This window comes from Pongo abelii, chromosome 17 (assembly GCF_028885655.2).
Source record: "Pongo abelii isolate AG06213 chromosome 17, NHGRI_mPonAbe1-v2.0_pri, whole genome shotgun sequence".
In the NCBI taxonomy this organism is placed as follows: Eukaryota; Metazoa; Chordata; class Mammalia; order Primates; family Hominidae; genus Pongo; species Pongo abelii.
Genome location: NC_072002.2, coordinates 65,768,047 through 65,912,225, shown reverse-complemented (window position 1 = coordinate 65,912,225; position 144,179 = coordinate 65,768,047). Strand labels below are relative to the sequence as shown.

Below are 144,179 nucleotides of genomic sequence, written 5' to 3'. Positions count from 1 at the left end.
GGTAACAAAGTAAGACCTTGTCTCAAAAAAAAAAATATATATATATATGGATATATATGTACATATATATGTGTATATATATGTACGTATATATGTATATATGTATGTGTATATGTGTATATATGTATGTATATATATGTATGCATATATATGTATGTATATATGTATGTGTGTATATGTATATGTATATATGTATGTGTATATATGTATGTATATATGTGTGTGTGTGTGTGTGTGTGTGTATATATATATATATATATATAGTTCAGGGTTGCTTATATTTGCATCAAGAAAATGCGGAAGGATGGCCAGTCGTGGTGTCTCATGCATGTAATCCTAGCACTTTGGGAGGCCGAAGTGGCTGAATCACCTGAAGTCAGGAGTTTGAGACCAGCCTGGCCAACAAGGTGAAACTCTTTCTCTACAAAAATACAAAAATTAGCCAGGTGTGGTGGCAGGCGCCTGTAATCCCAGCTACTTGGGAGGCTGAGGCAGGAGAATTGCTTGAACCCAGGAGGCGGATCTTGCAGTGAGCCGAGATCACGCCACTGCACTCCAGCCTGGGCAACAGAGTGAGACTCAGTCTCAAAAAAAAAAAGGAAAGAAAAATATGGAAGGATATACAAGAAACTAACAAAAGTGGTTGTTGGGAACCAGGAGATGGGGACAGTTTAGAAAGAATGTCGTCTCAAGTTATACATTTAAAAACTAAAAAAAAAGTACCACAAGCAACTTCATGAAGAGTTTGAATAGCAAAAGAGGAAAACTCACCCTTAATCCTACGGTCATAAAAGCATGATACAGTGTGTTCATTTTGACATATTCTCTTCCTGTTTTTATCCAGATATTCGTATTTTATATATAGGTACAGACATGGAGCACATAAAACTGTCTCCTAATTGTTTCACTGACCATACGAAGTATTTCCTACATTGTTATTTTGGATTCATTTTGGCTGGCTGAATAAAATTCCATCAACTTTTTTTTTTTTCGAGTCAGGTCTCCCTCTGTTGCCTAGGCTGGAACGCAGTGGCACAATCATAGCTCACTGCAGCCTCGAACTCCTGGCCTCAAGCAATCCTTTGCCTAAGCCTCCTGAGTAGCTAGGACTATAGGCGTGAGCCACTTGCCGGGTGAACTTTCTCATTTCAAAAGGCCAATGGTACCTTTAAGACTCCTCCCCTATGCAAGGGATTACGCATGCACCTGGAGGTGGGACTATGGGCCTCTCTTTCCACCCTGAGCTCAGAGTGAGGGGCGAGACCCAGGTGGATGAGTCTGAAGCTTATCACTCAGCACAGTTATGGCTGCAACTGGGATTGATGGGAGAACAGAACAGACCCTCTTCTCTCAGCGCACAAACAGAAATAGAGGCAGCTGTCCCACCCTTCCCCCAGGGCAACTGGGATTTGTTCATTCACCTAGCACTGCCTGGGCCCCCACAGAATGGTATAATTTCCCCCCATGGCTAAGTGTTCTCCAGTATTAGTTTACTTTTTAGTTTGAAATAAATATAGATTGCAAGTTACAAAAATAGTATAGAGAGGTTCCATGTAACCTTCACCCCCTCTATGCCCAGTGGTTACTTCTTACATAAGTACAGTACAACAGCATCCCAGGAAATTGACCTTGATACAATGTGTGTATAGTGCTGTGCTATTTCCTCAGTGTGCAGCTTCCTGTACCCACCACCCATCAAGATAACTATTCCAGCCCACAAAGATCTCCCGCGTGCTACCCTGGCCACCCCCACCATCCCTAAATAGCAATTTGTAATCTCTTCTCCCCGCTCTAATTTTCTCATTTCAAGAATGTTATATAAATGGAATCATACAATAGGTGATGTTTTGAGATTGGCTTTTTGGGGACTATTACAAATTAAACTATTATGAACATTTGTGTATAGGTTTTTGTGTGGATGTAAGCTTCCATTTCTCTGAGATAAATACCCAGGAATGGCATTGTTGAGTCATATGGGAAGTGTCTGCTTAGTTTTTTAAGAAACTGCCAAACTGTTTTCCTGAGTGTCAGTACCATTTTATATTCCCACCAATAACGGATGAGAGATCCAGCCTCTCCACATCCTTGCCAGCATTTGGTATTGAGCATATGACACACATGAGCCAATCAGATTCTCCCCTGGACCTTTTTTTTTTTTTTTTTTTTTTTTTTTTGAGACAGGATCTCACTCTATCACCCAGGCTGGAGTGCAGCGGCATGACTGTAACTCAATGCAGCCTCAGACTCCTGGGCTCAGCAATCCTCCTGCCTCAGCCTTCCAAACAGCTAGGACTACAGGGATGCACCACCATGTCGGGCTAATTTTTACAAATATACTATTTTATTCTAAGGGAATATTTCTGTGGTTTCTGCAAGGGGAAAACCTAAAAGTAGTTAAAAACTAAAAAATAAAAGAAAGCATGATTTAGATGTTTCTCTTTTTGTTTGTTTGATGTTTTTTTCTCCCCTGGGGGAAAAAAATTTAATTTTACACAATTTTCGTGAAATTAAAAAAGCAATAATCAGACGCACACATCAACAGCTACACTTATAAGGAATGACCAATAATTATCAATATTTTCTCTTATGAATAAATTCAGGGTTCTGGGCAACTCTGTGGACTAACATGCAAATGAAATCCTGATACAGTCATTTTTCTGGGTATTGGTTGTTCTCAGTTAAAAGATATAATTTTTTTTCCTTCTGGTATTTCATAACAATTTATCTACTATGCTAACAATATTTGTTTTTTTATACCACTACAGAAGGGGAAAATGTTAGTGTTTATACAAACCATAAGATTCGTATAGTGGGGACTATTACACCTGCTGTTTCTGGATAGTTTATTAGCAGACTTATCAGACAATCCAATTATTTGTCCTCCATATCAAACAAGGTATGGAAGTAAGTTTTCCAGTCAGAAAGGACAAACACAGATGGAATTAATCATACAGAATTGGGGCAGATTTACTTCTTTCATACAGTTCTTGGTAACAAAAATGAGATTTGTTACAGACACAGGGACAGAACCATCAAGCACAGAATGTCAAAAGGCCTACTTTTTCATTTTAATTTGACTTAAATGCCTTTTATTTGTTAAAAAAGAAATACATCTGTCACCCCTACCTAAAAAATGAGATATCCTGAAATGTCTTTCAAGATTAAAACTTCTAAGAGGCTTTTTGACATCTCTCAATTTTATCATAGCATCAAATTAACCTTAGCTAAAGGAGTTCTGCAATTGGCAAACGTCATATAAAAGCTTTGATTCAAAATTTTGTGGGGAAGAAACTGCCAATGGAGATGAGGGAGATGGACTGATATGCCACACACACCTATGACTTGCAATCCTCATAGAACTACTGAAACAGCTAGAGTTTGGAATAATGCTCTAAGACCTGCTTATGGATATGCAAGACAATATCTTTGTATCCTCGCCCCAGAATCCCTATTTTCAAGTTTCATTGGGCAACAAGGTCATCTTCCAAATGCTTTGTATAGGAACCTACTAGGACCTTTTCTGCTATAATTCAGATAGCTAAGTAATACCATATCTTTGTGGAATCACTCACAGGTTTGCCAGGAAAGAGACTCTTCTTTCTGAAATAACAAGGGTCTCCAGAAACTGGTGCAAAAGACAAAATAAGAGGAATTGTTTGGGAAGTAGGAAGGTAAAACAATGGGAGAAAAGCTGCCATTGGGGAAAAAACGAAAATAAAGGGAGAACCCCCATTTCTGTGTACTACAGCTCAGGCTTTACAGCAGCAATAAAGGCCCACACCCAGAGACGTGGGCATTTTAGTGGGTTTCTACAAACATTTCAAGACACTTGGGGTCTGATAGGCTCCACAGATTTTCTGTGTGCATAATTAGTTTGTGGAATATCATCCCCTTTACCTTAGTTTACCCACATCCAGACCCACTGCTGAGAAGGCTTGACCCAGAAAATGAAAGGGACACATTACTATTAACAGCAGTGAAGGTCATTTTCCCTGATGTGAGGGGCCCATGGCAAAAGCTTCTGTCCTTCACGTGATTGACTTGGCAGTGAAAATCAAAATCAATGAAGACCACTTCACTATCTTTTTTAAAAAACTGAGTATTTTTATTGGGTCTTCAAATCTGGCTCCCACAGTCCTCATTTGATGTCACTCTTAGCTCTGTACTGAGCTCTCCTCTGACTTACGGAGGGCTTGCCCAAGTAGCCTACTGCAGACATTGGGCTAATTTTTTAAAAAACTCTTTGTAGACATGAGGGATCTCCTTGCTATGTTGCCCAGGCTGATCTCAAACTCCTGGCCTCAAGCAATCCTCCTGCCTCAGCCTCCCAAAGTGCTGGGATTATATGCGTGAGCCACTATCCCCAGCCAAGAGAGTCAAATTCTTAACTGGGGTGGCTAATTGTGAAGTGTGTTAAGTATGACTTCTTGTTTTCTATATTTTTGATACTTTGACATCTGGAGCCTTGCTGACCTTGAAGAGACTACCCTCCCAGGGACAGCTAATTCCTAGAAATAGCAAAAGATTCTCCTGCTGGTATGCCTTTCACATGCACATGAACCAGTCCGGACCCCGTACTCACCAGCAGCCTCCTTTATTGGGCTGTCACACTCGGGGCACTACTGAACCGCCCTGCTCACCCAGGCCCACATGATACAGACAGGAGACAGGGAAATACTGGGTAGAAGAGGGCAGTTCCCCAGCAAAGGCCCCACCCTGAAGCCTGGATACCTGTGGCCCTAAATGGAAACAGGCATTCCTGTTTTCACACCCAAAAAGTTGTCTTTGTGGCCCGTCATACCCCACTATCCTGTACCCATATAAACCCCAGACCCTAGGCTCCAAAAGGAGACGAGAAGACGAACAGCAGGACAGAAGAACGGCAGAATGGTGTGACAGAGAGGAGAGAAGGAGCGTCTGAATGCCAAGAGGAGTTCGATTGGGGGCGGTTAGAGAGGAGTTTGGCCGCTGGATGACCAATATCCAGGAGATCATTTTCCCACTCCATTCCCTTTCTAGCTCCCCATTCATCCTGCTGAGAGCCACCTCCACCACTCAATAAAACCCCTGCATTCACCACCCTTCAAGTTCATGTGTGACCTGATTCTTCCAGGATGCTGGACAAGAGCTTGGGATATAGAAACCTGTGATGCTGGCCCTCTGCCCTTGTGAAAAGCAGAGGGTCCACTGAACTGGTTAACACTTAAGCCATCTATGGAGGGCAAAGCTAAAAGAGCACACTGTGACACATGCTCCTGAGCCTGCCTGTCTGCGTGCTCCCCCTCCCATAGGGGTTTCAGCGTACTGTGGCCAAACACACGGGCCACACCCCTGTCACACATCCTCAAGAGGGGTCAGGGAACTCTCCCATTTCACAGACATCAGACAATTAGGGCAGCCCCTATATCTCAGAGCCTGCTGAAATTATTCAAGCTGGCCAATCCTACACCCGCTAAACCTGCTTACCTACCTTGCCCCTTCCTTCCCATGAAAACCACAATGACAGCTCTTGCCCACATTTTCCCCTCACATCCTCTGTCTCCTGACCAACTCCTGCTTCCCCGGGTGGCCCTGTGTGGTGCAGTGTGCCCCCTCCTCTTGGGAACTGTGGGTAACGATCTCTTCAAGGGCAGCTGTCTCCTGACCCGTTGGCTTCACCATACCTGATACTAATAATAAAACCTGCGTTTTATTTTATTTTTTTATATTTATTTATTTGTTTATTTTTGAGATGGAGTCTCCTTCTGTCTCCAGGCTGGAAGCGCAGTGGCACAATCTAAACACTCCAAGCTCTGCAGAGCTCCGCCAAACCCTGCAAGCCCTGCCTCTCAGGTTCAAGTGATTCTCCTGCCTCAGCCTCCCAAGTAGCTGGGACTACAGGCTACACGCATGCGCCACCACGCCCAGCTAATTTTTGTATTTTCAGTAGAGACGGGGTTTCACCATGTTGGCCAGGATGGTCTCCATCTCTTGACCTTGTGATCCACCAGCCTCAGCCTCCCAAAGTGCTGGGATTACAGGCATAAGCCACCGCGCCCGGCCAGAAAACCTGGATTTTAAAACACGAGGACCATGTAAGCCTGTAGTTGCTGGTGGCCACCTTACCCCACATGAAGAGAATGAACCCAAAGAATGCTGAGAATGAACCCAAAGAAACCTAGAGGAACTCAGCACTTTGGGAGGCTGAGGTGGGAGGATCCCTTGAGCCCAGGAGTTCAGGACCAGCCTGGACAACATGGTGAGACCTCCATCTCTACAAAAAAATAAAATAAATTTAGCCAGGTGTGGTGTGCGTGCCTGTGGTCCCAGCTACTCAGGAGGCTGAGGTGGGAGTGACACAGAAATGCTGGAAAGGGAAGAGCGTGGTCCCTTTAAATCATACGGAAAAGGGGAAAGGAAGTGCTGGGTAGAGAGCGTAGTCCCTGACTAGGGTTCCACCCCCCAAGGACCTAGGTGAGGACAGGCATTTTCTGCCCAAATGTTGCATTCCCCAAGACCACCCTGGCCTGCCACACCCTCATCTTGGGCCTATAAAAAACCCGTGACCCCCCTAGAGGGCAGACACAAAAGCAGCTGGAAGTCGGGGGGAACAATCCGAAGAAAAAGACAAGCAGCTGGTCTTTGAGACGTGAGAGGCTGCCACCCAGCAGGAAGGCAGGGAGACTGGCCATTAACCAGAGGAAGGATGTGGAGTTTGGATGGGGCCGTTGGAAGGGAGCTGGGGCCACTGAGCAGCCAAACTCCAGGGGAAAACCATCTCCCTTCTGGCTCCCCCATTGGCTGAAAGCTACTTCTACTCAGTAAAACTTTGCACTCATTCTCCAAGCTGAGGTGTGATCTGAATCTTCCGGTACACCAAGGCAAGAACCCGGGATACAGAAAACCCTCTGTCCTTGGGACAAGGTAGAGGGTCTAATTGAGCTGTTTAACACAAACTGCTATAGAGGGCAAACTAAAAGACCCTGTAACACACATCCACTGGGGCTTCAGGAGCTGTAAACATTCACCCCTAGACACTGCAGTGGGGTTGAAGCCCCACAGCCTGCCCGTCTGTATGCTCCCCTAAATATTTCAGCAGCAAGGCACTGGAGAAGCGAGCCACTCCGCATGTCGCACACCCTGTGAGGGGGGACAGGAGAACCTTTCCCGTTTCAGGAGGATCGCTTGAGCCCAGGACTTCAAGGCTGCAGTGAGCCATGATTGTGCCACTGCACTCCAGCCTGGGTGACAGTGAGACCCTGTCAAGAAAGAAAAGAGAGGGGAGGGAGGGAGGGAGAGATGGAGGGAAAGGAAGGAAAAGGAAGGAAAGAACACAGAAGAGACAGTGTCCTAATGGAGTCATTTCAGGTTCTACCAATCCCAGACGTCTTAGCTACATGAACAAGTACACTTTTTTGGGCGGGGGAGGGGGTAGGCTTAAACTATTTTGAGTTGGATTGTCTATCCCTAGCACCCTGACTGGTGTGCAGACGGTCTGTGTGGACTACCCAAGCACTGCGCTGTGGTCAGACTCAGCCTCCAGGTGTGCTGTGGGACCATCCTGACTGTGCCTCACCGGCAAAGAAAGGAGTGGGCAGTTGGGGGCAGAAGGCCCTGGCGGGAGCGTCCAGTCAGGTGCCGGTTGGAAGAGTAGCTCTCTGCGCTGTCTCCTCACCTTAAAGGGAAGCAGTCAGGCTGGATGTTCCCATGGGCTCTCCCTGTTCTTTTCCCCAATTTTCTGCAAGTTTTTGTTTCAAAGGAAAAATAATACTAAAATAGAGCACTTACTACAAGTCAGGCACTGTGCTGAGTGATTCATACACAGTGATTCCTTGGAGCCTCATAACAACTCTGTGAGGGGTGATGGCCATCCGGTTGCACAGATGGGGAGCCCGAGGCACCCATGGATGGAGGCCCAGCCTGCCTGGTGTTCCTGCTGATGGGTGCTGCAGAGCTGCTTGGCGTTCCTCTCCAGCGCTTCCATCTGCAGGAAATTCACCTGTAGTCTCATCCAAATCCTCGTTTTCCTTCTTCCAGTCCTTCCTTCAGTCTTAACTCTCCCAAGCTTAATCATCAAAGAAAGCCTTTTTAGACTGTCCTTGAGAGTGTTAGCTTCTGTTATTTAAAATAGTTTCTTCTAAGTTCCCTCCCACATTCCCCCTCATGGAATTCCAAACTGGGCATATGGTGGGGGAGGTTCATGCTGGGGAACAGGTCAGGCAGAGGACCACGGCAAGGGTGGGCAGTGGCACCTTACAGTGTTCCCAAAGGCCAGGCAGCAGGGCCTTGGGACAAGATGGCACCAGGAGGGCGGGGCTAGACTCTGGAATGATGCTGGGGCAGAACCACTTGAAGACCCAGGCGTCAGGGTTGCATCTGTCTCCCGTTTGTGAATAGTCCCGTGATGGGTGTTCTTTTCATCCTCCCCTCAATCGCATGTAGTCTTCCTTCCCCACCATCAAGACCACCAGCAGGCCGAGGCAGGAGGCTTGCACGAGACCAGGAAGTTGAGGCTGCAGTGAGCTGTGATCGCACCACTGTGGTCCAGTTCATTAGATGCCATTTTTCTAACGTTCTTGTCCCCCAGCATGTCCAAAAATACATTCTCCTGGCCAGTCCCCTGCACTTTGACTCTCACTATGAAATTCCTTCCCATTTCCATAACGATGTATCCCTAACATGTTGAGGGGTGGAGAGCCTCCCTCCTGAGTCACAGGTCCTCTGAGCCCATTCACATGCAGACTTCTAGGGCACTTCCCTTTCAAAACTGTTGAATTTTTAGGAAACTGAGACCCAGAGAGACATAAGATCCATGTACGTCACTTTTCTCAGTTGTAAAACAGTGATAATATCCCCCCAAAGACTCTGAGAATTAAATGAGTAATGACATGTAAACTACTTAGAATAGTGCCCAGCAGAGGTTAGTGCTAGGTGTGAGTTGTTGTTGCCTTTAATTATTTTTGTTCCTCCTGGGCCTGGCTCTAGAATTTCCCCTTTGGCTCCTGATGCTGGGGGCTCCCCCAGCCTTTCAGTAACAGGGGCTGTTGGAGAGCTGAGCCTGGGTGTGGGGTGAGGACCGAGGAACAACTTTCCCAGCGATTCTCTGGGAGGTGCTCCCTGAGCACTGGGGGCCACTGTCCCCTAGGCCCCTGAAGGGGATGGGGTCCAGGAGGCCTGAGGCCCACAGGGTCAGGCGGGGCCTCTGTCCTGGGGAGGTGGACTCCGCCGCCTGCAGATTCTGGGTGGGTGAGGCCCTGGCGTGGGCCCTCTGCAAGACCTAGGCTCTTGAGGCCCTAAATTGACAGTGGTCACAGTGAGAGGTGACAGCGTGCTGGCAGCCCTCCCAGCCCTCGCTCGCTCTCGGCACCTCCTCTGCCTGGGCGCCCACTCTGGCGGCACTTGAGGAGCCCTTCGACCTGCTGCTCCACTGTGGGAACCCCTTCCTGGGCTGGCCGAGGCCAGAGCCGGCTCCCTCAGCTTGCAGGGAAGTGTGGCCGGAGAGGCGTGGGCGGGAACCCGGGCTGCCTGCGGCCCTTGCAGGCCAGTGCGAGTTCTGGGTGGTCGTGGGCTCGGCGGGCCCGCACTCGGAGCAGCCTGCCAGCCCTGCCAGCCCAGGCAGTGAGGGGCTTAGCAGCTGGGCCAGCAGCTGCTGTGCTCGATTTCTCGCCAGGCCTTAGCTGCCTCCTCGTGGGGCAGGGCTCTGGATGTGCAGGCCGCCATACCTGAGCCTTCCCCGCCCCCGCGCCTTGGGCTCCTGCTGGACCGAGCCTCCCCTACCAGTGCTGCCCCCTGCTCCACAGCGTGTGGTCCCATCGACCGCCCAAGGGCTGAGGAGTGCCCGCGCACCACGCGGGACTGGCAGGCAGCTCCACCTGCGGCCTGGTGTGGGATCCACTGGGTGAAGCCGGCTGGGCTTCTGAGTCTGGTAGGGACTTGGAGAACCTTTATGTTTAGCTAGGAGATTGTAAACACACCAATCAGCACTCTGTATCTAGCTCAAGGTTTGTAAACACACCAATCAGCACCCTGTGTCTAGCTCAGGGTTTGTGAATGCACCAATCAACACTCTGTATCTAGTTAATCTGGTGGGGACTTGGAGAACCTTTATGTCTAGCTAAGGGATTGTGAATGCACCAATCGGCACTCTGTAACTAGCTCAAGGTTTGTAAATGCACCACTCAGCACTGTGTCTAGCTCAGGGTTTGTAAATACACCAATCGACACTCTGTATCTAGCTAATCTAGTGGAGACATGAACTTTTGTGTCTAGCTCAGGGATTGTAAATGCACCAATCAGCACCCTGTCAAAATGGACCAATCAGCTTTCTGTAAAACAGACAAATCAGCTCTCTGTAAAATGGACCAATCAGCAGGATGTGGGTGGGGCCAGATAAGAGAATAAAAGCAGGTTGCCTGAGCCAGCAGTGGCAACCCACTCAGGTCCCCTTCCACACTGTGGAAGCTTTGTTCTTTTGCTCTTTGCAATAAATCTTGCTACTGCTCATTCTTTGGGTCCATACTGCCTTTATGAGCTGTAACACTCACCGCAAAGGTCTGCAGCTTCACTCTTGAAGCCAGCGAGACCATGAACCCACCGGGAGGAATGAACAACTCCAGACGCGCCATCTTAAGAGCTGTAACACTCACTGCGAAGGTCTGCAGCTTCACTCCTGAGCCAGCGAGACCGCGAACCCCCCAGAAGGAAGAAACTCCAAACACATCTGAACATCAGAAGGAACAAACTCCGGACACGCCACCTTTACGAACTGTAACACTCACCACGAGCGTCCACGGTTTCGTTCTTGAAGTCAGTGAGACCAAGAACCCACCAATTCCAGACACATTTTGGCGACCACAAAGGGACTATCGCCTATCACCAAGTGGTGAGACTATCACTGAGCAGTGAGACCATTGCCTATCGCTGAACAGTAAGACTGTCGCCTATTGCTAAGCAGTGAGTACCATCAGACCTATTTTGCTTGCTATTCCGTCCTATTTTTCCTTAGAATGCAGGGGCTAAATACTGGGCAGCTGTTGGTCAGTTAAAAGCGACTAGCACAGCTACCAGACTAAAGACATGGGTGTCAGGCTTTCTGGGAAAGGGCTAACAACCCCCAACTCTTCGGAGTTGGGACCATTGGTTTGCCTAGAACCAGCTTCTGCTTTTCCTGTACTTCCGGGCTGAGCTGAGGGTCGACAGAGAGGAAAGCCATGCAGCTCTGGGGTCCCGACAACAAATTGGCTGACCCTGCAGCCATGAGCGGAACTCTCAAAGGCATGTTGCCCAAGCGAGATTCGCCCATCTATCCTATCTATCCTGACCCTTGCCCCCTGGGTCCTAATGCTTCCCAGACAAACTTCCTCTTGCCTCTCTTCTCCAAGGTTAGTCCCGCTTCTAAAAATTGCTACCTGTCTCTGGTGCTTTTCTAGTTTCTCCCATAAGAATGATTTTTAGTATAAACTCCAGGACTCTGTTACCCTCTTTAGGCACCCAGGCTCACCAATCAGAAAGACATAATTTTTGCCCAAAGCCCCGTCGTAGTGGGGACTACCTGGAATTTTAGGATCCCTCCTCAGACTAACAGGCCTAACAAAAGCTATTCCTGAAGTGAAGATATGGGGAGCCTCAGAAATTGTATCCTTCCTATTCATATAAGTGAGGACAAAAGGTGTCACTCTTCCAACCCTGGAGATCCCTTCCCTCCCTCAGGGTATGGCCCTCCACTTCATTTTTGGGGCATAACATCTTTATAGGACAGGGGTAAATTCCCAATACTAATAGGAGAATGCTTAAGACTCTTAACAGGTTTTCGAGAATGCGTCGGTAAGGGCCACTAAATCCGATTTTTCTCGGTCGGTCTTCCTTGTGGTCTAGGAGGACAGGCAAGGGTGCAGGTTTTCGAGAATGTGTCAGTAAGGGCCACTAAATCTGACCTTCCTCAGTCCTCCATGTGGTCTGGGAGGAAAACTAGTGTTTCTGCTGCTGCATCAGTGAATGCAACTATTCCAACCAGCAGGGTCCAGGGACCGTTGCAGGTTCTTGGGCAGGGGTTGTTTCTGCTGCTGCATCGGTGAGTGCAACTACTCCAATCAGCAGGGTCCAGGGACCATTGCGGGTTCTTGGGCAGGGGGAGAAACAAAACAAACCAAAACCGTGGGCAGTTTTGTCTTTCAGATGGGAAACACTCAGGCATCAACAGGCTTACCCTTGAAATGCATCCTAAGCCATTGGGACCAATTTGACCCACAAACCCTGAAAAAGACATGGCTCATTTTTTTCTGCTCTAGGGCTTGGCCCCAATATTCTCTCTCTGATGGGGAAAAATGGCCACCTGAGGGAAGTACAAGTTACAATACTGTCCTGCAGCTTGACCTTTTCTGTAAGAGGGAAGGCAAATGGAGTGAAATACCTTATGTCCAAGCTTTCTTTTCATTGAGGGAGAATACACAACTATGCAAAGCTTACAATTTACATCGCACAGGAGGACCTCTCAGCTTACCCCCACATCCTAGCCTCTCTATAGCTCCCCTTCCTATTAATGATAATCCTCCTCTAATCTCCCCTGCCCAGAAGGAAATAAGCAAAGAAATCTCCAAAGGACCACAAAAACCCCCGGGCTATCCGTTATGTCCCCTTCAAACTGTAGGGAGAGGGGAATTTGGCCCAACCTGGGTACATGTCCCATTCTCCCTCTCTGATTTAAAGCAGATCAAGGCAGACCTGGGGAAGTTTTCAGATGATCCTGATAGGTACATAGATGTCCTACAGGGTCTAGGGCAAACCTTCAACCTCACTTGGAGAGATGTCATGCTACTGTTAGATCAAACCCTGGCCTTTAATGAAAAGAATGCAGCTTTAGCTGCAGCCCGAGAGTGTGGAGATACCTGGTATCTTAGTCAAGTAAATGACAGAATGACAGCTGAAGAAAGGGACAAATTCCCTACCAGCCAACAAGCCATCCCTGGTATGGATCCCCACTGGGACCTTGACTCAGATCATGGGGACTGGAGTCATAAACATCTGTTGACCTGTGTTCTAAAAGGACTAAAGAGAATTAGAAAAAAGCCCATGAATTATTCAATGATGTCCACCATAACTGAGGGAAAGGAAGAAAATCCTTCTGCCTTCCTCGAGTGGCTATGGGAGGCCTTAAGAAAATATACTCCCCCGTCACCAAAATCACTTGAGGGTCAGTTGATTCTAAAAGATAAGTTTATTACCCAATCAGCCACAGATATCAGGAGAAACCTCCAAAAGCAAGCCCTGGGCCCTGAACAAAATCTAGAGGCATTATTAAACCTGGCAATCTCAGCGTTCTATAATAGGAACCAAGAGGAACAGGCCCAAAAGGAAAAGCGAGATCAGAGAAAGGCCGCAGCCTTAGTCATGGCCCTCAGACAATCAAACCTTGGTGGTTCAGAGAGGACAGAAAATGGAGCAGGCCAATCACCTGGTAGGGCTTGTTATCAGTGTGGTTTACTAGGACACTTTAAAAAACATTGTCCAATGAGAAACAAGCTGCCCCCTCGTCCATGTCCACTATGCCAAGGCAATCACTGGAAGGTGCACTGCCCCTGAGGATGAAGGTTCCCTGGGTCAGAAGCCCCCAACCAGATGATCCAACAACAGGACTGAGGGTGCCTGAGGCAAGCGCCAGCTCATGTAATCACCCTCACTGAGCCCCAGGTATGTTTAACTATTGAGGGCCAGGAAATTGACCTCCTCCTGGACACTGATGCAGCCTTCTTAGTGTTAATCTCCTGTCCTGGATGACTGTCCTCAAGGTCCGTTACCATCTGAGGAATGCTGGGACAGCCTGTAACCAGGTATTTTTCCCACCTCCTCAGTTGTAATTGGGAGACTTTGCTCTTTTCACATGCCTTTCTTCTTATGCCTGAAAGTCCCACATCCTTATTAGGGAGGGATATATTAGCCAAGGCTGGAGCTATTATCTACATGAATATGGGGAACAAGTTACCCATTTGTTGTCCCCTACTTGAGGAGAAAATCAACCCTGAAGTCTGGGCACTGGAAGTACAATTTGGAAAGGCAAAAATTGCCCGCCCAGTCCAAATCAGGTTAAAAGATCCCACCACTTTTCCTTATCAAAGGCAATATCCCTTAAGGCCTGAAGCTCATAAAGGATTATTACAGAATATTGTTAAACATTTGAAAGCTCAAGGCTTAGTAAGGAAATGCAGCAGTCCCTGCAACACCCGATTTCTAGGAGTACAAAAACTGAATGGTCAGTGGAGACTAGTGCAAGATCTTAGACTCATTAATAAAGCAGTAATTCCTCTATATCCAGTTGTACCAAACCCCTATACCCTGCTCTCTCAAATACCAGAGGAAGCAGAATGGTTCATGGTTCTGGACCTCAAGGATGCCTTCTTCTGTATTCCCTTGCACTCTGACTCCCAGTTCCTCTTTGCTTTTGAGGATCCCACAGACCACACATCCCAACTTACGTGGATGGTCTTGCCCCAAGGATTTAGGGATAGCCCTCATCTGTTTGGTCAGGCACTGGCCCAAGATTTAGGCCACTTCTCAAGTCCAGGCACTCTGGTCCTTCAATATGTGGATCACTTACTTTTGGCTACCAGTTCAGAAGCCTCGTGCCAGCAGGATACTCTAGATCTCTTGAACTTTCTAGCTAATCAAGGGTACAAGATGTCTAGGTCGAAGGCCCAGCTTTGCCTACAGCAGGTCAAATATCTAGGCCTAATCTTAGCCAGAGGGATCAGGGCCCTCAGCAAGGAATGCATACAGCCTATACTGGCTTATCCTTGCCCTAAGACATTAAAACAGTTGTGGGGGTTCCTCAGAATTACCAGCTTTTGCCGACTATGGATCCCCAGATACAGCGAGATAGCCAGGCCCCTCTATACTCTAATCAAGGAAACCCAGAAGGCAAGTACTCATCTAGTAGAATGGTAACCAGAGGCAGAAACAGCCTTCAAAACCTTAAAGCAGGCCCTAGTACAAGCTCCAGCTTTAAGCCTTCCCACAGGACAAAACTTCTCATTATACATCACAGAGAGAGCTGGGATAGCTCTTGGAGTCCTTACTCAGATTCGTGGGACAACCCCACAACCAGTGGCATACCTAAGTAAGGAAATTGATGTAGTAGCAAAAGGCTGGCCTCACCGTTTAAGGGTAGTTGCAGCAGTGGCTGTCTTAGTGTCAGAGGCTATCAAAATAATACAAGGAAAGGATCTCACTGTCTGGACTACTCATGATGTAAATGGCATACTAGGTGCCAAAGGAAGTTTATGGCTATCAGACAACCACCTACTTAGATACCAGGCACTACTCCTTGAGGGACTGGTGCTTCAAATACACACCTGTGTGGCCCTCAACCCTGCCACTTTTCTCCCAGAGGATGGGGAACCAATCGAGCATGACTGCCAACAAATTATAGTCCAGACTTATGCCGCCCGAGATGATCTCTTAGAAGTCCCCTTAACTAATCATGACCTTAACCTATATACCGATGGAAGTTCATTTGTGGAGAATGGGATACGAAGGGCAGGTTATGCCATAGTTAGTGATGTAACCATACTTGAAAGTAAGCCTCTTCCCCCAGAGACCAGTGCCCAGTTAGCAGAACTAGTGGCACTTACCCGAACCTTAGAACTGGAAAAGGGAAAAAGAATAAATGTGTATACAGACAGCAAGTATGCTTATTTAATCCTACATGCCCATGCTGCAATATGGAAAAAACGGGAGCTCCTAACCTCTGGGGGGAACCCCATTAAATACCACAAGGAAATTATAGAGTTATTGCAAGCAATGCAAAAACACAAGGAGGTGGCACTCTTACACTGCCAAAGCCATCAAAATGGGAAGAAGAGGGGAGAACAGCAGATAAGCAGCTGGCAGACCAGCAAGAAGGAAAGAGAGAAAAAGAAAGTCAGAGAAAGAGGAAGAAATAGAGACAAAGAGAAGGAGTCAAAGGAAAGAGAGAAAGAGACAGGAAGTCAGAGAAAGAGACAAAGAAGTCAAAGAGAAAGAAAGAGAGATGGAAGTAGTAAAGAGAAAAACAGTGTACCCTATTCCTTTAAAAGCCAGGGTAAAGTTCTGTCTACCCAGCCAAGGCATATTTTTCTGTGGAACATCGACCTATATCTGCCTCCCCACTAACTGGACAGGCACCTGCACCTTAGTCTTTCTAAGTCCCAACATTAACATTGCCCCAGGAAATCAGACCTTATCAGTATCCCTCAAAGCTCAAGTCCGTCAGTGCAGAGCCATACAACTAATACCCCTACTTATAGCATTAGGAATGGCTACTGCTACAGGAACTGGAATAGCCGGTTTATCTACTTCATTATCCTACTACCACACACTCTCAAAGGATTTCTCAGACAGTTTGCAAGAAATAACAAAATCTATTCTTACTTTACAATCCCAAATAGACTCTTTGGCAGCAGTGACTCTCCAAAACCACCGAGGCCTAGATGTCTTCACTGCTGAAAAAGGAGGACTCTGCACCTTCTTAGGGGAAGAGTGTTGTTTTTACACTAACCAGTCAGGGATAGTACGATTTGCCACCCGGCATTTACAGGAAAAGGCTTCTGAAATCAGACGCCTTTCAAACTCTTATACCAACCTCTGGAGTTGGGCAACATGGCTTCTCCCCTTTCTAGGTCCTGTGGCAGCCATCTTGCTGTTATTCGCCTTTGGGCCTTGTATTTTTAACCTTCTTGTCAAATTTGTTTCCTCTAGAATCGAGGCTATCAAGCTACAGATGGTCTTACAAATGGAACCCCAAATAAGTTCAACTAACAACTTCTACTGAGGACCCCTGGACCAACCCACTGGCACTTCCACTGGCCTAGAGAGTTCCCTTCTGGAGGACACTACAACTGCAGGAACCCTTCTTCACCCTTATCCAGCAGGAAGTAGCTAGAGCAGTCAACGGCCAAATTCCCAACAGCAGGTGGGGTGTCCTGTTTAGAGGGGGGATTGAGAGATGATAGCATGCTGGCAGCCCTCGCAGCCCTTGCTCGCTCTCGGCACCTCCTCTGCCTGGGCGCCCACTCTGGCAGCACTTGAGGAGCCTTCAACCAGCTGCTGCACTGTGGGAGCCCCTTCCTGGGCTGGCCGAGGCCAGAGCCGGCTCCCTCAGCTTGCAGGCAGGTGTGGATGGAGAGGCGCGGGTGGGAACTGGGGCTGCACATGGTGCCTGCAGGCCAGCACAAGTTCCAGGTGGGCGTGGGCTCGGGGGGCCTGCACTTGGAGCAGCCGGCTGGCCCTGCCGGCCCCGGGCAGTGAGGGGCTTAGCACCTGGGCCAGCAGCTGCTGTGCTCGATTTCTCGCCGGGCCTTAGCTGCCTCCCTGCAGGGCAGGGTTCAGGACCTGCAGCCCGCCATACCTGAGCCTTCCCCACCCCCGCTGCCATGGGCTGCTGCGTGGCCCGAGCCTCCCAGACGAGTGCCGCCCCCTGCTCCACGGTGCCCGGTCCCATCGACCGCCCAAGGGCTAAGGAGTGCGGGTGCATGGCGTGGGACTGGCAGGCAGCTCCACCTGCGGCCCTGGTGCGCGATCCACTGGGTGAAGCCAGCTGGGCTCCTGAGTCTGGTAGAGACTTGGAGAACCTTTATGTCTAGCTAGGGGATTGTAAATACACCAATCAGCACTCTGTATCTAGCTCAAGGTTTGTAAACACACCAATCAGCACCCTGTGTCTAGCTCAGGGTTTGTGAATGCACCAATCAACACTCTGTATCTAGTTAATCTGGTGGGGACTTGGAGAACCTTTATGTCTAACTAAGGGATTGTGAATGCACCCATTGGCACTCTGTATCTAGCTCAAGGTTTGTAAATGCACCACTCAGCACTGTGTGTAGCTCAGGGTTTGTAAATACACCAATCGACACTCTGTATCTAGCTAATCTAGTGGAGACATGGAGAACTTTTGTGTCTAGCTCAGGGATTGTAAATGCACCAATCAGCACCCTGTCAAAACAGACCAATCAGCTCTCTGTAAAACAGACCAATCGGCTCTCTGTAAAATGAACCAATCAGCAGGATATGGGTGGGGCCAGATAAGAGAATAAAAGCAGGTTGCCTGAGCCAGCAGTGGCAACCCACTCAGGTCCCCTTCCACACTGTGGAAGCTTTGTTCTTTTACTCTTTGCAATAAATCTTGCTACTGCTCACTCTTTGGGTCCACACTGCCTTTATGAGCTGTAACACTCACCGCGAAGGTCTGCAGCTTCACTCCTGAAGCCAGCGAGACCACGAACCCACCGGGAGGAACGAACAACTCCAGACGCGCCATCTTAAGAGCTGTAACACTCACTGCGAAGGTCTGCAGCTTCACTCCTGAGCCAGCGAGACCACGAACCCACCAGAAGGAAGAAACTCCAAACACATCTGAACATCAGCAGGAACAAACTCCGGACATGCCACCTTTAAGAACTGTAACACTCACCACGAGGGTCCGCGGCTTCATTCTTGAAGTCAGTGAGACCAAGAACCCACCAATTCCGGACACAACAGGACGTCTCCTGGAGGGCCCAGCAGCCTCACAGTGAAGATCCAGACTCCGTAGAATCCAGGTGCTGGGAGCGTCCGGGCGAGGCTGGGCCTGGCAGGCTCTCTGAAGGCAGCAGTCCGAGCCCACCCGGCCTCGGGCTCTGCACAGAGCCAGCCCCTCAGGGACCGCGGTGGACGACTCCGGGCTGGGTCCACTAAGTCCACCTGGGTCCCGGGACATTGTCTATCTAGCCCGGAGGAGCTGGGAGGACGGAGGCGCCTCGGGAAATGCGCGCCTGCTCCCTTCGCGGGGCAAGGGCGACACCCACTGGTGGCCGTGGGAACTCGGCTGCGCGGTATCCCCAGCGCGCGGCAGGCGCCGGGGCCCTCTGACTCCACTGCCCTCTTCCCTCTCCTCCCTCCTGCCCTGCTCCCAGCGCCCAGCCTGCCCTGCAGACCCTGGCCCAGTACCCAGGCTACCGTCAGCACTGCTCTGCTCACCCCGGCTCCCTCCACCCCACAAGGGGCAAACCCTGGCCAGGGTGGGGGCACCCCGGCTCTTTCCCAGGGTCCACCGTCCAGGGGGTCTTAGGTGGCCTTGAATACCAGGGACTGCCGCCCACCTTTAACTCCAGTCTCGCCCCGGGGTGCATGGCCCCGTTACCTGTGGGCCTTCACAATAAATGCAGCTCCTGCCAGCCCCTTCACGCTGGGAAAATCCGCCTCCCCAGGGCATTGAGGGGACCTTGCGCTGTCACCTTGCAAAGGGCTCGCTCCACACCTAGAATCTGGAGCTCTCTTCACTTGCAGAGCCAGGACCACACCTGCCGCGGTGGTGAGCCTTGGAGGAGGCCACCATTCCCCAAACAGGACACTGAACAGTCCCTCTAGGCCAAGTTTATGACCGGCTTGTCCACTTCAAAGGCCACGGACATCTCCCAGACTTAACACTTTTCCATTATGCGTCCCTTTCACTTTCGGTGGCGAAGCCTCAGGAATGCCTTCCCAGGCTCCAGTCATATCGTTAAGAACGTTACATACACTTTTCTCACTTTATGCTCACACCAAACCTAAGAAGTTAGGTATTTCTGTCAGTGTTTTACAGATAAAGATACAGAGTCTTTCAAAGTTAAAAACGTTGTGAAGTTCCAACACGCAGTAACAGAGCTAAGATTTGACCTCGGGAGGGACAGATGCCATAATCTCTTAATCTGACACCTGAACATTCAGTTACTGATTCCTGTAAACCTGTAGGAAGATGTATTATTGTGGTAGTGTGGTCACCTGCGGTGGAATATTTTGCACCTTTACTCTCCCTCCTGTCTGAGTAGTCCTTTGGTTGGTTTTCAGTGTACCAAGGACAGGCACTTCCAGCTCACCAGAGGTGACAGCTAAGTCCTCCTGCCCCAGTTCTGCCCTGGGTGTTCCTCCGACTTGCTCTGATCCCACCTCATGTGCCCCTCAGCCTTGGCCTCTGCAGGCCAAGGCTCTGCATTCCCAGCGGGTTCCCTTAAGGACATTGCAACGTGGCCTGGCTTGGCCCAATATTATAATAATTTCTCCTTGAAGAAAGCAGCCTGCCAGGGCATTAAGTCAGCCACCATTTTGCTCAGCAGAGAGTCCACCTGCAGCCCCCAGCACAAAGCCTAGTTCACAGTGGGCACATGCTGCACACTTGAAGAATGAATGACCCCAGGCTCAATGGCTCACACCTGTAATCCTAGCACTTTGGGAGGCCAAGGGGAGTGGATCACTTGAGACCAGGAGTTTGAAACCAGCCTGGCCAATATAGTGAAACCTATCTCTACTGAAAATACAAAAAATTAGCCAGGCATGGTGGCGGGCACCTATAATCCCAGCTACTTGGGAGGCTGAGGCACGAGAATCACTTGAACCCAGGAGGTGAAGGTTGCAGTGAGCTGAGGTCACGCCACTGCACTCCAGCCTGGCCGACAGAGAAAAAAAATATATTCCCATGGTGCTCTCCCTGGTGTCAATCTGTATCTTTTCTTTTTCTAAGGACACCAGTCATAGTGAACTGAGGCCCACCCTAATGACCTCATCTTAACTTGATTACTTCTGCAAAGACCCTGTTTCCAAATAATGTCACATTCACAGGTACTAATGGTTAGAATAACATCTCTTTTAGGGGGACACAATTCAACCCATAACAGCAGTGAAGGGCAATGTGCCTGTGGTCTCACTTTCAATTAAAACCAAAGCTCTCAGGGCTTGGTTTTTCACAGGAAAGGTCAGCTGCGTTTATGAGGTTGGGTTGCTTTACACACTGCAGAGATGTACTGGTTTCCCCCATGACTCCTTTCGCGTTTTATTCATCCATCAGTGATGCTTTTGTGGTCACTGTAATGACTGTGTTTACTCCAGGCTTAAGTGCTTGTGTTTCTCTCTCTCTCTCTTTCGTGTTAGGTGTTAAAATGGACTATTAACTTGGAATACAGCCTCTCCCTCTTGGGAAGTGACAAGAATATTCTAATGTCAAGATAAGTCAAGCTGACCTTGCATTTTTACTGAAGCCCACGCTCCTCTGCCTACTCCTTACCCTTCATCCTGGTCCAGCCCCGACTCTTTCCTGCTGCTAATCCTCCATTCTCAGCTCTACACACTGGCTGCTTGCCCTTCCTGAAATGCTCCTCGGACTTCCACACTTGGCTGTGTCTTTCCTGGAAGCCCTTTTCCACATCCAGCTCATCCTGTTGGAATTCTCCCCAATCTTCAAGGCCAGGTTTAAAGGCTATCTCCTCCAGGAAGCCTTCCCTGATCCTCCAGCTTCCTCCTCAGAAAGTTGACCTTCAGTGCAAACACCAATCGTGTGCTGCTTTAATCTGAAGTAAAGGTATGTCTCTCACCCTTCTCCCTTCTCCTACGCAGCAGTAATGGAGAGCACCTGGAGACCTTGCATAGAAGAAATCGCTGGGGCTCCTGGGAGTGTTTCATTGAAAAAGAGAACACTTCCTGGAGTCATGAGTCATGTGCCCTAAGCTTCCTTCAGCTGTTAATCATCTATCAGACTTTGAGCTCCTCATGGAAACTCTACCTGGGCTTCTTTGGAGGTCCTTTACACACATACACACACACACACGTGCACGCATGCATGCACACACACAAATGCATGCACACACACACATGCACACACACACGCATGTGTGCGCACACACACACACCCCTGTTCCTAGCACAAGCAGTGCCCATGTACAACCTCCTGTCTGATGTGAAAGGTCTCTCTTTTGCACCCTCTTTGGTGGTATGATGGGCAGAATTCTAAGACGGCTTCCAAAGCTTCCTGTCCACTGAGTGCCTGTGCCCTGACCTGAAAGATCCCTGAGACTGTGAATATCATGGATTTTACTCCTGTGATTCAGTTATGTCAGATGGTAAAGTTGATCTTAAAATAGGGAGATGATCTGGGTGTCCCTGACCTAATCACATGAGCCTTTTGAAAGCAGACCGTTTTCTTCCATGGGTCACAGAAGGGGAAGTCTGAGAGCTTCAAGGCATGAGAGGGACTTGACAGTGGGTGGGTCCCGTGGCTGAGCTGGAGGAAGTCACGTGGCAAGCCCTGAGAGTGGCCTCTAGGATTTGAGAACAGTTCCCAACCAACAGCCAGCAAGACAAAGGGACCTCAGTCCTCCAACTGTAAGGAAGTGAATTCTGCCAACAGCCCGAGGAAGTCTGGAAGTGGATCAAGCCTCCGGATGAGGACACACCTGGCCAGAACCTTGGTTTCAGCCTTATGAGATGCTGAAAGGAGGACCCAGCTACAATGTAGTGGCCTCCTGCTGGATGTGGAAGTTCACCCTTGTGATCACAACTACTTGGGAGGCTGAGGCAGGAGGACTGCTTGAGCCCAGGAGTTCTAGGCTGTAGTACACTATGCCCATCAGGTGTCTGGACTAAGTCTGGCATCAATAAGGTGACCTCCTGGGAGTGAGGACCACAGGGTTGCTCAAGGAGGGTGAACTGGCCCAAGTTGGAAACAGCAAGTAAAAATTTTCATGTTGCTCAGTAGTGGGACTGCACCTGTGAGTAGCCACTGCACTCCAGCCGGGGCAACATGGCGAGAACTCATCTCTAGTAAAACAAAACAAAACAAAAAAGGCTGCACTCCTGACCCATGGAACAGTGAGCCAATAAGTTGGTGGGGAGGAGTATTTTCATCTGCTCTGCATGTTAAAATCATCTTACCTTAATACTAGTCGGAAAAATGCAAAGTAAAATGACATTATAGCATCGCTCTTAACCCAATGTGATTGACACAGATTCCTAAATATATAATATCCAACGTGGGCAAGGGCAATGGAATATATAAACACTTGAATACACATTTGATGGGACTGCAAAATGATAAGGGCTTCTGGGAGACAATTAAAATTTTTAAATGGGCATACCCTTCAATTCAACAACTCTACTTCTCAATATCTGTCCTAGAGAAATATACTCAGAGGCATGTGAGATATATTTATTGTACCATTTGATACTATTTAGAAACAAGTTAGAGACCTATTAATAGAACAGTGGTTAGAGGAGTTGTGGTAGAACCATACTGGGAATACTGTAGGTTTCATACAGTGTTTTAAAACAAGGTAGCAGCTCTAAATGGACTAACCTGAAAAGATCTTGTGCATATATCAGTAGATAGGAAAAGGAATTGCAGGACAATACTTATAGACCACATTTTAGCAACTGATTCGGAGACATACACTTATTACTTTTCAACAGCTCAGAAGGCACCTTACAATCGAGGGTGGTCCAGTGCCAGTCAAGCTGCATATCCTGAACATATGTGAACCCTTGAAATTTCAGTTAACAAACCACCTAAGGACCATTTGAGGAAGGAACAAAGAGTCCTGTCTGTTTCTGAAAGATTTCTATGAGATCAAGAAAGTATCAGCATCAAAAATTGTAGGCCAGGCCAGGCACGGTGGCTCACGCCTGTAATCGCAGCACTTCAGGAGGCCAAGGAGGGTGGATCACCTGAGGTCAGGAGTTCGAGACCAGCCTGGCCAACATGGCGAAACCCTATCTCTACTAAAAATACAAAAATTAGCCAGGCATGGTGGCACACACCTGTAGTCCCAGCTACTTGGGAGGCTGAGGCAGAAGAATTGCTTGAACCAGGGAGGCAGAGGTTGCAGTGAGCCAAGATCAAGCCACTGCACTCCAGCCTGGGTGACAGAGTGAGACTCCATCTCAAAAACAAAACAAACAAAAAAAAAACTGTAGGCCAGGTGCAGTGGCTCATGCCTGTAATTCCAGCATTTTGGGATGCCAAAGTGGGAGGATCACTTGAGCCTAGAAGTTCAGGGCCAGCCTGGGCAACATAATAAAACCCTGTTTCTACAAAAAATAAAAAAATGAGGTCAGGGCAGTGGCTCACACCTGCAATCCCAGCACTCTGGGAGGCCGAGGCAGGCAGATCACCTGAGGTCAGGAGTTCAAGACCAGCCTGCCCAACATGGCAAAACCCTGTCTCTACTAAAAATACAAAACATTAGCTGGGCATGGTGGTGGGCATCTGTAATCCCAGCTACTCAGGAGGCTGAGGCAGGAGAATCGCTTGAACCCGGGAGGCAGAGGTTGCAGTGAGCTGAGATCGTGCCACTGCACTCCAGCCTGGGCAACAAGAGAGAAACTCCGTCTCAAAAAAAAAAAAAAAAAAAAAAAAGGCCGGGCACAGTGGCTCACAACTGTGATCCCAGCACTGTGGGAGGCCAAGGCGGGCAGATAGCTTGAGCTCAGGAGTTTGAGACCACCTGAACAACATGGCAAAACCCTGTCTCTACAAAAAATACAAAGATTAGCTGGGTGCAGCGGCATGCGCCTGTAGTCCCAGCTACTTGGGAGGCTGAGGTGGAGGATCATCTGAGCCCAGCAGGCACAGGTTGCAGTGAGCCAAGACTGTGCACACCACTGCACTCCAGCCAGGGCAACAGAACAAGATCCTGTCTCAATCAATCAATCAATCAATCAATCAATCAATAAATAAATAGCTGGGCATGGTGGTGTGTACCTACAGTCCCAGCTACTCGGGAGGCTGAGGCAGGAGCATTGCTTGAATCCATGAGGTTGAGGCTGTAGTGAGCTATGATCATGCCACTGCACTCCAGCCCGGGTGACAGATCAAGACCCTGTTTCAAAAAAACAAAAACAAATTGCAGAATGAGTGTTGGCAGGCAGGAAGACAATCCCTGAGATAGTAGTGAAGCAGTCTTTTCTTCTTTTTGTTGCCCAGGCTGGTCTTGAACTCCTAGGCTCAAGCAATTCTCCAATCTCGGCCTCCCAAAGTCCTGGGATTACAAGTGTGAGCCACTGCACCTAGCCACTTTTTAATATTTTAAAAGATAATTGCCTGTTTAAACAAAAATAGTAACAATGTAATGTGGGGTCTATAACATATATAGAAATAAAATGTACAACCACAGTAACACAAAGAATAGAAGAAGGGAAATGAAAATAAGGTTCACATATCATACATAAGTAAAGAAATAGAATTCTATATAAAGATAGACTATGTTAAAAGTATGTATTGTAAACCTTAAAAAAGCCACTGAAAATGCAACAAAGAGGTAGTGCTAATAAGCCAGTAGAGAAAATAAAATGGAATCATACAAAATTCTACATCACTCCAAAAGAAATCAGGAATAGAGGGGAAAAGAACAAAGAAAATGTAGAATAAATAGCAAACAAATAGCAAGATGTGAGCTTTAAATCCAACTATATCAATAGTTATATGAACTATAAATGGCCTAAATACTCCATATAGAGATTTTTTTAAAGCAAGCTGGTCATGCTGGATGAAAAAAACAAGACCCAACTAAAAGTAGAAGGATGGGGAAAAGATATACCATGCATATGAATCAAAAGAAATGGAGTTGTTACAATAACATCTGACAAAATACAATCAGAGCAAAGAATATGATCAGGGGCCAGGTGTGGTGGCTCACACTTGTAATCCCAGCACTTTGGGAGGCCGAGGTGAGCCGATTGCTTGAGCTCAGGAGTTTGAGACTAGCCTGAGTAACACACAGAAACCCTATCTCTACAAAAAATAGAAAAAATTAGTTGGGTGTGGTAGCATGTGCCTGTGTTCCCAGCTTCTTAGGAGGCTGAGGTGTGAGGATCACTTGAGCCTGGGAGGTTGAGGTTGCAGTGAGCCGTGTTCGTGCCACTGCACTCCAGCCTATGTGACAAAGCGAGACCTTGTTTCAAAAACATCAAGCAAAAAGAAATTATCAGGATAAAGAGAGACATTTCACTATTTAATTGCTAACTCATTAAGAGAATGCACAAATCCTACATGTAACCACAATCAATAACAGAGCTTCAAAACACATGTGGTCAATTGGTTTTTTGTTCGATTTTGTTAAACTTGTTATTTTATAAAGTTTTAGATTTACAGAAAATTTGTGAAGATAATTCAAAAAGATTCCATATAGTTTGCATGAAGTTTCCCCTAATATTAACATCTTCCACTGAAATGGTACATTTTGCATAATTAATGAAACAATATTGATATATTACTATTAACCAGGGTCCATAATTTATTCAGATTTCCTTCATTTTTACCTAATGTCCTTCTTCTGTTCCTGGATCCTATATCCATAATACCACATTCCACTTAATTCTCATGTATCCTTAGGTTCTTCTTGGCTGTGACAGTTTCTCAGACTTTCCTTATTCTGAATGACCTTGGCAGTTTTTAGAAGTACTGGTATTTTATGAAATGCCCTTCACTTGGAATTTGTCTGACATTTTTCTTATGATTAGACTGGAAAAAAGACCAAAGAGGTAAAGTCACATTTTTATCACATCATATCAAGGGCACAGAGTATCAACGTAGCTGTTGACATGAACCTTGACTGCCTTGGCTGAGGCGGTGTTTGTCAGGTTTCTCCAGTGTGAAGTTACTTGGGCAATTACTTTTTCACAAAGGTGCTAAGGTGATTTAATGGAGGAGACAGAAAGACTTTTCAATAAATGGTGCTTGAACAACTGGATACACTTATGGGAGAAAATGAACCTTGACACTTACTTCATAGCACACGTAAAAATTAACTTGAAAGGTATCATAGACCTAAACGTGAAAGCTAAAAGTATAAAACTTCTAGAAGGACATCTTTGTGATCCTGAGGTAGGCAGATTTCTTAGAACACAAACAGCACAAAAAATAAATTTTAAAATTCATAAAGTTGACTTCATCAAAATTTTAAAACAACTCTTTGAAAGTCACTAAGAACACGAAAAGGCAAACTACAGATTGGGAGAAAATATATCTTTCTCCTTGATACAGGTCTTTATCCAGAATAATTTTTTTAACTCTTACAATTCATTAACAAGGCAAACAATCTAATTTTTAAGTGGCAAAAATTTGAACAAATACTTCACCAAAAAAGATACGCAAATGGCCAAAAAACACATGAAAAGATGATCAATATCATTAGTCATCAAGGAAATGCAAACTAAAACCACAATGAGATCCCGTTATGTACTCATTAGCATGGGTAAAATTAAAAAGACTCACAATATCGAGTGTTGGTGAGAATGTAGAGTAATGAAAACTTTCATTTTTCTCTGGTGGAAAAGTAAAATGAAGCAGTGGATGCAGTGGCTCATACCTGTAATCCCAGCACTTTGGGAGGCCAAGGTGGGAGGACAATTTGAGGCCAGGAGTTCCAAACCAGCCTGAGCAACATAGTGAGACTCTGTCTCTACAAAAAATAAAACAAATTAGCTAGGTGTAGTGGTATGCGCCTGTAGTCCCAGCTACTCAGGAGGCTGAGGCATGAGGATTTCTTGACCCCAGGATTTCAAGGCTGCAGTGAGCTATGACCGTGCCACTGCACTCCAGCCTGGGTGACAGAGTGAGATATTGTCTCAAAAAAGAAAAAAAAAAGTAAAATGATGAAACCACTTTGGAAAAGAGCTTGAAAAATGTTAAACATACATTTACTCTACAACCAATCAATATCACTCATGGGGTTTACCCAAGAAAAATAAAAACCAATGTCATCTAAAGACTTGCACATAAATGTGCATACCAACTTTATGCATAATCGCAAAAAACTGAAAACAACTCAAGTGTCTCTTAACAGGTGAATGAACAAATTGTGATACATTCATACAATGGAATAGCACACAGCACAAAATGATATGAACTTCCAATACATACAACAGTTTGGATGAGTCTCAAAAGCATTATGCTGAGAAAGACGCACCAAACACGAGAGTGTACAGACCATATGATTCCACTTCTAGAAAAGGTCACTGTATATGGACAGGTAGCAATGGTGGCCCAGGGCCAAGGGAGTTGATATACAAGAGGGAACACTTTGGGGTGATAGAAATGTTCTTTATCTCGACGTTGGTGGTGCTTCCATTTGTCAAAACTCATTGAATGGTAAACTTTAAATTGATGTGCTTTATTGTCTTCCTTGATTAAGTTGATACAATGCAGTATCAGAAGTCAAGAAGCTCTGCTCCCGGGAGTTGACGGCAGTCCAAAGTTTCCTGTGACCCTTGGCTCTGCCCCAGGAGGTCATTCTCCATTATCATCCTCTTTGGCTGCATCCGAAGAGAACATTTAAAAAATTACCTCTTAGGGGCTCAGCAGAAGACAAGGGCCTCCACTGTTGTTTTAGGTCTGGTGCAGTCAGTCTCTGGTGGCAACAGGACTCTCAAAACATTCAGCCAAAGGCATCTTTTATTTCCGTTGGAGTTGCAGCAGTGGGTGTGATTACCACACCCTTGATTTGGTACTTGCCACCTCGAAGAGCTTTAACCAGCCTTTGTTCCTCAGGACACTTCTTCCTTCTTCTGTTTTATCTTCTTGAGAGTGACACATTACTTCTGCTGCATTTCAAAGGTCAGGGCAGGTCACATGGTATCAACTTGGGGGAAAGACAGTATAATCTTCCTGAAACAGGAGAGTTCCCTGATTCCCCTTGCAGGACTTGTGACAGGGGTGTGGCTTGCCTGTTTGGTCACCCTGCAGCTCAAACCCCTAGGGGGAGTGTGCAGATGGGCAGGTGCAGAGGCTGGGGTGAGTGCTTTGGGCTCTCAGCCCTGCAGTAGTGTCTAGGGGTGAGTGCCTGCAACCCCAGTGTTACCAAGCTCTTCCAGCTTTGTGGTCTGCAGATGGCTTGTGTGTTAGTCAGCTCAATAGACCCTCTGCCTTATCACAAGGGCAGAGGTCCAGTGTGACAGCCTTCTGCATCCGAGCTCTTGTCCAGCATCCTGAAAGAATCGGGTCATATGCAGGCTCAAAGGAAGAGTGCAAGGTTTTATTGGTGGTGGAGTGGGCTCTCAGCAAGATGGATGGGGAGCCAGAAGGGAGGATGGAGTGGGAAGGTGGTCTCCCCTGGAGTCGGGCCACCCAGCAGCTGGACTCTTCTCCAACCACCCTCAGCCAAACTCCCCTTGGCATCCAAACATCCCTCCTCTTTTCTTTCTCTGCTGTGTCATTCTACCATCACTGGTCTACTGGTCTTGACATTCAGCCACTTGTGTGTGTGCCCGCTGAGCTCTTGGGTTTATATGGGCACAGGAAGGGGGGTGTGGCAGGTCAGAGTGGTCTTGGAAAATGCAACATTTGGGCACAAAAACAGGCATGGCTATTCTCACTCAGGTCCATGGGCACAGTCCCGAGGGTGGAGCCCTCACTAAGGACCCTGCCCTTCTATACCCAGCACTTCCCTGTCCCCCTCCCCTATCATTCCCCCCATGGATGGGTAGTGGATTTTTTTAAACAACAATAAAATCAACCACATTCACCAAATCCTAAAATAGGAGTGTACCCAAGATTCTGTTTATTATTTGCAGTGAGGTAAGTTTGTTTTGGATAAATAAAATGAAGATGACATCAGCCAAATATAGAGTTTGAACAAATCTTATAAATAGATCACCTAGTTCAGGGTTCTGTAACCAAGCTGTGCAACATAATCCCCTAAGGAACTTCAAATAATACATATTATTAGGCCCCAGAGAGTCTGATTTAGTAAGTCTGTTGGGATACCAGGAAATCTACAGTTGTATAAAGCTCCCCGAACTCCTGGGACATTCGAGTGCCACCAGCCCTGCACCAGCACTGCTGCCAACCCCCACATCCACTGTCTGGAAACCATTACAAACTCTGATCCAGTTCACACCCAGCCCCTCTCATCCAGTGCAGGATGCTACTACCTTAAACTGGGGTATCAATGAAAAATAGAAGTGAAGTCAAATAAGACCTGGACCACAAATCTATAAATCTCAAATGGCAGCATAATGGGAAGCAGTGAGGAAAACCTGAGGACTATGAAAGGGTCTTTAGTCCTGAGATTATGGCAGCCCTCCCATTGGCATTGCATGGGCACCAGAGCCCTAGACTGCTCAACACAGATCCAGAGAGCCAAGTAACTTTTATAAAACCAAGTAAGGAAAAAAATCCTGAGTTAGTATCCTAGCTGCAAAAAAGGCTGGCAAATGTCATCTTTTAACTGGATCTTTTTCTACCCAGAATAAGATTGGAGTTCTGTTGCAATGGAAAAAGGTGAGAAGACGTATGGAGTAGGGAAACTCCATAATATTGGTTGAATAAATGAGTTACAAAGAAATGAATAAAATAGATTGATATATTTCAATGGGATAGACATTTTACTGAAATATTAGGTTTCTGACATTCTTAATTGTGTCCAGGTAGGCTGGTTCAGTAAGAACCAATTAAGTTGGCTGGGTGAGGTGGCTTACGCCCGTAATCCCATCACTTTGGGAGGCCGAGGTGGGTGGATCATCTGAGATCAGGAGTTGGAGACCAGCCTGGTCAACATGGTGAAACCCCGTCTCTACTAAAAATACAAAAATGCTGGGCGTGGTGATGCATGCCTGTAATCCCAGCTACTCGGGAGGCTGAGACAGAAGAATCACTTGAACCTGGGAGGTGTAGGTTGCAGTGAGCCAAGACCATGCCACTGCACTCCAGCCTGGACAACAAGAGCAAAACTCGGTCTCAAAAAAAAAAAAAAAGAACAAATTAAGTTGAAAACCAGAAATAGTGACGAATACGCGGACATTTGTTATTTTGTGGATCCTTAATCAGCAAGATTTTAGCTGAGTCATGCCCCAGTCACAAATTGGAAACAACCTGCTTATTACCTATGCTAAGTATTGTTTAGGCACTACAGAAAATACAGAGTATTCCTGCTGTAGCCTAAGTTCCCTCTTATGGAATCCCCACCTTCCTAAGCAGAGCCCAGCTCCTGCTACAGAACCCAAATATGCCAAATCTCTGCTTTCCCAGCCTCTCTTGAGGCCAAGACAGGGACACATGATCTATACTCTCCACCCACGTTTACCTGATGCACTTTGCTTTGTAGTCAACAAAAAGAAGTGGGGACTGTAAAGAATCTGGGCCTTTGGCAGGGCAGTTGCCTCCAGGCTCCAGAGGCAGCAAGGACAGTGATCTAGCAATAGCATCCAGGCCCCAGTGTGGGCAGTGCGGGAAAAGCTCACTGTGAGTCTGAGTTCAAGCCCAAGCCCAGCAACAGTAGTGAGGACTCTGCCAGACCAAATCTGCAATGGGATGTGGGGCAGTTCCTTCCTGACTCTGTAGACCCTAAGCCTACTCTAGTGTCCTACTCTAGTGGAGATTCTGATTACTAAGCTGTATCCTTGACATAAATTTCTTATCTGCTTAAATTAGCTAAAGTTGGTTTCTTTGCTTACTAGATAAATCATGTCCTTAAGGAATTCATATTATAGACAAGAAGCATAACACAGACTCCCTGAAACAAAAGGAAACAAAAAAGAGTAATTACACAAGTAAACTGGGTGGAACAAACCGGAAGCAAGAGGGATCATGCGGTGATCCAGGGATTTTGAGAAAGGCTTAGTGTGGATGAGCCATTATCCAAGTAGGAAGTAAGCCGGGCTCCTTCCCATGGCCACATGGCTGTGAGACCTGCAGGCCCAAGGACCACCCTTTCCCTGAGGGTCCAGAAGAACAATACCAGAGCATCCATTGCTCTTCAGAGCCAGAGATTCCTCGGCAGTCCTGGGATGAGCTGGGGTTCACTCCGGGCAGCTTCTTAGGGCTTACTCACTGAGCAGTGCTACTGTGATCTGGAGAACCTGCTAATTTCATCATTCGAGGGAGCACAGCCCCCTACCCAGAGCAAGTTCTTCTCAGATGTGTCTATTTCCTGGAGATCAGCCTGGTATGAAAGCAGCACAGCACTGAGAGGGACACAAGCTCCTCGAAGAGAAAGTTTCCAGTCCACCCATCAACACATCTCTTGGAGTACATACAACAAGCAAGCACGTGCTAGATTTCATGTGTGGAACACTGTGATGATGTGAAATAATTAGAAATAGATATTAGATCTTCCTTTCCAGCTCGTGGTCAGAGTTTCTAAAACCCTTATAATTTTCTAAGTGCTGAAAGTGGAAGAAGCATCTTTTGTTATATTTGGTTTTGTCTCCAGTTCCTGAAATAGCTCCAGGGTGATAAAAGTGAGAAGTGTCTTGTTATTTTCAACCACAGCTGAGTTTACATTAATGAAATGATTTTTGGGAAGCCCCTAAGGGTGGGGGAGCTGATTGCCAGGGGAACCAACCACATGATTAGAGGATTGGATTTAGTTTCCCCCTCCACCTCCAGGGCTGGAGATTTACTTAATTACCCATGGTCAATGATTTCATCAATCATGCCTTTGTAATGAAGCCTTGGTAAAAACCCTGAAGAACAGGGTTTGGTGCCAGTAGAGTTGTGTGAGTAGGTAAAGATAAAGTTTTTTTTAATTTTTAGCCTATAATCCCAGCACTTTGGAAGGGAAAGGCAGGAGGAGGGAAGATTGCTTGTGCTCAGGAACTCAAGACCAGCCTCCAGCTGGGTGCAGTGGCTAATGCCTGTAATCCCAGCACTTTGGAAGGCCAAGGAGGGTGGATCACTTGAGGTCAGGAGTTTGAGACCAGCCTGGCCAACATGGTGAAACCCTGTCTGTACCAAAATATACAAAAATTAGCCAGGCATCATTACATAATGGTAAAGAGATCAATGCAACAAGAAGAGCTATCCTAAATATATATGCACCCAATACAGGAGCACCCAGATTCATAAAGCAAGTTCTTAGAGACCCACAAAGAGACTTAGACTCCCACACAATAATAGTGGGAGAATTTAACATCCCACTGTCAATATTAGACAGATTAATTGAGACAGAAAATTAACAAGGATATTTGGGACTTGAACTCAGCTCTGGACCAAGCGGACCTAATAGACATCTACAGAAGTCTCCACCCCAAATCAACAGAATATACATTCTTCTCAGCACCACATCGCACTTATTCTAAAATTGACCACATAATTGGAAGTAAAACATTCCTTAGCAAATGCAAAAGAATGGAAATCATAACAAACAGTCTCTCAGACCACAATGCAATCAAATTAGAATTTAGGATTAAGAAACTCACTCAAAACCACACAACTACATGGAAACTGAACAACCTGCTCCTGAATGACTACTGGGTAAATAACAAAATTAAGGCAGAAATAAATAAGTTCTTTGAAACCAATGAGAACAAAGACACAACATACCAGAATCTCTGGGACAGAGCTAAAGCAATGTTTACAGGGAAATTTATAGTACTAAATGCCCACAAAAGAAAGCAAGAAAGATCTAAAATCGACACCCTAACATCGCAATTAAAAGAACTAGAGAAGCAAGAGCAAACAAATTCAAAAGCTAGTAGAAGGCAAGAAATAACTAAGATCAGAGCAGAACTGAAGGAGACAGAGACACAAAAAATCCTTCAGGCCGGGCGCAGTGACTCACGCCTGTAATCCCAGCACTTTGGGAGTCTGAGGCAGGTGGATCACGAGATCAGGAGGTTAAGGCCAGCCTGGCCAACATGGTGAAACTCCGTCTCTACTAAAAATACAAAAAATAGCCAGGCATGGTGGTGTGTGCCTTTAGTCCCAGCTACTCGGGTGGCTGAGGCAGAAGAATCGCTTGAACCCAGGAGGCGGAGGTTGCAGTGAGCCAAGATCATGCCACTGCACTCCAACCTGGGCGAACTTCAAAAAATCAATGAATGCAGGAGCTAGTTTTTTGAAAAGATCAACAAAATAGATAGACTGCTAGCCAGACTAATAAAGAAGAAAAGAGAAGAATCAAATAGATGCAATAAAAAATGATAAATGGGATATCAGCACTAATCCCACAGAAATACAAACTACCATCAGAGAATACTATAAACACCTCCACACAAATAAACTAGAAAGTCTAGAAGAAATGGATAAATTCCTGGACACATATACCCTCCCAAGTCTTAACCAGGAAGAAGTCAAATCCCTGAATAAACCAATAACAAGTTCTGAAATTAAGGCAGTAATTAATAGCCTACCAACCAAAAAAAGTCCAGGACCAGATGGATTCACAGCCGAATTCTACCAAAGGTACAAAGAGGAGCTGGTACCATTCCTTCTGAAACGATTCCAAACAGTAGAAAAAGAGGGAATCCTCCCTCATTTTATAAGGCCAGCATCATCCTGATACCAAAACCTGGCAGAGACACAACAAAAAAAGAAAATTTCAAGCCAATATCCCTGATGAACATGGATGCGAAAATCCTCAATAAAATACTGGCAAACCGAATCCAGCAGCACATCGAAAACTTACCCACCATGATCAAGTCGGCTTCATCCCTGGGATGCCAGGCTGGTTTAACATACACAAATCAATAAATGTAATCCATCACATAAACAGAACCAATGACAAAACCCATATGATTATCTCAATAGATGCAGAAAAGGCCTTTGACAAAATTCAACACCCCTTCATGCTAAAAATTCTTAATATACTAGGTATTGATGGAACGTATCTCAAAATAATAAGAGCTATTTATGACAACTCCACAGCCAATATCATACTGAAGGCAAAAACTGGAAGCATTCCCTTTGAAAACTGGCACAAGACAAGGATGCCCTCTCTCACCACTGCTATTCAACATAGTATTGGAAGTTCTGGCCAGGGCAATCAGGCAAGAGAAAGAAATAAAGGGTATTCAAACAGGAAGAGAGGAAGTCAGATTTGTCTCTGTTTACAGATGACATGATTGTATATTTAGAAAACCCCATTGTCTCAGCTCAAAATCTCCTTAAGCTGATAAGCAAACTCACTCAGCAAAGTCTCAGGATACAAAATCAATGTGCAAAAATCACAAGCAATACACCTATACACCAACAATAGACACCTATACACCATTAATACACCTATACACCAATAATAGACAGAGAGCCAAATCATGAGTCAACTCCCATTCACAATTGCTACCAAGAGGATAAAATACCTAGGAATACAACTTACAAGGGATGTGAAGGACCTCTTCAAGGAGAACTACAAACCACTGCTCATGGAAATAAGAGAGGACACAAACAAATGGAAAAACATTCCATGCTCACGGTTAGGAAGCATCAATATCATGAAAATGGCCATAATGCCCAAAGTAATTTATAGATTCAATGCTATCCCCATCAAGCTACCATTGACTTTCTTCACAGAATTAGAAAAAACTACTTTAAATTTCATATGGAACTAAAAAAGAGCACGCAGAGCCAAGATAATCATAAGCAAAAAGAACAAATCTGGAGACATCACACTACCTGACTTCAAACTATACTACAAGGCTACAGTAACCAAAACAGCATGGTACTGGTAGCAAAACAGATATATAGACCAATGGAACAGAACAGGGGCCTCAGAAATAACACCACACACCTACAACCATCTGAGCTTTGACAAACTTGACATAAAGAAGCAATGGGGAAAGGATTCACTACTTAATAAATGGTGGTGGGAAAACTGGCTAGCCATATGCAGAAAACTGAAAATGGACCCCTTCCTTACACCTTATACAAAAATTAACGCAAGATGGATTAAAGACTTAAATGTAAGACCTAAAACCATAAAAACCCGAGAAGAAAACCTAGGCAATACCATTCAGGACATAGGCATGGGCAAAGACTTCATGTCTAAAACACCAAAAGCAATGACAACAAAAGCCAAAATAGACAAATGAGATCTAATTAAACCAAAGAGCTTCTGCACAGCAAAAGAAACTATCATCAGAGTGAACAGGCAACCTACAGATAAAATTTTTGCAATCTATCCATCTGACAAAGGGCTAATATCCAGAATCTACAAGGAACTTAAACAAATTTACAAAAAAAAAAAACCATCAAAAAGTGGGTGAAGGATATGAGCAGACACTTCTCAAAAGAAGACATTTATGCAGCCAACAAACATGAAAAAAAGCTGATTATCACTGGCCATTAGAGAAATGCAAATCAAAACCACAATGAGATACCATCTCATGCCAGTTAGAATGGCGATCATTAAAAAGCCAGGAAACAACAGATGCTGGAGAGGATGTGGAGAAATAGGAATGCTTTTACACTGTTGGTGGGAGTGTAAATTACTTCAACCATTGTGGAAGACACTGTGGTGATTCCTCAAGGATCTAGGACCAGAAATACCATTTCACCCCGCAATCCCATTACTGGGTATACCCAAAGGATTATAAATCATTCTATTATAAAGACACATGCAGACATGTGTTTATTGCGGCACTGTTCACAATAGCAAAGACTTGGAACCAACCCAAATGCCCATCAATGATAAACTGGATAAAGAAAATGTGGCACATATACACCATGGAATACTATGCAGCCATAAAAAAGGATGAGTTCATGTCCTTTGCAGAGACATGGATGACGCTGGGAACCATCATTCTCAGTAAACTAACACTGCATGTTCTCACTCATAAGTGGGAGTTGAACAATGAGAACACATGGATGCAGGGAGGGGAACATCACACACTAACACCTGTCAGGAGGTGGGGGCCTGGGGGAGGGATAGCATTAGGAGGAATACCTAATGTAGATGAAGGATTGATGGGTGCAGCAAACCACCATGACACGTGTATACCTATGTAACAAACCTGCACATTTAAAATACTTAAAAGTATTTTTTAAAAAAAATTAGCCAAGCACGGTGGTGCACACCTGTCATCCCAGCTACTCAGGAGGCTGACGTAGGAGAATCGCTTGAACCCGGGAGGCAGAGGTTGCAACACTGCACTCCAGCATTTGTGACAAAGCGAGACTGTCTCAAAGAAAACAAAAACAAAAAAAACCTAGCCTGGGCAACATGGCAAAAGCTTGTCCCCACAAAAAATACAAAATATTAGCTGGGCAAGGTGGTACAAACCTGTAATCCCACTTACCTGGGAGGATGAGGTAGATAGGATCACTTGAGCCTGGGAAGTCAAGGCTGAAGTGAGCTGTGATTGCTCACTACACTCCAGCCTGGGCAACAGAGTGAGCCCCTGTCTCAAAGAAAAAAAAGTTTTTTATTTTAACATGAAATGTAAAGTATACTCCGTGCTCTCTGAGAACCCATGGGTTGGAGAGAGAGGTGGTTTACCTAACAAGCCCACTATACAAAACAGGAGTTAAAGGAGGCTCTGAAGAGCCCTACAGGCTGCTTCATGGTCAACATGGACTTTCCCAGAGTTCTGTAAGGACACCGCAGGCACAGCAGCAGTCACAGGTTTCCCCAGCCCTGCCCTCTTCCTATGCTTCCATGACCTGCACTGCCCCTGATTTCTGCCTGAAGCAGCAACTGTGGCAGCTGCTGTGGACCATGGCAGCTCTGCAGGTTTTCTTCAAGTAAAGGCTTCCCCAGTGGCCCAGCAGCCCTAGGTCCCCAAACCCACAGGATATTTGTAAAAGGTTGTTACTGTCACAACCATTCTAGTTCTGAAGGTGGGGAGTGGGTTTGTGGGTACTCATTTTACCATTACACTGCATATCTTATATATTATGTTCCTTTTTATTTATCAAGTATTACACGGTATGTATGTATTTATGTATTTTGAGATGGAGTCTCCCTCTGTTGCCCAGGCTGGAGTGCAGTGGCGTGATCTCCGCTCACTGCAACCTCCACCTCTCGAGTTCAAGCGATTCTCCTGCCTCAGCCTCTCAAGTAGCTGGGATTACAGGAGCACACCACTACACCTAGCTAATTTTTTTGTATTTTTTGTAGAGACGGGGTTTCACTATGTTGGCCAAGCTGGTCTCAAACTCCTGGTCCCAAGCAATCCACACACGTTGGCCTCCCAAAGTGTTGGGATTCCGGGTGTAAGCCACCACCACACCCATCCCAGTATTGTTTTAATTGTTTAAAATTGTTTTAAATGCCAATAACTATAGCCAAAGGGGTTGTTTGCAAAGTTCTAAGGAATTTTGCAAAGGATATGGTTAGCACTGGAGCTCTCGTGGCTGATCCTCCTGCCTGTCAATTGACTCTTGCTTGTAGCCTGAGTCAGATGATGGTGATGCCAGCCATCCCTGACGCCAGGACGAGTGAGACAGATTCTGTCCCTGCTGAACTCCTGCTTCCTGGGCCCATCAGTAGATACTTGTGGAGAGGCTTGGCTGCCTTCCCTAATTTAAATCCCCTACTCTTACCATGCCTGCTGTTACATTTCTGTTTCAGGGATGTTTTTAGATTTGCCCGTTTCTATATGTTTTCACTGGCAACTCACTAAGGTCACATCCTCCAACTCTCGCTTTCACCTTTTTGGTCCCAAAGAAGAAACGTCAAGAATATTATCACTGAGGGTGAAGAGGTGTCCATAGATGACAACTATGAGGCAGCCCTAGAAAAATGCTAGTCCTAATTGGAGCTCTACGACACAGGGCCACCTCCAGAAGAGTCAATTAATTAATGGAACTGAAAGGTTGTCTGATGTGACTGACCACAATGAAGGAATTTTATTATTCTGTTGCAAAGTTGGGGGCTCAAATAAGAGCTACACAGAAAAACAAGCAAATGAACATATTGAGGCAATTAACTTCCAGAAAAAGGCAAAAAAGTTGTATAAGAAAGAAAATTGACAGAGTGGCCCAGCTGTGAATAACGAATTAATCAAAAGTTGTGATTTACTTTCTTCGGTGAATGGGTAATAATGGTGGTAGTAGTGGTATGAGAGAGCTAACTCAACATTTTCCAGAGTAAGAAGTCAGTAGATGTCTATATTTAATAATAAAAGAAAGATATGGCAATATGAGTATGCTATTTAGAAAGATGTGGGTAAACCCAGAAAAAACAGCTAAGAAACAGGAATGGGAGTGGAAAATGCGGAGGTAAGAGACTGTTGTCTTTCATCATAAGCCTCATAGTAATGACTTTTTAAAATTAAAACTTTGAGATAATTATAGATTCACATGCAGTTCTAAGAAATGACACTGAGCAATCCCATGTACCTTTAACACAGTTCCCCCAACAATAACATCTTGCTAAATGCTAGTACAATATCACACCAGGGTATCCACATTAATAGAGTCAAGACAGACAACATTTCCATCCCTAGAAGAATCTGTTACCCTTTTAGATTCACACCTACTTACTTCCCATCCCATGCTCTCCCTTGGCAACTACTGATCTGTTCTCCATTTTTGTAATTTTGTTATTTCAAGAACATTTTGTAAATAGAATAATCCGTCTTTTGGGAATGGCTTTTCACTCAACGTAATTCTCTAAATATTCATCAAGATTACTGCATGTATTAATAATTTGATCCTTTTTATTGCTGAGTAGTATTCCATGTGTGTATTACAGTTTATTCAACCATTCATCTGTGAAGGACATCTGTGCTGTTTCTAGTTTTTAGTTGGTATAAAGCTGCTATAAACATTCAGGTACGTTTTCACACTTCTCTGGGATAAATGCCCCGGATTACAGTTGGTGGGTTATATGGTACGTACATGTTTAGTTTCTTTAAAAGGAACTGCCAAAGTGTTTTTCAGGGTAGATGTACCATTTTACATGCCCACTAGCAATGGGTATATGTGGTCCATTTTCTCTGTATCCCCACTAGTAGCTGGTGCTGTCACTATTTTTTATTTTAGCCTTCCTGATTTCTGTGCGGTGATACGTCACTGTGGTTTTAATTTGCATTTTTCTAATAGCTAGTGATGTTGAACATCTTTTCATGTGCTTATTTGCCATTTGTATATCCTTTTTGGTGAAATGTCTTTTGTCCATTTTCTAATTGGATTTTTTTTTTATTGTTGAGTTTTGAGAATTCTTTATACATTCTAGACGTGAGACCTTAATTGGATATGTGGCTTGTAAATATTTTCTCCCCATCCAAAATTTGTCTTTTTATCCTCTTACTAGGGTCATTCACTGAGCAAAAGTTTTCCATTTTGATGAAATCCAATTGATCAGTTTTCCCATTTCTGAATTGAGCTTTTGGTGTCAGGTCTAAGAACTTCTTGCTTAATTCTAGATCCCAAAGATTTTGGTTATTTTCTAAAAGTTTTATAGTTTTACATTTTACGTATGTAGTGCATTTTTAGTTCATTTTTGTACAAGGTATAAGACTTGGGTCAACATTCATTTTTATGTGTGTCCAGTTTCTCCATCACCATTTGGTAAAAAGGCTAACTTTCCTCCACTGAATCGCTTTTGCATCTTTGTCAAAAATCAGCTGTGCGTATTTGTATGGATCAATTTCTGGGTTCTCTTTTGTTCCATTGGTCTATGTGTCTGTCCCTCTACCAATAACACACAATCTTGATTACTGTAGCTATAATATCTTAAAATCAGGTAGACTGATCCTTCCCACTTTATTCTTTTTTTCAACATTAACTATTCTAGTTTTTCTCTACACATAAACTTTAGAATAAGCTTGTTTGTACACAAATATATCTTGTTGAGATTTTGGTAGAAATTGCATTAAGCCTGTCAATTTTAATAAAATTGAGGGAGAATCGACATCTTTACCATGTTGTGTTTCAATCCATGAAGATGGTATGTTTCTCCATTTATTTAGATCTTTATGAGCATTGTGTAGTTCTTAGCATGTAAGTCCTATACATGTTTTTTAGACTGACACCTACTTCTTTTTTTAAGTGGTTGTAATTGGTATTGTATTTCTAATTTGTGTTCACACATTCATTGCTAATAATAAAATTTTTGTCTCTAGTGCTTGTATCTTGTGTTCTTGCTGGACTCATTTATTAGTTACTTGTTTAAAAATACATTCCTTGGAATTTTCTACATTGATAATCACATCATCTGCAAATAGGAACCACTTTGTTTCTTCCTTTCCAATCTGTATTTCCTTTTCATGCCTTATTACACTGGCTAGAACTTTCAGCATTATTTTGAAGAGTGGTAAAATCAGACATCCTTGACTTGTTCTCAGTCTTAGGCAGAAAGCATTCAGTTTTTCACCATTAGGCATAAAATGTTAGGTGCAGGTATTTGCTAGATGCTCTTTATCAAGTTGAGGAAGTCTCCCCTATTCCTATTTTTGTGAGTTTTTATCATGAATGGTTGTTGGATTTTGTCACGTGCTTTGCCTGCATCAACTGATAGGACAACATTTTTCTCCTTTAGTCTGACAATGTGATGGGTTAGATTGATTTTCAAACATGAAGCCTGGGATTCCTAGAATAAACCCCACTTGCTCATGATGCTTTTTTTTTAATAGGTTGCTGAATTCCATTTGCTAATGTTTTGTTAGGGATTTTTGTGTGAATATTCACAAGGGATATTGATCTGTAATTTTCTTTTTTTGTGTTATCTTTGAGTTTGTATTAAGGTAATATAAGTATCATAAAACGATTTGGGAAGTGTTTCCTTCTCTTCTGTTTCCTGGAAGACTACAGAATCAGTGTTATTTGGTAAGAATTCTCCAGTAAAACCATCTAGGCCTGATATTTTTGGGATTTTAAAATTAAGACTCTTATTTCCTTAATAGCTATAGACTTACTCAAATGATCTATTTCATATTGGATGAGTTGTGGTAGGTTTAAGAAATTGGTCTGTTTCAACTAGTTTGTCAATTTATGTGTGTAGAGTTGTTTGCAGCATCCTCTTATTATCCTTTTGATGTCTGCAGAGTCTAGTGATCTCCTGTTTCATTCCTCATATTGGAAATTTGTCTTCTTTGTGAGTCTTACTGAAGGTTTTTCCAATTTTAATTTTTCCAAATAAGCTATTTCATTGGTTTTCTCTAATGTTTTTGCTTCAATTTTATGATTTCTGTTCCTATCTTTATTTCCATCTTTTGGGCTGCTTTCAGTTAATTTTGCTTTTTTTTTTTTGAGACAGTTTCACTCTGTCACCCAGGCTGGAGTGCAATGGTTCAATCTCAGCTCACCATGACCTCCGCCTCCCAGGTTCAAGTGATTCTCGTGCCTCAGCCTCCCAAGTAGCTGGGATTACAGGCATGTGCAACCACGCCTGGCTAATTTTTGTATTTTTACTAGATATGGGGTTTCACCATGTTGGCCAGGCTGGTCTCAAACTCCCGATTTCAGGTGATCCGCCTGCCTCAGCCTCCCAAAGTGCTGGGATTACAGGCGTGAGCCACCGGACCCGGCCTTGCTCTCCTTTTTCCAGGTGCTTGAAGTTGGGGCTTAGAGTATTGAGATTTTCTCTTTTTTTCCTAAGGTTTGCATTTAGTGCTATAAAGTTCTCTTTCAGCACTGCTTTTGCTATATTCCACAAACATTGGTGTTTTATTTTAATTTTCATTCCGTTCATGGTTTTAATTTTCCTTGAGACTTCTTTGACCCATAGATTACTTACATTGTTTTAAGTGTTTGGAGATTTTCCTGTTATCTTTCTTCTGATGATTCCTAGTTTGATTACATTGTGGTCAGAGAAAACTTTGACTTCTTTTACACTTTGAGTTTTGTTTTATGGCCCATGATATGACCTATCTTGGTTTATGTTGTTAGCATTTGAAAGGTATATGAATGTTGCTGTTATTGGATGGCTTATCCTATAAATGTAAATTAGATCTTATTGGCCAATAGTAGTGAGTTCTTCTATATTCTTGATTTTATGTTTAATTCTTTTGATTGCTAAAAGAGAAATATTGTAGTCCTCAAATGTAGTTATGGATTTATCAATTTTTTTTTCACATATTTTACTGCTCTGTTGTTTGGTGCATACACATTTAGGATTCCTATGTCTTCCTCATGGACTGACCCTTTCATCATTATGTGTTCCTCTTATGGTATTTTCTTTGCTCTGAAATCTATTTTGATATTAGTATAGCCCATTACTGTTTTCTTTTAATGTTTAGCTGATATGTATCTTTCCATACTTTTTTCAGCTTGCCTTTATTGTTATGTGAAGTGAGTTTCTTGTAGACAGTATACAGTTGGGTCATGTTTTCTTGATCCACTCTGCCAGCATTTCTTTTAATTAGTATAGACCATTTATATTAATGTAATTATTCATATGTTAGCGTCTAAATCTCCCATTTTCCATTTACCTTTGTTCTGTTGTTTCTGTGTTCTTTTTCCTGCCTTATCCTCAGTTACTTTTTGAGAATTCTCAACATTTTTGAGAATTTCATTTTATCTGTAATGATTTTGTGTATACATCTTTGTATACTTTTTTCAGTACTTGTACTAGGAATTTCATTATATATTCATAACATCACAGTCTACTACTGTCATTTTACAGTTTGGGTGAAATGTAGAAAACCTATATTCCTATAGGTTCCTTTACTCTTACCTGTTTATAATTGTTTTAAATATTTCCTCTATAAACATTTTGAACCACCTCAGGCAGTGTTATAATTTTTGTTTCAACTATCAAATGTAATTTGGAAAACTCAAGTTGAGAAGGAAATCCTACTTACCGATATTTTTGCTTACCATGTTTTTTTGGGGTTTTTGTTTTTTTCCTTCCTGATGTTTCAACTTTCCTTCCAACATTATTTCCTTTGTGCTTGGGGAACTTCCTTTACTACCATTCGATTAAGGTAGGTCTGTTGGCAATGGATAGTCTGCTCTCCTTGAACCCCTCTTGTCCATCTGTCTGAGACCTAGTGGTGGCCCAACAAAACTATCAAAATACAGATGTGGATGCCACTCCAAAAGTAGGCCAGAACTAATGGAATTATTCTTTTAAAATACAAAGGGCTGAGGAGAAAGGGCATTACAATTTAACAGTAAGACAACAGGGGTGGGAAAGGTTTGAAGAAGTGATGGAGATGCCCTAAGCTTTGAGACTGCCATTTATTGAGAGAGGTGTGATGTGGGAGGAGATGGAATTAAGCACAAAGAATTAAGGGTCAAGAGCAGAAGGCAGAGACACACACAACTGCCCTTTCACCTGAAGTGCTCCACAATGTTTGTTTTTCCTTTTTCTCAACTGAATGCTAACCTACTATCCTTTCCAAGTTCTAGCCTAAAATACTATAAATTTCAGGTTAGCAAACAGGTGAGAAGAAATCTCTCAGCCCGATAAACTCTCTGAAACTCACGTCAGCAAGCTTAGAAATAAGATGTTGATGTGGTCGTGTTATACACAAGCCACTGCCACGGAATCTACTTACCTGACCACCACTCCCCTCCCACTGACCCCTATTTCACAGAGAAGGCAGATGGGAGAGAAACAGCTTTCCTTATCCCTTAGCTGGACAATGAAAGGGTCTCCAATTTCCAATTTGTACCTCTCCTTTAAGCATCCTGGTTCTTGGAATCCCCTAGCACCCATCTCTCTGATCACCATCACTTCACCTTCTCCTTTTAAAAATGAGAAAAGAATGGGGACTGTTATTCCAGGGTCATATTTTAAATGTCACATTTCCCATTTCAGTGGCCACAAGGCAATAAAGGAAAATGTTGACCTAAAGTTTGAAAATTCTCTAAGTGATTAGAAACCCTTTCCAGATCCAAGACATCCACAAGCTTAAGAAAAAGAATGAGCACATAATGATTTAGTTGGCTTTCTCTTTTAATCAAAAACATACTTTGTTACAGAGTTCTCAAGAAAGGTTCAACTATTTTTTAGCCACAGACTTTAACCAGGCAAAAGTATACAGAAAGCCACAAAGGAACTCCTGGGACTTTCAACTGACCAGTTGTCCCAAAAGCAGAAGCTAAGAGTGGCTCTTCTCTGGCTTCTGGCATAGCTGCATTCCTCTGAATTTAGGGGAGGAAACAGTTGGGAAATACCACCACCAAATCTGTCCCCAACCCCCAACTCACTTCTTCTAAACTGGGCTCTGCAGCCCACCAGGTTTTCATCATCTATAAGCATTCACACTTTTCCCTTAAATCACATGTCCAATGCATTGAACAGAACTCAACACTTGAAGAAAGTTTGCCAACTCCATGTTTAGTCTTAATCAATCCAAGCCCATGAGTCCTTCTATCAATGACAAGCAGCCTTTGCAACAGCAGCTGGTTTCATCCCTTCCTCTCCAGCTACCACAAAGCTGGCCTCTACCAGGACTCCCCAACCCCCCACCCTCAACCCAGCCCCAAGGAAGGCTCCCAGGTCCTTGAAAATATGAAGTTCATTAATTGTACTCATCCAAGGGTAGGCTAGAAGAGAGCTCTGAATGATCCAGTCAAAAGTCACTTAATCAAAATGGACCTAAAAAGAGCCAAAAAGAAAGTTAATAATCATCTACTGGTATTGTTTTCTTGAGTCATATAAACCAGTTTAATTGACGCGGTTCAGGGGAATTTCCTTGTTTTGAGCATAATATCACTAGGCATTAACAACAGGTTTTCAATCCATTTTCACTGAAAAAAAAAATTACAAGCACACACCACTTAGGAGTGTGGTGTCACACACACCAACTCAAAAGCTAGAATGTCATGACTCGAAAGCCTTAATAAACTCTGACCTGTGTGTGTGTGTGTGTGTGTGTGTGTGTATGTGTTTAAGTGTTTATTGCAGCCCCTAAGGTGGTGCTAGGCCTTTGGTTAAAATTAAGTCTTAAGGGCATACTATGTAACCTTTTGTCCATAAAAGAACAGTAATAAAATATCAAGCCTAGTCTCCTTTGAATAACATGGAAATAAGTAAAAAGCCCCCTCAAACAGCAGAACAAAGATAAGGAAGAAATCCAAAACTGCTGCAAGGTAGCCAAGGTCACTTAGAATTTCAGAGCTGGAATAATTAATCTACTCCAACTCCCTCATTTTACAGATGAGGCAACTAAGGCCCAGAGAAGGTAAATGACTTGCCCAAAGGTCACACATCAAATTCGTGGCAGAGGGCAAACTAGAGAGTGCAACTGTCTGGCCCAACCCAGAGCCATTACTTTCAGGTTGAACAAGAACACTGGCTCTGGACCTATTGAAAAAGCATTTAAATAAACGGTGTGAAAAGTATCCGCATCAACAGAGAGAAATGATTGTCTTCACCAAAGGTTTTCCTTAGTCCTTACTACATTAGAAAAAAAAAAAGAAAAAAAAAAAAGGACAAAAAGTTTCATTCATTCATTCAAGTCTGATGTTAAAATCCCTGAAAACACTAGCAATTACTTTAGCTACTCCTTGGGGCAGGATGTCAGACCCTCAATTCTCATAAAGGCACCTATAGGTCATAAATATCCGTACAGGAGTAAGGCCAGAAGGCAGGGCTTCAAAGGGGACACCAAAACAAAACAAATGGCCTTAGTTTCCCAAGGTTTGTTTTGCTTTGTTGTGTGTTGTTTGCTGGTGTCCTCCAGGCAATGGTATTGCCTCTGGCTACTGATGCTAATTTAGTAACCCTTGTAACCCCAGTTTTTGTAAGAGCAGCATTCAAGTGGAAGCAATGAAACCTTTCAAAATATTATTCTAAGGGGGAAAATATGAATATGACTCACTTCTCTCTATCTCAACTACCTGAAACTCAGCAAGAATCAGGAAGCACTCTAAGCTACATCAAACTGATATCAAATGCCAATGCAATGAGGTCTTTTTCAGCACTTCACAGGAAAGTGTCTTGGGTCCTGTCCCAGAGTTTGTACTTGTGTTTTAAAGAACGTTCTAATAAGTTTGGTTATCTGGTTTCCTTGCCTAAGCAGTCAGAAATGAAGAATCAGAAAGAGAAGAAAATGCTAAAAGGAGACACACTAACACTCACATATGAATGGTAGTTATCAGAGAGGGAAGAGACCAGGAGGGGAGAAGCGGGTTAAAAAAAAAAAACTAAAAATTCAAAACCATAGCTGTCTGAGACCATTTAGTAAAGGCAACACAGTCCTGCCTGTTTTAGAAGCCCCTGAAGTCCACAAAGATAGCCAAGCACAAAAAGAAATGTTACCATCTAGTATATCCTCTGATATACATATTAAGTAACTCCACCAAAAAAAGGCTAAAAATTAAAACGTTTTACCGCTTAAATAAGGCAATTCTGGATGATGTGGAAAATTTCACTCCACAGTGATTCCAGATAAACAAGATAAGCAACCTAGCAGCACTGGGACAACTGCTAGGGATAAGGCTGGGCCTAGGATGCCGCTTTGTGGATGAATAAGGCCATGGACTTTTTACATACTTCTTGGTATGTTCAAAGAAATTACTTACTTATCAGGGAAAAAACTGGAAAGGCTTGCACAAGATTGTCATAGCCTATTCTCTATAGTCTTTGCAAAAGAGGATATAAGATTATTTAGATAGCTATCTGCAACAAGATGGATTCTGCCTTTACGGGAAAAAAAAAAATGCATTACTTTAAGCTGAGTGTACCCCACCTACAAAATAATTGTTAACTGGCTTTAGAGGTAATTGCTTTCATATACTCATTTACCTCCATAACCTAAATTTACCATTTTCCCAATCCGCTATCATTAAATAAAATGCCAATAAAGTTGGCAATAATGAAGGGAGCAAACTAGAAATTATCAACAAGAACTCTGTTCCACTCAGAGAATAAAACTGCTTCTCCCAAAAGGCTCTCAGAAAGGGTGTGAACTAATGTGACTTTGCATAAAATAGTGAGTAACTATTAACCAGTTACCATCAAACCAGGCACAGAAACATTTCTTAACCATTTTATTCTTTAACCTCCATAGATACTTAAGGAGCATTATAGTAAAATGTAAAATTTTCCTTCCCCAGATGACCATAGTCAAAGATACCTGCAACTCACCTTCCTACAAATAGCAATAAACTTTAAAAATAATAAGATGTATATCATCTGGGAGACAGGACATTTTATTTTGCCTTCAAAACTTGTATTACAAACACCCCCCTTTACACACCACACCCTGCCCCACAAAAATGGATTTAAAGTCTGAAATGCAACACAGCTAATATGAATTCAGTTTACTCAGATGACTCAAGTATGGCTCTCCTCAAGCCAGACCATGCAACCTGTAAATCTGCACTGTTGACAGGAGGAATGGGATAGGCAACCTATTTAGTGGTTACAGCAATACAAAAGAGCCATGTTTCTGGAAAAAGCAAGGTTATATGGCAGTGATTTATTGTCATTATCTTTGTATACCAGGGGCGGTAAACTATTAAAAATGAGATAGACTATATCCCACGACCTACTCCCCGGAAAATAAAGGCAACACCATGAAGGATTCCCTTTGATAATGCACTGAAAGGCACTGGACAAACATGGAATGAGGTCTTACGGTGGGTGTACATGGCTTATCTCTCATTCAGCTTGCACTGAAATTCAACATTTTGAGAGTCTTTGAGATATGAATTAGCTAGAAAAAACCCACCCAGAACCAGAACCTCATAATTTTACCCTTAAAGTAGACATAAAATTTTAAACCTGTGAGAATCTTTAGTCTTATTCATCAAAGATGACTACCACTAAGAAATAGAAATATAGATTAACAACCAAGCTCTCAGGAATAGCTGATCATAACATACTAGATGTTTTCTCAAAAGCGTGTGACTAAATCTAGGTACAAATATAAGCACTTAACAACCAGAAGTATTTCTGTACTTTATGGCTCTTAGTAGAAAGAAACCAAGATAGGTGGCTTGGCTCCAAAGAGACACTTCTTAACAAATATTTTCCACATGCTTTCCCCAGATGATTAAACATGAAAACTTTCCTTAAAGTAGAAAAGGGAACAATGAGGCCAGGTACAGTGGCTCACGCCTGTAATCCCAGCACTTTGGGAGGCCGAGGTGGGCGGATCACTTGAGGTCAAGAGTCCAAGACCAGCCTGGCCAACAGGCGAAACCCCGACTCTACTAAAACTACAAAAATTAGCCAGGCATGGTGGCGGGCACCTTTAATCCCAGCTACCAGGGAGGCTGAGGCAGGAGAATCAGCTGAACCCAGGAGGCAGAGGTTGCAGTGAGCTGAGATCATACCACTGCACTCCTGCCTGGGCAACACAGCAAGACTCCATCTCAAAAAAAAGAAGCAATGAATTATGTCAATGTATGATTAAGGTTTTAATCAAATCATCTGGATTTTTAAAAATCTGTTATTCTAAAACTCACTCCTATTCCTCATTCACAGTAAAATGGACCTAAAGTTAGCAATTTCTAGAGAAGATGTCTTTTTATAAAACTGCCAATAAAACTTAAATCACCAAACTTTTACAGAAGAAAATTAGGTTTTTACTGAAAGAATTTGTAAGTAATCAAGAGTACAAACGAGTTGATAGATAAGTTATTTAAAGACAAAAGTCATGTAGCTTGGAAGAAGATCTATGTTTAAATCACAGAAAGTAAGCAAACCCAGTGGTTTCTAGGATGGTCTATTTAAAAGACCTTCTGAGCAAGGCAGTAGAAGCTGTGTTCATTCCAGGTGATATAAGGAGGACTATCATCACACAAGTGTTTCTATAGCTAAAAGTCCTCCAGGCAAAAGTAAAAGCATCTGAAAGATAATCCTTGATTTTATTTCATACTATTTATCCTGTAGACAATCTATTTATCATCTTGTAGACAATCAGGCCTACTTCTGCTATAGTAAAATAAAAATTCAAAAAAAAAAAAAAAAAAACTCTACACATGATACACAATGTCCATGGGGAAGTCCTGGTAGAGTGTGAGGGAAAAAAACAAAGCTGCCCAATAGAACTGGCTGTTGCCTGTCATTTAGTAGAAGGTACCTCATCACTGAGATTGGACTCAAAAGTGCAAAAGAAAAAAAAATCTTAAAAATCAAACCTAGAATTCAACTTTGTATGTTGAGATTCAGTTTTATTTATGCTACCAGCTAGGTAAAAAGCATACATATTGCGTCTGTGGTACAGTCAATATATCTGCAACTTTTCTACTTAAATTCTCTATACAAAGTCACTGCCAGTTGATATGATCATTGATGGCAAAGGGCGTAGAATAACCAAAAGATATAAAAAAGTTTGCAGTCTTGCCCCAAGATACAAAAACTGAATTTTAAACAATATCGTAACATACATGATTTAAACATTATACCAAAAAAAGTCACATCAAATCAAGTACAAAAATATCCAAACTACCTATTATGAACTGTAATGTTTCCATTATTCTGCACAGTATTTAACATAGAATTTAGCAGTTTCCAAAATATTCAGTTTATTCATTATTTAGTTTAAGCATTGCCACCTTTGCAGAACAGTGAGACATTAGGTAGAGTGACGCCGCTTTTAGTGTTTTAAAAAATACAAAACCTTTCCCTATGAATGAAGGAAAAGAAATTCCTCTTATAGATGCTTCTTAGCAACCAACCTTGTGCCTAGAAATACAGAAGAATATAACTACTGTTTAACAGGGGAAAAGTATACTTCTTCATAAACAGTCATCCATTAGGAATAACAAATGTAATTGTAAATGACTTTTTTTGTCTGGTAATTTTAAGGGATTCTCAATATACACACAGGTTAGAGTTTTTTGCCTTGGCAAAAACAAAACTGAAGTTGCAAGACAATCTGAATTGAAATCATCTTCACTAATATAACTTGCAAAAAATATTTTGGATGAAAGATTACAATACATTAACTTACTTTTTAAACACAGAGTAAAGTTACTCTTGGTAAAATTAACTCACCCACATGGCACATTATTTTTGAAGTATGTTCAACAATAACAACTTGTACACAAAATAACATAGGTGAATTAACTTTGAGAACTTCTCTGCCTTTAAAATCAGCAATACTGGATTTATTCTGTAGAATGATATACATATCGATGTTCTGCAGATAAAAGGCTCTAAGACATTTTAAAGGGCTAAATTTTCTAGCACTGGAATGATTCCTTCATACATAACAGGTGAAGAATTAATAAGAATGTGTTTCTCCTAATCTTCAAGCTCTGAGCCATGCCTGAAAAGTTCTGAACAGGAAAAAAAAAATTGTTTTAATCCAGTTTCCGTCTGCTAGGAGCAAGGCAGCAAACACATTTTCAACCCTTTATGAAAAGATAAAGCAGAACAAAAGTGAAATATATCTTCAGATTATAAACAGGATTGTATTTTGTAGTCCACCATCCTGATAAGGTTAAGGGCCCCAATGGTAAAAGACCTCAGTCTAAAGGTTGTGGGTCTGCAATCGGCATGGTATGAAGTACTTCGTCGAGGAGCTGGAGGGCCCGGTGTAAGTGAATTTCAATCCAGCAAGGTGTTTCTTTGATGCTCTGTCTTGGGTAATCCGGTCCCCAGCCTTTCACAAAACTCATCCTGAGTATGCATAAGCGACGAAGGTCATCAACACCAATTCCAGCAGCAGCTGACAGACCTAACAGAAAAGATTTGGAAGACATCAGAGGGACAGGGGGTGATCTCTTCCCATCCTCCCTACATTCTAAATTAATCAAGTGACCAGCTTTCTGTATTTCATTCTCCTCAGCATATAACTTCTCTGCTAAAGTGCCAAGAAGTAACAGTAGATCTAAACTTTATCAACAAGCTGAACACCTTTGGTTAAAGGAACTTTACATTCCACATGTGTCTTCTAGCTACGACAAATTATAAGGTAAATTACCACAATCCACCAACACCTCACCTATTTTTCTCTTTAGAAGTGGAGGTGAAGGGATAAGAAACAACTTGTTTTTAAGAGGTAGTGCATGTCCACAGGTTGCTTCTAAAAACCTTACTGTCTAAACAGCCTAGTTCAGAATAAGACATAACTAATAATGAAGCAGTTAATATTCTTAGTTCCACTAAGACCTCTTAGATGACCGAGATGAAGTCTCTCTCTCAATTTCAAAGTGTAACAGAGTAATACACTATTTACTCAGTGGTGGCAACTGATGAGAATATGAAATTTAATAATAGTTCTGGATTCTTCAGTAAAAGCATGTTTATAACACTGAAACCAGCAAATTAATGGTTTAGATCCCCAAATTTTAAAAAATCAAATTCTCTCAATGAATATGCCTAATCTACCTCTAAATTGTAAACTCCTGAACATAAGTCACAATTGGAGACTGCATCTAATTTTCCAGTCAGAACATACAGTCATATACTCCATCTGCATTCATCAATATTACAATGAAACTAATGGGAGGAATTTGCATGTACTGTAGAGAAACCTGCAGGGCCACTGCAGTTTTCTTAGCCAGTGTGATTTGCTTACCACACTGAAGAGGTTAAGAACAGGGGTTGAATGAATCACTAGTTATGCCTTCAGACGTGGAAGATGGGTGCCACGTGTTTCCATCATAAAAGTCTATAGTCAGGAGTTTAACTCTGCAGTAAAAAATTCCCCATCAGTGTGAAACCTGGCACACAGTTCAATTTTACCCTAAAATTAAAAAAAAGTCTACAAGTTATCAAAATACCACCCTCACTTAGTTTTCTCTCCATGTTTAGCATACTTTAAAAAAAAAATTGGAAAAGTGTCCAATTCTGAAATTGAAATATGCTTTCCTTACTAGAATAAAGCCAAGCACTTCAGTGATTACAACCCACCCTGGCTGGTGAGGCAGGAATTATAATAAGCATCAACAAAAAAGGAGGAGATGGAACAGTATAATATAATCATCATCCCCTTTCTCCTTTATCCCATACTCCATTTTTGATACAAAAAGAATGCAAACAGGGTCATAGGCAAAAAGCAACTATTACAGAAGAACAGATTTTACCAATTCAAAAATGTTATCATCCCAGTAAAAAGAACTTTAATTTCTATTATTGCTCAAAGAAACTAATCAACTGAGTAAATCAAGATAAAAATATCAACTATTATACCTTAAAAAAAAAATCAAAAGCATACTTACTGATAGCTGGAGCTATTCCACCTACTGATCCCGGGCCAGGGATGTTTCCTGCCACGGCTGCTGCCTGGGCAGCTGCTGCAGCTTGTGCAGTGGCCGCCTGCTGCTGCATCTGTCGATGACACTGACGCAAATCAAAGACCTTTTAAGAAAAAACATTTCATATTATGAGTCCATAAAGAAAAATTCCATACATCAAAAACCAATGCCTGACTTATTTAAAACTCAGTTTCATTAAACCTCTCACATGAAAAGAATTAATTAAAACATGCAAACTTTTATGTACATTGTGATTGGTCTAAAACTAGTTAGGAAAGGTGGCTTGGAGCTCACCAAGAAGATCATGTCAACATCATGATGGCTTTGGCTGCCACATGCCCTGTATCTTTTATCTAGTTCGATGTGGGTCAGCTATTACTGTCCTTGTGAAAATCTGTGTAAAATGTACAATTAAGAAGTCCCCTTCCCCCTTCCATAACCAAATTGCTGAATTTTCCTTAGGCTAGAGTTGATAGCTTTGGTCGCCTGGCCAACTTTTTGTCTTATCATTCTTGCTTATTTGGAGGAGTTTAACAAAATGGCACTGTCGCTATATAAGAGAGATCAACATTTTTCAGAGATGCGTACTTTAGCAAACAGAAGCAAAATAATATCCAGGACTTGTTTTAAAATACTTAAGAGAAGAAACAACAACAACAAAAAAGACTAGATCAAACAAATATAAAATTGTAACTACTTAATCCATGTGATGGGTATATGGGATTTCATTAGTTTCTCTCTACATTTCTTTGTTTGTAAATGTTCATAATTTTTAAGGAAAAAAAAAAGGCCCAGTTTTAAATCCCATCACTGATATCTGCTAATTATATGGGTTGAGTTTCTTTTATCTATAAAATGGGAATGCTAAGTGTACATACTTTCATAAGGTTGTTGCAAACTTGGCATGGTATACAGTTACTTATTTTGTTTTTAGCCTCCCCTGTAGTCATTTATCTTTCAGGATGAGTTAAGGAGTTAATAAATAATTTTACTTTTATCAACCAAGTGAAGAACTGGCATAGTAAGGAAGGGGTTGCCATATCTACCCTTATATTTATGAAAGTACTGGAATGTTCTTTTAATACGCAACAAATTACAGATAATAAATCACATCACCTTTTTTTCTGGGGGAAAAAATCTTCCTAAAATATTTGCTTATTTGCATTTTTAAAAAGCATTGGAAGATTACACAAAAAGAATTTGCAGGAAAGGAGAACAAGGACAGGTTCTGAAGCAAGGCTGCTCAATGTCCACTGTTTTTAAATCACTTTAATTTCTGAACCATGTGGCTATACTCCCTATTCTAAAAGAACATGAATATTTTTTAAAGTCCCATTACATACATAAGGGGCCCAATACAAGCAAGCATAATTAATCTTGAAAATAAGAGAAATCTGAGAATGCATAATTTATTAGTTGATGACAAACAATAGTTTTAGAACTTAAACCATAATTTTCAGATGCTTGAAAAAATTCTGATCATCTTCAACCATGATATTTACATGAACCACAAAAACATACAATAATATACTCTCTCCAAATAACAAATTGCACTCCTACTTACTCCTATTTCTCTACTCAGTGTCCATTTCCTCAAAAAACCTTTCCCAATTAGCACCAATGAAGGCCAACACTTAGACTACCCCATTCTTTGAAGAGATATCAATTTGTCCAATATACATGTATTTCCTGGACTATTAGGTCCTAAAATATTTTAGGACCTAATATACATTTATGTATTAGGACCTAATATACATGTATGTATTTCCTGGACTATTAGGTCCTAAAATACTTTAGTAAAGAAAGCAATGACAGGGGCATGGTGGCAGATGCCTGTAATCCCAGCACTTTGGGAGGCCCAGGTGGGAGGATCACTTGAGCCCGGGAGTTCAAGACCAGCTAAGACCCCATCTCCACAAAAAAATTTAAATTTAAAAGAAAGCATGACAAAGTCAGGTTCTAGAAATCAGAAAGCCCACAACACCCAGAAGTGAAACCACTAATTCCTCAAATTTCTCACAGTCCATTAGTTTCAGAACTTCTAGGCTATGACACTTGGAAGGCATTACCCAGTACAGAACAAAGCAGGGACTCAAACATTTGAAAAGGTAAATAGCTCTACAGCCACTTTTTTAAATAAGTAAATTAATGAACTTTACTTTTTAGAGCAGTTTTAGGTTCACAGCACAATTAAGCAGAAAGTACAGAGTCCCTGTCCCCACACACAACCTTCCCGCACTATCAACATCCCCACTACAGGGCACAATTGTTACAATCAATGAATTTATACTGACACATCATTATCACCCAAAACCCAGTTTACGTAAGGGTTCACTCTTGGTGTTGTACATTCTATGGGTTTGTACACATTTATGATGCTGAACAACTTTTCATATGCTTGTTTGCCATACGTGTATCTTCTTTGGTGAGGTGTTTGTTCACGTCTTTTGCCTTTTTTTTTTTTTTTTTTGTTAAGATGGGGTCTTGCTATGTTGCCCAAGCTGGTCTTGAACACCTAGGCTCAAGGGTCCTCCCACATGAGCCTCCCAACTAGCCGGGACTACAGGCACATGCCACCATGCCTGGCTAATTTTTTTTTTTTTTTTTTTTTAGTAGAGATGAGGTCTTGCTGTTGCCCAGGCTGATCTTGAACTACTCCTGGGCTCAAGCAATCCTCCTACCTTGACCTCCCAAAGTGCTGGGATTATAGGAGTCAATCACTATGCCCAGTCTATTCTGCCCATTTTTTAACTGCATTGTTTATTTTATTGTTGAGTTTTAAGAGTTCTTTGTAATTTTGGATAACAGTCCTTTACTAGATGTGTCTTTTGCAAATATTTTCACCCAGTCTGTGGCTTGTCTTCTCATTCTCTGACCCTGTCTTTCACAGAGCAGAAGTGTTTCATTTCAATGAAGTCAGGCCTATCAATTCTTTCCTTCATGGATCATGCCTTTGATGTTGTATCTTAAAAGTTCTCGCTTTTTCTCTTGGCCAGGCACAGTGGCTCTCGCCTGTAATCCCAGCACTTTGGGAGGCCGAGGCAGGCGGATCACTTGAGGTCAGGAGCTCCTGACCAGCCTGGCCAACATGGTGAAACCCCATCTCTACCAAAAATGCAAAAATTAGCCAGGCACGGTGGCACAAGCTTCTAATCCCAGATACTTGGGAGGCTGAGACAGGAGAATCCCTTAAACCCGGGAGGCGGAGGTTGCAGTGAGCCAAGATGGCGCCACTACACTCCAGCCTGGGCAACAGAGCAAGACTCCGTCTCAAAAAAAAAGTTCTCACTTTTTCTCTTATATTATCTTCTAGAAGTTTTATAGTTTTTTGTTTTACATTTAGGTCTCTACAACCACTTTTTTTTAACCATCACTAACCAAGTATGGTGTGTATATATATATATATATATATAATGTCATCTGGGAGTAGGGAATAAAACTATAATCTGCAAGATTCAAGTATGCCTTTAACATTAACACTCCCCCACCCCCACGAGTCATTTAAAAAAATAACCAAGTAATATGTCACACACAGGCTCTCTCCAATGTGTTGTAAATAATCGCAATTAGGATTGTTTCTGCCTGAATCTATGCTAACATCAGCAGCACATTATTACAGGTTACCCACATGGATTAAACTTTATGACTTGCATCTGCAGATGCAGTAAAAATGATTCATTGGGCACCTCAGCAAACCTTCCTTCCACAGATTATTTACGTAATTATAGCGCTCATACCAGAAGACCTAAAATTATTCAGTTAGGTTCACTAATAACTAAAACCTGCGTTGCCTCCTGACTTCACACTGTAACTGATAACCGATACCATAACAGATTCCATTTGTTACACTGGATGATAAAAATTAAAGCTATTATTGAAATGCTACTGTCTTACTTTCATAATCTGACTAAATTGTTGACAACGGCAATTCAAAGTAATCAAAGGCTTTAAATATTTTTTTTGGCCCAGATCCAAAAAATATTTCTGACTACCACTCCTGAGCTAATTTCTGCTTTATTTAACCATGTTTTCTGAATTTATTACAAACCCGTTACTTAACAAAGATGTGTGTCTCATAAAGATCACTGTCAACATCTTTAGGATATTGTCTTTTACAACCAGGAGTCAAATTTTGCCATTTTCCTTTGACAAGGCTTAAATGCAATACTATATAATCTTAAATTAACACTAGGAAACAGTAATCCAGAATGAAAAATGCACCTGAACATAAATAACATTGTGCTAAGGACATTCTAAGTTCTACCTGACTTAGGGAATCACAATGAGTGATAATTGGGAATAAATTTAAATGAGGTTCATAGTACCCTCTGACCCAGCCCACCAGTGGTTTAGAAGCATCTGCTGCCCCTTCCTCTAAAATAAATGTGTTCAAAAACAAACCTAACTCAATGTTAACAGAGAAAGTTTGCAAATCAAAACTACCATAATAAGATTATACTTCACACCTACTACAATGGCTAAAATAAAAAAGATAACAAGTACTGATGAGACTGTAGAGAAATTGGAACCCTCACACCCTGCTAGTGAGAATGTAAAGTGGTACAGCCATTTTGTAAAACAGTCTATCAGTTTCTCAAAAAGTTTACATAGACTTATCTTACAATCCAGCAATTCCACTTTTAGGTATGTACCCAAGAGAAATGAAAACACACAAATACTTATACACAAATGTTCATAGCAGTATCCTTCATAACATAGCCAAAAAGTGGAAATCAAGTCCATCAATGGATAAACTGACGAACAAAATGTGTGTGGAGCACTATTCAGCCATAAAACGGAGTGAAGAATTGATATGTGCTACATGGATGAAGCTTGAAGCATTATGCTTAGTGAAAAGAAGCAAGTCATAAAAGACTACATTACATAATTCTCTTCTATATAAAATGCCCTGAATAGGCAAATCTACACAGACAGAGAGTAGAATAGGGGTTGTCTAGAGCTAATGGAAATGGAGATTTCGGGGTGATAGTTAAAAGGGTATATGGAGTTTTTTTCCGCAGTCACGAAAATGCTCCAAAATTGAGAGTAGTAATGACTGCACAATGTTGTGAATATACTAACAATCATCGAATTGTACAATTTAAATGGGTGACTTGTATGTCATGTGAATTATCTCTCAAAATCTCAATAAAGCTATTAAAAACTTGAAACGCCCAGTGCTAAATAACACAAAACAAAACATATTTTACTTTTGAAAGAAAAGAACAAGGCCACTTAAAGAGAATTCAAACATTTGCTTCATTTAAAGCTTGTAAAATGTCATTTCATTACATCAGATTTTCATAAGTATAAAATGACTACTATGTCATGAGAGAAGCAGGAAAAAAAGTCAACTTAGAAGGGGGAAAAAAAACAATTTAGTCCTAGCTTCTTGGCTTATAAAATGAAATTATGGCTCTCCAAGTCTGTTTTCCTCATTTTAATTAAAAAGGGGAATGTGTGTGTGTGTGTGTGTGTGTGTGTGTGTATGCACACACGTTTGTGTACTCAAAGTGTGGGCACTCCTTCCGGGGTGCATGTTATCTACATACAATTTACCCCAATAATATCATCTCCCGTGAAAATCTGGTAACTTACAAATCCCTTAGTTACTGCTACCCAAAAAACGAATGAAGAAAATGCCAATGGTTAAATTTTAAGGTATACAGTATTCCTCCCTTATCCATGGGGGATATGTTCCAAGACTTCCAGTGGATGCATGAAACTTTAGATAGTACTGTGCATATACTATGTTTTTTCCTATACATACATACCTCGTAATGAAGTTTAACTTACAAATTAGGCATAGTAAGAGATTAACAACAACAGGTAATAATAGAACAATGTTAACAATATGCCAGCATCATTACCCTTGCACTTTGGGACCATTATGAACTAAATAAAGGTTACTGGATGACAAGCACTGTGAGACCATGACAGTCAATCTGAAAACTGAGCTCACTGCTCAGTGACTAATGGGTGGGTAGTGTAGACAGCATGGATATGCTGGGCAAAAGGTTTTACATCCCAAGCAGAATGGAGTGAGATTTCATCATCTACTCAGAACAGTGCACATTTTAAAACTTATGAACTGTTTCTGGAATTTTTCATTTAATATTTTTGGACTGTGGTTGACCATGGATACCTGAAGCTATGGAAAGTGAAATTGTGGATAGGGGTTGTACTTGTAACTGTCTCTTTCTGACTAGTAAGACTCTTCTAAAGAACAGTAATATACTTGTTAAACAGAAATAATTATTTTAAAATCTTAGTTAATATGAACAAATGAGATTTTTTTTAACTCCAAATATCTTGTCCAACAAGGTATTCATCTACTGTTCATGGCAAAAGTATGAGATCACTATTAAGATCTGTCCGAGACAGTGGTTTATCAAGTGATGACTTGTCTCACACCTTGGGGGCTTTTCAAAGGCCATCTGTACCAAAATATAAGTAAGTCTCAATATATTTATTTGATAACCAAGAAATTACACTTGCACGATTCCACATTATTTAAGCTCAATTGTTTTAAATACTACTCCATATCTGATTAAGTCTATAAATACTATCTGGCACACAGTATATATTCAATACCATAGTTCTCTATCCAGTCACTTTAAATTACATAAATAACACAAGAGACTTCTGAGTCAAGATGGGTAAGTGGGTATACATAATCACCTTCTCTCTCTGCTCCAACCACATACAAATAACAGAAAAACTATTTAAAATAGTCATCCTCTCCAAACTGATCATGAAATTCATATGGAAACAATCCATACATCCAAACTGATGATAAATAAAACCCACAGTGGAGAGCAGAGACTGAAGATAGGAGGTACTAGGGGTATACCAAGACCATAAACAAAGGGCAGGGGACAGGAATTTGACTTCTTGGAATAATATGGAGAGAGACAACAGCCAAACTCTCTGGGGGCTACAACTGGGCACCTGCCCATAAATCAAGTTCTGGTAAAATACAGCCAATTCAGAAGTACACCTAGGAATAAAGTATTTGCCCATGGCAGGGAAAAGTTTCAGAGAAATCTAGGCAATCAGGAATTAGGCCCCAAGCATACCTGCAGAATGGAACTCAATTTCCTCAGGAAACAAAGTCCCCCTACTTCCTAAATTTATAAGATTTGGTTCTGAGATGTGAATCCCAGATGCCAGGGTAAGGCAAAATTGCCACATAGGGTGAAGCAATGACAGGAAGAAAAAATAAATAATAAAATTAGTGAATTCTCTCAAAACAAACTTGGCCAACGAATACAAAATGGACTACAAAACATATAAGGAAATCCAAAGCCATTAAAAAATAATAACAAAAGGCCAGGCATAGTAGCTCACACCTGCAATCCTTGCACTTTGGGAGCCGAGCTGGGCTGATCACTTGAGGTCAGGAGTTCGAGACCAGCCTGTCCAACATGGTGAAACCCCGTCTCTACTAAATACAAAAATTAGCCAGGCATGGTGGCGCACACCTGTAATCCCAGCTACCGGAGAGGCTAAGGCATGAGAATCACTTAAACCCTGGAAGCAGAGGTTGCAGTGAGCCAAGATGGCACCACTGTACTCTAGCCTGGGCGACAGAGCAAGACTCTGTCTCAAAAATAATAATAATAAAGCATAAATAACCAATACAAAAATTACTTGTGAAAAAAACTGCAAAATACAAATAATTTCCACCTCACAGAGACAATTCCATTATACATACCACTCTAGACTTATGGGTACATATAAACAAATACAAATATCATGACATCATCTAACAAAAATGGGATCATAGTCTATGTATTGTCTATTTATTTATTTATTTTTGAGAAAGGGTCTCACTCTATCACCTAGTCCGGAGCACAGTGGCATGATCATGGCTCTCCGCAGCCTTGAACTGCTGGGCTCAAGCAATGCTCCCATCTCAGCCTCCCAAGTAGCTAAAACTACAGGCATGCACCACCACACCCAGCTAATTTTTTAATTTTTTTATAGAGATGGGGGGTATCACTTTGTGGCTCACATTGGTCTTGAACTCCTGGCCTCAAGCAATCCTCCAACCTTGGCCTCCAAAAGTGCTAAGATTACAGGCATGAGCCACTAAATCAGGCCTTATGTATTGTTTAATAACTAACTTTTCTATACACATGGATATCTTATCAATAAATATAATACTTTATTGTTTTATTCTATTGTTCTAACAGACTAAAACTATAACTGATGCTCTATTGTTGAAAATTTTAACAGGGAATTGATGCTAATTTATTAAGTGTAATAAACAGCACTGCGATTATGTTTTTCAGAAGTCTGTATAGATTTGCGAGTTACACAGGAGTATTTTATGAGTTACTCACATAGAAATATTTTATGAGTGACTATGCTGTTTGGAATTGGCTTTCAACGACTCCAGGAAAAAAAAGTTGGGGGAGAAACACATTAAAGATTGGTAAAGTGCTGATAATTGTTGCAGCTGGATGATAGGTACATGTGGTTTATTATTTTCTCTATACTTGGTATGTTTAAAAGTGTCATATAAAAAAATTCCAATGTTCTTTAACTGAACTGTAACTGGAAATGAGAAACTGGGTTTGCTGTTGTGAGGTAATCAGGCAATTCCATTTTTATAGATGCTATGGGGCTACATTATTTTTATCCTAAGCAACTTCCTGGTAATAAGTTATGAGATACAGTTAATTCCACCAATTTACAATCACTGACAATGAAAATGTTGAGGATGACGCAAAATTAAAAATATATTTAAGCTATCTAATTACAACTATCTTTCTCTTTCAAAACAGGTAATATTATAAAGTAAAATTCAAACAGGTTGAATATATAACTAGTGAAAAATATTTCAGGCTTATCAGGTTCTTAATTTGAAAAGCTATTAATTTTAGAATTCCCTTCCATAAAATCCTGAAGATTGGCTAAGATGAAAGTCCAGAGTCTGATTCTTACAAATTTCAAGTTACAGGAATACAACTTTAGAGGCTCCACTCAGTATTTTCAAGAGCCTTTGTATTACTCTAAAACATGTAACAGGCCTGGTGCAGTGGCTCACGCCTGTAATCCCAGCACTTTGGGAGGCCAAGTTGGGTGGATCACTTAAGCTCAGGAGTTCGAGACCAGCCTGGCCAACATGGTGAAACCCCGTCTCTACTAAAAATACAAAAAATTGCCAGGCACAGTAGCATGTGCCTGTAATCCCAGCTACTTGGGAGGCTGAGGCACGAGAATTGCTTGAACCCGGGAGGCGCAGGTTGCAGTGAGCCAAGATCACGCCACTGCACTCCAGCCTAGGCAACGAGAGCAAGACTCTGTCCCAAAAATAAATAAATAAATAAAATAAAAAATAAAACATGTAACAAATTGGCAACCATAAAACTAGATTACTGATAATGTCAATAAATGCCCTCAGAAAATGTGTTTTTTATACTCAAACACAATTTCTTATTACTTAATATATAAAACATGTTTCCATTCCTTCCACCCGGATTTCAATTCTTTTGACAACAAATAGAGCTTTAAGTCTAAAATATTCAAATAAAACTGTAACTAACCTTTATATATGCACTTGGGTAGATCTTATGAACAGCATCTCCAGGTGCACGCCCAGCTTCTCTGTCTAAGTAGTAACTCTGTACAAAGACCGCGTGGTCGCTAAGGCACCTGACCCAAACATCACCTTCACCTTTACATTCCAACTGCACACCTTTGCCTATGTGCAACCTTAGGAAGAAAAAAGAAATTACATTTTATCTTGATAAGTATTTTAAATTAAATTTTAGTTCAGATTGTATAGCATGCTTAATATTGAAAAATTAAAAATAAAGATCATATAAAACCAAAAGATAGCTATTAACATTTTTGTATATTTCCTTTTTTCTTTTCCTGTTCATATCTAATAATGATGCACATATTTACAACACTTACTATGTGTCAGGAGCATGTAGTATGAATTCTCATTAAACCCTTACAACTCAATAAGTACTATTATTCTCATTTTTTTAGATAAGGAAACTAAGGCATACTGTCCAAATTGATAGCCACTAGCCACATGTGACTATTTAAATTAAATTAAAACTAATTAGAAATCCGATTAGTCAATCATGTGAGCTATAATTTAAGTGCTCAATAGCTACATGTGGCTAGTGGCTACCGAACTGAACAGTGCAAATATAAATCATTTTCTTCATCACAGAAAATTCTATTAGCCAGAACTGGCTTAGAGGTTAGGTAATTTGCCAAAGTCACACAGCAAGAGACAGAGCCAAGATTATGTTCTTTAGCACACACATCCTTAAAGGCTGAGATCATACAGTAGCTAAAATGGTATGTTCCTGTAATATTTCATTGTAAGCATTTCCATTTCATTATATCAACTTTTTTTTTTTTTTTTCTGAAACAGAGTCTCGTTCTGTCGCCTAGGCTGGGGTGCAGTGGCACAATCTCAGCTCACTGCAACCTCCACCTCCTGGGTTCAAGCAATTCTCCTGTCTCAGCCTCCTGAGTAGCTGGGATTACAGGTGGACATCACCACATATGGCTAATTTTTGGTAGAGATAGGGTTTCACCATGTTGGCCAGGCTGGTCTCGAACTCCTGACCTCAAGTGATCTGCCCGACTCCGCCTCCCAACGTGCTGGGATTATAGGTGTGAGTCACCGCACCTAGCCTCATTATATAAACTTTTAAACATTTTAATGACTATATAAAAAAGGAAAAATTTATCATAATTTACTTAAACATTTCCCTTTTATTACCAATTTTTTTAACATTATAAGTAAAACTTTCAGAAACATGTTCTCATTTAATATTACTTCCTTTCAGTAATTTGTAGAAACGTATGATCACAGAAAATAAAATTTTCAAACTGAATTCCAAAAGGTATACTTACTATTCGAAACATAGAAACCTACTAACGTAAAAAAAGGCTACCTTTTATCATTATATGTTAAACAACAAAAACATCGACAATTAAGATCGAGTGCTTACAAATTCTGAATTTTCAACATGACCTTTATTCCTCTATTTATATTTAAGAACACATATAATGTACATGGGAAAACATAACCTTGAATAAAAGACAATGTACTATGCTCAATTTTTAAAGTAACTATCTGACTATACAATCAATACCTTGCTCTCTCAATGGCTTCTGTCCTGTGGACATTGGAGAGTTGACCCAAACAAAAGCGATCTCCTCCAGAAGGGTCCACGTATCCATCAACAGTAACAATAGGGCAGCTTGAAGGAACCTTAAATGTCTCTCCTACCTGAACATCCATTTCAAAGTAAGCAATGGAACACCAATACTCAGGAGCTATAGGAAATAAATGGGAAAGAACATCCTCCCATGAGAGAAAGATATAAGGCTTTCACTTGCACTCCACAACACAGTTTTTCCTAAAAGAAAGGGTGAAGGGAGGGGAGAGGGAAATGTAATGCACCCAAAACAACTGGATTAAAATAACATAATGCATTAAAAAGTAGAAATTTCCATGTCTTCTATTTTCTAGCTCAGTACCTAGCACTGTTCTTAAAACCCTAAAGTAATCTTTTTTTTTAATTTCCAAATACCACTTATCCTCAAGTCCTAAAAGTCATTTTTTAAAATCTGGAATTTGGTTCTTACCTCAAAGGACCAGGTCAACTGAGAATTTAAAGAACAGAAATAATCAGAATCTAAAATAAATTATTTTACCATGATGTTTCATTTGACTACACATATTCTCTATGTAGTCTCAACTTTTATTTTTTAAAAACACACTGACCCTAAGATGTATTCCAGGGAACTGTCCTTGAATAACATCAATTCATGACATATTTTTATAGATTCCCTAATTGAGAGAAAGTGCATAAGCAACTCAGCTATCCCATCCCTGAGTTAAGGTTAATTATACTCTAATCACACAGTTGTTGTACACACAGATTCTCAACTGTCTCTTGGGTAGAAGGTCATTTGTCCCATCTATGCCATAGCAAAAGATATTTTTAGTGAAGTCAGGTCATGTTAACTACCACAATTTTAACTTTGAAGATGTATTTAGTGTACTCATTTGAACAACAACATATAATTTTAAATCACTGGGGAAAAAGAGGTGCTACTTTGGTTTGCAAAGACAACTGATCAAGTATTTCTAATTTTTATTTGTACACAACAATTATTACATCAAGCCCAAATACATAAAAATTATTTGGCTTTCCTGTTTTAACTCATTTAACAGATATCTACAGAGTATCTAGGGATCTTTCTGGGCACTGCATACACAGTAGGAAACAAAACAGCTACAGTTCCTGTTCTCACAGAGGTGCAGGGGCAGACAAATAAGCAAACAAATAAAATAACTCAGATAACAATGAACACTGTGAAGAAAATAAAACAGGGCATGGAACAGCAGATGATTGGGAAGAGCACTTCAGACTGGATGGTAGGGGACATCCCATCTGAAAAGATGGGACCTGAATAACCTTTTATCTATGTGGAGACTGAACAGATTTCAGAGAGGAAGCAAAAGCAAAGACCCTAGGGTGGAAATGGGTTTGACATATTTAAAAGAAAGATTTATCTGTATCTCAATAAGCTGTTTATGAACTTTAAACTAGAATTTGAAGCAATAAAACTTTCAACAATCTTACTTTCAACAAAGTTACTTAGAATGACAAAAAAGAAACCCAGATCTTACGGAAAAAAAAATAACCTAAAATGAAGTATGATTGATGCTTAAAATTTTTTAAAAAAGAAAACAACTTGTAAAAGCTATGTACCCTAATTACTTTTCAAAATGCTGCCAAGCAATAAAATACTTTCCAATGCAATGAGGAGTTACCAAAACAGATCACATGAAGACTGGATAATTCAAAAACTTAAAAACTCAAATGTTTTGCCATGTCACTCTAATGAACTCGTCACAAAGATAAATATTTGTTTAAATATATTTCATTATGATTAGAACATAAAAACCAGTGATACACTAAGCGTCTTCACTGAGTGTCTTCTTAAAAACGAGTTTTGAAGTATTTATGAAATTATTTTCAGCCGGCCATGGTGGCTCATGCCTATAATCCCAGCACTTTGGGAGGCCAAGATGGGCAGATCACTTGAGCCCAGGAGTTCAAGGCCAGCCTGGGCAACATGGCAAAACCGCATCTCTACGAAAAATAGAAAAATTGGCTGGGCGTGGTTGTGTCCATCTGTAGTTCCAGCTATGCGGGAGGCTGAGATGGGAGAATCACCTCAGCTCTGGGAGGTCAGGGCTGCAGTGAGCCATGAGAGTGCCACTGCACTCCAGCCCAGGCCACAGAGTGAGACCCCGTCTCAAAAATCAAAAAACAAACAAACAAAAAATTATCTATAGAAAATGTAATGTGAAGGTATCACATTATGCTATGGACAAGAAACTTCAGCAAACAACTGATAGGTACACTGGTTAAACCAAAACTACAGAGATTGTCTAAGACAACCATTACCCAATGTTTTGGCGGCCAAAAAAAACACAACAAAAAAACAGTAACAACACTTAAAAGTGGTCTTTACACAATCAGTCCAAATGTTAAATTTTGTTTTAAACAAGTATTTATAAAACTAGGTAAAAAGAAAATGAGAGCCAGGCACAGTAGATCACGCCTATAATCCCAGCACTCTGGGAGGCCAAGGCAGGCGGATCACGAGGTCAAGAGATCGTGACCATCCTGGCCAACATGGTGAAACCCCGTCTCTACTAAAAATACAAAAATTTAGCTGGGCGTGGTGGCACACACCTGTCGTCCCAACTACTCGGGAGGCTGAGGCAGAAGAATCGCCTGAACCCAGGAGGCAGAGGTTGCAGTGAGCCGAGATGGTGCCACTGCACTCCAGTGTGGTGACAGAGTGAGACCCCGTCTCAAAAAAAACAAATGAGATCCAAGTACATACATTTCCTGGTTTATACTGAAGGATACTAACCAGAAGCAAAGTTCCATAGTAAGCAATGTTTTTTCTGTTAGTCAACTGGGGCGGGGGGGGTGGGATGGGAGTTTTATAGCCTCCATGTTTAAGAAAAATATATGTTTTTTGGGAGGAGGAGGGAGATGGGGGTCTCACTCTCTTGCCCAGGCTAGAGTGCAATGGCACGATTACAGCTCACTGCAGCCCAAGCTGTCCTAAGCTATCCCAGGCCCAAGCTATCCTCTCACCTCAGCCTTCCAAGTAGCTGGGAATACAGGTGCAGGCCACCATGCCTGGCTAATTTTTTAAATTTTTTGTAGAGATGGGGTTGGGTCTCCCTATGATACCCAAGCTGGTCTTGAATTCCTGGGCTCAAGTGATCCTCCTGCCTTGCCCTCCCAATGTGTTGGGATTACAGGTGTGAGCCACCACACCGGGCATGAAAAATGTAGTCTTATCATCATTATTTACAACACCCACAACCGCACCTAAACTTAACTTTATTATTTCCTACTCACCAAAATAATTGTTTTTGTCTTAATAGTTCAGATACTATAAAACAGCAATGGTTACCTAAAGCTGCACTCTGAACAGGTTTAGTTTGAGTTGACACGCTAGTACTGGGAAGAAATGTTTTAAGAGACTTGAGAATGAAAAGAAACCGGCATAGGAGAGTTGCACTACCGATCAGTGATTTAAAAAGGCCTAGGAAAGCAAAGGTAAGGGGACTACCACTTATGAGGACGGAGAAGGCTAGAGCTAATCTAAGTGAGTCCCAGCAAATCTGGCAGTACTGAGATACAAAACACTATGTGAAAAACTTTCTTACTCCACTCTCAATTTGCTAAACAGTCAGAAGGGATCATTCTTATTTTAAAAACAGGGGATGGTAATAGGAAACACCTATTAAACTTTTCTAGAATCTCTTCACTCTTTTGCCCCCGAGGACTAATGCCATATAATGACAACTCTGCAGTTCTCAAAACTAGCATCAACAGAAGGCTGGAATTATTCAACACTGAGTGGGCTTTCTGAATGCCTCAACTCATTTGAAAGGGAGTAAGACAGTTATGTGATAACTTTGATATTTTTATATTTTTTGCTCCTAAATTAGTGAAGTTAAGCCAGTCTCATGAAGCCCAAAACTGCTCATCACTGGCCAAAGAAAAGATTTTAAAAGACTAAGTTAACAAAAAAAATTTTTTACGATGAAAAAACTTATCTAAATATTTTTTGTAATGGGGAAATTATAAAGCACAGTCTTATCAAATAAATGTTGTTAAATTAAAATGAAAGATTTAAGTCTCCAAGGTATTATCTTCAATTTTTTGTTTTCAGAATTATTATGTATTTTTCTGAGACCCAGGCTGGAATGCAATGGTGCAATCATGGCTCACTACAACCTTGAACCCCCTGACTCAAGTGATTCTCTCACCTCAGCCTCTAGAGTAGCCGAGACTACAGATGCACACCACCATGTCTGGCTAATTATTTGGTACTTTTTTGTAGAGACGGGGTCTCGTTATGTTGCCCAAGCTGGTCTCAAACTCCTAGGCTCAAGCGATCCCCTGGCCTGGGCCTCTGAGAGTGCTGGGATTATAGGAGTAAGCCAAAGTGCTCTGCCTATCTTCAATATTTTAAATAAAAATAAAGTCATTCCAAACAAAGTATAAAGATTTGCTTAAAGCACCTAAGTGACTCATTATGAATTATTACCTTTATTATTTAGATCTGAATGAGATGCCCTGTGAGAATCTTTTATAAATACAAAAAGGTACTCTCCAAAGTCTAGAGCACACCTGAAGTTGAAAATTTGTGGGTTTCAAATCCATTTGTGAATTTTAACAAAATAACCTCAGACACTGAAGAAATCTTTCACTTTAATTTGCAATCAATATTCAATTTGATGAATATATCTCAGCTTTAAGAAAAAGTAGAAACAGTAAGTTGGCAAAAAAGAAATGAGGTGATTAAACTTTTCCAAAGACAACACATGGAATCACCAAGTATGTTGCCTATCTGAAATCTTTAACATCAAGGTAATTACGACCAATCTTTATTATTTTCATTTTATACAACTGTATCACCTATTTCCTAAAACATTTATGTATCTTCAAAAATAATTTCTCAAAATAAATTTACAATATATTATTGATGATTTTTACACATATAAAAGATTCAAAGGTATATTTCCTGTTTAAATAGTTCTACATCTATGGTAGAATATTTTAGCATTTCTTAATCAGGCCTTAAGGGCCTACATTAACCATATACCTACACAAATTTTTAAACTTTGGTTTCTTTTCTACATTAAGCAAGGATAGCAGACATGTGAACTAGTAGCTATAATTTAGTACGATTATAAAGTACTAGGTAGCAGGGAACAAGGGATTAGGAAAGGCTTCCCATCAGTAGTGTACTTGAGCTGGATCTTCAGAGTTCACCACATTTGGGAGGATAGAGGTGCATGGGACCCAGCATTCACGATGACCCCCAGCATTCACGATGACTCCCAATGATTCTCACCTCCTGATATTCACATCCTTGTGTAGTCCCCTCCCATATAACATGAACTCTTACAGATACGATGATGTAACTTCTGAGGCTAAGTATTAAAAGACACCGAGGCTCTGTCTTACTCTCTCCTGATCACTCGTTAGCTGTCATATTATAAGGATATTCAAGCAGCTCTACAGAGAAATCCACAAGAAGAGAAACTGGAGCCTCCTGCCAAAGAGAAAACTAACTTGCCAGATATGTCAGTAAACCACCCTGAAAGTGATTCCTTTAGCCTCCGAAAAAGCCTCCAGATGATGGCAGCCCCAGCTGACAACTTTAGTGCAACCTCATGAGATCCTGAGCCGAAACCACCCAGCTAAGCCATATGTAGATCCCTACCTATAGAAACTAAGTGATATAACAAATTGTTACTGTCTCAACTTGCTAAGTTTGGGGTAATTTGTTGTGGAATAGATAACTAATATAGAGTATGAGAAAAAAGCAGAGGGATGATATACCTAGGTTAAAGCATCAAGAGATGAGGCTAGAGAAGCACACAAGGACCAGGACCAGAGATTCTTTTCTGCCTAGCTAAGGAATTTGGACTTTATCCTACGGCCAAGCATTGAGTAGGGGAATAAGTTCTTGAGCAAAGAAATAACTAGATTCAAATTTTAAAATAAATACCCAGTAGCAGTAGAGATAAGAGTTGAGGAGGAGGGTACTAGAACTGGAAGCTCTCCCAACAGGGAAATCAGTTATAGTATTCTTGAAACAGTACAAAAGGAGAAATGAAGAGGAACAGTTGTGAGATAGAACTCCTCAAGGGCCCATTAGTATCCACAGCCAAAGACCATCTGGGTTCTACCTGCTGACTCCATTAAAGGTGTACACGCAGAGCAAATCCTCTGCGGCAACTACCTTGACAGAGACCTTTTCAGGATCAGCCTCACCATTAAATCACTTCCTTATTCTACTCAAAGATAGAGGCCCATAGTGAGACACGGTTTCTTAAAAAGAAAAAAAAGAAAAAAAAACAGTAAGAGGCTTTAATGTCAATGCATACTACTACAAATGCATAGCCTCAAATAGTTAATGCTATTTTCTAACCAGGAGATGTTGGGCTTAAACACCAGTTCTACCATGAAAAGAATGAATTAAATCTACCAAGAGGCCAAAGGCAACTGCTGAAGAGGTCCAAATGACTAGCTAAATGCCACCAGCGCTATACCCACCTATGATTCTATCCAGGGTAGGTCTTTCCTCAGAGCCTTGATTATCCTCACTGCTGCAGACTATCTCCCACCAAGCTATATGAACACTAAGCTCCCTAAATTGCCAGGAGCCACTAATGACTCTTAAGGATAGCCAGCAAAAATTCTCATTCTTCAGACCCTAGATTTTCCCGTTGTCACAATACATTCACACACAAATCAAGATCCTGATACAGTAATTCCATTTATATAATTTAAAAAACAAGTAGGCCAGGCGCAGTGGCTCACGCCTGTAATCCCAGCACTTTTGAGAGGCCAAGGCGGGCAGATCAAGAGGTCAGGAGTTCGAGACCAGCCTGACCAACATAGTGAAACCCCGTCTCTACTAAAAATACAAAAATTAGCCGGGCGTGGTGGCAGGCGCCTATAGTCCCAGCTACTCGGGAGGCAGAGGCAGGAGAATGGCATGAATCCGGGAGGCAGAGGTTGCAGTGAGCCAAGTCGTGCCACTGCACTCCAGCCTGGGTGACAGAGCAAGACTCCGTCTCAAAAAAAAAGCAAGTAAAGCCAGATTACTAGACTGTTTAGGGATGTATTCATCACTTTAAAAGAGCATAAAAGGGCCGGGCATGGTGGCTCATGCCTGTAATCCCAGCATTTTGGGAGCCGATGGGGCAGAGATCACTTGAGGCCAAGAGTTCGAGACCAGCCTGGACAACATGGTGAAACCCTATCTCTACTAACAATACAAAAATTAGCCAGGCATGGTGGCGGGCGCCTATAATCCCAAATCCCAGCTACTCGGGAGGCTGAGGCAGGAGAATGGCTTGAACCCAGAGGTGGAGGCTGCAGTGAGCCGAATTGTGTGACTGCACTCTAGCCTGGGTGACAGAACAACAGTTCATCTCAAAATAAATAAATAAAAATTTAAAAAAATAAATAAAAGAGCAAAAAAAAGTGATATCCCTAAAAAACAGGACAGTAGCTACCTCTGGGGAGAAGGAAAGAGAAGGTTTTGACAGAGACAAAATTCATGGGGTAGGAGGGTTTCTGGGATGCCATAATGTTTTAGTTCTCAATCTGTGTAGTGGTTACATGAGTATTGGTTTTAGTGATGTCAGACTATATACTTACTTGTGTTATGTACTTATCTGTATATTACATTTCTCAAAAAAAAAAAAAAAGTTTATGAAAAGGCTAGATCCCTTGACCTGCAAAAATGTTTAAAATCACAACACACAATATAACACAGAAAATCCGCTAAAGAAGATAATAAATATATATTGTTAAAAGAATGCTTCTGCCCCACTAACATCACCTTTTTCCTAACCAGAACAAGTATTTGCCTCTTAAATCAGCAAAAAGTTTATTAAACTATGACATCTACTGCTAGCCAGCACAGTAACACTGGTTCTCACACTCTGGTGTCACTGTAATATTGCCTTTTGATCTAGAAATTCTATAAATTTCTTAAACTAAAATATGAGAAAAGTTATAAACACAAAGATGTTCCCTTCTATTTTTTTAAACAGCTAGAAGAAAAATTAAACCAACATAATCAATAACAGAACATTTACAAAAAGAAAATTATGTAGACCTATTTAAGAATTGCATGTTACCCTTTAAATTAATCATTATGGGCGCTGTGTTTATGTTTTTAAAAACCTTTACTGGAAATATACACTAAGATATTTACATATAAAACTATTATATAGGATTTGCTTCAAAATAATATAGAATGAAGAAAGAGTGAGTATGAATGAAACAAGATTGGTCATTAGTTGATAATGGCTGAAACTGAAGAATGAGTACAATGGGGGAACTTCCTGTATTATTCTGGTATGCTTAAAATTCTTTATGCTTGACTTATACACAGTGGAGTACTATTCAGCCATAAAAAATAATGCGATTCAGTCACTTGCGACAACATGGATAGAACTAGAGGTATTATGTTAAGTGAAAGAACCCAGGCAAAGAAAGACAAACATCACATGTTCTTATTTATGGTATCTAAAAATCAAAACAATTGAACCCATACAGACAGAGAGTAGAAGGATGGTTACTAGAGGCTGGGAAAGGTAGTGGGGGATTGGGGGAAGGTGAGGATGGTTAATAGTACAAAAAGTAGTTAGAATGAATAAGGTCTAATATTTTACAGCACAACAGAGTGACTGTAGTCAATAATTTAATTGTACACTTTAAAATAACTAACAGAGTATAGACTGTAACACAAAAGATAAACGCTTGAGGGGATGTATACCCCATCTTCCATGATGTAATTATCATGCATTATATGCCTGTATCAAAACATCTCATGTGCCCCATAAATATATACATCTCCTATGTACCCACAAAGATTAAAAATAAAATCATTTAAAAATATATTTTTAAAATTTTTCAAGCTTGGTATGGTGGCCCACGTCTATAATCCCAGCACTTTGGGAGGCTAAGGCAGGAGGATCACTTGAGGCTAGGTGTTCAAAACCAGCCTGGACAACATAGCAAGATCCCATCTCGGAAAAAAATTTAAAAATAAATAAATAAATAAAATTATTAGCAGGAGGATTGCTTTAGCCCAGGAGTTTGAGACCAGCCTGAGCAACATGGTGAGACCCTGTATCTACTAAAATACAAACATTAGCCAGGCATGGTGGCCCCTGCCTATAGTCCCAGCTACTCTAGAAGCTGAGGTGAGAGGATCGCTTGAGACCAGGAGATCAAGGCTGTAGTAAGCTGAGATCATGCCACTGCACTCCAGTTTGGGCGACAGAGCCAGGCCCTGTCTCAAAAATAAACAAGTAAAAATAAAAATATAATTCTTCATAATAATTTTCTTTTAATTAGGAGGAAAACTGAGTTTATGGTTTCCAAAAAATTAAGGTGATTAGTTGAAGTAATATATTTGCATCTTTTTATGCCAAGAAAAACAGATACGAAGGGATAAGAAAAAAATTGAAAATCTATGTTTGTGTTACAAGGGACTTTCAGTATTTTATTTTCAAGTGTTTTCTGTTTTATTACCTCTATAGTTTCAAAAACTATACACAAACTTTGAACTGAAGAAAGCTACTTAGCTATTTACTCTTTTGCATACAATTTAATCAAATAGTTTCTAAATTCCAGTTAACCAGAGATCCTGAATAGAGTGAATTATTTTTCTTTTCAGCATGTACTTAAGATTCTTTCCTGGCTTTTTAAGCTACAGTTTTACAGCTGTTCTATTTTGAAACCTAGTTTTATTCTGCTGCATATTTATGTATTAAATGCTGAAGCCAGCATTTCTGTAATTCTCATTTTAGCTGAAAAGATAGTTCTTTTCTTTTGGGGACAGTTAAACTGAATAAAATATGGACAGTCTATGTGTGACTATATTGACTACTCACACTATTGATTAACTCATGTCATGATGAGTATTGTACTTATCTGAGAAGTGACCCCATAATTCTATTAAAGCCTGTGTTTGTGCGTTTCAATCACCACTAAATCAATCTAAACACAGGAAATCAATTTTGAAATACACTTACCAGGATGATTGGAAATGGGAGGCTGGAATGCAAGCTCATTGTGAACAGGCCCTAAAGAAAAGACAACAAAAATTCCATTTTTATTTATTAAAAGTTGTCTAATGCTAAAACTTTCAGTAAATCTTACTTAAATATAACTATTATAGGTTAGGAATTGTTTAAAACAAGCTTATGCAATGTCTAAGAACTTAAAAGTGTACAACAAGCAAATAGTCTTAAACTATTAATACTTTCATGGATATTTAATAACTAACATTTTAGTGCTATCTGCCAAGTGCTATTATTACACAATTTACACATTTTATATCCAATATTTAATACAGATCATAAATGAATTATTCATGTAACGTCCAATACAGTACAATTTATAATGCAATGTATAATAATAAACTGTTACGTCTATTCTAAAAACAAGTGCTTATGTTAAGGATGTTTATTTAATGGAATCATAGCTAACATAATTGAAAACTTGTAATGTGTTAAGACATTGTGCTAAACACCTCACATAAATTATTACGTTTACTTCTTACAAACACCCCTTGAGGTAGATACTACTATTATTACTCTTGAGGCTTAATGAGGTGAAATAACTTGTCAACAGTCACACAGCCTATTAAAGGTCCAAACCCAGCACCCTTCAACACTATGACGGCCTAGACAGCCATTAAAAATTACATTCTCTTAAGAAATGGAAAAAATAGTAACATAACTGAAAAGAAGCAAGATATATACAATACACATAGAGTAGGAGCCCCCTGTCAATTTACATATACCTGTTTATAGGACTGGAAGGAAAATAACAAAATATTAGAAGTGGCTGTTTTTGAGTAGCAGGATTCAGGGTAATTTTGCTTTTCTTATTTAAACTTTTCTATATTTTCTAATTTTTCTTTGGTACTATTAATATTATAATGAGAAGAAAGGGATTTAATGTATATAAAAGAGTTATACTCTTGATTTTACTAAGCCATATGAACAATGCTCCTATTCTACCTGAAACTACAGGCTATCTGTAGGGTATTCCTCCCAATCATGCCAGCACAGAGTTATCTATAGATTCAACATTATCCAAAGTACACTGAATACTATGCTGAGGGAAACCTTGAGAACTTAGCGCTCAAAGGGTTTCAATCCATTATGCGTGGATATACAAGACACAGATGAGATCTAAGAACATATACAAAGCAAACAAACAAATGAATGGAAATCAATGTGATGTTAATGAAACATTAGCAACAGAGAAATAAATGTATTTAGCAAACATCACTCCTCTAAAATAAAAAGGTAGGATAACTATGAAAAATAATACTGTTTACAAAAAATACTGAAAAGCACTATTTAATGAAACAAAATCACAGGATGAATAAAAGATGTAAAAACATTTTTAAAAAATAGAAAACAAAGCCCTACCAAAAAAAAAAAAGAACTAGCCCTTACAACAAAAACAAGAGCTTACAGTAATGTCCGGGATGGGGCGGCATAGGCGGGTGGTGCTGAAGATGGCCGTTTTGGTGGTGAGGCAAATTAGGTGTGTATGGTGCAGTCCTACTTCCAGTCCAGGTGGTAGTGCTGTCTAAAAATTAAGGCCCACATGGGTTAATTTGCTTTTATAAAGGCTGCCTACTTTTTTCTCAACTATTTAAAAGATTTTTTAAAGTATGTACATACTATGATGGTAAGTAGCTGGCTGACCAGTAAATCCATTCTGCTGCTGTCCTGGCTGAGGCCCTGATGCTATCTGCAACAGTCCTTCACTATGGCTGCCCCCCAGTATACTGGCAGGCTGACCTAGAGGAACAAGAAGACATTAACATGGTACATTCATAGATGTCATCTTATGATTTCATATACTAAATGAAGGACCAATTTTATCTGATAATGCACAACTATAAAGATGGGCAAAAAGTGTAACTCACCCATGGCCTATCAGGTAAAAAACCTACAGTCATCTATAAAGGCAAACTTTAACTTGAGGAAGCTCAAAATTATTCCATTTTAGGTAATGTCTAACTAATTGTAGTGGCTTATTTCTTCACAAACATATTTCAAATGCCAGCAAAACACCACTGTATGTCTGGCCTATCATATTAACTTCTTCAGAGGTATGTCAGTTCATCCTGGCCACTCCATCCACCTCTCTCTCTGGACCTTTCTAATTAGGACCCCAAAAATCCAGGCTCAAGAAAATGTTGAAAACTGAAAAATTAACCATTATCAGCACTGGTACTAGTAATGGCAGAATGCTAGGGTTTGACAGAGAAAAGCAGAGCAGAAAATTATTTTAAATAGGATGTGATAGTGAAGATGAGGAAGTTAAAAAGATCTAGCTCTGCTGTCCAATCAATATACCATTTACTGGTTAAAAACAAACAAAAAAACTATCAGTCTACTTTCAAATTTTTTCAAGAGCTTTTATAAACCAAGAATCATTTCTTTTCAAGAACACCATCATATTCCCAGATGTACAAGAAATTAGTTGCCCTCTCTGTATGTAACATACCAAGAGAATCAAGCTTCTCTTGGCTTCTATTCTAGTCAAAAACCATCCTATGATATTGCTTACTGTCCTATATTTTTAAGGCTTTTTTTTTAAAGTGGAAATTTGGTTTCTTAAAGAGCATTAAGTCGACTGTTTATCCTATTTGGAAAGCATTAAATTTATAATTATTTATAACTGGCATCATCTCATTCTTTTCTAAATGGGAGTATAATCAGATGGAAGAGAGTAACATGTCACCATTGCTCAAAGTATCAAAGAAAAGGAATATTTTTCTTTTCTTTACATATCACATTTCCTTAAAGCTAAGAATTACAAAACCAAAAGCTAAAGAGAATATTTCAATACTCCCCAAATTATTTATCTGTAAAAATGACATTTTAGCAACCTCCCTTCCTACTCATCCCCCAGATTCTGCAAGTTATCTTTAAAGGTTAATTATGGTTTTTTCATGTTTTTAACAATTCTACAGGCAATACTCTTAGCTAACTTACAAAAATTGTCATTAACTACACAGGATAAATTATTTTAATTTACAGGTATTTAAAAGGAAATTCTTAAAATATTCAGGTGTCAAAAGAACATAAATTGTAAAGTGACTCACTGTAGTTATCCATACTGAATACTTCCCTTATACAATTCTAAGTATGTAAAATAAAGTTAAACAATATGACTAAATCAGCTCACGTAAAATAGCCTTTCAAATCTTCTATTTTAGTTCAACTTCTTTTCTTTCATTTAATTTTATCAGTATACTTTTTGAGATCTAAGGGAACCCTCTTTTTTTTTTTGGAGACGGAGTCTCGCTCTGTCGCCCAGGCTGGAGTGCAGTGACTCGATCTCTGCTCACTGCAAGCTCCGCCTCCCGGGTTCATGCCATTTCTCCTGCTTCAGCCCCCGGAGCAGCTGGGACTACAGGCGCATGCCACCACATAAGGGAACATTTTGATACAAGTTCTAAAACTTACAGTATTTACAGTATTCTATTATTAAAATCTACCCAATAAATACCAGTATAAAATTAGCTGCATTTCATTTCTATCACTTTTTCTAACCTTTCAATAGGATTCAACCTCAGGAAACAACACAGGCAAAATGAAGTCACTTTAGTAAGCACTGACAAAGGCACAGAAATTCAATCTCCAGATAATATAAACAGAAGTAGGTAGCTGTGCTCTAGCACTCATCTACGTTCAAGTGGCTATAATGTACCTTCTTTTATTTTCTATCACTACCCACTGTTTGTCAACCATATTCCTAATTTGGTAAATAAAAAGTAGACAGATTAATAGAAGCACCAAGTGATTAAGGATCTGGGTTCTCAAGTGCTTAACCTACATGACCCATTTAGAATATGCTGCCTATAGTGAGACTGTCATCTTTTATATAGCAAACCAAAAACATATTGTTTGAAGTGGTGTAATGAATTAAAGAGGGGAAATTTTGGTATACTTCACTTGAAAACTCACAATTACAGAAATCAGTCCCCCATTTATTCCAAAGATCAAAATTTCTATGTTGAATCTAATCTGATAGTAAAGCAAAAAGAATAATGGTACTTTCGGTAGCAACTAACACAGTATTAGCCCAGAGCTGTCAAAAGTCTATTCTGATGTGGGTTTACATAAATTCTTTTAGTAACTGCATGCAACTAACACCATACACATGCCAAGACAATGCTCTATGATTAATTGAAAAAAAAAAAAGAAAAAAAAGCTACTTCATTTGCCAAGCAGCAAACTATCAAACCTTTGGTTACTGTGAAAATAAGTAACAGAACCAGGTCATATGATCAGGCCCCCAAAAACCTGAACCTAGCAGCCCCTCTGCCTCCTATGACATGGCAGAAAAGAAGGATCTTTCTGAAACAGATTTTTTTTAAAAATATATACATATATTTTAAAAAGAGATATAGAAGTTAGCTTATATCAAAACTGATTTAATTACTTAATGTCTATCTTGAGCAATATATAACAAATTTGTCAAGATCCCTTTGCACAGTGAGAAAATCAGACAACTACTATAAGGTAATATTGTCCCAGAAAAAACAAAATAAGAACACTGCATTAAAAGAAAGGTTGCAATTCCATTAACACAGACCTTCATAAACATCTTGGATCAAAACTACTTGTTAATTATTTAAATATTTCTCCAAAATCTATCTGGGAGCTTAAGAGGCTACTTACTCCTACACGTAATAGTGAAGTACAAATCAGATCATTAATTTAAATCAATATTATAATCAAAGCCATTACTTAAATTCCAAGTGATTGTGCACACCTGTTTAATACCTGTTTACCTATGAAAAATACTATAGTTACTTTTAATGTTTACTTACTTGGAGTTTTCCCCCAAGGGACTACACATAAATAAGCAATGATTAGGAAAACTCAACTTGCTGACTACATCTGATTCTAGAACTCACTTGTGGAAGCCACAGGAATGTTGGGAAAGTTGGCAGTGCTGGTAGCATTAGACTCAGATGGGGCTAACAGAGCTGGGGTGCTGTATGTCTCTGTCGACGCACGATTACTTGGTGGATGCTGGATGGTTTGAATTGAATGTCCTTCAGTGGACAACGATGGCTGTCCCTCAAAGTCATGCACATATTCATCCTTCACCATCATACTTGATGGAGCTATATAGAAAATTAAACATATTTTAAATTTTTATAAGCTTCTATTCCCAGAAAAAAAAAAAATCTTATTAGCAAGTAATATAATAACATCTAAAATCAATTACAGTGTAAATTACTAACTTTAATTCAGAATTTTTTCATATTATTTTAAAAGCATACTACTTTACCAGCAAAAGTCATTTATTCAGCGGTAACAGCATCAGATATATTTTATCAATCAATCTGACTCTCAAATTTGAAGCTAGTCTATGTTCCAACAGCCTCCAGCAACAATCCTAAAAAGGTACTCCTCAGTTTCTTGATAAACCTAGAAGAATAATCACCTAAATACATAAGGCAGGCAAAAACCGAATGGCTGGAAAATGTGTGTCCAGCTGAGAAACACAATTATTCGGTCTAAATCGAGACTGAGTATTTAACTATATCTTTTTGCTAATTTCACACTGTGGAGATATGAGTGGGATCTGATAGATATCCAATCCCAGGATCTAGAATTATTGTTAAGCAACATATTCTTTAAAAATGAAGTGTACTGAATGTAATGTCCCCTATAGATTTAGAACCAAACGGAAAAATTCTAAATGAAAAGTCAAAATGAAATTTCCCTATAGAAACCCAACCCAAATAAGAGTATTTGATTAATATATGGTGTGAGAAAACTCAGTAATCAACATCTTTCACCTACGTGGTTACACCTTCATAAGCAAAGCTAGATTCCAGCTGATACAGCATAACATCTTTCCATAAACAAAACCAGGAAATAGTTTGCTCTGCTGTATGAAAAAAAGAAAACTGAAACTGAACTGCATTAATAATGTTAATTCTCTGCCCAGAACCTTCCCATTTGTTTTTAGGTTATTGTTTTAAGGTTTGCTTTTTACCTTTAGCAACCAATCCTTTATTGCTTCTAAACTAACACTACTCCAGAACTTAACAATCCACTGAACTAATAGTAGGTTCTCTTCTTAAAGCAGTCAATTAGTAGACCACAAAAAGACATTCCTTTTCATTAAGAACCAGCATATCATCTCCCTTATCTTTCCCTATGTCAACCTTTGAAAAAAATCTACTACATGTAAATATCAGTTAAGTTACATAGGTACTTTTTATTAAATTGAGACTAGTTCAAGGCAGTAATAATCATCCATTGTGCAAGTTTCTATGTACAACCTCTTAAAAACCTCTTAAGAAGTATGTTCATGCATCAAAAGTCATGAAAATGATATTCTGAAGACCTATAAATCTCATTCCAAAGTTCCTCTTTAGAAATTTTATGGAAACAAAAAGATCATCGAAAGGATGCTTAACAAATTATGTATCAATAAAAAAACTGAACACAACCACTCATCACTAACATTGGCCAAATTGTAAAAATAATAAAAAGAAAAAAATTGGCGCATAAAATTGGTATGTCTACACTTATTCAGCCTTATATTACACCCTTCAACAAAGTTCAATGATTTTCTTCATATAAATCCTGACATCTCTAATTAATTCCTGGACATTTTAGGTTTTTTGTTGTTATAATGACTGGGATCTTTTTACCGACTTACTGGTTTTGCTAGCTGATTTGAGGATACAACTGGTCAACTTGGTACTCACTGCTTTTGCTTTTCAGATGACTCTTCAGTTTAATCGGCAATCATAACATCTTTAAGTACCAACTGTATTCTGCTTTTAAACAGTTATGACCCATAAATCTTTCTTGCCTTAAATATGCTGGTTAAACTTCCCAAATGTAAGTTTGAAACTTCTACTCGTCTACAGATCTCTTTAACCCCAGATAATCTATAATAAATGTTTCTCAGGTAAAACTAAAGGTATCAACAAGGATAGAAGTCTGCAATATATTTTTGCCAAGAGAATCAAAGCAAGTTACAAAACACTATTGTACACTATGATCATATGCATGTTTAAAAAATCATATACTGTAAGTAAAAAAGCAAGGTCCAGAACAGTATGCGCAGTATACGTTTTGTGTAAGAAAGGAGGTATGTATTTTTTGCATATAGAAACCCTGGAAGGAAACACCAGAAACTAAAAAAAGTGATTACCTGAGGTAGGGGGGAATGGGGGCAGGGGTGGGAGCACTTCTTTTCACTGTATACCTTTTTATAGTATTTTGATTTATGGACCATGTATTGCCTATTCAAAAAAATAAAATTAAAAAAAACATATAGTATATATTTTTTAAAGTCCAGAAAAACAGATACCAAACTGTTAAATATTTCTCTTTATGGGCTAGCATTCAACAAATTCATTCACTGAAAAAATATTTCTTGAGCACTTCTGTTCCAGGTACTGTTCTAGTACTTGGGATATATCCATAAACAAAACAAATATCCCTGCTGTCATGGAGTTTGCAGTCTTTTGTAATATTTTTCCATTGTTTAAATATCTAATAGCAAGCACACATTACTCTGGCTCCTCCTAGTTGTCTATTCTTGGGCAAGTTCCTTCACCTCTCCAGGTAGCAGTCCCTTCATCTGTTAAAGTATAAATAATTCCACCTCCCATGTAGAAGTATCATGAGAATAATGACACAATACTCAGAAATCATTTAGCTCAGTCTGACCTGACACACGAGTACCCAGTGTTAGCTATTATTATTTAACCTATTTTTAGAGTAGTTATACACATATATAGTGATTATAAAATGTTCTAAGAGGACTGGGTGCAGTGGCTCATGCCTGTAATCCCAGCACTTTGGGAGGCTGAGACGGGTGGATCGCCTGAGGTCAGGAGTTCGAGACCAGCTGGCCAACATGGTGAAACCCTGTCTCTACTAAAAATACAAACAAAAAAAAAATGCTGGGCATGGTGGCGGACACCTGTAATCCCAGCTACTCAGGAGACTGAGGCAGGAGAATCACTTGAACTCGGGAGGCGGAGGTTGCAGTGAGCTGAGATCGCACCATTGTACTCCAGCCTAGGCAACAACAGCGACACTCCGTCTCAAAAAAGAAAAAAAAAATGTTCTAAGAGGGTCAAAGAATATAATCTCTATAGGTGACAAAAAAGCTGAAACCACTGGGCCCACCTTAGGTCTATATTCTTCATCATCACCAGCAGCCAGGACACAGCACCTATCTCATGGTATTATCACTCTCTTATTTACTTTTTCTCTCCTCCACTAGACTATAAGCTCACTTGAGTAGACAAAACATACCTTATTATCTTAGCATCCCTGGAACCTAACACAGTACCAGGCAATACATGCTTATTAAATATTTGTTAAAATGAATACACAGGTCGACGTGGTCACAGAAAGTTTCATGAAAGATAAAAGATAGGCTGGAAATGATTACCACAAGACTTTAACTCAAAAATGAAGGAACTGTGCCATTTTCTTAACTTTTAGTTACCTGATCTTGTATCATTCCTTTGTCCAAATCTAGAAGCTGTGAGAAATACCAGTTGTTTTCTGAGGAAATAAGGCACTGAAGACAGCCTTTACAAAACCACCACTAGGGGGATCTACAAGGCTGAATACAGCCCTACAGACACTAAAGAAAGGCTATCAACCCATACAATCCCATCAATAACAGTGCATCAATAATTTTAGAATAGGGGAGGTGTGTGATGAGCATTCAGAATTTGAACCCCCTCACAAACAGCCCCATAGAGAGATTCAGACACACTTATCACTGCAGTCTCCCAACCTTTAATACCCACTGAGACAAACGTTTTCTCCAAAAACATGGATGGAAAATGGTGAAGATATGAAATGTGTTTACTTTCAAAAAAAAGAATATCAATGTCTGCGTAGCAAAGAGGCAGAGTTTTAACCAATCTTAAAGCAACCCTTCCCAGACCACCACAACAGCTCCTAATAATAAACCCACACTTGTCAGAAACCTACTAATCACTAACAAGCACCACAAGGCAGTGAGTCTTCCTCCATTACCAGTGATATGGGAGAAAGGCGGAAAAAAAAAAAACCAAGTAGAATTGCATTCTCTTCCTAAATTTTGGTTAAGGTCACCTAGTATTTCTGACCCACCTCTAAAATTCTACAAACAAAAAAGGTGCTAAACTACTGCTAATTTCCCTCCAGAATAAGAGCACACCTTTCTAAGATGACAGTGGTTCCTTTTTTTTTTTTTGAGACAGAGTCTCACTCTGTCAACCAGGCTGGAGTGCAGTGCCACTATCTCGGCTCACTGCAACCTCTGCCTCCCGGGTTCACACCATTCTCCTGCCTCAGCTTCCCAAGTAGCTGGGACTACAGGCGCCCGCCACCACGTCCGGCTAATTTTGTGTATTTTTAGTAGAGATGGGGTTTCACTGTGTTAGCCAGGATGGTCTCGATCTCCTGACCTCGTAATCCGCCCTCCTCTGCCTCCCAAAGTGCTGAGATTACAGGAGTGAGCCACCGCGCCCAGCCCCTTTTTTTTGTTTTGTTTTGTTTTGTTTTGAGACAGTTTCGCTCTTGCTGCCCAGGCTGGAGTGCAATGGCATGATCTCAGCTCACTGCAACCTCCACCTCCCGGGTTCAAGCGATTCTCCTGCCTCAGCCTCCTGAGTAGCTGGGATTACAGGCACCCGCCACCATGCCTGGCTAATTTTTTATATTTTTAGTAAAGACAGGGTTTCACCATGTTGGCCAGGCTGATCTCAAACTCCTGACCTCAGGTGATCCACCCGCCTAAGCCTCCCAAAGTACTGGGATTACAGGTGTGAACCACCATGCCCGGCTGACAGTGGTTCTTTATAAGAGTTTCTCTGCAAATTAATTAGTTCTTACAGAAATTTTAGTTTATTAAGTTCTAAGTAACAGAGCTAAAGATTTAATAAAACTCCATTCTCAAATATTACAATAAAAAACAAAAACACACACCCCCATTCGCATTTCATTTTCTCACCTTAAAACACCTTTTCTTTTTAAAAATACAATTAGGTAAGCTGTGATGGGCATATGCTTTAAAGTAGCCTTGATTTATTTACTCAAAATGTAACAAGACTGAAAAAATACAAATGAGCGCAATTTTAAACCATTCTCAACATTATCATTCATAAAAATGTTAGGCTGAAATGAAGGAAAATTAGAATACTGGTATTTTTAAAGGATATGTTATATGTGATTCCAAATTACCAAATATTCTGGGTATTTAACATCCATTTAAACTGGCTCTGTGAGATTTTCTTCAAAAATAGGTCTTAACTCAAAAAATATTCTTTGTATTTGTTTTTGGTGCATTACTCTACCATATTTTTTACAGTACTTTAGTTCATAAATTGCAGTTCAAATCCAAAGAGCAAATAGCCAATTTAAATCCAGTTTTAAATCCAGTTTTAAATGCCCCTAACCTCAAAATCTACATTTCCAAAGCAGTAAGTTATTTTCTTGTTAATGTTACTGCTGCTCACACAAACTAATTCTAGGTCAACAAAAAAACAGAGAAGATAGGACAAAACAAAGAGAAAGTAATAAGAAACAGATTACCTACCATTACTCTGCAGTGTTAATCCTGAGAGATCTTAATTGTTTAAAGGGGAAAACAAATGAAACATTAATCATTACAATGAAAGTATTTTCCATTTAAAAACAGAGAATGTAAATTTAAACCAGAGATTACAAAAGTTCATGAACCATTTCAATTCAGAAGTAGCATAAATGCTATCTAACAATACATAACTAAGTATTCAAATTTATAATGGTTTCCATCTTATTTCTCAAAAACAATGTTCTAAATGGGCAAAATATCAACTACAATACTTGGTTTTAGCAGTCAAAATATAAGTTTGTTCCTAAGTTCAAATTTAAATACGCATATTAAAAATGTCTGATTCTTTAACCTTATTTAAAGTCGTGGGCTATCTTCCAAATTTATAATTTAACTTACAAAAATTAAAACACTACTGAGATCCTTTTCCCTTTATGTTTCTTAGGATGAAAGCGAAGTCTACTTACCAATTCCAGGTGATACAACTCGTTCATAGTGATACGGATTCACACAGACACTATCACATTTTAAGTCAAATGCATACTGACAATATTTAACATGTTTTAGTTCATTTTTGTGAAGATCAGGCCACCTCCAGAGTCGGGCATAGATCACATGAGGAAATCCTTTCCGGCCAGCCACCTAGAAAAATAAACGACCATTTATTCATGTGTCACATTATGCAAGACATTTTTATATATATTCTGATTTAATCCTCACAATCCTACCAAGTCAGTATTACAATCTCCATTTCATAAATAAGAAAACTAAAATTCACAATAACTAACTTGGCCATGTCATACATCAGACCTAGAATTTAAACCTTGGTATAATTTCAAGGCCTGTGCTCAGGTTTTAAAAATGCAAAAAGTGGCTGGGCATGGTGGCTCACACCTGTAATCCTATCACTTTGGGAGGGCAAGGCAGGAGGACTGCTTGAGCCCAGGAGTTCAAGACCAGCCTGGACAACATGGCAAGACCCTTGTCTCCACAAATAATAAAAAATTACCCAGGCATGGTGGTATGTGCCTGTAGTCCTAGCTACTCAGGAGGCTAAGGCAGGAGGACTGCATAAGCCCAGTAGCTCAAGGCTGCAGTAAGCCATGTTTGCACCACTGCACTCCAGCTTGGGCAAGAGTAAGACCATGTCTCAAAAAATAAAAATAAAATAAATAAATATGCAAAAAGACTGTGTTGTAGAAACTATGTGTAAAGTCTTGAAATAAAACTTTAAAATCTAAGACAAAATTTCTGTAAGATTTATTTAAGCAAAGGAGATGTATTATGAAGTTCTACCTGAAAAATGTGACCAATGAAACATTTGATAACAGTGAAACATATCAGATTTCTAAATTATAAAAGGACTAAGTGTAATCCGGTTGTTTAAATGTACATACAATATCAAAAAAGAAAACAACATGACTGGGCACAGTGGTTCACGCCTGTAATCCCAGAATTTGGAAGGCTGAGGTGGGTGGATCACCTGAGGTCAGCGGTTCGAGACCAGCCTGACCAACATGGTGAAACCCCATCTCTACTAAAAATACAAAAATTAGCCAGGCGTGGTTGCACTTGCCTGTAGTCCCAGCTACTTAGGAGGCTGAGGCAGGAGGCTTGCTTGAACCCGAGAGGTGGAGGTTGCTGTGGGCCAAGATCGCACCACTGTACTCCAGCCTGGGTGACAGAGCAAGACTCCGTCTAGGAAAAAAAAAAAAAAGAAAACAACAGGCTACAAAAATGAATACCAAAGTGCTAAAGGTAGTTCTTGCAAAGTGTGGGTTTCCTGCTTTTTATTTTCCAAATTTTCTCCATTGAACATTTTTCTGAGAATATTAAAAAACTTTAAAATTTTATCTTCTGCATATTCTTCCACAAATTCCCATAATGCATATTTGTACAGGATGCACAGTATCTGAAGAGATGGAGCATGAATTAAATTACCCTGTAGTAGCCTGAAAGGAAACGTAGCAAGTTTTTAAATCTGCCACCACAGAGGGTATAGAAAAACTCTTATAAGACTAACCTGAAGCCTCCCATCCAATGTTCTCTGTATGGTAACACATTTACTAGGATGAGCTCCATTTGTAGTTATAGCTGTTATTAAAGAATCCAATTCATCTTTTTTCTCCTTCAGCTTCTTTACCAAACTTTCAATTGCTCTTTTTGCAAATGTTTCACTCTCTCCACCTTGTCTATGGCACATCAAACTATGCACAATGCTCAGACAGGCATCATTACTTGTTGGTGTATTGGTAATAGACATATTGTCCATTTGTTCAAGTTTTTCCTTTTAAATCAATTATGTCTCCAATCTCTGAAGCAATTTTGATCCTCTGGAAACAGTGAAAAACAACAGCTAACGTTGCAAGGAAAATTGTTAGACATGTATTCAGGATAACCTAAAAAAGAAAAAAAAAAGACACACATCAGAACACATTTCACGAAGTAGATCTGACTACTCGGGAAAAGATGAAATTGCTCTGGTTAAGTCAGAGATTCAATGCACATAATTAAAATTTGATGCTCAGAGTTGGAAATTACTTAAAATTCTTACAAAATATTAGCCATTAAAAATAATTTTAAAAAACAAAATTACTTAATTAAAATGTCACTGTTTTTGACGATCCAAAAATATTAAAGTTAGGTCTTCTCATTATAATAGTGGCATGCTCAATCAAGTCTTACTGACTTTACTAGTCACCCTAAAGGAAAATCTTACCAGCACTTTTTTAAAGGATTACTTATAAGGATCAGCACTAGTTAAACCTAAAAGTCTATTACTAATATTTATGAAAAATTTACCATCACCTGGTATGAAATGCTACCTAGCAGTTAACACTCACCTTTGTTAAAAGAAACCAATTAAAAAATAAATAAATAACCCAATTTAGAAATGAACAAAAGGATTCTAAAAGACACTTCTCCAAAGATGATGTCCAATAAGCACATGAAAGATGCTCGACATTAGACATTATGGAAATGAAAATCAAAACCACAATGAGTTGCCACTTCATACCTACTGAGATGCATAAATCAAAAAGACAATAATAAGTATTGAAGAAGTAGAGAAATTGGACCCTCATTCATTGTTGCTGGGATTACAAAATGGCACAGGTACTTTGGAAAACAGTCTGGTATTAATACAAATGTTAAACAGAGTAAATATGACCCAACAATTCTACTCTTCACACTTCTACTTGAGGGAAATGAAAACCCATGTCCACACAAACCTGTACATGAATGTTCATAGCAGCATTGTTCATAATGGATACAACTCAAATGTCCATCAACGGATGAATGCATAAATAAAATTCCATACAACGAAATATTATTCAACCATAAAAAAGAATAAAATACTAACACGTTATAACATGGATAAGCCTCGAAAACACACGCTAAGTGAAAGAAGTCAGTGACAAAAGGTCACACATTATATAATCCCATTTATATGAAATATACAGAATAGGCAAATCCACAGAGACAGTAAATCAGTGGTTGCCAGGGCCTGGGAGGAAGGGGAATGAGGAATGACTGCTAATGAGTATGGTGTTTCTTTGTTGTAATGAAAAAGTCCTAAAAATTGATAATGGTGATGGTTGCACAACTGTGACTATAGTAAAAACCACTGAATTGTACACTTTCAAATAGTGAATTTTATGGTATGGAAATTATATCTCAATACAGCTGTTCTTTAAAGAGATCACTAAATTCCTCAAAAGATTTTACCTGTAAAATCAGCAGGGTAAATTATTTTCAAAAAAAATTAAAATAACAAAAAGTGAAGATTAATAAAGAATCCATTCAACAGGTAGAAAACTAACTTATCTGACCCCAAGACCCCACAGAGACTAGGAAAAGGCCATTAGCCAAAGAATAAAGAAGATAAAGCAGGACTGGAACCTGTACTTTGTGTGCTTGGTTGTTATTTTATTTGTTCACTGAAGTTGCATTCCAGACTTATTTTGCTTTCATTTTCTTTTGCTGCATACTTGACTCCTTAAAGTATCCTCCCACAAGATTAATAAAACTCATCATTCTATCAAAATCTCTTCCTCTTCTGAAGACCTTTGTTAAAGTATCAATTCCACTCAATTACCCAACCTTGGGAAGCTTTGCAAAAGATCTCTGACCTGCCTCTTTCTTTCACTATCCCTACATTCCGTCACAGTTACAAGATTCTTTACCTCAGTCTTTTCTATCTCTCCTCCCATTCTCCCTGTCACTGTTGTAGTTTTGAGCCTCTTCAGAATGTACATCAATCACCTGATATTTAAGACTTGCTCCTCCCTCTGTTATCTCTTTTACATAAATGTCTGTCTCAACTCATAAACCCCATGCAGAGAAGCAGTTTTTCATATGTCTTAGAGCACTTGCCCACATTAATACACATGCTGAAGGTACACTTTCCAGATAACCAAAGATAACCTGCATGGGAGATTTTGGAGTCAAGAGATCTGAATTAGAATTCCAGTTTTCACAGTAGTCAGAAAATGAAGTTACTCTGAATCTGGATTAAAAGGAGGGTATACAGAAGCTCAGAGGAAAAATTCTACATAACGTGTCTGATACATAGTGTTCAGTAAAAAAGCTACTGTTGAAATATTAACATGCTTAATTGTGGCCAGGCACGGTGGCTCACACCTGTAATCCCAGCACTTTGGGAGGCCGACGCAGGTGGATCGCTTGAGCCCAGGAGTTTGAGACCAGCCTGGGCAACATGGCGAAACCTGATCTTTACTCAAAATAAAAAAATTAACTGGGTGTGGTGGCACACGCCTGTTGTCCTGGCTACATGGGGAGCTGAGACTGGAAGATCACCTGAGCCTTGGGAGGTCAAGGCCTTGGTGAGCTGTGATTGTGCCACTGCACTACAGCCTGGGCGACACAGTGAGACCCTATCTCAAAAAAATAATAATAGTTTTACAAGGAGACTTTTCCTAAAATGCATTACGCATTTTTCTGCATTTTCTATTAATATCTGTCTAAAAAAACGTAGGAGGTTCGCCAGGCATGGTAGTGTGGGCTTGTAGTCCCAGCTCCTCAGGCAGGACTACTCCTCAGGCTGAGGCAGGAGGACTGCTTGAGCTCAGGAGTTGAAGGCTGCTGTGAGTTATGATTGTGCCACTGCACCCCAGCCTGGGCAACAGAGTGAGACTCAGTAGAAAGGAAAGGAATCGGGAAAGAGGGAAAAGGAAAGATACGTTAAATTACAATTTAACAATTATGATTACAATTTAATTGTAAATTACATGTGTAAATTACAATTTAATACATTAGTTATTTGATTACATATCTGTCTCACATTGTTGCCACAAATTAGAAATCCAAGAAAACAGCAACAACACTCTCATTTTAGAAATTCCCAGCACCATGCACAGTTCCTGACATATACCAGGCAAGTGTTTCTGGACTGACCATAGCTTTTTATTCTCTGGAACTGTCTTACAACAAATTAGAAGAGTGCAGATACTTTTGAAGTCATTTTCTGATATTATACTCCAAAAGATGTGTATGAATCTACAATGCAATTAAAACGTTTAACTATTTCACCACAATCTCACCATCACATGTCATCATTTCTAAAATTTATGCTATTCTGGGGCCTTAATGATATCTCAAAGTTTGTTTTAATACCAAGTTGCTTTGAATACAAATGATAATGACCTTGCTTTCTTAAACAAACACAGCTTTCTCATCTCTCTATTGTATTCCTATGACCACAAGTGCCTGAAACATAATTAAAAGTTAAGCATATAAAAAATAACACTAGCAGGAATAAAGAGATGTATTCCTACACTAAATGGTTCTAGATTATGGAAGTATGGTAGGCAAGGGCATAGTATCGATATAAATAAAATTATATATTCTAATTAAAGGTCTAGCAGCATGACTGAATGTTAACATCTCTTTCAATTCTCTCATCTATAAAATGGAAACACCTGCCCTGACAATTTTACAAATTTATTGTGGTAATTAGATGCAACAATGTACATAAAAGAAATTTAGGAAACATAAATTGACCAATTCAACAAACACTGTATATACAAAGCACTACAGATACAAAAACAGGAAGCCCATAGTAAGAAAGTGGGTCTGGACTCTCTCAGACCAACATCCCATTTTTTTTCCAACAAATAATTTATATCACCACCTTAGCTTTACTGAAACAAAATTCTAAACTACTTAAACATATTTTGAAAATTTAACAATGCCCTAACTATAACAAAAAGGAAGAAAAGCTTAATATATAATGTGTACTTCCACCTATAAATACTCAGGCATGCCAACTAAGTTAGAATGTATAATAAAGAAGTTAGATGCTAGCACTTATATACAGAATCATCACAAATATGACAGCTACAAATTCAGACCTTCCAAGACAAATGTGTTATACTGGCAACTCAAATAGCACAATGGCACTGCAGTCAGTAACATGGATTTTCCCAAATGGTGAACTCTTAAACAACTTGAACTAAGAAAATGAATTAGCAAGAGGCTGGGGCAGGAGGACTGCTTGAGCCCAGGAGACCAAGGCTACGGTGAGCTATGACTGAGCCACTGCACTCCAGCCCAAGTGACAGAGTAAGATCTGGTCTCAAAAACAAAAAACAAAACAACAAAGCCGGGTGCAGTGGCTCATGCCTGTAATCCCAGCACTTTAAGAGGCCGACATGGTTGGATCACTTAAGCTCAGGACCAGCCTGGCAACAAAGTGAGACCTCCTCTCTACAAAAAATACAAAAAATTAGTGGGGCATGGTGGCACATGCCTATAGTCCCAGCTACTCAGAAGGCTGAGGTGGGAGGATGGCTTGAGCCTGGGAGGCAGAGGTTGCAGTGAGCCAAGATCACGCCACTGCACTCCAGCCTGGGTGACAAGAGCCTGAAGTAAGGGAGGGAGGGAGGGAGGGAGGACGGAAAAAGAAAGAAAACAGAGAGAAAGAGGGAGGGAGGGAGGCAGGCAAGAAAATAATGAATTAAAAGAAATTTAACTCCTGGCAAAGTGAATATATATTATAGAGTTAGGTTCTGGGCTAATTATGTTTTCCTCCTACATGAATTTCTGGGGCATCTGAAAGTCTTGTGGGATGCAAGATAATTATTCGCTGTCTCTCACATTGCAGGATGGCATCCCTGGCCACCAACCCACCAAACCCATCCACAAATTTCTACAACATCCCTTAAAGAGCAGTACTTACTCCACTGAAAACTACTAATCTGGAAGACCCAAACATATTATTACATAAGTAATAAATGCTAAAAGAAGTAGGTATAAAGTGATTTGGGACTATAAATGAGGGAGCATGGAAAGTTCATAGGTAACCTAGGTCTTGGCACAACGTATGAGTCAGGATTGGCTAGTCTATGCTGCAGTGACAACCAACCCCCAAAAGATCAGTAGCTTAAAACAAAAGCTTATTTTCTGCTTAGGATATAATACACATTCATCACAGATCAACTGGGGGCACTGCTCACTGTCATCGCTCAGAAATTAGACTGACAAAGACTCCATTTCTACATATGTCCTTAAATGGCAGGAGAAGGGATAGGACAGCTCATGTATCTTCTTTTAAAGGCTACCACTTCTGCTCATGTTTGGCCAAAGTCATAAGGCCACGCCAGGAGTTCTCAACCAGGGGCAACTCTGTCCCTCAGGGGACACTTGGCAACATCTGGAGGCAATATATGGTCACAACTGGATACTACTGGGCATCTGGTGGCTAAAGGCCATGGTTGCTGCTAAATACCCTGCAATGCACAGGACAACCCCAAAATAAACTATCCAGCCTAAAATGTCAACAGTGCCAATGCAAGAAACTCTGGGCCATGACTAATTTCAAGGTAGGGATGAGGGAGACAAAGAAGCACAATACTACCATGTGCCAGGGGACAGCCATCAGAATATTGGTAGAATAGTAAAAATGGATTACCACACATGAATAAGAATTTGCCAGGCTGAAGGAAAATGATGAGGAAAAGCAGAGACGGATAAGAGCTTTGTCTAGAGTAGGTTCATAGTAGAAAAAGAGGAGAAAAAACAGCATTAGATTTGTATTAGAAAGAAATCTTCAGTGAAAGCCTGGAGAACAGCTTTGGAAAAGGAAATAGAAAACCAGTTAGTAAACAATTACCAGAAAAGTGGTAAGATCCTAGACTGGGGCATGGGCAATGGGCCAAGGAGGGGAGGGGGAAATCAGTGAGATATTTCTAGGTAGAAAAGACTGGAGTCTTTAACCAACTGAAATATGAAGGGTGAAAAAGGGGGGACTATTAAAAGATGACCCATTTCTAGATAACTTAATGATTAAAAAATGTAAAAGGAAGTATGTAACAAATTCAGTTTTAGATACCCTGAGTTTGAAGAGATGAGAAGTTAGGCCTATCTGAAAGGCACTAACATATACAGCTATTAGATGCAGTCGAGAGTTATGAGAGGTAAAGAGTCAGCAAGAAGAGACAGCTGATTCTTGTATCTGCCTGTTGTATTTTTCCTCTAGCCTTGCTATTAATTGTAAGCTGTCACCTGACGTTGACCATAGGTATACTAATAAATGGACTAGAAAACCAAATAACCAAACTAATTAAGATACTCTCTAAAATTAAACAGGTTGAATACTGGCCTGAGAGAGGTTCTTATGCAAATTCATGTATTTTAGGTAAGGAGTGTTGACATTTTTTCTCAGATGTTAGTTTACTTTTGAATGAACTGTATTATATGTCAAACATGTATTTTCTAGAAGTTATAAGTGTTTTGATCAGTGATCAATAAACTACTTACTATGGGAATATTTGAGAAAAGTGCTTAAATTTTTTTTTTTTTTTTTTTTGAGACAGAGTTTCACTGTGGCCCAGGCTGGAGTGCAGTGGCGCCATCTTGGCTCACTGCAACTTCTGCCTCCTGGGTTCAAGCGATTCTCCTGCCTCAGCCTCCCCAGTAGCTGGGACTACAGGGGTGCACCACCACGCCCAGCTAATTTTTGTATTTTTAGCAGAGACAAGTTTCACCATGTTGGCCAGGATGGTCTCGATCTCCTGACCTCATGATCTGCCCCCCTTGGCCTCCCAAAGCGCTGGGATTACAGGTATGAGCCACCATGCCCGGTGCAAAAGTGCTTAAATTTAACTAGGTGAAGAGAAAAAAGCTGGGCCTGGTAATATATCAATGTATTACTAGGAAGAAACTCTAAACTCAGGTTTACCAACAGGAAAAAAAGGTGTTTACGGTTAGTGCAACTGTCTGCAGCACAAGCTAAAGACTAAATCCTAGACAGCAAGTTGAAGTTCTTCAAACTGAGGGCAGTTGGCGAACTTCCAAGAGCACATTTATAAAGCAATAAAAGCAACAAAAAGTTTTTTTTTAACTTTTAAGATGAATGACAAAGGACAAACTGAGATGTATGCTTCTTGTTTACCCATGTGTCTTAAATTTAAATGTCATTTGGGTATGCCACCTTCAGTTTAAATGATCTTATTTAAAAATTACCCTTTTTGGATTAATAAATTAAAGGCTGTTAAAAGAAGAAATAACAAAGTACTATAGGTGGACGTCAGTTTTTGTGTACCAGCATGTATTTCCCCATTTGTAAAACAGCAGTCTGATTTTCCAAGGAGAATCTCCCCATCTGGCCAGGTGAGACAATTCCCAGACTAACCAAAGCCACCCCCGGCCAGTGTTGTTTCTGATGAAAAAGAACCCAAGGCAGGCAAGTGACACAGCTCCAGCACTTCCGATGGAACTACAGAGGGGGGAAAAACGGCCCTCTTCATGCTTCCTTGAAGCTGGGAATAGTTAGCCTGCAAACTACCTGAGAAACAGAAAGAAAGCAAAGTCAAGAGTCCTGGTGATGCTGCTTGAAACCCTGGATATAGCAATCTGAGGTCAGCTTTATCTCCAGACCAAGCCAATGAATTCCCCTTTTTACTTAAGTCTGACTCTTACATGTTCCCTGATAACTGAACAGAAACCGAATGACTAACATCCTTAGAGATAACAGCAATATAGTACAAACCATATAAACAATTAAATCAATCAGTAATTTAGTCGATAATACATAGAAATAGTTACTTTAAAACAGCAGCTGTCCAACTCTCTGATCTCAGGATCCCTTTATTCATATTCTTTTTCTAAGACAGAGTCTCAGTCTGTTGCCCAGGCTGGACTGCAGAGGCATGTTCTCAGCATTCTGCAACCTCTGCCTCCCAGGTTCAAGTGATTCTCGTGCCTCAGCCTCCCAAGTAGCTGGGATTACAGACATGCCCAGCTAATTTTTGTATTTTTAGTAGAGACAGGGTTTCGTCATGTTGGCCAAGTTGGACCTTTATTTATATTCTTAATTATTAAAGACACCAAATAGCTTTTATGTGGGCTATATTCATTGATATTTATCATATTATAAATAAATAAAACTGGTATTTGCTTTATTAATTCATTTAATAAACCTATTACATGTTAATATTAATATCTTATGAAAAACAGAATTTTCTAAAACAAAGTCAGGAATCAGAGTAACACTGTTTTACATCTTCACAAATTTCTCTTAATGCCTAGCTTAATAGGAGACAGCTGGATTCCCATATCTGCTTCTGCATTCAATCTGCTATGGTATGTTGTTTTGTTTAAAGTACATGAAGAAAATGTGTCTCACATGGACAGCTAATTGGAAGAGAGGAGTATTTTAATATTTAATAGCCTTCTCAGAAAACAACGGATATTCATCTTTTATTCAACACCAAAACTCAAGTGGCAATTCTGAAAGCTTAGTTGCAATGTGGAATTCACTGTATCGATGAACTTTTTGGCTCTGCTGTATATAAATATCCATTTGTCTATGCTGTACTTTGAATGGATCGCCTACCCATGCACGATTTTGTAACATGAATTGGTCATTTGGGAAAATATTGGTTCAATGAGTTATACAGATCTTCCCAGTGTTGACACACTTCCTCATACTGCCCCCCCAACCCCCCCCCGGCCCCCCCACACACACACAGTCTCGCTCTGTAGCCCAGACTGGAGTGCAGTGGTGCGATCCTAGCTTAATCCAGCCTTGAACTCCCTGGCTCAAGCAATCTTCTCACCTCACCCTCCTGAGCAGCTAGAACTACATGCCACTACACCTAATTTTTAAATGTTTTTGTAGAAACAGGGTCTCGAACTCTTGGCCAAAAGCAATTCTCCCACCTCCGCCTCCCACAGTGCTAGAAATATGGGTGTGCACCATCGTGCCCAGCCCAACATATTTTTTTTAATCACATTCCTTAATATCACCAACCATCTCATCAGAAAAGTCTTTAAGTATTAAGAAACTGGCAAGTCATAGTGACAGGAGTTTCCCAAAAATCTAATTTTCACTTGAAACATCAGATTTTAGCACTGGCTATAAATGTTTTCCTCGAAGTGGCCAGCTCACTTTATTCATTTCCAAGGAATTACCTGTCAAATACTCCAATCTAAATAGCTATCTGAGCTTATCTGTCATCCTGTTAAATAAAAATAAAAATGGTGTCCCACTAAAAAGCAGCTAGTTCAGCTTGCAGCTTAATCACATAAGTGCTTTTCCTAGAAAAGAACACTGTACTTCAATGTACAGAAATGCTTTATGCATACTTCCCATTTAATCACACTGAATATTAAAAAGACACATACTCCAGGGTAGAGATTTTTAAAATTAAACCTTTTTACTGCTGCAGCAAGGGGATTATTAAGTGAAACTGGCATTTTTTCAAATGCTTAATGTGTGTTTGACTATAAAGAACACAATGAGGACTCATATGTTTGGTACAACTGCCTAGAGTCATTTTAAAATGCCGACAGTTTACCCACCACTGCTCCTTCATCATCCATACAAATGTCCTCACAGTGAAAGGGCAAATAACGTCTCAGTTTCATTATGAAAATAATTTTGATTTTGTGAACCCCTTAAATATAAGGATCCTAGGGATCTCCAGGAGTCTGTGGACCATACTTTGGGAACCACTGTTTTAAAAGATGGTGGAAACCAAACTGAATTTTAATAACTGATAACTGAAAAATACATTTCACAAAACTTTTTTTGCTTTTTTTTTTTTTTGAGACAGTCTCGCTCTGTCGGCTAGGCTGGAGTGTAGTGGCACGATCTCAGCTCACTGCAACCTCTGTCTCCCAGGCTCAAGCAATTCTCTTGCCTCAGCCTCCGGAGAAGCTGGGATTACAGGCGTGTGCCACCAGGCCCAATGAATTTTTGTATTTTTAGTAGAGACGGGGTTTCACCATGTTGGCCAGGCTGGTCTCAAACTCCTGACCTCAGGTAATCCACATCCTCCTCGGCCTCCCAAAGTGCTGAGATTACAGGCGTGAGTCACTGCACCCGGCCTCATTTCATAAAACTTTTAAATGAAGGAGACTTTCAAGTCATCTAGCTTATTCCTTCAAAGGGGGATGTATCAAAATCCCCTGCAGGTTAGGCCAGCTCCTCTAACTAGAATCAAGGGTGGGGCTGTACCTTTAAAAAGCACTCTAGAAGTCTGAGGTACTGTTAGTTTTACAAAGCATTGATCTAGTCTACAATCTTTACAAATTAAATATCAAGAATATATGCAACTGATTAAAAAGACTAATTATATAGAAGTTGTATCATTTTTCCTTACAATTAGCCAGCCCCTTCATTATTTCAGCATCTATACATGTTCTTCCTTCAACTAGTTTTAGTAGGCATATTTATGATGTAAGACACACCTAATGTGTTTATGTACAATCATTCCTGGCTTAGCTTACCCCATTAAATATTATTTCCAGTCATCCTTTCACTAGATTATTCAATTTTTACAAGGACTGGCCATCTACTGATAACATATGCTCTAGAATTCACTAGTGAATATCACTGACAAATATCCTTAATTCAGTTTATATTCAGAAATACATTTTGACTTGAAAAGACCTGAATAGCATACATTCATCCATATTAACATACAGAAATAATACCTTACTATAAAAATATATATTCTGTAGCAGTCCCAGTTTTAAATCATAAATAAGATTTGGCTAGCCTGGGCAACAAAGCAAGACCCCCGCCCCCCCACCTCTACAAAACAGTTTTAAAAAATCAGCCAGGCATGGTGGTGCATGCCTGTAGTCCTAGCTACTCTGGAGGCTGAGGCAAGATCTCTTGAACCCAGAAGTTGAAGGTTACAGAGGGCTATGATGGTGTTACTGCACTCCATCCTGGGCAACCTGTCTCTAAAAAATAGATAAAGCAGTAAGGATAAGCATACTAAAATAAACAAAACCTTTAGAATCAAGAGGCACTTTTTAAAAATAACACAGATACCCATGCCTCCTCCACTCCATTCCCATTCTGAAGCAGCATGTGTGTTGCAATCAGATGGGAAAAAATATTTTTATTTTTTTAAATAGCTCTTCCAGAGACAGAGATGAAACTACTCCATAGCCCAGCACTTTGGAACTACTTCAGGTGATGTAAATGGAGAGCTGAACATGCCCTAGATGATCTCTACAGAAGTACTAGCTAGCTGGCCTAGCTGAGCAAATGTCTCACAGTGTATTAATTAAGCCCTGACAGAAAAAGCCCAATGCAACCTGCCTCTCAGAAACCAGTTAAGTGACTAGTTAATTGGGGGCTTGAAAATGTATGGTTTACCAAGTAGATGAACACCCTAAGAAGACAATTTGCATTGGGAGTTTTATTTATTTATTTATTTATTTATTTATTTTAGAGATGAGGTCTCACTTTGTTGCCCAGGCTGGCCTTGAAATCCTGGGCTCAAGTGATCCTCCTGCCTTAGCCTCCTGAAGTGCTGAGATTATAGACGTGAGCCACCAGACCAAGCCCACAGGGAGTTTAGATGCTAACTTGGGGACTTAAAGTAATTAGTCTCCAAAAGGAGTACAAAGTAAGCATTTGAGAATATAAAAGAAGACCAACTTCCTATTTAAAATAGTGATGATATACTAACTTCTCATCATGGGAAATACAGCTTCCTAAAAGCTATATTACTACCAGACAGTTCAAATAAACTGAAAGTGAAGAAAGAAACAGAAGAGAAAGGAATAGGTGACAGAAAGGGAGAGAGAAGGAAAGAAAGAGACAGACACAGAAGCAAAGCAAATGTGGCAATACTTTCAAAAGACCCATTAAGTTAGATGTGTGAGATGGCTACACTGTATATGTGTGTATCACTGTATTAAAGAATGTAAAGCTAACACAAGTGAAACAGTTCAAAAGAAAAAGTCAGAGGACCCTAATGGCTCAATCACTGCGGAGGGCTAATCTGGCTGCACCCTAGACCAACCAAATCATAATTTCTGGGGCTAGAATTCAGGCATCAGTATTTTGTAAAGTTCCTCAAGGGATCTAAAAGTACAGCCAAGATTGAAAACTACTTGCCAGGCGTGGTGGCTCATGCCTGTAATCTCAGCACTTTCGGAGGTCGAGGTGGGACGATCACTTGAACCCAAGAGCTCAAGACCAGTCTGGGCAACAGAGGGAGACCCCCGTCTCTACAAAAATTTTTCAAAAAATTAGACAGATGTGATGGTGCGTGCCTGTAGTCCCAGCTACCGCAGCAGCTGAGGTGGGATTGCTTGAGCCTGGGTGGTAGAGGCTGCAGTGAGCTATGACTGCAGCACCGCACTCCAGGTTGGGGCCCTGAGCAAGATGGAAAGAAAAAGGAAAAAAGGCTGGGCGTGGTGGCTCATGCCTATAATCCCAGCACTTTGGGAGGCTGAGGCAGGTGGATCACCTGAGGTCAGGAGTCCAAGACTAGCCTTGTCCAAAAGAAACCCCGTCCTCTACTAATAATACAAAAAAATTAGCTTGGCATGGTGGCGCATGCCTGTAATCTCAGCTACTCGGGAGGCTGAGGCAGGAGAATCGCTTGAACCCAGGAGGTGGAGGTTGCAGTGAGCCGAAATCGCACCATTGCACTCCAGCCTGGGCCACAAGAGCGAAATTCCGTCTCAGAAAAAAAAAGAAAAAGAAGAAAAAGGGAGAAAGGAAGGGAGGGAGGGAGGGAGACAGGAGAGAAGGAAAGACCATTGCCCTAAACGCTGGGAGTAAAAGAGCAATAAAAAGATGAATTCAACACATTTACAAGTTTTCCAAACTGCAAAAAATTCTCCTTTGAAATATAAATAATGAAATACAGTCTTTGAGCTGAACGGTCTTTACTGTTACCGCCAATTTTAAACTGATTAAAATGTTAACAGACCCTCTTTACAATTGGTCTTTGGTACTTATCTGATCTATGATATAATTTGCAATAGCAATTCATCAAGGCTTAGATTATAATAACCTTATAAATTGTAAGAATCCGACTACCTGCCATCTTAGTTTTACATATGTAAGCACTACCCCAGTTTTCATTCACTCTCATAGTTAAAAACAAATGTTCCCGGATGCCAATTACACCATGTAACAGTGTCAAGGTGACACAACCTAAAATACCTTGTTCCTGAGAAACTGGAATTCAGTCAAATTTCCCATTACCAAAATTACACATTTTAGAAAGAGAAAACAAAATCCAAAAATTCTAAATCTGACTTACGATCAAGCATATGCTTGACATATGCAAACAGCATCATTCTACAAGTAGCTCGAATTAATATATTTAGATATATTTGTGAACTGTTTGAATTTCTCATTTTAAAACAACTGAGACTTCATCAACTGTTGAACAAAAAGCCCAAAATGTGATAATTTTACAAAACTGTATTAAATGCTGTGTTATAGGACAGGCGCAGTGGCTCACACCTGTAATCCCAGCACTTTGGGAGGCCAAGGCGGGCGGATCACCTGAGGTCAGTTGTTCAAGACCAGTCTGGCCAACATGGCGAAACCTCGTCTCTACTAAAAATACAAAAATTAGCCAAGCGTGGTGGCACATGCCTGTAATCCCAGCTACTCGGGAGGCTGACGCAGGAGAATCGCTTGAACCTGGAAGGCGGGGTTTGCGGTGGGTGGAGATCGCTCCTCTGCACTCCAGCCTGGACAACAGAGCGAGCCTCCATCTCAAAAAAAAAAAAATGCTGTGTTATGCTGGTCTAAGTCCTTTAACCGTAGAAAACAATGAAAACATTTTAGTCAGGTTACTTTTATACGCGATTAATGGTCACCTCAGAGTCACCCCATTCATCATGGCTTTAAGCCAAAAAAAAATTTTGGGGCGTAACTACACAGTCTTCTAGTTCAACAAAATAAGAGAAATCCAAACATATATAATGAGCATTGAAATGGCTAATACAAGACGCTTAAAGAACCACTCTAAAAAAATCGCTGGATTAAAAATGAAAAAAATGGTTAGTCATGAACTAGAGAGGGACAAAATGAACTAAGTTTAAACATCGGCAAAACAACATGTTTTCAACAAAATAGGCAAAAATTTAGACAAGCCTAAATATGCAGTTTAAATATAATGAACCCTGCAGATTCTGTAGGGTTAACCTCCCTAGCAGAGGCCTCAGTAACTCACACCTCAATTAGAATAGTGTCTAATGATGTTACTATAACACTGGCTCAATCAGAAAAAAACTGCTTCCAAGTGGGAGAGCTGGAGTGTGACTGGGCAGCATAAATTAGGTTAATTCTTGCTCCTTAATTTGCGGGGAGAAAGAAAAACTGAAGGGGAATACAGAAAAAGAAATCACACACAATCGCGCGACTAAAATGTAGCTTAAGAAAGTGAAGCACAGGTTTTTAAAAGTAAGATTTGCCGCTTCCTAGTAGAGGCAGAATTGCTTCAAACAGCAAAGCTATCATAAAAGGTCAATCATTCATGTAAAACTTATTCCAAAATATTTAAAAGTGACTTTCTCAGCACAAATTTTCATTAAGTCTGAAAAACAGATTTGCAGTTTGGTTTTTTCTAAACTCAAGATTTACAATGAAGGCAGTGACCCAAACAGAAACACACACTCCCACTTCAAAAATAAAAAAAACGAAGATGCAATACTTCTTTAAAACTCGCCCAAAAACCTGGAAAGCAAAGAAAATGCCACTTCTATTAATAGATTCACAAAATGTTATAACGACTTTTATCAAAAGAAGCTTTTAGTTTTAATTCCAACAACTTAAACCTACATAATTCACCACCCTCTTTAGACCTAAAGCTACTCCAAATTATAAATGCTTGGTCTATCTCTATTACGTTTGTTCTGTAACAAACCCATTTAAGTAAACAAAATCATGACAGCTTTATGGAAGAAACACTAATTTTAAAAGCCGTATTTTTAACTGTTAATCATTTTACAGTTTGGAATATTATGTACTAATCATATCAGAACTTTTCAATATAGAGAGAATAAGTCCTTAGCATTAAAAAAAAGTTACATTTTAGAACTTCCTATATTTCAACTGAAATATATATTATCTAGTCTCCGCAGGGTATGGCAAAAGTAATTTATGAAATCCACCATAAAAATTATTCAAATGCCATGTTCTAAATCTAATTACGAAATTACGCATTTCATTTTTTTGATACTAAATGGTTTTTGCCAGCAAAAAGGAGTGAACCTACTTCTCAAACACCCGAGTAACCAAGCTGCTACTAAGACTAGAAGGATGCTAATTCTGGCAAAAGTCAAAGGTTACCAACAAAAATTAGCTAAGACTATATGTTTGCAGAAAGTCAATTCAGGGTAATTCCGCTATTATCCTGTTGTGTTTATTATTCCCAAATAACTGGCAATTCCACCTTCAACTACAGTGCAAAAACTAAATGCATTAAGAAACTAATTTGGAAATAAATGTGTTTTTTTAAATAAAAACAAACGTACTTAGGTTTTTGAGGGGAAACAGCTAACAATCTTCAACAGGGCTTTTTAAAGCCTCTGCACCAGCAAATAAACCTTTCAGGTTAATTAAACACACCTGTGTCTTTGAAAATCTAGTTTGAGAAATCCTAACAGCAGTTTGGGACAAGTGATGGAGCCACCGCCCTCCACCCTACACCAATTTCACTGTCAGTACATGCAGTGCTAACAGTAAGATCAACTATGTCTTTTATTAGGAAGCATGTTTTATTGGGGGCAAGGAGGGGTTCAGTTAGGTGCTAAGAATGTGTCCTGCATACCGCTGTCACTCTCAGTACTCAAAAAGTAAACATATCAAAGCCAGAAGCGTAAACTTGCATGACAAGATTAGGAAGAGAAAGTAGGGGACAAAGACAAAACAGAAATTGGCTGGAGAAAATAAATTTAGACAAATAATTTACAACTTTCATTTAGACCCTAAGGCAACACATTCCAGCCGACCCAACGCGCTCAGCCGGGGCGACCGTGAAACTACTGAGAACAACAAAGAGCAGCGGCCGCCGCGGCAGGAGTCCCGTCCGAGTTTAACTTGATTCTCCCACGAGCTGCAAGCGGAGCTGGGGGCCGGAGGGACGCGAGGCACCGCCGCCCGGCATTCACCCGGCCCGCCTGGCCCGGCTCGTCAGGCGGCCGCGGTCGCCCTCCCAGCGGATTCCGCGCGCTCCCCGCCGCCGCCGCCGCCGCCGCCGTCGGGAGCCCGCCCCGGGGCGGGGAAGCCGCGGGCGGGGTGCGCGGGCCCGGCCGGGGGAAGGGGAGGGGACATGGCGCGGTTACCTGGGCTCGGGCGGTGGCGAGGGGAGTCCGCTCTCCCGCCGCTGCTGGTCCGCGGACGCGCCGGGCCCGTAGCTTTCCCCGGCGGCCCGCAGAGCTCCTGGGCCCCCGCCCCGAGGCGTCCCGGCCAGGCCGCCCCTCCTCAGCGCCGCGCCGCTGCCCGCGCGGCCGGACCGCCTCGAGCTCCCGGGCCGCCCCGCGGCAGGGGGCCTCTCTCGCTGGGCGCCTGGCTCCCCTCACCCGCTCCCACCCCCTGGGCGGCCGCGGAGCCTAGGGGAGAGCAGGAAGGGCCTCCCGAGGAGAGCGGGAGGGCGCGAACGCAGGCTCCGCCACCCGAACCGCTCTGTTACCGCAGCGGCGACGACGACCAGGGCCGTGTTGTTGCTGCCAACTTGTCGAGAGGCCACTGAGCATGCGCGCGCGGGGACCACATCCGGGTAATTTCAGGGTTTGGCCCTTTTCCCCCGCAGCTTTCCTTTCTCCCGGCCGCCCCCGCCTCCCGCCCCGAGTGACGGGGAGGGTCGCTCTGCGCAGGCGCCTGCAGGGCAGCGCCAGCCGGCGGGCGGCTCTGAATCCGGGCCTGGGCCTGGGCCTCAGCGCGGGCGGAGGCGAAGGCCTGCTTGAGGGAGTGGTCGCCGGAGAAATTGGCATCTCTTTGCAAAAAAGTACCCAAGGAGCGCGGGAGAGCTCGGCGTAGAGTGGGCGTCCAGTAAGTGTTTATAAATAGCTATTAGCTCGGCCTTTGTTGTTTTTTTGTTTTGTTCTGTGTTGAGGACCTGCGTAGGCACAAAAATTGGCCTTCAACAGCCAGTCGACAGCTCTGGGGAGAAGGTGCTAGGTTGTAGGAGTTCACTTCGGGAAGAAACAGACGCTGGCGGCACCTTCCTTCTCTTTCTGGAAGCCCCGAATCACGAGCCCCAGAGGTGTTTACACTCGAGAGACGCACAGGACAGTCAAGGAATCACATATTGAAGAGCCTTGCCAGGCGTTGCAAGTGTGAGTGGATTTTGTTGGAAGAGATGTAGGCGCACTCTCGGAGCTGGAAGGGAACTTCGAATCCTACGACACACGTGTTAACTAGGTTACCTGTTTGGTGGGGGAAGGCATAGGCTCTGCTTTTGACTTTATGCTTCTTTTATTTCACAGTTTTTACAAGACGCATGCATTTCTTTTTCATTTAAAACGCATTAATGATTTATTTTCACCAACCAGGAACTGCTTTGGAACTACTTTTAGTCCCTCCAAAACTAATGATTAACCAGTTCTAAAGTCATTTCTTAGGCCACGTCGCCCAGAAAAACTCTACACCCACCGCACGCCTTCGCCACTCATACTCAGTGCTTCATTCTGTCCTCCACATCACTGCCTGGGCCATTCCCTCTTTTACCAGAAAGCCCCTAAAGCTCCAAACTGGTGTTCTCTTACCCCTGGGGTTTATGGAGACCAGTTTTAAGGGAATTCATTTCCACATCTTCAATTGCTATATGTTCTATTTTCTAAAATTGCCCAGCTTGAGAAAGGAGCTGAGGATACAGCATCCCCTTTCAAAACTGTCATCCCACCTTACAAAAGAAAGTCAAAATTCTCACCCACTACTAAAGTGCATGGGATCAATGCAGAACCTCCCCAGCAATCCAAAAGGGACAATTCAAAAATCGGTATCTATGCTGAGAAAGTAAATGACCTTAGTGAATGGATATTAAATTATTTTTCAAGTCAGATAGTTTTCAAATCTTTTCTGTCAACAAAACCGAAGGAAGATCTGTCAGCTGATAGATTACAAAGCATGATTTGGTAACAGATCAATATGTGAATCTTAGGTGATACACCTCAGAAGTTTTTCAGAAATTGAGACATTGTTATAACTATTCTTCTATTCCGTCTGTATTCGTTACCTATTGCTGTATAACAATCTCACCACAAATATAGAAGCTTAAAACAACAAACATTTATGATCTTACAGTTTCTCTGAGTCAGGATTCCAGGCATGGCTTAGCTGGGTCCTCTACAAAGTGAGGCTGGAACAAAGGATCTGCTTCCAAGTTCATGTGGTTGTTGGCACCATTCAGTTCATTGCAGGCTGCAGGACTGAGGGCCTTAGTCCCTTGCAGGCTGTTGGCTGGAGACACCCTCTGTTCCTTGCCATGTGGTCCTCTCCATAGGGAAGCTAACAATATGGCAGCTTGCCTCTTCGAAGCCAGCAACGGGGAGAGTCTCAGCAAGACACTGGTTTCAATCTTATGTAACATCATCACATACACAGTGTCACTCATACTCTGTCACCTTTGCCATACATTGCTGGCCAGAAACAAATCACAGGCGCCACCTACACTGAAGGGGAAGGAAACATACAAAAGCTTGAACACCAGGAGGTGGGAATCATATGGGGCCTCTTTAGAGTCTACCACACCATCTATTTATTTATGCAAATGATATTCCCTATAAGCTCAGCCTCTTCTCAGAATTTCCCTTCAGGTTCCCTTCACCTTTTTACTTAAGGAAACCCAACTTTGCCCTGGGACACTGCTCCTCCTTCCACCTCTCAAGTAGTGACAACTGTGTTTTCTTTTTTTTTCATTTTTAAAATAGATCAGTTTTATTCTGCTAGTTCTGTAAAAACAATGTAAACACAAGCGTTCTGTACATCTTGCTGGTGAATTCACATAATGCTTAGTTCCCTGATCCTTTGACCTCCTCGTCTTCTCCAGTTATTTTCTGTTTCGACTACTGGCCACAGGAGTGGAGTGGGATTGGGGCTTAGGAGAGACCAATGTGGCCTTTTGGCATGACTTGTTTATTGCTTGCCCTCTCAGCACACTCCTGTTACTCCTAACACAAAGGTTGAGATTTAAGCCCTTAAACCTGTAGGTTTCACCATCAGCTTTTTCTTTTTTTTTTCTTTTTTTTTTTTTTTGGCGTAGGCATTACTAGGGACGTGAATGGGAGACTGGTATAGAAAGTGGTGAGGAGCCGAAGCCAACAAATTGCTTTAAACACAAGATGAAAATGCTCTGTTCTGTGCACACAAAGAATCACCTAATACTGGTGTGAGGCATCTCACTTAGCTGTACAGAAGTCCTTGGAATTAAATCTCAGAAAGACAGTTCCAGCTTTAAGACAGTAAAACCTTTTGGCAATGGGCTAATTGCCTTAAAGGAAAGAAGAGTTCTTATTTGAAAGACCTTGCAGGTGGAGAAATTGTCCTACAAAGATTCTTGGAAATGTTAGTGGAGATAACTGACATGGGTAGCTGTGGGACAACCAGGAACTGTCAACAGCCTGATCTCAGCAAAACCAGGACAGCCAGTTAATAGTTCCTTCAGTTTTCTGATGGTCACAAATGTAATTTTATTTTATTTAGCCTTGTGGAGGTTCTGCAACAAATGTAATTTTAAAGGAATTGGGAGCCAGAAAGATAAATGCAACTCCTTCAACTATGTGACAGGGCAGACTGGTTAATCTGGGTTCCCAGAGTGTGGAGCAAGTGCCCTGCATCAGAGAATGGCCCAGGGGGAACTTGCATGATGCTGAACCCCACAGGACAGAATTACTTCCGGCAACTGTGTTTTCAACCTTCAGCTTCTTAGTGCCTGGAGGTGAGATAGGTTTCCTTCTTGCTTCTCAACATTGCTTCCAGGTCATCCCCCTCCTCCTCTAAACCAGCAGCTTTAAATCTTGCTGTCCAATACCTCTATCGCTGACCTCACCCCACTTCATCTTTGCACAATTTGCTCCTGTCAGTCACTCCAATGCCACTTCTGTCCCAGTGCTAGGTGGTTATAAGATCTTCCCAGTACCCTGGCCTCTCAGTTCCTTTTCTTCTTCTTCAGGGATCTTCTCTCATTGCTTCAATTTTATGACAGTTTCTCTGGGCCAGGAGTCCAGGAATTGCTTAGCTGGGTCCTCTACAAAGTGAGGCTGGGACAGCGGATCTGCTTCCAAGCTCATGTGGTTGTTGGCAGCATTCAGTTCCTTGCAGGCCTCAGGACTAATAGCCTCAGTCCCTTCCTGGCTGTTGGCTGGAGACTCCCGCTGTTCACCATTATCCTCAGGTAGACCTTTAGTGCTGTTCAGCAATTCTCTTATTCTTCCCTGTTCCACTCTTCTGGATTTTGTACCTTCTCTGTCCTCTAACTTACACATCCTCCCCTTGATCAGTCTAGATTCTGTACCTTCTCAACTTCTAACTTGCACATATCCTAACTCAGCCACTTCCTCCCATGGTCATAATCACTGTAGCCTTATCAAACTCTGCAACTTCTTCATTATCTCAGTTTCAAACATCTCACACCCCGATCACCACCTCAGTTTTCCAGATCACTCCCTGTAGTACTCTAACTGCAACAATTCTTGAACCCTCATATCTGCTGTCACCCAGCCTCAACCCCCAGCCAACCACAATCACTCTTACGCATGCCGTCAGCCCCCTTGCCTTTTTCTCCCTTTGTTGTGCTTGCTTGGCAAAGCCACAACCCTGATTCAAGCTGGCACCAGTGCATCTGAATGTGGCGAGAGAAGAACACAATCACACTGACTACTTTCACTTTAATTTCATCACCATGAACCTCAGATAGACCCTTAATGCTGTCCAGCAATTCTACTTCCCGCTTCCATTCTTCTGGATTTTGTATCTTCTCTGTCCTGTAAGTTGCACGTCCTCCCCTCAATCATTCTCAATTAATAGCCTTGTTTGAGAAAATTGAAGCAATGAGAGAAAAAATTCCACAGAATCTCAGCATCACCCACACCCACATACCAGCCTCTACTTTGCCTTCCCCACCCTCACATGGTTGAATTGCTGTGCTCCTAGCTAAAGGAGCATTGTCACCAAGACATAGATTCCAGTCCTATCTTGCCTAATCAAGATCCTCACTGTCACTCTAGCAATTATCCGCCTATTCTGTATTATCAGTATTTCTCTACTGGGTCATTCTGATAAGCTTACAAGCAGCTGTGATTTTTCCAATCCTACAGATTCTTCTCTTTGACCTATTTCTACTGTCAGCTATCACTCATTTCTCATTTCTCTACTCCCTTTACAACAAAACTTCTAAAAGAGTTTTCTATACTTTGTCTGCAGTTCTTCTCCCATTCTGCAACAGCAGAATACATCCCATACAATACCATTTATACAAAGTTCAAAAACATGTCAAGCATGATACGTATGTCAAGACTCCATACATATGTAGTAGAATCATTACATGCGAGGTACACGTGTGGCGTATTTTAGGTCATCAGCTGAGTGTTAGGTCTCCCATCCTCTCTTAAACTCCATTCATGCTTTCATCCTTACTACTGTATCAAAACTACTCTTGTGAAGGCCAACAATGAACTTCACATTGGCTAAACCCAATGATCTAGTCTCAGTTCTCATCTTAATTGATGAGTCTCAGTTCGCATCTTATCTGTAACAGCTGACACAGCTCATCACCTGATTCTCTTTTTTTAACCACATCCTCTTGGTTTTCCTCCTTCATTCGTGGTTCCTCCCTCCCTGTCTTCTTTGCTGGGTTCCATCTCTTCTCTCAGGCCCCTTAACCGGGGCTTATTCCTTGAACTCTTTATTTTTTTGAGACAGTCTCTCTCTGTCACCCAGGCTGGAGTGCAGTGGCATGATCTCGGCTCACTGCAACCTCTGCCTCCCAGATTCAAGCAATTCTCTCTGCCTCAGCCTCCCAGGTAGCTGGGATTACAGGTGCCTGCCACCACACCCAGCTAGGGTTTCGCCTTGTTGGCCAGGCTGGTCTTGAACTCCTGACCTCAAGTGATCTGCCTGTGTCAGCCTCCCAAAGGGCTGGGATTACAGGCATGAGCCACCGCACCTGGCCCCTTGAACTCTTTTTAATCTGTACTCATTTCCGTGATCTCATCCAGTCTCCTGACTTTCAGTACCATCTAAGATATATGATATCATCATGTATGATGACAACTCTTAAATTTATATGTCCAGCTCAGATCTCTTACCTGAACTCCAGATTCTGATATCCTCAAACATGTCACATACTGAGGAATATTCTCCCTCAAACCTGTTGAACCCACTAGCTTTCCAATCTCATTTGATAACTCTATTCATGTTGCTCAGACCAAAAACCCTGAGTAGTTTCACTTTAATTTCATCACCATGAACCTCAAGTAAATCCTTAGTGCTGTCCAGCAATTCTAGATTCCCCTCGTTTTCTCACACCCATGTCTAATCCACAGAGCATCCCTAACCACCTCCACTGCTACTCCCTGGTCTGAGCCACCATCATCTCATCTTTGGATTCATCTTCTAAAAGCTCTCCCTGTTCTCATGCTTACCTCTTCCCAACACAATAGCTAGAGTGATCCTTTTAAAACATAAGTCAGGGCCGGGCACAGTGGCTCACACCTATAATCCCAGCACTTTGGGAGGCCGAGGCGGGCGGATCACGAAGTCAGGAGATTGAAACCATCCTGGCTAACACGGTGAAACCCCATCTCTACTAAAAAATACAAAAAAATTAGCCGGGCGTGGTGGCAGGCGCCTGTAGTCCCAGCTACTCGGGAGGCTGAGGCAGGAGAATGGCGTGAACCCAGGAGGCGGAGCTTACAGTGAGTGGAGATCGCGCCACTGCACTCCAGCCTGGGTGACAGAGCAAGACTCCGTCTCAAAAAAAAAAAAAAAAAAGTCAGATATCTTCCCTCTGCTTAAATCCCTGCATTAAATGTTCTTATTTCATTTAGAGTAAAAATCTACATCCTTACAATAGTCTAAAGGGTTCTATAAGATCAGCATCACCACTCCACCCCTGAGCATTACTTCTCTAATCTCATCTCCTATCTGTCATTCTCCAATATGTTCTAACCTTCCCGACCTCTTTTCTTGTCCCTAGAAGATGCCAGCCATGCTCCCAAGTTAGGGCCTCTGCACTGGCTGTGCCCTCTGCCTTGTACATGTTTCCCCCAGATATCTGCATTGCCAACTCTCTCACCTCCTTTGGTCAAAAGTTACCTCATTGAAGCCTATCTTGACCTTTTAAAAATCACAGCCCATTCTTAACTCTCACACTACACCCAAAGCCCCTTTACACTGCTTTCTGTTTTGCTATAGCACTTCTGACATACTATATAATTTCCTTATGTGTTGTGTTTATTGTTTATTGCCTATTACCCCCCACTAGAATGTAAGCTCCATGAGGGCAAGGATTTATCTGTAGTGTTTACCAGTGTATCCCAAGTGCCTAGAGTAGCTATTGACACGTAGGAGGTGCTCAGTAAATATTTGTTGAGTGAATGAACAAGGTGTTTGTGCTTCTATCCATAGAAGTGAAAACTAGGATTAGGTTTGACCCAATTCTATTTCTTTTTTTTTTTTTTTCTTTTTTATTATTATTATTATTATTATTATACTTTAGGACCCAATTCTATTTCATTCAGCAAAAATATCCTTTAATTTTAACAGATAACAAAATATGTAATATTTTATGTTGTTTAGATCAATTAGATATTAAAATTATACATTCAAAATGAGCTTTTTAAGCTTATCAGACTCAGTCAATAATTTTTTTAAAAAAATTTTTTTGTAGGGAAATACGATAGGTTGATCAATAAAAGACTTTCCAATATTAAAATATTGAGGGGTAAGTGGAATGGAAATACAAGATAAAAAAAAGTGATGTAAAATTTATTTTAAAGAAAAGCTTGTTCATGTATTTTTTAAATGGATGATAGATGCATTATGATCTTTAAATTTCCTTGGATACATTTAAAGAATGATGTAACAATCTTATTTTAAAATGCCAATACTTACGCCAGAAATAACAAACCTTACTATTATTTAAACTTGTGGTGAAACATTTTAGATATGACCTTTAAAAGTACAAGAAGAAACAGTTTTAGCCAGGCGTGATGGCTCATGCCTGTAATCCCAGCTACTCAGGAGGCTAAGGTGAGAGGATTGCTTGAGCCCAGGAGTTTGAGGCTGCAGTGGGCCGTGATCATGCCACTGCACTCTAGCCTAAGTGACAGAATGAGACCCTATCTCTTATTTAAAAAAAAAAAAGAAAAGAGAGAAGGAAGGAAGGAGAGAGAGAGAAAGAAAGAAAAAGGAAAGAAAGGGAAAGAAGAAAGAAAAAAAACACAGTTTTTCAAATTTCTTTTAGGAGAAAAGCAAGCAAGAAATCTTGAAGACCATAGTTCCAAAGCACTCAAAGGGAGCCAAGCTACTGCCAGTTCCACATAGATCTCTGATAGGGGCAGGCAAAAACTTGAAAGGTTTATTTTCCTTTTGTTTTATTTAATGGTTTTACCTCCTATGAATAGGAGCTTTCTAAGGGTGAGGAGAATATAGAAATTTAATCTTTTCATCCTAGGGATGGAGACAGAGTGCTCTTCCCTCAAGCAAAGGACCTCCTGGCACAAGTTAGCATCATGATATTTTAGTGTCAACCCAGTGTTTTGGGTTTTGTTTTGTTTTGTTTTTTAGAGATGGGGTCTTGCTGTGTTGCCTTGGCTGGACTCAGACTCCTGCGTTCAAGTGATCCTCCTGCCTCAGCCTTCTGAGTAGCTGGGGACTACAGACATGCACCACTGCTCCCAGTTTAACCCAGTGATTTTTAAAATAATTCCAGTTGCTCCTGAAAATTACTTGACATCGATTAACCTAAACATTACAAGTGATTCCCACATTCCTAAAAGCAATAAAATAAACTCTGTCATCTCTTTGGCTTAAAGTATACAGCCATAGAAATGTATTACCTATTCAAAATATTAGATTGAAACTTGATTCAAACTTGAGATTCAAAATGACCGGAATCCAGGCTGTGTCTGGAATATTCTTGTTCCTGTCCTTTAGGACTCAGTGGTCCTCTAGGAATGGTGCCCTGCTGTGTCAGAGTTGGCTGCGCTTTCTTTCTGCTCCCAGACTAGGCTGTGAGTTCCCTGAAGATAGAGGTTCTCCTTCCCCCCACGTTCTCTGAGTGCCCAACACTGGGCTTGCCCACGGCAAGTGTCAGAGAAGCGAGAGATGAGGCTGGGAAGATGGATCTGGGGCCAGACAACGAAGGAAGCCGTGCTGATGAATTGAACTCCATTCAGGACCAGATATGCTTGGGTTTTTTTCTTCTTTTTTTACAATCTTATTGAGGTATAATTTACATATTATAAACTTGACGCAGTGGACAATTTGATGCATTTGGGCAAATATATGCAATGTGTAAACACCACTACCAATCAAGTATTAGAACACCTCTATCCCTCCAAAAAGTTCCCTTATGCCCTTTTGCAGTCAGTGCCACCTCCCAACCGTATGTTCCTGTCCCCAGGCAACCACTGCCATGCTCTCTGTTCCTAAGGCTTTGTTTTTTCTAGAATTTCACATAAATGGAATATTTCCATATGCAGTCTTTTGTATTTGGGTTCTTTCACACAGTGTGTTGTTTTGAGATCCAGAATGTTACTGTGTATCAATAAAAAGTAGTTCCTTTTTATTGCTTAGTAGTGTTTCATTTTATGTATATGCAAAGCCACAGAAACAGGTAGATTAACAGATCAGTGGTTGTCAGGGGAATTCGGAGGTATAGGGTTTCTTCATGAGGTGATGGAAATGTTGTGGAATTGGAAAGTGCTGAGAGTTGTACAACATTGTAAATATACTAAGACACTGAATGTACACTTTGAAATGGTTAAAATGGTGAACTTTAGGAAAATTTTATGTTTAAAAAGCTAGATTTTAGCAAGCACCACAAGCATGTTACTAAGCGAATAATCTTTGCAGTCTCACTGACTTGATTTAAGTCCCCATGTCACTCCTTACTAGCTATGAGACCTTGGACAAATGATTCTAAGTGTCAGATTCTTCTTCTGTGAATTAGGGGTAAAAATACAGCCCATCTCATAGAACTGCAGTAAAAACGAAATGAGACAATGCATGGGAAGCGCTTGGCATGGCGCTGACAAGTGCCCAATCAGTGGCAGCTTCTTGTTTAATCCACCGGCACCTGCCATGTGTCAAACCCATTACGTCAAACCCATTACGTGTCTTCATCTATTTGATTCAACATGAAGGAGGGACTATTCCCAATTTACAAGTGATGAAACTGAACCATTAGGAGATTAAAAAGTAACTTGTCCCCATATTGAGGGACATTCTATAACATAACTAGTCTATAATTTTCAAAAATGTCAATAACATAAAAGACAAAGCCTGAAGAACTGTTCCAGATTAAAGGAGACTAAATACACAGGACAAGTAAATGTCATACATGATCCTGAAATGAGTCTGGGGAAAATTTTTGCTACGAAGGACCTTATTGGGACAATAGACATGATTGGAAAATAGCTTATAGATTAGACGACAGATATATAATAGATTATAGATTAGATATAATAGACTATAGATTAGATAATAGTAAGGTCTCCTGATTTTGATAACTGTAGCATGCAGGCCAGAACTAGGGCGAGACAACAGAGGCTCCTAGGGTACAAAGTTGAAGGAAGCCCTCTTGAAGGGCCACTCACGCTCAGGCCTTGTTAGCCTCCCTCTAGTTCTAGCCCTGGTGTTGTCGTTGTGTAGGAAAATGTCCTTGTTTTCAGAGCTACACACTGAAGTATGGAGGGTAAAGACATGCCAGTATATGCAATTAACTCTCCAAGAATTCAGGAATAATCATCATACATAGGTAGAGACAAAAAAAATGATAAAGTATACACTGCAAAATGTTAATAGTTGGTGAGTCTAGGTAAAGTATTTACAGAAGTTCTTTGTACTATTCTTTTTTTTTTTTTTTTTTTTTTTTGAGATGGAGTCTCGCTCTATCACCCAGGCTGGAATGCAGTGGCACGATCTCGGCTCACCACAACCTCCGCCTCCCGAGTTCAAGCCATTCTCCTGCCTCAGCCTCCCGAGTAGCTGGGATTACAGGTGCGTGCCACCACGCCCAGCTAATTTTTTTATTTTGAGTAGAGATGATGGGGTTTCACCATGTTGGCCAGGCTGGTCTTGAACTCCTGACCTCTTGATCCACCCATCTCGGCCTCCCAAAGTGCCGGGATTACAGGCATGAGCCACCATGCTCGGCCCTTTGTACTATTCTTGTGACTTTTCTGTGAGTTTGATTTTTTTTTTTTTAATTTTAGGTCACTTGTCCCAGTGATGAAGTTCACAGCAGAGCTGGAATTTGAACTCTTTGCCCACAGTGTGTGGCGTGGTGCTACCTGCAACCCAAATAGCTCTACCATGAAGCCAGGGCCTGGGAGGGCCTGCTGATCAGATGCCTCAGAGCAGCATTTCTCCTACTTTAATATGCACACAGATCACTTGGGGAGCATGTTAAAAAGTCGATCCTGATTCCTTGGATTTGAGGATGGGCTGGAGACTCTCCATTTCTAATAAGCTCTCAAGTGAGGCCAATACTGCTGGTTCCAGAGGCAAAGCCCTAGACTCCAGGGTCTAGAACTGTGTAGGACCTAAATCTAAAATGTACTGGGGAGGGGAATAATGGAACACTAAATTATTTAGGAGACAGTTCACAGTCATGATTCTACCCACCTAAAATGCTTTTTGATAAAATTTAAATTTTCGGACATCATTTCCATTGAATAAACATGTAGAATGAGCCTACTGGGTGCCGTATCTTAGAATGCAGAATTGAATGGCAATGGATATGAACTGAAACAGAGTTTATCCAGTCTTTCCCTTCCCCCAGTAGACGCCAGATCAGACTTAGATCTAGATAGATTTTAGTCCTTCAGGTGAACTTGGCAAATAACAGTTTTCCTCAGTGTCACAGGTACAAGAGAGAATGTCACAAGCAGGGAGTGCTGGAAATGACAAGTTCATCCAAAACAAACCTGCCAGGCACAGTGGCTCACGCCTGTAATCCCAGCACTTTGGGAGGCCAACGCAAACCATTTGAGGTCAAGAGTTTGAGACTAGCCTGGCCAACATGGCAAAACCTCGTCTCTGCTAAAATACAAAAATTAGCCAGGCATGGTGGTATGTGCCTGTAATCCCAGCTACTCAGAAGGCGGAGGCAGGAGAAGCGCTTGAGCCAGGGAGGTGGAGGTTGCACTGAGCTGAGATTGCACCACTGCACTCCGGCGTGGGCGACAGTGCTATGGTGTCATTTCGGTGATAAAATTTAATGAATATCTGTGTTACTTTCAACTCTGAGGAGGAAAACAATCTACCTAAACAACACCAAATTCTTTCCATATTCTTTAAGCATTTTTCTTATTTATTTATTTATTTTTTGAGAGGGAGTCTCACTGTCACTCAGGCTGGAGTGCAATGACATGATCTCGGCTCACTGCAACCTCCGCCTCCCAGGTTCAAACAGTTCTCCTGCCTCAGCCTCTTGAGTACCTGGGATTACAGGTGCTCACCACCACACCCGGCTAATTTTTGTATTTTTTAGTAGAGATGGGGTTTCACCATGTTGGCCAGGCTGGTCTTGAACTCCTGACCTCAGGTGATCCGCCCACCTCAGCCTCCCAAAGTGCTGGGATTACAGGCATGAGCCACTGCACCCGGCCTCTTTAAGCATTTTTCTTGGGAGACAACCTTGAGGAAAAATAACTTTAGCTTAGACCAAAATCACAGTTACTATTTTTTTTTAAAACTTTTAAGAATAATCAAGAGTTACCTTTTTGAGGTAAGAATTAGGCCCAGCAGATGGGTATTGAAGAGAGGAGACTGAGCGCTTGGGTGAGCACAGACCTCATGTCTGCTCCTCAGGACAAACTGTGTGTAAGGGGCAGAGAAGGGAGGGGATTCCAAGACCCAGCCCTTCCTCCAAGGAAAGATGGAAAATCCATCACTGCTCTGAGGCTCCCAGAACACTTGCCCCTCTAATGTCTGCTGTCCCTTTTTCCCAGAGCTGCTGCTGCCTCTCTGCTTTTCCTTCTTCCCCTTTCCTTTCCCTAGCCGACTTTCGCTTCCCTGGCACTTCTGACATGCTTCTCCCAGCTGCTGCCCTTGAACTGCGGCTCCCTTCCTTCCCTCTGTGCTGTACCACCCAGGGGAGCCGGCTCCCAGGATAAGCTGGAGCACAGTGCTTTCTCAGGTTGAGGGAGCCTCCTCCAGGGCTCGGGTACCAAGACATCTACATCTTTAATCAGGAAGGAAATAGCACCACATAACCCTGGCCATAGGTGTTTCCCTCCCGCCTCATTTTCAGGGAGGCTGGTTCCCAGGTCCCCTCCTACCTGGTTCAACAATAACATCCCCCATCTTTAAGAAAAATGTTCTGGTTCAAAAGCCCCTCTGGGCCCAGCTGCCTTACCCAGTACACAGATCATCTCCATTGCCAGGGAGCTGCAAAGTGGCTCTGCACTTGCCAGAGGCTACACTGGTTAGTTAGAATGCGGGTCCTGACTGCAGGCCTAACCACAGTCCACAAAAGCTCCTCGGAAAGTGTTCTTTGTTGGTAGCTTTGATACAAAGGCCCAGGAATGCGGCTTACACAGTCCTGACCCTACAGCTGGCCCTCTATCCTCACTGCTCTCCCAGGAGAAGATGGGAACTGGCTTCTTCAGCCAAGGACAAAGCCATGGTGGACAATTGCAGGCCCAGGCCCAAGGTTTGCCCTCCTTCCTGCCTCCATCTTTATAAATCTCATGCATGAGGCCAACTCCCCTCCTACTGATGACTCCGTCTCCTCTGCTGATCTCATCCAAACAACCTCAAGCCACTCCACTGGCACTTGATTTTGTAGTCTTGTGTATATACATTCCACTTCATTATGAGATGGTAGATAGAGGCTAAGATAATGGATGAGCTTTGAAGTCAAATGGACAAGCATTCAAATCCTGGCTCTATCTCTGTGCCCTTCTGGCAAGTTACTGAACCTGTCTCACCTCCAGTTGCTTCCGCTATAAAAGTAGGTATAACACTTGTTCAAATTTTTCTTTTCCTAAGATTTAAATGAAAATTCTCATCCAACAAAAATTTATTGAATTTCTACTGTTTGCCAGGCACTGCTCTAGATGGAGATACAGTGTGAGACAAATTTCCTGGTCCTTAAAGAACTTATTAAATACATTCTTTTTTTTTTTTTTTTTTTTTTTTTTGAGACAAAGTCTTGCTCTGTTGCAAGGGTGGAGTGCAGTGGCGTGATCTCAGCTCACTGCAACCTCTGACTCCCTGGTTCAAGCGATTCTCCTGCCTCAGCCTCCCAAGTAGCTGGGATTACAGGCACGTGCCACCACACCCAGCTAATTTTTGTATTTTCAGTAGAGATGGGGTTTCACCATGTTAGCCAGGATGGTCTCAATCTCCTGACCTCATGATCCACCCACCTTGGCCTCCCAAAGTGCTGGGATTACAGGCATGAGCCACTGTGCCTGGCCGCTTAAAGAAGTTATTAAATACATTCTTTATAAAGACACATACATGCATATGTTTGTTGCTGCATTATTCACAATAGCAAAGACATGGAATCAACCTAAATGCCCATCAGTAGTAGACTGGATAAAGAAAATGTTGGTATATATACACCATGGAATTCTATGCAGTCATAAGAATGAACAAGATAATGTCCTTTGCAGGGACGTGGATGGAACTGGAGGCCATTATCCTTAGCAAACAAATCCAGGAACAGAAAATCAAATACCGCATGTTCTCACTTATAAGTGGGAGATAAATGATGAGAACACATGGATGCATGGAACCACACGCACTGGGACCTGTCAGATGAGACGGGATGAGGGGAGGGAGAGGATCAGGAAGAATAGCTAATGGATGCTGGGCTTAATACCTGGGTGACAGGATTATCTGTGCAGCAAATCACCATGGCACATGTTTACCTATGTAATAAACCTCCACATGCTGCTTATGTACCCAGGAACTTAAAAGTCAGAAATGAAAAAAAAAACTTACATTCTAGTGGGTGATACATATGATGAACATGTGGCCAAACAGATAATATAATATTAAAGTGATAATTGCAATTTTATTAAAAAAAAAAAGACCATAGAGAATGATTAGATTGGGGGAGGAGGTGGAGTGCTATTTTAGATAGGGCAATCAGGAGAGATTCTCTGAGAGGGTGACATTTGAGTAGGGACCTGAATGATGGAGAGAGCTATGCAAAAATCTGGAGAGAGCTGATGTAAAGATCCTGAAGCAGAAGTAAGCTCAGTGTATTCACATAACAGAAGTAAGGTCAACACAGTTAGGGTAGGATAAGAGAGGAGTGAAGTAGGAGGTGAGATGGGAGAGATAATATGTGTGGAAGAGGCTCCATAAATATTCTTTTTTTTTTTTTTTTTTTTTTTTTTTTTGAGACAGAGTCTCGCTCTATCACCCAGGCTGGAGTACAGTGGCACAATCTTGGCTTATTGCAACCTCTGCCTCCTGGGTTCAAGCGAGCACATCCAGCTAATTTTTTGTATTTTTAGTAGAGATGGGGTTTCGCCATGTTTTCCAGGCTGGTCTCAAACTCCTGACCTCAAGTGATCCGCCTGCCTCATCCTCCCACAGTGCTGGGATTACAGGTGTGAGCCACCACACCTGGCCCGGAAAAAACTGGAAGTAATCCAAATGTCCATCCATAGGTGAATGGATGAACAGATTGTGGTAAATTCATTCAGTGGATGTTTTAGTCCATTCTGCGTTGCTATAGCGGAATACCTGAGACTGGGCACTTTATAAACAATAGAAATTTATTTGGTTCACGGTTCTGGATGCTGGGGAGACTAAGAGTATAGCAGCAGCATCTGGTGATGGCCTTTGTTGCTTCATCATAACCTTACCTCTTAATGCTATCACAGTGACAATTAAATTTCAACATGAGTTTTGGAGGGACATTCAAAACCATAGCAATGGAACACTACTCAACAATAAAAATGAAATGAGTTAATGACACATTCAAAAATATGGTGGTTGGGCCACCCAATTGGGGCATCTATATATTATATACAGTTAAGTGATTAGTTATGCTTATATAATATTTATAGTTTGGAATATTTATGTTGCACTTGTGGTGTTAACTAACCATTCCTGTGGTGCTGAAGCAGCATCACTGTCTGGGGTAAACACCTGGCGTTCATTGTGTCGTGCCAAGAAGATTAAGGACACGGACACACAAGGAGTGAGTTTGGAAGCAGAGGTTTAATAGGCAAAAGAAAGAGAAAGGAGAGCAGCTCTCTTTTGTGAGAGAGAGAGGCGTTGTCTGAAGGGGAAAAGCTGGCCTGCAGCAGACTGCAGCAGATTTTATAGGCAGGCTTGAGGAGGTGGTGTCTGATTTATGAAGGGCCCACAGATTGGTTCGACCAGGTGTGATGTTCACATGGCACAAGGAGACAGCTAGTTGCCCCACCCCAATCTTATTATGCAAATGGGCTTTCCACTTGGCCAGCGCCATCTTGTCTGCTTCTTACTGTACACATGGCTAGCAAAGAGGGAAATACGGAGCTACCATTTTAATCATGCCTAGTCCCAGGTAGCCTTTTCCTATTGGCACAACTGCCAGCATTCACCCGTGCAAGCTTGCAGCTTGCTTGTCTATGCCTGCAGCTCGATTTTACAGGCTGTTCTTTGTTAGAAAAGAAAATGATTTGGGGCCTGCTTTTCATTAAAAGAAAAACCTTACCAAGGTCTTCCTTACCTTCACAATCTGCCTAAGTAATTTCTTTTAACTCCTTTATCAGTGTTTCTCAAATTTACCTGATAATAATTACCTGGTGCAGGCCGGGCTCAGTGGCTCACACCTGTAATCCCAGCACTTTGGGAGGCCGAGGCGGGTGGATCACCTGAGGTCGGGAGTTCAAGACCAGCCTGACCAACATGGAGAAACCCCATCTCTACTAAAAATACAAAATTAGCCGGGCATGGTGGCACATGCCTGTAATCCCAGCTACTCGGAAGGCTGAGGCAGGAGCATCACTTGAACCCAGGAGGCAGAGGTTGCGGTGAGCCAAGATTGCGCCACTGCACTCCAGCCTGGGCAACAAGAGCAAAACGCTGTCTCAAAAAAAAAATAATAATAATAATAATTACCTGGTGCAGTAGGCTAAATAATGGCCCCACTATGTCCATGTCCTAAACCTTGGAACATGTGAATGTTACCTTGAATAGTGTTTTTGACTGTTTTCTGTTGCTATAACAGAATACCTGAGGCTGGGTAATTTATAAATAAAAGAAATTTATTTCTCACACTTCTGGAGTCTGGAAAGTCCAAGAGCATGGCACTGGCAACAGCTTAACTTCTGATGAGGGTTTTCATGGTGAAGGGCATCACATGGCAAAAGACCACAGGCATGCAAACTCTCTTCCTCTTATAAAGCCACCAGTCCCATCATAGGAGCCCCATCCTGATGACGTCATCTAATACTAATTACCTCCCCAAATCTCTGCCTCCAAATAGCATCAAGATATGAATTCGGGGATTTCATTTTCAACACACGCAATTTGAGGGACATGTCCAAACCATATAGCATATGGCAAAAGGGAGTTTGCAGATGTGACTGAGTTAGGATCTTGAACTTGGAGATAATGCTGGATTATCCAAGTGGACCCAATGTCCAATGGTCCTTATAAAAGGAGTACAGAAGGAGTCAAAGTTTGAGGAGAAGGTGATGTGATTATAGAAGCAGTAACTGGAGTGATGCTCTTCAGAGATGGTGGAACAGGACACAGGCAGCCACCAGAAGCTGACAAAGGCAAAGAAATGTATTCTCCCCTCAGAGCCTCCAGAAGAAACCTCCTGTCAACACCTTGACTTTAGCCCAGTGAAACCAATTTTGGGTTTCTGACCTCCAGGACAATAATAAATCCATGTTGTTTTAAGCCACTAAATTTGTGGTAATTTGTTACAGTGGCAATAGGAAACTAATACACCTGGGGTACTTGCTAAATATACAAATTACCATCCTTCTCCTATATAAATTCTTATTATGGAGGTCTAAGCTGGGAGCCAAAGAATATGTTTTTTAACAAGGGTCCAGGGGATGTTTATCTTCAGGTCAATTTGGGAACTGTTGCTGTAGTGAACTGGGATAGTTCAGCCAAATTCTTTACCACTTTTCTGGTGATGGACTTCATCTGCTTTGGCTACAAGTGTGGAGACATAACCAAGGATTGGCCAGTCCTGGCACTCCATTGCCCTAGAGCTTGAGACTGGTTCACGGGCAGACATGTGGTTCACACTGACCAATCACAATCCTTCTCTAAGACATTATACATGGAAGCCGTCAGAGAAACATGTTCTTTCTTTGTGCTGGGATTTGGTTTAACAGTGGTACCCCAGCATGGAGTACTGGCCTGCCACTGCTGGCAGTCAACTTCTCTGACTACATCGAGGAAGCTCATTTGCAGTAGGAAAGAAGATAATAAACAAGAAAGCGGAGTAGAAAGCCAGAAGGAGAGAGACGGAAAACCCTACTCTGCTTTGAGCCTCAGATCCAATTGCATTTGATGCTGGTACCATCCCTGTTTTTTTGACCTATGAGAATCAATACATCTTATTATTTTTCAAGATCATTGAACTGGTTTTCAGTCTCTTGAAATATATGGACTCCTAACTCTTACACTGGTGTGTTATCTGGAGTGGGAGGGGAATAAATTTTTTACATTGTCTGGCTTTCTTTTCTCCCACTTCTATGTTCAACATCAACTGCTTCATATTTGTCTATGCCAGTTTACACTAGTCTGATCAGAATGTATATACTAAAAAAAAAAAATTATATAGTAATTGTGTAGAAATTTTAGTCACTCTGTCTCCACCACTCACACTAACTCCTTACAGTATAAACATTTTCTGCCCCAACCACATAGTCCCCAGCATGTGTATGTTCAGGCTGATTCTCTTTTCTGCTTCTAACTCCCGCTCCCTCCCATCTATTCAATGACAAGAAATTCTGGAGCGGTGGCTCTCTTCCAATAAAAACAAACTGTAAAACTCCTATGATTGCTTTTGTGCAAAGTACTACCTACAAAATATCTTCTGTGGTTATATTATATGGAGTTTTATAGGCATCTTTAGCTTGAAATTTAAGGAGCAAGGAGATTGAGTGTTGACTGGAAGATTCTCTCCCATTATTTGAGTTACTTCATTGATGATTCTTTCTTGTCTTTCAATTCCAAAGTTTGTCAGCTCTAGCAGATGCAGCTAAATACTTTTATCTGCAACATTTGCCTGATATAAATCCTCCTTGCCAGGGGGGTGGCTCTATAACATTTACAAATTGGGATTAAGCATATGAGACCCATACCTTGCTGAAGGCTCACAACAGACCACCCCTGGTAAGGTTCTTTGTAGAGTCAGGCTGTAAATATTGGTGGAAGAAAATAAAAATTCCTAACACTTTCTTCTGCTAGTAAAATAAAAAGGGCACTGGGCTAGCAGTCAAGAAACCCAAGTATGATCTTGGCTCTGCCATTTGTTACCATGTAGTAAACTTAGGCAAGTCAGTTAAAACCTCTAGGTTCTAATATCTTCATCTGTAAAATGGAATTCATGATACTTCCATGCCTGCTTACCTCACTGAGTGGTTGTAAGAATTAAATAAGGTATACAAATGTAAGGTGTTATTTTGCACTATACAAATATAAGGTGTAATTATGATGCCTTAGTCCTAGACATCTTTATTTATCTTTATTGGATTGTGACTATTCTACTTACCAAGATGGAAAAAAGTGAATTGCTTCTCATAAGCTAATTTATTTAATATCCATATGTTATGAATTAGGAATTATGCAAGCCCATGTATAGCATAGTAGCAAATTTGGAACATCAGTTAGGATACTACTATATGCAAAGGGTTGACAGTTCAAAGTATGGAAACACATAATAATGTAAACAGATGCTATACATTTCTGCAAAACATGCCTAAAAATGGTCTTTAGCATATGCTTCCAAACTCTCTGTGGATTACAGCTTTCAAACAAAACAAAAAACCTAATGGATTTGGACCAGCGATCTTTAAAACCTCCTCCACCCCCACAACTATCTTTATTTAGCACTAAATTTAGAGCAGATGGAGAAACCAGCAAGCAAGACAATGCTGCATCTGCTAATATATTAATACTGCTGAGCTGAGCAACTAGAAAAATCTTGAGTGGTCTGTACATGTTAGCAGAGTTACAAATAATGCAAGGCTCCTGCTTTGAGGAATGTATAATTTATATGATTTAGACATAGTGTTGTTAGCTAACATTTATTGAGGATTTACTATGTGTCGGGCACTATTCTAACTGCTTTACTCAAATGGACTCTTTTAATCTTCCTAACAACCCTGTAAAATAAAGTTATATTATCCAGTCTACAGGAAGACACTGAGTCTCACAGAGATAAAGTGACTTTGCCCAAGATCACCTGGCTAATAACACAATTGGGATTCCAAAGCTCACACTCCCAACCATATGCTAAACTGCTCCTTTAGAAAGCCACAGATAGGGCCAGGCACAGTGACTCACTCATGTCTGTAATCCCAGCATTTTGGGAGGCTGAGGTGGGAGGATGGCTGGAGCCCAGGATTTCAAGACCAGCCTGGGCGACATAGCAAGACCTCATCACTACTTTAAAAAATTAGCTGGGCATGGTGGTGCACACCTGTAGTCCCAGCTACTTGAGAGGCTGAGGCAGGAGGATCGCTTGAGTCCAGGAGTTGGAGGCTGCAATGTGCTATGACCATGCCTCTGCACACCAGCTGGGGTGATAGAGCAAGACCCCATCTCAAAAAAAAAAAAGAATTAAAAAAAGAAAGACACAGATAGGAAGAAATAGAATGTCCTATGACCTCATTTCATAGTTAACCATGTGTTTATTATTTTTTAGAAGGGCAACCTACCCCAGTTAGAAGGCTCTACAGGTCTGTATCATAGCACTTATGGTAACCCTTGCATACAGTAGGTGCTCAGTATATATATTGATTTGATGACCAACAATATTATTTTAGATCCTTAGGTTGCTTTGAACCTAGAATTATCACAAGAACTTAAAGCAGCTGATCAATGTCATGACACATGTCAGATCTCTGAATTCCGGCAAGTCCCGTATCCAGTACATGTGTTCAGACTTCATTGCCATTGCCATTTTCCCTTCTGCTTTCTCCCTGAAGGTCGTAAGTTCCTTGAGGGCAAGGATAGTGTCCAGGTCATCACTACATCCTCAGTGAACAGCCTGGTGCCTGGTGCATATTAGTGAGGAGTTTTAATCGTGAGTAACAGGAGCTCAGCTGGTATTTGTCAAAGCAGAAAAGGAAGTTAGAAGGATGCTGGGAAACTCCTAGGTTCCAGCATCCTGGAACTGCAGGAAGAGCTGCAGGAAGCAGAGGAGCTCCAGAAACTGGACCCAGGGCTCCATGCTGCTGGGAATTTCAAGCCATCTCTTTCTCTGCTAGGGAAAAACACATCCCTCAGAGCCCTTAATTCACAGCCTTCTAGCTCAATAATGTGACACATGTCAAGGGGCTACTTCCTCTTCCCTAACTCCAGTGAGAATGATCTTGAGGAAATCATGGATTGGCCAAGCTTAGGTGGTGAGCTCATTTCTGACCAGTCATCTGGAGCACACCACTTGGCCATACCTAGAGTGTGTGCTTATCCCTGGGGATAAGTGGAGTGTGGGATTAGGGTAAGAATGATGTGGAAGCATGCCAGGTAGCCAAAATAGTAGCTGTCACACACCAGTAGGTAATTGAGGTAACTGATAATTGAGGATATGGGCTGGGAATGTGGAGTGAATTATTTCCTTAAAGAGTTGATTCCATATTGAAAAATAATAAGGCTTCCTTGTTATTCAACTTATATTCATTCATTCAGCCAATAGTTTTTAAGTGTCTTATCAAGGGCCAGGCCTAGTTTTAGGTGCCAGGTATACTTACAGGAGACAAAACAGTCCCTATCCTCCTGAATTTCCATTCTAAAGGAGGGAGACTGACAATTAACAAACAAATGTGCAAACACAGAATATGTCAGCTGGTAGTGTTATGAGAGTAATTAAAGCACAGTAAAGAGAACAGAAAGTGCAGAAGGGGGTTGCTGCTTTTTACAGGGAGAACAGGGTAGGTTGCTTTGATGAGGTGACATTTGAGCAAACACCTGAAGATGAGAAGGTGAGCTCTGTGGACAGCTGGAGATGGAACATTTCAAGCACAGGAAAGAGCAAGTGGAAAAGCCGTGCAGTGGGCACCGGCATGGTGCAAACAAGAGTAGTAAGGAGGCAGAAAGAGAGGGGAGGTCAAAGGCAGTGAGGTCAGAGCTTCAAGGCTCCCCTTAGCCTGGGCAGCTGTTGTTGGGGTTGTGGAGAATCCTAGATGGGGTAAGGGGAACCAGGCTGCAATCTGGAGGTATTCTGTGTAAGCATGTGTGATAATTTGCCTAAAGAGAGATCAGAAGAAAGGGACCAGAATTTCCAAGAATCCAACAAATTGTTGTGATTTATTTTCTCAATCTAAATTCACATTCAATTCTGAACCTGTATTAGGGTTCTCCAGAGAGATAGAGCCAATAGGATGTATGTATATATAAAAGCAAGTTTATCAGGGAGAATTGGCTCACATGATAGCAAGGGGAGGTCCCACAATAAGCCATCTGCAAGCTGGAAAAAGAGAGAAGCTGGGAGTGTGGCTCAGTCCAAGTCCAAAAGCCTCAAAAGCAGGGAAGCCAATAATGCAGCCCTTAGTCTGAGGCTGAAGGCCCAAGAGCCCTCAGAAGGCCACTGGTGGGGGTCCCAGACTTCAAAGGCTGAAGAACCTGGAGTCTGATGTCCAAGGACAGGAGAAGAGTAAGCAAGCATCCAGCACATGAAGAGAGAGAGCAAGGAGACTCAGCAAGCTGCTTTGTCCCCCTTCTTCTGCCTGCTTCGTTCCAGCCTCTGTTGGCAGCTGATTGGATGGTGCCCACCCACACTGAGTCTCAGTCCAACAACTGAAATGTCAATCTCCTCTGGCAACACCCTCACCGACACAACCAGAAACAGTGCTTCCCCAGTCATGTAGGCATCCCTCAATCCAATCAGGTTGACATCTCTATTAATCATAACAAGTCCACCCCTTGTCAACTTGGCACTCACACACACCTTAAATCATACTTATCTCCAAATAAAGACAATAACAAGGTCATAATTCCACCCAGCATAATGTAACTATGCTTTGTACAACTGAAAATGCACTAATCCTTAACTTAAATACTATTACATAAAATTAACAACACTTAAAATGCTGATGTGACGTCAGTAAATCTTATGTTACATCATAAAGGAACAAGAAAAGACATAAAACAAAGATATCTGCTTAATACAAGTGTATACATGCACAAATGTATTATTAACAAAATAAGGAGCAAATACTCATGACAACTACAGTCCTCGTTTTTGAAATGGGTCATGTAATGGCAGCTGGTATTGATAACTGTAAGGTTAGCCGAAAGAAAGGACGAGAGAGAGAGAGAGAGACCCAAGGTCAGGCAAGGAAGTTTATTAACCTGCCGGGCTGTTCCACCACAATCAGAGGAGGCAGCCCTGAGCTTACAAAATGAGGGGTTTATATGGGGGAGAGATACTCTGGGATTGTTTGTCGGTTAACTTTATCACATATCATCTCGTGACCGGCTTACAATATATTATCTTGTGAAAATAGGAATTTACAAGAGGGTGTAACTTAGGTTTCTCCTGACCTCTCCAGTGCCTTTCTCCTGACCTCTCCAGTGCCGCCCGGGGGGGCTATAATCAGGGTTTGCTCAGCAAGTCTGGTGACCTTGCTGTGGCGCCTAGATAAGGGCTCAGGAATGCAGCTGCAGAGTATTCAGGGTAAGGGTCAGCTGCATTGCGAGGCGGGGCGGGGCGAGGGGGCTGGGGGGGGGGGGTGGTGGTCCCTGGGGCAGCTTGTCCCTAACCATAACTACCTTCTTCTACTACCCATTCTGTATTCCCTTTGCTATCTGGAAGTACCTCAGCTGGTTGTGGTTTTTTTACCTGGTGGCGTGACCCAAACCTTCATTTCTGAAGTCTGGCCATTTGTAGTCCTGCCTGGATTGAGTTGCTGTAGTTTCCCATTGACCTTAATTACAGGGCAGGGTGATACTAAGAGACACCCTAAGGGGTCTCCTAAATTGCAGACATTCTTCCTTTCCTCCATTGTGGAGTAGTAGTCTGATTTCATCTTGACAGTCTGGGTAAATCGCCCCAGGCAACACTGTAACTCACTTCCTAACCTGTTGACTCAGAAGCTTGAGGAGCCTAAAATAGCTCCTCAAGCTACTTTTGTATTATGTCTCCTGGTGGCAGCATTTCTCCCTCTGGTACTAAGAACTCTAGGCGGCAGAACATAATGTCACTGGAACAAGAAGCAAACATTTTGCTAGTGGGTCACTAGGGGTGATGGTGAGTGGTGACACTTCCACTTCCACTCCTTGATTCCTGGACCTGTGAATCCTGGCTATGGGAGAAACAGTACCATATACTAGACACTGATTCAGGGCATATACAGCCTTCCGGAGAAGACTTCAGTCCTATAAAGTATTGTCACCTAGTTGGCATTGTAATTGCAACTTCAAAAGGCCATTCCGCCATTCTATCAAGCCAGCTGCTTCAGGATGATAGGGAATATGGTAAGACCAGTGAATTCGATGAGCATGAGCCCACTGCCGCAATTCTTTGGCTGGTAAGTGAGTTCCTTCGTCAGAAGCAATGCTGTGTGGAATACCATGGCAGTGGATAAGGCATTCTGTGAGCCCACAGATGGTAGCCTTGGTAGAAGAATTGCATGCAGGAAAGTCAAATCCATATCAGAAATAACTGTCTGTCCCAAGGATAAACCACTGCCCCTTCCACAATGGAAGTAGTTCAATGTAATCAGCCTATCATTAGGTAATAGTTCTACTCAAAACTAGCAGCCTTTTGTGTCACTCAATAAATGGGCCAGAGTAACACGCCCAAATGAGGAATGTGTTGCCTCGAAAATCCAAATAAGCTCACTAGGTGTTGCACCTCTTTCACAGTTGTAGGAGAGGCCAGATGCAACAATTTATCCTTCACCTTAGAAGGAATATCTCAACAGGCCCCACACCACTGGACTCCTAGAAATTTCACTGAGGCAGAAGGCCCCTGAATTTTAGTCAGATTTATTTCTCACCCCCGATATGCAAATGTCTCACCAAATAAGTAGCAACTTACTTCTCACTCACCAGGTCCAATCAGCATAATGTCATCAATGTAATGCACTGGTGTGATATCTTGTAGAAGGGAAAAGCAATCAAGGCCTCTGTGAACAAGATATGACATAGAGCTGGAAAGTCAATATACCCCTGAGGTAGGACAGTGAAGGCAAATTGCTTCTGGTGGGCCTTATGGGCAGCAATGGAGAAAAGGGCATTTGCCAGATCAATAGTCGCATACCAGGCACCAGATTATGTGTTAATTTGCTCAAGCAATGAAACCACATTTACTAGAACAGCTGCAATTGGAGTCGCCACTTGGTTAAGCTAATGATAATCCACTGTCATTCTCCAAGATCCACATCTTCTGCACAGGCCAAATAGGAGACCTGAATGGGGATGTGGTGGGAATCACTACCCTGCGTGTTTCAAGTCCTTAATTAACTATTTTCCTAGGTAGAGGCATTCTTAATGGCTTCCATTTGGCCTTTCCCACTGTAATAGCCCTCACCCCACAGGCCAGGGAACCAATTTGGGAATTCTGCCAGCTACTAAGAATATCTATTCCAATTACGCATTCTAGCACTGGAGAAATGACCACAGGATGGATCCAGGGACTCACTGGACTCGCTATAAGTCAGACCTGAGATAAAACTCCATTAATTATCTGACACCTATAAGCCCCTAGTCTAATTGGAGGGCCACAGTGATTTCTTTCTTTTTTTTTTTTTTTTTTTTTTGAGATGGAATCTTGTTTGTCACCCAGGCTGGAGTGCAGTGGCACAATCTCAGCTGACTGCAACCTCCACCTCCCAGGTTCAAGTGATTCTCCTGCCTCAGCCTCCCAAGTAGCTGGAACTACAGGTGCATGCCACTAGGCCCAGCTAATTTTTGTGTTTTTAGTAGCGATGGGGTTTCAACCATTTTGGTCAGGCAGGTCTTGATCTCCTGAACTCAAGTGATCTGCCGACCTCGGCCTCCCAAAGTACTGGGATTACAAGTGTGAGCCACCACACCCAGCCCCACAGTGATATTTTGGCTCCCCTAAAATCAGTGACAGTTCAGAACCAGTATCCAGTAGCCCCCCAAAAGTCTGATTATTTATTTCTTCAGAGCACAATTACCCTGCTAAAAGGCCAGAGGTTTCCTTGACGAAGGTTAGGAGAAAGATTAACAGTATAAATTTTCAGTAGTATAGTGGGGTCCTTCCTCAAGTGGACCTGGCCTCCCTTTCATTCAAGGGGTTCTGGGTCTATAAACTAGCTCAAGTCTGGAAATTGATTGAAGGACCATGATTCTCTGTTTTTATAATTCAAATTGGACTTTCGTTCACTTGACCTGGAAGTTTTCTGCTTATACAGATCGAGTAAGAATACAGTAGGCTTCCTGTTGATTTCACTTCTAGGAATACCATGATAAATTAGCCAATGCTAGAGCTCTACAGGTTTCAGACTATTCTGATTGCTGTTTTGCCTCTGCTGTCCACTACTAACCATGCCCACCTTGCCTTTGACAGTTGAGTGCTGCCACTTGGCCTCTGCCACCTCGGGATCCAATTATTCCCATTGCATTTAAGTTTTCTAATTGAGTGGCTGTGGTTCCCACTGTAAGATCTGACATACAGAGAAGAGCAATCAAAGAGCTCTTCAAGGATGCTGGTGCTCCCTTCACAAATCTATTTCACAAGGAACTGGTGAAAGGTGTGTCTTCTGGACCCTCCCAGTTGGGATGAGTAGGTCCTCACTGACAAATCCAAATCCACTCTAACATTCCAATCTTCCTAAGCCTTTGAATCCTTCCTCTACATTAAACCAAGGGAGAGCAGGCATTTCCAGCTCACTCACAGTGGGCCATCTTTCGATCCATGTTTCAGCTAACCAAGCAAATAAACTATTAGAACCCCTTTTTAACTCCCTGAGCTGCAACATTAAATGCAGAATCTCTGTTTAGTGGACCCATAGTAATGAGTTCAGCCTGATCCAACTTTATGGTCCTTCCTCCATTATCCCACGCTCTTTTTTTTTTTTTTTTTTATACTTTAAGTTCTAGGGTACATGTGCACAATGTGCAGGTTTGTTACATATGTATACATGTGTCATGTTGGTGTGCTGCACCCACTAACTCATCATTTACATTAGGTATATCTCCTAATGCTATCCCTCCCCCCTCCCCTCACCCCATGACAGGCCCCGGTGTGTGACGTTCCCCATCCTGTGTCCAAGTGTTCTCATTGTTCAATTCCCACCTATGAGTGAGAATACATGGTGTTTGGTTTTCTGTCCTTGCGATAGTTTGCTCAGAATGATGGTTTCCATCTTCATCCATGTCTCTACAAACGACATGAACGCATCCTTTTTTATGGCTGCATAGTATTCCATGGTGTATATGTGCCACATTTTCTTTATCCAGTCTGTCATTGATGGACATTTGGGTTGGTTCCAAGTCTTTGCTACTGTGAATAGTGCTGCAATAAACATATGTGTGCATGTGTCTTTATAGCAGCATGATTTATAATCCTTTGGGTATATACCCAGTAATGGGATGGCTGGGTTAAATGGTACTTCTAGTTCTAGATCCTTGAGGAATCGCCACACTGTCTTCCACAATGGTTGAACTAGTTTATAGTCCCACCAACAGTGTAAAAGTGTTCCTATTTCTCCACATCCTCTCCAGCACCTGTTGTTTCCTGACTTTTTAATGATCGCCATTCTAACTGGTGTGAGATGGTATCTCATTGTGGCCATCCTGATGGCCAGTGATGATGAGCATTTTTTCATGTGTCTGTTGGCTACATAAATGTCTTCTTTTCAGAAGTGTCTGTTCATGTCCTTCGCCCACTTTTCGATGGGGTTGTTTGATTTTTTCTTGTAAATTTGTTTAAGTTCTTTGTAGATTCTGGATATTAGCCCTTTGTCAGATGGGTAGATTTCAAAAATTTTCTCCCATTCTATAGGTTGCCTGTTCACTCTGATGGTAGTTTCTTTTGCTGTGCAGAAGCTCTTTAGTTTAATTAGATCCCATTTGTCAATTTTGGCTTTCGTTGCCATTGCTTTTGGTGTTTTAGTCACGAAGTCCTTGCCCATGCCTATGTCCTGAATGGTATTGCCTAGGTTTTCTTCTAGGGTTTTTATGGTTTTAGGTCTAACATTTAAGTCTTTAATCCATCTTGAATTAATTTTTGTATAAGGTGTAAGGAAGGGATCCAGTTTCAGCTTTCTATATATGGCTAGCCAGTTTTCCCAGCATCATTTATTAAATAGGGAATCCTTTCTCCATTTCTTGTTTTTGTCAGGTGTGTCAAAGATCAGATAGTTGTAGATGTGTGGTATTATTTCTGAGGGTTCTGTTCTGTTCCATTGGTCTATATCTCTGTTTTGGTACCAGTACCATGCTGTTTTGGTTACTGTAGTCTTGCAGTATAGTTTGAAGTCAGGTGGCATGATGCCTCCAGCTTTGTTCTTTTTGCTTAGGATTGTCTAGGCAATGCAGGATCTTTTTTGGTTCCATATGAACTTTAAAGTAGTTTTTTCCAATTCTGTGGAGAAAGTCATGGGTAGCTTGATGGGGATGGCATTGAATCTATAAATTACCTTGGGCAGTATGGCCATTTTCACGATATTGATTCTTCCTATCCATGAGCATGGAATGTTCTTCCATTTGTTTGTGTCCTCTTTTATTTCGTTGAGCAGTGGTTTGTAGTTCTCCTTGAAGGGTCCTTCACATCCCTTGTAAGTTGGATTCCTAGGTATTTTATTCCTAGGTATTTTATTCCTTTGAAGCAATTGTGAATGGGAGTTCACTCATGATTTGGCTCTCTGTTTGTCTGTTATTGGTGTATAGGAATGCTTGTGATTTTTGCACATTGATTTTGTATCCTGAGACTTTGCTGAAGTTGCTTATCAGCTTAAGGAGATTTTGGGCTGAGACTATTGGGTTTTCTAAATATACAACCATGTCATTTGCAAACAGGGACAATTTGACTTCCTCTTTTCCTAATTGAATACCCTTTATTGCTTTCTCCTGCCTGAGTGCCATGGCCAGAACTTCCAACACTGTGTTGAATAGGAGTGGTGAGAGAGGGCATCCCTGTCCTGTGCCAGTTTTCAAAGGGAATGCTTCCAGTTTTTGCCCATTCAGTATGATATTGGCTGCATTATCCCACACTCTTAATATCCATTCCCATACCTGTTCCCTGGATTTCTGCTCATGTAAATTAGAAAACTTGAGTAGTTGGAGCCAGCATCCAGTAGCCCCCAAAAAGTCTGATTAGTATTTGGAGCATAGCATACCTTCTCATGAGTCATACCCTGAACCTCACCTCTAGGGGCCTGTAGGAACTGGAGTCCAGTTAGAGTCCAGAGACGAAGACTGGTGGTGGGGATGGGTCCTGAGGAGAACCAGCATTGTCTTTCCTGGCAGCTGCCTCAAGGGAGGACATCACTGTTTCCCCAGGCAATGCAGGGTTAATCTCAAAGATGGAAAGGCTGGTACCGGAGTGCGTGGGTAAAAGTATGTTGCCACTACTGGGGGTGGGGATGCCATTTCCTCTGGAAAAAAGGCTCATCAGAATTTAGGAGTTAGGTGTCCCTAGCTTCATCAGAGTCCCCCATATTCCCATCCCAACTTACAGGGTCCCATTCTTTCCCAATCAAAGCCCTCCCTTTGACAATAGACACTTGGTGAGGCTGAGCATGAACCTTCCATTGCAGGTCAGCCACTTGCATAAGAGCTTGTATCTGATTTTCAGCAATTTCAGCTCTTTGTCCACAGAAGAGAAGACTCTTACCCAGGGCACCCTGAGAAACTTTTTGGCTATGTATGTGTATCTACAACCAGGAAACAGAATCCCTCAGCTCATCCTTTTCCTTCATCACTTTGCCCAGTGAACTTAGGAGCAACCAACCAACTTCATTATATTCCTTGGTTCTCCACAAATGTTCAAAGGTATCATATATACAGTCACTAAACTCCTTGCCTCTTAGGAACAGGGAATCAGGAATATCAAATGCATTTATTTTGCGTAACTCTAAACAGTTCAAGCCAAGGACTATTAGTGCTGTCCATACTATTAGAAATACAGTCTTTAGCATTTGGGTCTAATCAGATTAGGTATCCAACTCCAGAAACCCCAAAACCAACAAAGGAAATTTATGCTTAAAATTATGTTCCTCTAGAACCACTCCTGATACCAAAACCTGTATTAGGTTCTCCACAGGGACAGAACCAATAGGATATATGTGTGTATATATAAAGGAGTTTATCGGGAAGAATTGGCTCACAGGATTATAAAGCGAAGTCCCATGACTGGCTGTCTGCAAGCTGGAGAAACAGAGAAGCCGGGAGCGTGGCTTGGTCCAAGTTTGAAAGCTTCAAAACCAGGAAAGCTGACAGTGCAGCCCTCAGGCTGAGGCCGACGGCCCGAGAGCCTCCAGGAGGCTGCCGGTGCAGGTCCCAGAGTCCAAAGGCCGAGGAACCTGGAGTCTGATGTCCAAGGGCAGGAGGAGAGGAAGCAAGCATCCTGCAGAGGAAAAGAGAGCACCGGAGAGGACCCAGGAAGCTGTTTCTTCCCCTTTTCTGCCAGCTTTGTTCCAGCTGCAATGGCAGTTGATTGGATGGTGCCCACCCACACTGAGGGTGGTCTTCCTCTCCCAGTCCAGGGACTCAAATGTCAGTCTCCTCTGGCAACACCCTCACAGACATATCCAGGAACAATGCTTCCCCAGCCATCCAGGCATCCCTCAGTCCATTCAAGAGGACACCTAGTACTAACCTTCACAGTACCTAATTCTAAACTCATAATTTGGCCGGGCGCGGTGACTCATGCCTGTAATCCCAACACCTTGGGAGGCCGACGCAGGCGGATCACATGAGGTCAGGAGTTCAAGACCAGCCTGACCAACATGGTGAAACCTCATCTCCACTAACAATACAAAAATTACCCAGCCTGTAATCCCAGCTACTTGGGAGGCTGAGGCAGGAGAATCGCTTGAACCCAGGAGGCAGAGGCTGCAGTGAGCCAAGATTGCGCCACTGCACTCCAGCCAGGGGGACAGAGCGAGACTCTATCTCTAAATAAATAAATAAATTCATAATTTGTACTTTTCCTTAGCAAGAACCCATGTTCATCTCCCCTTTCTTTCTCCCATGATGTAAACTTCAGGTTTCACAAAATTTGGAACTTGATTTACACTGAACCTGAGAGAGGGGGTGGGGTGGAGGCTGATCACACGGGAACTGGTAGACTTTGATCTGGATTTTGACTTACTCTTGAGTGAGATCCGATATTACTGGAGGGTTTTGAGCAGAGTAATGCCATGATCTGAATTGTATCTTTAAAGGACCACTCTGACTGCTGGCATTGAGAAAGACTGTCTAAAGCAGCACTGTCCAGTTGAAATATAATGTGAGCCACATAGGTAATTTTAAATTTTCTAGTACCCACATTAGAAACTGCAAAAAGGGACAGGTGAAATTAATTTTAGTCATGTCTTTTATTTAACCTGATATGTCCAAAATATTATTGCAACCTATAATCAATGTAAAAAATGATTGAACTATTATTATACATTCTTCTTTTCATACTGTCTTTAAAATCTAGTGACTTTTTTCCACTTACAGCACATCTTAATTTGGACTAGCCACATTTCAAGTGTCCAATAGCAACATGTGGCAAGTGGCTTTAACACAAGTCAAAAGCAATGTACCCTGGCCCCCAATCTAGAAGGTTGGAGGCACTCCTTACCCCAGCCTCTGGGCTAGTGGAACACTGTGAGGGCAGTTTCCAAAACCCCAAAGGAGTTAAACCTCTTCTGAATGATGAGGGAAGATCGTAGGCTCCAATTTGAAGTTTAATAATGATAATGTCTGGTCTGTATATAGCACTTTCTGTTCTAAGTGCTTTACATATGTTAAATCATTTAATCTTTTTTTTTTTTTTAATAGAGACAGGGTCTCACTATTTTGCCCACCCTGGTCTCGAACTTCTGGCCTCAAGCAATCCTCCTGCCTTGGCCTCCCAAAGCACTGGAATTATAGGTGAAAAATTATCTGCTTTTAAAGGGCCCCCCGTTTGAGTTATGCTCACGTGGATAGTTTTACAGTCAACTGGGACTTTAATTATATCTGCAAAATCCACTCATAGTAATGCCTAGATTAGAACTTTAATTAATAACCAGGAGATAAGAATCTTTAGAATTCTGCCTAGAGTTTTTCATCAAAAATGTTAAGTCAACTTTCCACAGATATATAACCTATGTTCAGAAAAGCCCCCAAATCACATCTGAATAGATTAATTTTCACACAGTAAACACACCCATATTAACTCCTACCTAGATCAAGACTTTTAAAAGTTCTTTATAAATTATTTGGTAGGCTGCCTCTGATGGCCCACCAATTACCCTGCTTCCTGGTATTTATGCCATCTGCAATCCCTTAGCCTTGAGTGTGCACTGGATTTACTGATTCACTTCTAATGAATAGAATGTGGCAGAAGTAATGAGATGTCACTTTCAAGGTTAAATTATAAAAAGACTGTGGCTTGGGTGCTCATTCTATCTCAAGTTGCTTGACCTGAGGGAAATCAGCTGCCATGTCATGAGGCAGCCCTGTGAAGAGACCCATGTGACAAGGGACCAAGGTCTGCCTACAACTACATGAGGAAGCTTGAAAGTGGATCCCTCACTTGGGTCTTCAGATGAACTCACTGCCCTATAGCTGGCAGCTTAACTACAACCTCATGAGAGATCTTGTGCCAGAAGCACCCAGCTAAGTTGTACCGAGATTCCTGACCCACCAAGATTATGAGATCACTGTTTTGGGGGTAATTTGTTACGTAGCAACAGCTAACTACTATTGAATTCCAGATTCAAATCCTTTATCAACTATAGGTATTGTAAATATGCTGTACCACTCTGTGGCTTGCTTTTTCACTCTCTTGATAGTGTCTTTCATGAATAGAAGTTCCTATTTTAACATTCAATTTAACTACCTTTTTCTTTATTATTCTTAGTGCTTGTATTTTGTTTTAGTAATCTTTGCCTACTCCAAAAAGGGAGCTTTTCTATATTCACATTTAGTGCTCGCCTCGGCAGCACGTATACTAAAATTCTATATTCACATTTATATATAAAATCCATTTGGAATTGATTTTTGTGTATTGTTTAAGGTAGGAATCAATGTAATCAATTTTTCATTATTGAAATCTGATTGACTCTCCATTTATTGCAAAGGCAACTCTTTCTTCATTGCATAGAAATTTCGTATTTGTCATAAGTGACTAAATATGTGTGGGTTTTTTCCCCTGAACGTCTTTCTATTCCATTGGTCTAGTTGTCCTCCTTGCAACAATATTATACTAAGTGATTGCAGTTTTACTGTAAGTCTTGATATCCGATAATGTAAATCTTTTAATTTTGTTCTTCTTTTAAGATTGTCCTAGCTATTCTTGGTCCTTTGTATGTCTATATAAACTTTAGAAACGGTTTCTCAATTTCTTCATAAACATATCCAAATAAAAACCTACAGTTATTTTGATTGGATTGCATTGAAACTACAGACAAATTTAGGGATAAATGACATCTTTCCAATACTGAATATTCTTAGTTTATTAACATGGTATGCCTTTCCATTTATTTTACTTTTCTTCATCTGAATAATATTTTGTAGTTTTCAGTGCAGAGGTTTTGCATATATTTCATTAGATTTATTCCTAGATTTTTGATAGTTTTGATCCTTCTGTAAATGGTATCATTAAAACATTTTCTATTAGTTTGTTGTTGGAATATAGGCATAAAGTTGATTTTCTTTATATTGACTGAGTATTCAGCAATCTTATTAAATTCATCTATTTATCCTAACAGGTTATTTGCTTATTCTTTAAAATTTTCTACGTACATAATCATGTCACCTACTAATCATGAAAGTTTTATTTCTTCCATTCCAATTTTCATACTATCTATCTATCTTATCTATCTATCTATCTTATTGCTCTGGCTAAGACCTTCAAAGCAATATAGTACATGACCAGGCACGGTGGCTAATGCCTGTAATCCCAGCACTTTGGAAGGCCGAGGTGGGAGGACCGCTTGAGCCCAGGAATTCAAGACCAGCCTGGGCAACATGGAGAGACCCCATCTCTATAAAAAGTTTTAAAAATTAGCTGGGCGTGGTGGTGCACATTAAGAGCATTCTCTCCTATCCCTTTTCTTTTTTTCTTTTAACAGTACTTTGGGTTGCTGTTTTATCTCTTATTCTTTTTTTTTGAGACAGAGTTTCACTCTTCTTGCCCAGGCTGGAGTACAATGGCGCAATCTCGGCTCACCGCAACCTCCGCCTCCAGGTTCAAGTGATTCTCCTGCCTTAGCCTCCCCAGTAGCTGAGATTAGAAGCATGTGCCACCACGCCCGGCTAATTTTATATTTTTTAGTGGAGACGGGGTTTCTCCATGTTGGTCAGGCTGGTCTCGAACTCCCGATCTCAAGTGATCTGCCCTCCTCAGCCTCCCAAAGTGCTGTGATTACAGGCATGAGGCACCACACCTGGCTTTTATCTCTTATTCTTAATAAGCTAAGAGTTCTTACTACAAATGACTATTAAATTTTATCAAAAAATGTTTTGTATCTGTGGAGATTGTCCCACAGTTTTTCCTCATTTATTTTATTAAATGGAAAACACTGATTTTCAAATGTTAAATGAATCTTGCATTCCTGGAATAAACTCCTTTTATGAAGAGGTCTTATTCTTTTTATATTTCACTGGATTCAATTAGCTAATTATTTTCTTCAGGGTTTTTATGATAGAGACTAGCATGTAATTTTCCTTTCTTTTAGTGTCCTTACATTTTGGCATCAAGGTTATGCTAAACTCATAAAATGAGTTGGAAAGTGTTCCCTCTTTTTCTACTTTCCAGAAGTGTTTGGAGAAGAAAGGTGTATTTCTTCCTCAATTGTTTAAAATGATTCACTAATCTGGCCCTGAAGATTTTTTTTTTTTTTGGTAAGTTTTCTTTTTTATCACAAATTCAATTTCTTTAATAAATAGAAAGTCTGGTTAGTCCTATTTACTTTCTGTGTCAGTTCTGGCAATTTTTTTTTTTAAGGAAGTTGTTTCAGTAACTTTGGAGTTATTTATAATATCCTTTTTTATCTTTCTAATGTAAGATCTGTAGCAATATCTTACAAACATAAGATCTGTAGGAATATCTCATTTTTCATTCCTGATACAGGTGTTTTGTAGACAATATTTTTCATAATCTATTATTGGATCAACTGATGAATGGATAAATAAAATGTGGTATATCCATATAATGGAATATTATTTGGTCATAAAAAGGAATAAAGGATTGATACAACATGGATACATCTTGAAAACATACTAAAAGAAGCCAGTCACAAAGGACCACACAATGTATGATTCCATTTATCTGAAATGTCCAAAATAGGCAAATCTATAGAGACAGCAGATTAGTGGTTGCCTAGGGATGGTAGGTTTGGGGGATGGGAAGGAGTGGGAGTGAGTGCCAATGAGTATGGGGTTTATTTGGGGGATACTGAAAATGTTCTAAAATTGATAGTGGTGATGGTTGCACAACTCTGTGAATATATGAAAAACTACCAAATTGTATGGCATGTAAATTATATCTCCATAAAGCTGCTTAAACAAATCTATCATTGGACAGATTAGATCCTCCTTCAATTTTGTTCAAAACAAGTTGGAAACTACCTAACTTATAAAAGAAGGTGTTAATCATTCATTTTTTTCAACCTCAATATCAATATTTCAATTATCCCTTTCACTGGTATCCCAGAGGCTTTTCATTCTGGAACAATGCACGATACTGCAGCAAAACAATTTGATTGCAATAGTTCTCAGGAAGATAAACTTTAGGAAATATTTCATATGAGAATATGCCTGTGTATCCTTAGAAAAGTCTTTACATATCTCCAGGGATACTATTACCTAGCCTGAAGACCACTTTACTAGGCTATACTGCCTCTCGGTACAGGCATGCTGGGGAGGATTGTGCCCTATTATCTGCTAGCTGGTGAAAATGTATTCCATGGGAAGGCCCTTTGTAAGCCAGTTGGGATCAGCATTTGAGTTGCTGACCCAGACATGGGTACTTCTAAGGTACCCATGTCTGGGTCAACAACCGTAATCCCAGCACTTTAGAAAGCTGAGTGACAAGGTCACTTCCAGCCCAGGATGTGTCAAGAGATATAGTCAGACAAGCCTATGACGTCTGGAAGCCATAACAATGTAGAAAACAACCCAGATAACCTTGGTTTCATTTGGTGACAGTGAACTAAACATTGTGTAGTTCTCTACCTGAGGCTGCCTGAATGATTTCTGGCAATTAAAGGTAGATTTATATAGCTGGAAAACTTGATCCCTTGCCTTTCCCCTTTTACTTTTTCGTGGGTGCATTTCATCTTTGTACCTTCCATGTCTACTGGGTGTATAATTAGCATCCTGACATCTGAGCAGCAGTGCTTCTCAGCTAGCTTTATTTAGGGATGGAAATATTTTTTGCTTTGGATTAACTTAGGTACTGCTTCCCCCCAAAAAACTTCCTTGTTATACTGGATACGACAGCCTTTTAACCCTTGAAACATATCAAGGACACAGAAATATGTGTGTCTAGATTGCAGTTGGAGTTACCCTGTCCTTTAAGATATACATGAAATTGGCTCAACCCCTGTCACTCTCATTCCATGGGCTATGTTAAGGTCAATGTCCTCTTCACAATTTTCTGACAATAACTGTGAAACATTGGTTCATGTAATCACCTCTGACTTCAGCTCCTGTGAACTGTGTTAGTTTGGGGATTGTCTCTCTCTTCCCTGCTGTCCTTTTTCCCCCCAGGTCAACCTAGTCATGGAATTTAGAACTTGTTCTCTTTTGGTGGTGTGCAGGGCTGGGGAGGGATCCCCAAGTCATGTGTGTCTAGCAGACTTCAAAGAAAGTTAGGTAGAAAGTAGGGATTTAATTCCAAGCAATGCAGGCAACATAAAATTGAGTATCAGATATCTGTGTTCTTAAAGTTTTCCCACTTTTCCTACCTGCATAGGGCTCCAGACTCCTGCCTGGGGCTTGGCTGTCTCCTTTCTGTTCTGATTTCCCTATACATTGCAAAAGCTAACATCCCAACTTTTTAGGCAGAGTAAATCTTTTTTCCAACCCTTCCCATGGGTCTAGGTTTCTGTCTGCATATCATATGACACAAAACTAAAGCTTTAAAATTAGTACTTAAAAGGATTCACCCCATTAAAGTCACAGACAACCATTATCCTCCTTCCTACTTTTATTTCAGAGACTAGGGGTGGGTATTTTGTTTGTTTTTAATATTAATCAGGAAGAATTCCTAGGAAAACAAACCACTGCATATTAACTGAATAACACGATGACAGGGAAAACTGAACCAGTCAACACTATTTATTGAGTGCCTAATATGTTCCAGGCACCAAGCTAGGCACAGAGGGAAACAAAAGACACAGTTCTACTCTTGGGAAGCTTACAATGCTAATGGGAAAGAGAAACATCGCTCACAGAAGCAAAATGAAAATAGTAAGTGCCAAGCACCAGGAAAGTCAGATGCAGGTGCTGTAAGAGTAATATGCGGCCGGGCGCAGTGGATCACGCCTGTGTTCCCAGCACTTTGGGAGGCTAAGGCAGGCGGATCACAAGGTCAGGAGATCAAGAACATCTTGGCCAACATGGTGAAACCCCGTCTCTACCAAAAATACAAAAATTAGTTGGGCATGGTAGTGCACACCTATAGTACCAGCTATATGGAAGCTGAGGCAGAAGAATCGCTTGAACCCAGGAGGTGGAGGTTGCAGGGAGCAGAGATCGCACCATTGCACTCTAGCCTGGCAACAGAGCAAGACTCCATCTCAAAAAAAAAAAAAAAAAAAGTAATATGCTACCTAGTGGGGAGGCCAGGGAAGGTTTCCATGAGGTTGTGGCAATAGGGCTGTGATCTGAAGGCCCAGTAAGGGTTAACTTGGGGAGCCGAGAAAGAGCATTCCAGGCAGAGGGAGCAGGCCTTGCAAAGGCTTTGTGACAACAGAAAGCCCGGACAAAGGACTGAAAGAAGACCCACGTGGCTAGGGCTGCAGAAGTGCAGAGGAAGATTAGATTGGGAAGGTGGGTAAGAAATGACCATTAAGTTTCAAGCAGGGGGAATGTGAGACTCAAATGTGCATTTTGAAAAAAACAAAACACACAGACTCAGACTGCAGTATGGAGAATGGGACTGGAATGTTACAAAGGCTTGAGAGCAGCTGCTAACTGCCTGTGGCACCCATGGGGAGACACGCAATTGATAAGATTACTCAGAGCAGCATCTTATCTGTGTGTGTGTTTTAATGTAATTTTTAAACTAAATGAATACACACAAATGGCTTAAAATATAAAATAGTGCTAATACTATTAGGCTTATAAAAAATAGCGGTCCCCTGACCATCCGTCCCCACCCCCTTGACCCTTCTGACCCCTTCTTCCATTCTTAACTATTCATCTGGTAGTCTCTCCTCCCCTCCTTCTGCTTTTTAAAAACATACTATGCTTAGAGTACTATTTGTTTTTCACTTTTAGACATTGTTTACGTCCTACTAAGGAAGAAAATAATTTTGCGATCTTACCCGCCTCCCTGCTCTATTCTTATCCTGCCAAGAGGGAACATTCAGAGCATTACCAGCGCTTCCTTTTTAGTCTTCCCATGTAAGAAAAATACTCATTCATTACCTGAAAAATCCATCAATCAGTAAGGACAGAACCAGCACATTTCACGATAAATTTATACCTTTGTTAGTAAAAAAGTACCTTCACTGTACATCTATCATGGACATATTTGAAGCAGTAAGGATTTTTACCCCTAAAGTAAAAACTACCAAATTTTTAAGTTGGCATAAGAATATTCAAGGAAATCACAATATGTCCTACTTGCAAGACATAACAAAGTTATTTGCACTGGGAGGTGAAAATAATCTTCATAGGACTAATGTCTTGGGGAAGAAGTGTTAGCAAGGTCATGAGCTGATGATACTCCATATCATCTCTAGATAGAACACCGAGACAGGCCACTCCTATTCACTGCTGCTAGGAGTGTAAAAGAGCATGGAAACCAGTGGGCAATTCCTCCCCAGAACCTCCAAAAAGAAGTCAGATTTTCACCCTCAGAGAAATCAATCCTAAGGAAGGAAATACTCAGAGATACAAGGGTTTATGCATAAGAATATTCATGATAGTATTATTTATAATAATGGGAAACAATCTCACTGCCTCCAAATAAAAAACGGTTAAGTGATACTGTATCTATAGAATGCAATAATAGAAAATCATTAAATTCATGCTTTCAGAGAACACTTAATGCCGTGGGGAAATGCTCATAATATGTTAAATGAGAAAAACAGTTGAGGTCAGCCTACATGTAAAAATATACAGGTGTACATGTGTATAATATACACACATACAAACATAGGTAGAAGCACATACAAAATATCTAAACACACGCAAAACTTTTAAAACGCATAGAATAGACAGTTTTTTTCTCCCAATATGGCCTGCCACTCATATACCTCAGAATCACCTTAGGGGCTTATTAAAAATGCAAATTCTTGGGTATTACCCTAGACGTTTGAAAACAGAGCCTAAGTCTTTGAAAACAGAGCCTAAGGATCGCTGTCTACCTACACACCCTGAGTAATTCTCACCCACCCCTCAGTTTGGGGACCACTGGATCAGAAATAACAGCTCTCTGTGGGTGAAGGAATTATGAATAATTATCTTCTTTTATTGCATCTTAAAAAAATTCTCTACCAAGCATATGCTGCTTTTATAATTCAAAGTTCATTAAAAGTGCATTAATGAGGCATGAGTATTAAACAGAGCTGATTTAGCGTCTATCTGGGCAAGTGTAAACAACTTTGGAGAATTAGAACGTGCACTTCTTTTTTCTTGAGACAGAGTCTTGCTCTTTCACCCAGGCAGTGCAGTGGTGTGATCTCGGCTCACTACAACCTCCGCCTCCTAGGTTCAAGCGATTCTCCTGCCTCAACCTCCCAAGTAGCTGGGATTATAGGTGCCTGCCACCATGCCCAGCTAATTTTTGTAGAGATGGGGTTTCACCATGTTGGCCAGGCTGGTCTCGAACTCCTGACCTCAAGTGATCCGCCCACCTCGGCCTCCCACAGTGCTGGGATTACAGGTGAACCATGGTGCTTGGCCGCAAGTGAGCATTTTTTAAAATCTAAACTACAGAACAAGACTCTGTCTCAAATAATAATAATAATAAAATAAAATCTAAAATAAGTAGGTATCTATGAATTCCTTACAATTGAGTCAGTTTAGGACAAAGGAAGTAATACATTAAGTGTAGACATGGAAATCATTACCTCAATAAACTGTGCAGGTAAAAAATATAAATAGAATAATTTTGCAACATATGGAGAATGGCATTTCTAAAGTTCCAAGATGTTCCTTGGCAAAAAGAGGATTCAGTAATCAAACAAATTTGGGACACAATACATATTATGGTCACCCTCCCCACTTAAGAGTCAAATTCTTGGGTAGATTACAGGTTCTGAGAAGTCCAATATAAACTTCTTTCTTAATTCTAGCTCCACAAATTCTTAGAATGTCCCTATCACTGAAAACAAATTCTAGCCCAGAAGAGGGTCTAGAAAAAGTTCTCATCATGGACTGATACTCTACACTTGACCCAACATATCGTTTCCACATTCCCATGGCCTCTGAGGGCTTAGCCCATATGTATTTATAGAGCCTGATTCTAAGGGCATGGCTCAAGTCAGCTACCAAGTAATGCTCAGGAACAGCAAAATTCGAGTGCCCAGGATACAAGGTTAGAACATGTGAAGCAACTACAGATTTACTTTTATCTACTGATCTCTTTCACTAGGCTGTGTGCTTAGGGCTGGAATTTTGCCATTTGTCTATTCATTTATGTACTACCAACACAATAAAGTCTGGCACTTACTTAGTACTCAGTGAATGGGGCACCCCCAAACAGGTGGTTTAAATTCTTTCTGGTAAGTTCAGTAATGAAATGGGCTAGTTTCATTACTATGCACCACCACACCCAGCTAATCTTTGTAATTTTAGTAGAGACGGGGGTTTAGCCACGTTGCCCAGGCTGGTCTCAAACTCCTGACCTCAAGCAATCCATCCACCTTGGCCTCCCCAAGTGTTGGGATTACAGGCATGAACCACTGCCCCTGGCCAAGATGGAGTCTTGCTATGTCTCTATGGACTTGAACCCCTGGGCTCAAGTGATCCTCTCACCTCAGCCTCCTGA

At 41.2% G+C, this 144,179-nt stretch overlaps 2 protein-coding genes across 5 annotated transcripts; one reads left to right on the top strand and one right to left on the bottom strand.

Annotated features, from left to right (window-relative positions):
• Positions 1–44,270: 44,270 nt before the first annotated feature.
• On the bottom strand, positions 44,271–102,949 carry SMAD4 (SMAD family member 4). 3 transcript variants are annotated; one of them, XM_002828226.6, is made up of 12 exons: positions 102,811–102,949; positions 86,255–86,630; positions 84,699–84,873; positions 84,235–84,264; positions 78,572–78,784; positions 75,318–75,437; positions 75,106–75,222; positions 73,650–73,700; positions 63,625–63,808; positions 62,047–62,215; positions 52,457–52,595; positions 44,271–50,970 (listed from the first exon to the last, which is right to left on the bottom strand). In XM_002828226.6, exons 2-12 carry the CDS (start codon positions 86,501–86,503, stop codon positions 50,759–50,761), a joined length of 1,659 nt encoding a protein of 552 aa, XP_002828272.1. In that variant the 5' UTR covers positions 86,504–86,630; positions 102,811–102,949; the 3' UTR covers positions 44,271–50,758. The 3 variants fall into 3 exon arrangements, with proteins under 3 accessions (XP_002828272.1, XP_054393919.1, XP_063572969.1); XM_063716899.1 differs by lacking the exon at positions 44,271–50,970 and adding an exon at positions 51,814–51,926; XM_054537944.2 differs by lacking the exons at positions 75,106–75,222; positions 75,318–75,437.
• LOC103892990 (sterile alpha motif domain-containing protein 1-like) lies at positions 102,795–126,158 on the top strand. 2 transcript variants are annotated; one of them, XR_010137586.1, is made up of 4 exons: positions 103,235–103,516; positions 113,568–113,689; positions 113,905–116,648; positions 119,877–126,158. XR_010137586.1 is itself a non-coding variant. In XM_063716900.1 (2 exons), exon 1 carries the CDS (start codon positions 102,798–102,800, stop codon positions 103,215–103,217), a length of 420 nt encoding a protein of 139 aa, XP_063572970.1. In that variant the 5' UTR covers positions 102,795–102,797; the 3' UTR covers positions 103,218–103,516; positions 113,905–114,383. The 2 variants fall into 2 exon arrangements, 1 of the variants encoding a protein (XP_063572970.1); XM_063716900.1 differs by lacking the exons at positions 113,568–113,689; positions 119,877–126,158 and having other exon boundaries at positions 102,795–103,516; positions 113,905–114,383.
• Positions 126,159–144,179: the final 18,021 nt, after the last annotated feature.

Coding starts and splice junctions, on each gene's coding strand:
- LOC103892990 (XM_063716900.1), top strand. CDS start 102,798: ATGGCGCGGTTACCTGGGCTCGGGCGGTGGCGAGGGGAGTCCGCTCTC.
- SMAD4 (XM_002828226.6), bottom strand. CDS start 86,503: ATGGACAATATGTCTATTACCAATACACCAACAAGTAATGATGCCTGT. Junction 75,438..78,571: donor CATTCCTGTGGCTTCCACAA/GTGAGTTCTAGA, acceptor TTGTTCCTCTAG/GTCAGCCTGCCAGTATACTG. Junction 75,223..75,317: donor GCCAGCTACTTACCATCATA/GTATGTACATAC, acceptor CTTAATTTTTAG/ACAGCACTACCACCTGGACT.